The following is a 117886-nucleotide window of genomic DNA, read 5'->3' as shown; positions in this document are numbered from 1 at the left end:
TAATTAAAAATGCTGTCTTCTGTGTTTCCACATCTTTTTTTCCCTTTCAAAGACATATTTGTGCAAGCTAATACAGTTTGATAATTGTTCGGATGATTTAGGTAGAAACTTAAGTCGCTGAAGGTTTTAAAAAACGGAATCTGATTCCTCGAACTAACTAAAGCCGCCGTTACACGTTGAAACTTTTAGCTGAAACTTGTGTACAACGCCGGGCGAACGAGACCAGTTTCACGAAGTGGTGTTACACGGTGAAACTCTTGTTTTTTTACCACTGTGACCGTTGCGAGCCGTTGCAGAAGTAGAAAGCGATTCTACTTTTCGTGAAACTTGTGTTTGGACAGTTTTGTTCTCATTGGTTCAGGAAGTGGCACGAAGTTTTTAAAACCACAGAGTTTGGTAAAGCAAAACCAAAGCAAACGCAGAATTACTTTATAAAAGGACGTCAATTAAAATCCGCTTTGTTGGCAAATGTAAAAACTGAAGCACAAACGTTTCCTAGCGATGGAAATTACGTTCGTATGAGCGAAGCAAGACTGGCGCGAACACCCTTACCAAGTGAAGATAAAAGAAACATAGTCATACGGGGCCACTCTGATACGATGACTTTATTGATTTTTGGGCAACTTTTCATTTTCGTTGTAACTTGTTCAAAAAGTTATTAAATTGCATTATTGTAATCAGTCAATTCTCTATAAAACAGGCATCATCAATTTTACACCAGTTGTACATGTAGAGGGACGCAAGTGAAGGAGTGGGCGTTGACAGTAGGCACCGAGACTACGTTCCGCTTTACATGGAGGACTACTTGTAACAGAGCTGATTATATAATAAAAAGGCAGTCATGTTTAGTTAAATGAATATCACGATTGATAAATGTTTTTCTTTTCCCGTTGGAAAAGGAGATTTGGATATCTATAGAAAACATTTTCTCTAGAGAGATATACGTAAATGTATTACATGATAATAATATACAGATGCAAAGAAATCACGCTTTTGCGCGTGGTTGTACTTCGTTTTCGTTTGGTAGAAAAGGACGCTTTTCTTAACAAACAGTAATGCTATATCATAGATTGTAAAAATGTCTTCTTGTCCTTGTGTAAAAGATAAAACACACTGCAGTCTGATGAATCGCACACCTTCCGCCACACTCAAGCTCTCGGCATTATCCGTTAGTGTTCTGTACGGGAAAAGATGGTGGTTGTACATTTTACCACAATACCTTGCGAGCATAACAGCCAATGGGCACATAGAAAGCCAATTTATTTTTTGGTGAAATTCGCCCAGGCACTAACAATATTGTGTATGCTAGCTAGGTTTGAAGTTTTCAGAACTTTTCTGTGCGTTTTTATAAGCATCTGTGAGGGTTTTCCCCGGTACGTTAAGAATTATGGGTAAATGTACCAGTCGGCATTTTTTATGGTACAGTGGATTGAGTTTCATGGCGTAAGGTTTGCATTAACCGGAAAAATAAAACGCTGCTTTTTGGAACTATTTTAAAATTATTTAGAAGTAGACTATTTAGCCTGCAGGACAGACGGCAGACCGACGCGAGAAGGGATCCAAAAAGCAGGTTTAATATGATGTTAATCACTTCAAATCGTTACTATAAAAGTGTAAATGAAAAATATAGTATCCTCCGGTAACGCTATTAGTAACCTGCCGTTTTTGTTTGGGCCCTCGTTCACATGCGAAGTTTGAAGCAAATGGTTGCTCTAGGTTTTGTAGTGAGTTTGAATACAATTTGAAATTTCCTACATCAAGGCCCTATGTGCCACATGTCAGGAAGGGAACTTAGTTAGGATGCAAGCTACCTTCGATTTCAGCTGTATTCAATGGTCCGATTGCGATTTTAAATTTTGAGCAGCGATGAAGTAGAACGCATCCCATGTCATCATAAATGATGCCTGAAGGAAGTCCATAAAGGAACTTTGACTTGTTTTAATGTTACATCGGAATGCGCTTTACTCCTCCAGCAATTCTGACTAGACTGTTTTGAAATTTAATATAATAATACCAATAGAAAAAAATCGTCGGTAGAAGTACTTAGCGGTTGCATTTCAAATCACCACGAAATTTTAAACTTCACCTAGTTAACGGCCGAGTGAACAAAAATGACTTGCGTAGCTATGGAAATTAACGACACATCCCATCAGACTAAGACTATAAGCTCGTAGATGGGAAGTGTACTACAATTCCTACAAATGGAATTCTTGGCTCAGTCTGTCGTGTCTTGGTGAAGGCTTCATAGTACCCAGTCCTCCCTCAGTCATATGAACTCGAACATGCTGGTTCAGCAAAGCCGCACTTGCGAACGCGCTTGCGCAGTAGCCACATCTGAAAGGCCTTTCATTGACATGTGTTTCCATGTGAGTGCGGTACTCGATTGGATGAGAGAAGGACTGGCTGCATTGGTTACAAGTCAGGTTTTTACCGCTCCCAATACCATTGCACTGATGAACCTCAAGCTGTTCGCGGTTTGTAAACGCCTTAAAACACTGATTACATCTCCATGTGAAATCATCCGCTGGATCGAAGCGCACTGGTGCTCGCGCTTGTTGTTTGTATCCATAGCCTCGTCCTCGATACGAGGCCGTCCTTCTTTCTTCTCTTAAAATCACGTGTTCGTTATCTGATTTGCTTGGCTCTGACTCAGTCCTTCGCAAAGGTGGCCGACCTCTTTGAGCTGGCGCATGCTCTGTGAAGGTTCTTCTGACGATTGGTTCAAGTGGATCGCTTTTGTCGGCTCTAGCACGTGACCGCTCTTGAGCGACGAGATCACGTGGTGGATGAACACCTGTCGATAGAAATGGAATCGATTAGTTGCGTGCACGCCTTCAATGGAATATTTTAAATACAATTCAAATCTGCAAGGCCGCAGCGGAAAACCAATGAGTGGTGCGGATCTCCTGTATAGACCTGGATTAGTAAATTATTTCAAATGCATACTAATCGTTATATATACACAACTTGCGAAAGAAAGCCTTTCATCTTATCACCTCTACGGGCTTATAACGAATTCACAAAATGACCAGCTCCCAGTTGGCTTGATAGCTCAGTTAACAGATTACTGTAACGGCATCACAGATGTCATGGGCTCGAATCATGTTCAAGCCTGAACTTTTTTCAGGCTTTCGAAACTGCTTAAGTTGCGTATATAACTGCAATGACCATTCACTCATTCATTCATATATTCACTTCCATCAGGAGCCCGCTTCCATGAAATATATATTATAACAAATTAGACTTATACTACGACATGGTCACCCTTTCTTTCTCCAGCATAATCCCACATTACCTTCTTGGCCGGTTCAGGAGCATTTTGGTCAGAGATGACGGTTTCGAGTTTCATCAATTAATTATAGAGAGACTGCTTCTTACGACAGTAAAATAAGTTAGATATATAAACTGAAAACCGTATATGTATAAAAATATCTCGATATTTTTGTTTGGTAAACAAATCTTCTGCGGGGGCTACAAGAATAAAATGAGTGTCTTGCCGTCTTTGATTTATTGTGTCAAGTATTTTATTGATCCAGGTCTGTACATGATCCAGTTAAGGACGGTGCCTACTAATACCGAAATATTTTTTTGCGGTTTATGACTATGCGGAGAAAGCAGATCTTAGCAAGGCCTATTGGAATCCAAAAAGAAAATTGGGGGTAACCACGCATTTTTCAGAGATAATTAAGCAGTAATATCTCTAAAAAACGCCAAAATATAAAGCAATGTATGGGATTTTCCCTAAATTGAAGCTTAATTATCTCTGAAAAATATATGGTTACCTCCAATTTTCTTTTGAGATACCAAAAGCATTTGCTAAGTTTTGCTTTCTCTGCATAGTTTTAAACCGCGCAAAAATATTCCTGAATTAGCAGGCACCACCCATAGGAAACCCGAGTATCTCGCGATGCGCAGAACGTACGCGCAGTAACAATAGTAGGCACCGTCCTTAAGAAGTGGTTCATGCTTAGCGTGCGTATATCGAGTTATCGATGCACGCGGGAAGTTGGGAGAACACGAGAGAAGCGTAAGAGTTGCGCGAGGCGTAACCGAGAGCAACTCTAGCTTCTTAAGTGCTCTCCAAACTTCCCAAGTGCATCTATAACTGGATATACGCACAGCTAAAAGCATGAACCAATTCTTTTATAACATAGTCGGACCACAAAGTATCGAAAAGTGGTACGCGGAAAACAGGTTTTATTTGTTATCGATTATAAAACTCTCTCAATGCACTGTACCGAAAAAGAAAGGTTCTTATCAGGTTTTTACAAACACGCCACAATGGTATGGTCTAAACGAGAAAGTTTCATCTGAAATTGTCAATGAAAACTTGCTTCTTTGAATTATTTTGTACAAACTAAAACTAAGCTACGCGAACTCCAGTTTGTCTGCAAGTTGCACACGCCATTTTATGGACGCACGGCCGTGCGTATGTTGAGAAATGTACCATGATGACGCCAATAGATAGGGAAGCACGCGCACTATGTTATAATATCTCTTAATGTTACTTTCAGATGGTTGACTTGTCAAAGTTCCAGTTTCATATACGGGACAGTCGATTATAAATTTTTAGCCGAAGTAGTGGAATACTCATCTATTTTGCAATGTGAGCTGAGTTCTTATTAGAAAAGTTGAGATTTATCCAATACGCGCGCTCAGCAAATAAATGAATACACGAAGGAGATAAAACCTACTTACCCCTACTCCCAGAGTCGCTAAGTGCCACAGGTACCCCCATGAATTGGGAATATCTGGTATCGTACCACACAAGAAGCTCTTGACCAGGAAGAATCTCTTTAATGGTCCTATAGTAAACACAGCCGTGGTACTGGAATACTACCATGTTTTGTTCTTTTTTGTGCCTAGCGCAGCGAACGAAACGCATCCAGCTGGAGTTGGCTTCGTCTTTGCCATCAAGGTAATGGCTGACTTGACCATCATGGAAGACCTGAGAGAAAAGGCAAGGAAGGTTATTATGCAGTTTTATCGGAAGTATGTTTATTAGTTGCAGACATGGTTGAATCCCGACTTCAAGATGAATTGCTGTCTACTGGGATTTGACCAATTTTCGGGCCCTAAGAAGTGCTTCATACTCGTTTTCAACTAATATTTTATTTGTTTTCTTACAAACTGTGCCGCAATGTGTATCTCAGTCTCCTAAACGTTTGATCTACAAAAGTATCATAAATCCTGTTTGTACCCATGGGTACAAGCAAGCTTTAAGTCCTTGGACCTTCCAATTCCAAAGAAACTACTCGTAGTTAGGCTGTCTGTAACTGACCAGCACCCCAAGTTGAAGTTTTAAGTTTCAAGTGTCAATGTTATTTTTTTGCCACTATAAATAGAATTACAAGACGGTGTAATAATGATAAAATAAAGGTGGCGATGAAGGCCATGAGAAACCACACGGCGTTTAAATGCCATTGAAGGCAAGAAGAAGCATCATGGTACAGAAAATGGCCTTTTGTGTCTTTCCTTTCTTCTTAACTGGAGTCGTTTTCAAAATTGAAAGGTTTAAAAGTTTTTGCTTTAAGAATTTTATTGTGGTATGTATTTAGATTTTACCTCCCACATATACTCAGTCTCGGTGTCAGCTTTGATGTCTTCCGGTCGTACCAGTTTCCCCTCGTACGGCCCGATCCAGGTCCCCGCGGGGATCCGTTTCCTTGCACACACGCCATAGCCAACGCAGGGGATGCTGGATGTGCACAAGCAGACCTCATCTGGGAATTTTAGAATGGAACCATTTTCCAAAGGGCTGTGGGATTGCCCAGCGCTGACTAGTTTCCTGAGTGAGTGTAAAGGACCGTGCATAGGACATTCTCCGTCGTGTTTCTCGTTGCAAATATCACACCCTGTCAATTTAATTAATTAAACATTTCAATTCCTTGGTCTAAATTAACAATAATTTTCACAAATAAAGTCAAACATAAGTTCATAGCTGAAAAGGAGCCAGCACCAGCCATTCGCCACTTCATATACAGTGCATGCAAGTAAACATTGAGTGCCTTTCACGCTGAAGCGCTGACTTTCTTGGTCAGTGTGTTAAAAGAAGTTTACTTTACTGGCTCAATAGAGTTTCTCAGAACAAAGTTATCGATAAAACAGTTTGGAGAAAATAACAAGACAATATGTGACCGCCATGTTGGTGATACACTTTGGGGCGCCGACATGGTATCCACATAATGATAGTATTGGAAATAAACCAGATAGTAGTAGAAGAAGAAGAAGAAGAAGAAGAAGAAGAAGAAGAAGAAGAAGAAGAAGATTTATCTGAATACATCCCAGCCTTGCGGTTGAATTGCGTTTTTACAAGTACTTATATAACATATCTCTAATGTATCAGCATTAAATCAAATCATAAGAAATGGAATTGCGAATAAATCAATAATATTAAAAATTTTATTATTTATAATAAACTCAATATTGCTTGTTTCTCTTAAAAGTTAATGGAATGATACTTTAACCATGTTTTAATTCTTGAAAATCCAGAAGTAAGGCAAAAGGTAGGGGTTCTCAAACATTTTGTAATATTCTTACTCTGTTTCTGGTTGCCACGAATTTACTCAAATTTCACATTTTTTTTTATTTCTAAAGTGAAACAACATATCACACGAAATTCTCGTTGACGATTTGTCGCACTAATGGGTTGAATACATATGAGGAGCTTTAATGTGACCTTTAAGTCAAAGCTTCAGGATTTGAATGACATCAAATTGAAAACCAAAAAATAATACTTATTATTATATGCCTTGGCCGAATCTTCGTTACTGGTGTGACGTCACAGTAGCAGGTTAGCGCTTTGCAAATAATTTTGATCGATAGGCCTCATTTGAAAATTTTATCCGCATGCTCAAAATATAAAACCAACTTACTTAAAGGAGCAGTGTCACCGATATTTAGTGTGCTTTAGAATAGCGAAAAAACATATTTGTATCGGTGAAAATGTTAAAATAATGGTTCAGTAATGTTAACAATTACCTTACAAGTATAGTATACATAAGTTAGTATTTTGTATCTTTTGCTGCGAATGGCTTGGATGGAAATGAATTACAACTTGAAAAAATCGGCCGATTTTTCTCAACTTTTTCCAGTATATTTTTGGGAAATTGCTAAAAACTGATTTATAGTTTGTTCTTCATTGGAGAAATAAGTTAATATTTTCCACCTGTTGCTCTTCGAACAATTTCATGTCAGAGAAAAGGTTCTATGTTAAATTTTTGAGTAGCTTTGACTAAAATACTGCAAAGTCTCCGTGACAGTGCACTGCTCAGTTTCACTTTAGGATCTCATAACAGACTCCACACCTTATGCAGTATACTAGACAGTCAACCACGGGAAAGTACTGCTCAGACACTTTCGCTTGAAAGCCATCCTTTAAAAGTGTTTCATCTACAGGCTCAAATGTCAAAACCCGCACCTTATTTGATATACGAAACAGCACCAAGGAGATCAATAGCTCTTCCAAGGCAAGTGGGAAAATAACCTTCCACAGTGTAATAATCAGTTAGTACTGGAAAGAAATGATCAGTCACTTTAGAACAGACTCGAAAGGTAGAAATCACCTCATACAGCATCAGAAACAACTTCGCTAAATGGTACATCGCAATGCCTTTTGTTTGACGTGGATAAATTATTGGGACTTCAAGCGTAGTCCTAAATAAATGAAAATGACCCACAAGCATTTTCAGAAAGAGTTATGACAGTCTAGCTTGTAAAATTTAGGACATTTGATTGTCAGAACACCCCCCCCCCCCTCTTCCCCATGGATGTCTCATACATTCTGCAACTGTTTTTTAGTATAATAGAAACCGTCCTAAATTGTTTAGCGACCTTAATTTTCACGATGAAAGCTAAGTTAAAAATTTAACCCGCAGACGGCAATTGTAAAAGTTAGAATCACAGGGAAAAAGTCGTGGTTGGATTTTTGCAGCGAAAGTGAATAATTGCTTTAGCATAAAAAAGGTCAGTATTAGTTTTTAGTTCCTTTTTGAAGCCTGGTCTATAAACGTTTATCTTTTCAAACAAACTACTAAGAAGCTAAGTTTTGTCGTCCGAAACACCCGACACATGTCTGAAGCTTTGTCTTTGTGTTCATCTATTCAGGAAACGCCCGGCACATTTTAGCAGGTTGTTTGCCATCTAATTGATTAGAAACAATAGTGTCTCCCTCCTCCGTCAGCTGCCAAATTAATACGCTTTCTTTTTTCTTTATCAAAAATATCTTTTTTTTTTTCACGGAGGACAAGCGTTGCTTTAGATATGGAAAAATCTGACATTTCAACATGATGGATCAATATGCGTTCTCTTTCTGTGATGACAGATTGACAAAATTAACACCAATCACCGAATCAAGAGAAATGAAAAAAAAATTTGGTAACTTTTGAATCGGCGACTTTGTGATTTTTCTCTGCCATCCGTCCAAAAATAAATAAATAAATAACAAAAAAAAAATAATGGGAAGCCAACGTCGGCGAATTCCAGAACACACTCTTTTTCATAATGTAATATAAACCTTTTTTAGAAAAACGTTGAGGCTGAGATTAAGAACACTGATTACCCAGGCTCAGTTAAGAATACTTTTATTTTGATCATGAGCAAATGTTTTGAAATGACAGTATAAATACGGATAAACCAAATTTACCGAGAGTTGGCTGCAGCAACATCTTGTGCCCAGCACTAGAGTACACGTCAGCCGCACAGCTCAGTATGTCACAAGCAACATATTACGGCACATATGGTTCTTTGATAGGTGTCTTGGTCACGTCCGCATAGATTTATTGTAATACTAGAACAGGTAACTTAAGAACATCTTAAGGACTTTTTCAGGCTCTAATTGCCTCAGCCCAAAACAAGATGCGCTTATAAAAAGGAGTATATTTAATGGTTCTTTTGTTTGTCAAACAAATGATTATCGGCGAGAACTCATAGTTCAGCACATAATTAAGCTTTGTCGGCTCTATATCAGAAAATACTATGTGAATGCGTGAATGAACTTCAAACCCAAAATGAACGTATTGCAGTCGAGTTCATTTAAGTTAAAAAAAAAAAAACGTTTACTGATTTTTTATTTATTAGACTGCCTCTCAGACGCGCTGAGTGTAGATCAAGATTGCTGTCTTGAAAGCTTGAAAAAAACTGGCAAAAAGATTCACTATACTAATTTAAAGCTAAAAACTATACAAACAACAACTGATAAACTAACTCTACGAACGAATATATCTGCAGTCGAACTGACAGTAACTAGTGCATATACGTTTTTGATGCGACCAAACAAAATGCGACGGTTGAATCACTGATCTTCGCCCAAATCTTAAGCGGAATCGCAAATATTATTAAATCTCTCCAAAACATTGCAAAAAGGCCATCCCGCAACTCTCTAGATCGCATATTCCTATAACAAAAAAAAAAAAAAAAAAAAAAAAAAAAATTCCTCCAAAATCTTAATGCTTTGCCGGTAATTACATTGAACTTTCTCTCGCACCGAGGAATTAAATGGAACATGTTTGCATAATCTCATCTCAGATAGGCGCTTTTCATATTTTTTCGGTATTTTGTTTAGTATTTCTTGCATGCGGGCGGATACAAGTTGCCGTTTTGTTTGTGATTTACACAGTGTAAACATTAATAATAAATGAATCTTTGAAGCAATTTAACAGTGTAGTGGGCTTTAAGAAAATATTAGTTCTCGAGTTTTAGTTTGGAGACTTTTAAAACGTAAATTTAAGGAAGCCAATTTATAAAAATGAAAATGTCTGAAGGTGGAAATCTTTAGGTAGAAAACCACCACAGTGACTCAATAATTAATTTTAAGTAACGTTTTCAATCTTCTCTTATATTAGGTTAAAAGAGAAATAAGCTCAGAAATTAGGGTTCCTTTAAACTTGGACATAACATTATAGAATATTGTCCCTCACTCGAGTAATACAAAATTTATTGAAAAATATCTCATTAAGTACCTTTGAAGGTTATGAGCAGTAAAGAACCCTATATTGATCATTCTAATCAAATATCTCGGATCGTAACATGGCCAAGTGCAGTGCGCGTGATATCATTGCCCTAAAAATTCTACTCGAATCAAGCTAGTTCAGTCATCACGTGCCCAAGTAATCTACTGTTTAGGCGGATTAAGGTTCCATCGAAACTGTGTTAGTTCGCATAAAATCCATGGTAATCACGAGCCAACACGTGGAAATAGCTAAAATTCAAAACAAGTTTCGTGATAAGAAATCAATAAAAAAATCTTAACTTTCCTTCCCCGCATTAGTTTAGCGATAGATCAAATCGAGACAATTTCTCCGGCGATATTTTTTGTTTCGTGTATTTTGAATTAGATTATGTTTACTTGCTAAGGGAGAATTAGAGATTAAAATCACCCAAGGCTTGAAAAGCAAATTGATATGTTAGCTTAAAAATCACTCACTTCTAAAATATTGTTCGAGAGACCATTTCTTTTACAGTGACAGTTATTTCCTCCGTCAGAAGGAAATACGACAATTTTATGAACCGACATAACCGCATGTACAGATAATTAAGTGTGCTTCATAGAAAGTCACTCCGCAACAATAACCTTTCCTAATGTAAATAATGTGACGAGACTGGAGTACTGAAAGTTATATTCAGCTACGATATATTACAACCGCGATTTTTCAGTCAATATGTTGCTTAAACTTAAAAAGCCATCTACATGCCATCGTAAAATAACCGTCAGCAATACGTTTTGTTATTTATAGTGCGGCTAAGTTCAAAATGTTAGGTACTTACACGAGAAAGTTTCCTTGCTGCTGGCACCCTTGTCCAGCTGCTCGGTTTGTTTTCGACGTTGCTGTAATTGTATAGGATCCACAAGTCGAATAGGTGTGTAACCATACAAGTAGTTGAACAGATCCTCGGCCGTGAGGTTGTTCCGTTGCGAAGACGCGGGAGTGGGAGAGCTTTGAATTTGAACGGGAGAAGAATTCCCCGCTTGACTCGCTCGCTCTAACGCCGCGAAAGTAGCCATTCTTGAGATCCTAACTTTACAACAGCTGCTGAAGATATGAGTGAAGAAAAAACAGGATATGGCGCCTCCGTGTTACGTTTTCTGTAGCTCTGTCGTTATTCAAGGAAGTTTAACAAGCAGAAACCTATGAAAAATAGAATAGAGTATCAATAAATTATCGCGCAACGCTCTCTCTCTATCCAACTCTCTCCACCAGGTGACTAATTCTTGTTCTCATACAAATGACATAAGTTGCAAAGGAAATTATTCATGGCTTGTCAAATGAAGCGTTCACGGGCACCTGTCTCGCGTTTTGAAAAATTGATGAAGGCTAAATAACTTCTTGGCGGTAAAACAAGCAACTTTTCTTTGTGAGTGCAGGTCTGGCGATGTTGTATTATTTTTCACTGAATTTACACACGTGCGAGGCGATACGGCCAAGGTGAATCATGTTGACTGTTGCGTTCATCAGACCGGACAACGAGACAAACGATCTTTCCCGCTGACTTTCTTCGCGACACTTCGCGTGTACGACAAAAATTATACGTTTTTGTTTTAGATAACAGTTGATCGGCAGTTAAGATCCGTCAATATTTTTTTCGTGGGAGAGAGTGACACGATGTCAAAGTTAATTTAAGAAGCAAACATTAATCTGTTCAATGAGGCGAACTCTCCCATTTCTTGCCGACACGATGTGCCGAGGACTAGCGAAAAAAAAATCATAATTTCGTGGTGGAAAATTTTACAAAAACAAACATTGAGCGCATTACTAGAAAAATGCTCTCAGACAGCGGTTTTTTCAATGGTCAAATTTAAGAATTTACTTCGCAGAAACACAGTTTACCTTGCAGATTTAAGGTTTCTTGAGAATAGAGTGAAATGATGAATAGTACAGCTATCTAGACTGAAATTAGATTCTGTCTTACCTTAAGGCGAATAACAAGTCAGTTTAAACATAGTTATTTTACGAGACTTAAGCAAGCAGGAGTGAAAATTTAAATTTTAAATCAGCGTGTAATCTTCTCAACCACCTGAAAGTTGAGGTAAAAGGTTTCCTATTTATAGCGGTTTTGTTCGTCTGAATTAAAACAAATAACTTAACCATATATAGTTAGACATCTATATCATGATAATATAGTCTACTTTTTTTTCTCCTATAATCTTAGTAGGGCATTGAAAGGTCGATGTGGATCTTAAAATTCTAACAAGTCGGCCCGTCGAACTTAGCCTAGCAATGTATTGTAATGCCCTGATACAAAGTCTGCCGGCTTTTAGAATTGGGAAATGTAGATTTAGAATGCATGGTAAATAAATGCCGTGGGTGATAGGTTGCAGTCGGACAAGCTTCAGTGTAATAGTTTGTCGCATTGCAGTGTAATGAAATGATAAACATACATGGCAAATTCTACATTCCAAGCTTTTCCCCTCACCTGCCAGAACTGTAAAACAACGTCCCCTGTAGAGACACGGGGTAAAATAGTATATCACAATTTTAACGTCCAAATCTCTAAAAATCTTAAAAATCTTTCCCTTCAACACACCTTTCCTCTGATGTTCAACAATATTTGACAACAAGTAGTAGGAACTAGGTTGTTAAAACACGTGCGATTGTTTGATTTGACGAGCACCTGTCAATCGTATGCTCGCCAGAAATGGATTTGCAATGGTTTACCGATAGGATGCCTGACTGGTGATAACAATCCGTAAAATTTTCGTTATCTTTAGAGAAGAAAATCATTGAAGGCCATCGAAATTCAACCACGATATCGAACCGGTCACGGTTTGAAACAAGCAGTGCGAGACGAACTTCATTGCCGGTAAGTTCTAACATTTTTTAAGTCAAATAATCATATGAATGTCGATGTAATATTACCTGGCGTGAGAGAAAAGCGCCAAGAAATAACTTGTGAAAAGCTTAAGTCGTAAATAATTGATTGCGAGCCTGGGTTAAGTGACAGCAGATTCAATCAATATGAAATTTCAATTATTGATTTTGTGTTTTGAAAATAGCTTCAATTGTTTGCTAAAGAAAATGATAAAAAATGCATGACCTGTCAAGAAGCGATTCATAATTTATGTCCCTGGCATTTTATGGCCATGACAATTAACCGTGGATAAATTCCCACTGAAATATTGGCTTGGATTGTTGCCCGAAGAAAGTAAAGACTTTAACCAATTTCACGCCAGTTTTGAAAATTATTATATTTAGAATCCCAGCGCTGTTAGAGGAAAAAAGAAATAATAATATACAATAGCCTTAATATGGTTCAATGAAAAACTATAATGAATTTTTTAAAAAGAGTTTTTCGTAAGTTCTATAATCATATATCGAAAAAAAGTACACTATACTTCGAAGTTTTGTGATGAAAAGCGATAAATACATTCAAGGCACGAACTTGTTCAACGGGGTTTGTTCTAAAAACACTTAAAACAAACATTTATTTCCGATACAAAAAAACCAATACATTGTTCTTTGTCACTTCAAGAATTATCTGACGGAAGTGGTGAAATGTCAAACTTATCGAAAACTCAAAACTAAAAAAATAGGACAATTCGAAGTTCTTCAGAGGCGAAAAACCTTTACTCACGGGTTGGTTGCTTTCGGCGATGCGCTATTGTTTATTCCTAAAAGTGTAAAAACCTTTTAGTCAGGTTTACAATAAGCTGTTTAATGTTTCATAAGGGTTGTCTCGCTTGTTAGCTGGCTCTAATTGAGATCTTCGCAATATAAACATAGGAAGCAGTTTTGGGAAGACATGAAATAATGATCAAACTTAAATAGATTATTTAGCACAGGCTTGAGGTTATCTCAGCATGAAACAATAAAGTTTTCGTTCTTGTTGAACTGTAGAAAATAAATACAGAGGTGATATGCTTAAGCTGAAGACGACATTTCCAAATTTTGTCAATCCCAACCTCAGGGCTTTTTCGTCAAGTAATTTCGCTAAAACGTTTAGTTGATGTAGTATAGACCGAGAATAAAACTGGTTGTACGCAAAGACGTTCTTCGTGCGAACATATCTACAGTTATCTGTAGTCTGATACAGAAAGTGGAAATGCTTTAAGGGCTCTATCAATAATACCGGAATAACAGATACCAGACTGAATTTATATAACAATATATATATATCTATATATATAAAAGTGGGTTATTATTTTTGGGTAGTTTTTTTTTAATTTCACTTTGAGTGAAGGCGATTTACGTTAACATGCATATATTTTACCCTCAGACTCCCAAAGCGAAATGTATCATTGCCGCAGTACTGCAGCCGTACTCAGACCTGAATATAATTCTGAATGCCGTTACACGCCTACGCTGATGACCTAAAAGGATAAATCCGTGATTCAAATAATTCTCTTTTACACAAGAAAGGTAGAGTCCGGTCGGTATGACCACTCAAATAAATGCTTTAGAGTATTACTGCAGTCTCGTTTTCTTTGTTGTTACAAGGTGTTTGTAACTTTTGAATCTGTGGACATCATCTTTGAGTGGAACCATTCAAATTAAAACCACCTGTTAGTGGGCCAACAATTTCAAGATTTCCGTTTTTTGGTTCTCTATAACTAAGGCTAACTTATTACCGATCTGTTTGGCCCGCTTTTAGAATCTTTGATTTACATGTAATAAAAAACGATGAAAGCAGTGTAAATGCGTAACTAGAGGGCGTGTATGCGGGGTCTGGATTCTCAGCTTTTGGGTCAATTCTAAGCTATCAACCTAACGAGGACCTTCACTCTACAAGGGGTAGCTACACCCATCTTTATTTTATAACATTATTACTGCTTCAACGTCTCGTTCAGTAGTGATGACGGAAATGCTGAGAACGCATGATGTTAGCGGTAGGGGTACACAGAAATACTAAGCTAAACATATCTTCTAAGGTTAAAAAGAATATTTTTGACAAGAAATATTGCAATTCAGAAAACGGTATGGAATCGTCGTGGCTCAGAGTCAAGAGAGATTTTCTAGTTTTACTAGACTGAATAATCCGCTCAAACAGTAGCCGATTTGTAATCTTCTGATTTGGTGTGACCGCATACAGATAAGTGTTATGAACCCGATATTTTTACTGTTAAATTATAAAAGCCAAAATTTTAATCGGTTAACTATTGCATGAGAAATTACAATTAAGTGTTACACTAGATTCTCAATAAAACTAAGAAAATGAAACTGCAAACTTCTGCGGTAAAGTTAATAATGAAATTTTTGTCATTAACATGCAAAGATGCCATTTTTGTCGGTTTCTCCTGACGATTCTTGGCTATCAAGATGGCGTGATCGGACAACACGCTCATTTGGAATTGTGGCAGGCCTGGGGCCCGTTTCTCGAAAGTCCCGGGAACTTATCGGGCGCGATAAGTATATTTTTAAATGTTTTTTTTTCGCCGATTACACATTGATTACAGACATGGTTCTTGGCCAATCTTTTCATAGATATATAAGATTTTAAAATTTAGTATTCAAAGTTAACAAAACTTGACTTCTGTTAACAAACTTTTATCCCCAAAGACACTTGTTGGGCCCGATAAGTTACCGGGACTTTCGAGATACGGGCCCCTGGTTGTTGTCACAGTGAAATTTTTACTGCTAACTGTTACATGGCCTAAAATTTTTAACGGTTAGCTGTTATGCAGCTTATCCATCCATAACCTCTTTTTAAATCCCAGCGCTGTGATAGATAAGTTTATGTTTAGTGCACAAAAGTATTTTTCTCAAGATCTCGCTGAAGAAACTTCCGTTTTCAATTTACCTCATTGCATTTCCTTGTTGTAAACAGTAACACTTTGTCATAGTTTCGCCTGGTTATATATATTTTTTTATATTTTTTCGCCTTACGGGGTTTGCATATGTAAGAGGATTTCCGAACAATGTTATTCTTAATCCTTCATAAATTTATCAAACTGTTATCTGTATAATTTATTTCCAAAGTTCCGCTGTAGTCTTGAAACGTTTGTTACGAGCCGAAATAAAAACAAGGTGACTAAATTAGTGTTTGACAATATCTGTCAATTTTAATAAAACGAGTGTGTGCTTACTTGCACCAAAATTTAAATATTTGAAAATGATATGTCTGCTTTCATTACTTGAATCCAATTTGAATTTGAATTTACGATTATGATGTGTCTACTTTCATTACTTGGTGTTTCTATAGCGACATGAACCCAAACTTGAATTCGAATGAACGAATGTGATATGTATGTTTACGTTACTTAGTGTTTCTATAGCAATCCTTCTCTATCGTAAACCAAAATTTGAATTTTTGAATTTTAGCAAACGAATATAAACGAATATGATAAACAATTATTCACGTTTATAGTTAAATTACCACGTGGTAAACTATAGCAACGTATAAAACGACACATAATTTAAAGAAAAAAAAAACCGAGTCCGCATTGGATATGAGATATAAATCATCCCATATCCAATAAGGGAGAGTGGGATAACTATTTTATATATATATATAAATATTGTAAGATCTTGTTGATTTGACGTTGCAAGAAAAACAATAAGACAGTTTAATGGCCGCTATTTCTCGGGCATGGTATAATTAAGGACGGTACCTACTTTTTTAACGAACATATGTTCTGTCTATCTTCAGATAATCGGGTTTCGTATGGGTGGTGCCAACTAATACAGGAATATTTTTTCGTGGTTTAAAACTTTACGGAGAAAGCAGAACTTTAATAGCAAGTACTCTTGGTATCCAAAATGAAAATTTAGGGTAAACGTGCATTTTTCAGAGATAATAAAGCTTCAATTTGAAAAAAAAAAGGGAGGAGGAGGAGGAGGAAAAAACGCCATACATTGCTTTCAATTTTACGGTTTTTAAGGCTAATTGTTGCTTCTCTAAAAAATTCGTGGTCACTCCCAAATTTCTCTTTGGATTTTAATAGCCCTTGCTAAGATCTGCTTTCCCCATGTAGTCAAAAACCACACAAAAATACTTCCTTATTAGTAGGTACCGTACTTAACAATTATTCCACGAGCGCGCGTTGGATATGAGATAATAGATAGCCAATGAGGCGCCTAGCGCCGAGTTAGCTATAATTATCTCATATCCAACAAGCACGAATGGAATAATTGTTTTATTGAAAAAAAAAAAAAAATGCGAGATCTTGCTGATTTCGTGTTACAAGAAAGCCAGAAGATAACTTAGTGGCTGCTTTTCCTAGGGCATGGTATAATACAACAATTTACAATAGAGGTGATGTTGGTGGGCTTAAATATGTTTTTGGCCCGACTCAGGCTCATTTTAGCCCACGCCGCAGGCGAGCTACTAATATAATAATTTCAGAGGGCATTCAGAAAAGGAATCCAAGACAGTAAGCGATATCTTGAACGCTGCCGGCGTCGCGTCGACGTTTATTTTATAGTCATTTAATTGTACATAAGCATTCATTGTCGCATAAGCTTAAAACTTCTGTAGAACACTGTAAAATTTGTCGAAAGAATCTTTGCTTCTTCTAAAGGGAAAATAACATAATTTTGTAGAGAGCGAAGAAGTAGTCACTTACAAGTGTTAAATTTATTTGTGCAATTCTAAACTGAGCGAGTTTCCTTCGAGGAAGACAAATTCACCATTCACCTCGCTGTCGGTCATGGAGCTACTGCAGGCATTATTTCCACCATCGCCCACGAGTTTCTGTAAGTTTTTTTCTCTAGCTAGCTGAGACGACTGAGAATTTGCTTCTTCGTTAAGATTTTCAGCCATTTTGGAGCTCAAAACAATTTCTTTGCAAATGGTAGCGCTTCCAGTCAAAGAAAACCAAACAAGCGAGAAAACGGCGCGAACGGTGGAATGGTTTCCAGTTCTGATTGGCTGGCTATGTTATTTTCTAGTTTTTCACTGGCTCAGAGCAGCGGGATAAGATACAGTATATTTTAGCTTGCAAAATACGTCGCAATGCCCGATGAAACTATTTTAATAGCTCATCACACATAACCGCTAAGCCAATTAAACTCTAGAATTGCACTATCAGCGATCCAGTTTTTTTTTTAAGTAATTCCAAATAACCTACCAGTACCTATGAGTAATAAATTGATTAATCGAAGAGTATTACTTTTCGCAGCCTGTTGTATAGCGTAACCAGAGGGCAAATAAAGTTCATGTTTGCTGTCGAAAGATATGCCAGCTTGTGGACATACCTTTATCGATAAATTTGCGACACGCAAGGCTGCGACGGGAACATAATCCTTAGACATAACTATTTATATTTTCGATATACCTTTCGCTTCATTTTAGTTCCGAGAATTTGTTCGTGATTTAGCAGACAACAACCCATGTTGCAATTGTATTGCCCGATTTGTACCAACAGATTAATTTAAAAAGGTAGTGTAAAATGTCAAGAGAGAAAACTCTGACATCGCAGATTAAGACTTAGAATACTCTTTAGAAATGAGTAAATTGCTATTAAAGGGATCCCAATTCCATTGGTTAAATCTGACTTAAATTATACTGCTTACAGTGCTCAAATGATCATCGCACTGGAATTAGCTTGAAGCTAGTAATAAAAAATAAAGGCCACAAAATATTATTATTAATCAGGATTAGAGAAAATATTAGCTACATACTGCATAATGAATTTAAGTACAGGGAACGAAGTACTCACATAGTGATTTAGCTGTTAGACAATATCTCTAGTCGAGAGATAAATTATACAATAGAGACTAAGAATAACTTTTACGGCTGGTTTCCATATGATCGCGGATCGCAGATCGCAATAAGGTCTGCGATTGTCTGCGATCATATGGAAACCAGCCTCTAGATAGAACATGGTTCTATCTTCTGCGATCGTCTGCGATCGCGATCGCAGGATCGCAGACGATCGCAGAAGTAGTTTCCATATGATCGCAGACGATCGCAGACCTTATTGCGATCTGCGATCTGCGATCCGCGATCATATGGAAACCAGCCTTTACGGTGAACGGCAAACGACAGGAATGACCACGCGACTATGTTAGACTTATATTTGCCGCTCATTGTTTTCTGTTTCTCAGTAAAATTGAGTAAGTTTGCGTTTGAATCAAAGGTCAGAATTTCTTTGCAATATTCTCATCTGTGTACTAACGCTTTCACGAAAACATAAACGCGAATCTAAAGTTTGCCGCAAACGCGACTCTAAAATCTCTCAAACGTGACTGAACGCGCTCTCTCACAATTAATTTTAAAGCCCAGAGTTAAAACAGGGAAAGGTGCTATAAACCGGGTTGTAAAATAGGAACCGCTCAACGGGTTTCATTTCAAAAGCTGTACCTTTAGATTTTACTCGAAGAATAAAAAACTAGAATCACCTTATACAGCATCACAGGAAATTCACCGCTCAATAGCTTACATGAATGATCAAATCTTTGATTTCAATTCACAGACTCAAAGATCACAAGGATTACATTAACTGATTCAGATTCTGAGTGACCCTGGAAGTTTGCGAAAGATCCGCGGATAATTTACTTTAAGAAGAGAACTTACCGTCTGTTAGCTGTTTAGAACTCTCCATTTATCTTCAGTTTGGCTGTGAAATATTGTGGTCCCTGTTATCTTTTGCCGCTCATTCATTTTTGCCGAAAGATTTTCCACCTTTCTTTTATAAAGAAAACTTTCCAAATATAACCGCTGTAATTTTCACGGAAGTAAGCTTCTCCTTTTTGCCTTTTTAGGGCCATTTTCGAGTTACATCAAAGTTTCTCGATGAAATAATAGACAATTTAACTTTTACGAACTGAACGCGAAATACGCTTCAATTGATAAGAGACTAACTGAGTGAACCAGGCGCGGTGCGCTTTGTTTTCGGTTCACGAATTTACACCAGAGTAACCCGCTAAATAGCTGGTTGTTTGCTGGTGATGCGGGTACTTGGTTCTACAATTTTTTGTTTTGGGATAATTTTCGTTTAAGAAATACACAAATAATTTCAAATACGACTACCTTGTACGATTTTGACGCGTCAAAACCGAAGAATGTCGAATAAGGTCCATGTTTAGGAGGCAAAACCATGCGCTGATTTAGAGGGCTCGGGTAGGTAAACTCTGATTTTAAGTTTGTCCTCGTTTAAGTTCTATAGCCACGGAACTGTTTGCATTTTATACATTGAATCGTATTTCTACTCTGCTTTGGGGCCATAAAACGCTTAAACCCGTTACCTTAATTTAAGTCATCAATACAGTTCAAAACTGTCTTATTCGGTAGCAAGGCTTAATTAACAAGACAATACTGAATGATATCACCCACCAGTGGGTGGTGGACTGATTAGTGGAGTGTACCGGGCTCGGCCCGTTTACTTTCAAGAGTGTGCTTTCAAAACCAAACCTGGAAAAAAACCCAACTGTTATCCTATGTGATGTTACTATAGGAAAATTCTGTGGAGCAACTTTCATTGAGTCTCAATGCTAATGCTGTCGATCACTTCGTGATTTCATCCCCGAGACATTCAATCGATTGCGGGCGAACACCTTGCATAGTTTTTGCAGCCTGTATTAAATAAGGCTACGAAGGCACAGAACGAAAGGAATAGTTCAATACTCAAACAGGGCCCACCAAATCATAAAATACATGGTGGTCTCTACCCACACCACCTTTCCATAACCTCAAAAGATGGTGTCTTTATTGCATAACAACTCCTCTATCCAGCAGTAAAAAAAAAATGACAATGACATTTAAACCTTACCGCCACCTTTCTTGTTTATCTAGCAATGCTGACTCTTGCTAGCTGAATATTTTGTTTCAACTCAAATTTAAGAGATAATAAAATTTTATTTATAATGTTCATGGGACAGGTGGTGTCTTCGATACCCCTACCCCAGACAAGGTGGGTCCTCTTCGAACAAACTTGTTATGACAAGTTCTCTAAGTTTCCGCTGTATTGTGGGAATTTAAATGTATTTCTATTCAGAGATGGAGTTTAAAAGAGCCTTCCTACTGTAATAATTGAAGCTTCCTTATCGCCATCAGTATTGAAGTGGCAGTAGAGTTTTCTTCTTTTGGCCTCTGGGCCCAGGTGAACGGTCCGTAACAGGAAGTGTTAGACGAGTACTACGATCATCTTCATATTGCAGAGATAAAGTTTTATGAACTTTGGTCGCTCTGGGAACAAGTTAATTTCCCTTGTAAGTTGGTATCCGTATAATTGTAGTATTATTCGTACAGAAGTGGAGTTGTAAAGACTTTTGATACACTTGAGAAAATGGGAACCAAGAGAGGATGATATGGAAACCGACTGTAATTAAGAGGTTTCCGTACTGCTCCTGAAGTCTTAGTATTACAGAAATAGAGTTTGGATGAATGTTGATCACTGGCACCAAGTTAACTGCCCTTAATTAACAACTGAATTAAGTTTCCATGTTATAGTTGTTTCCGCACCAAAGAGGTAAAGCTTATATGAGGTTTTGTCCATCAAATCACCGTCCTTCCGCTGAAGGATGTCGGTATAGGTATTAAAAATGTAAAGTTTTATAAATTTGGTTTTCTAGAATCAAACTGTGCGCTATCCATGATAACAAGGAAGTCCCCGTATGACAGACGAAGAGTCTAAATAAAGCAATAATGTCAGAAATTCTCGTTCAATAAATATATTTAAGAAAACTAAACCTTAAGAATCTAATCACTGAAACATGTTATTCCTACTTTTTATGTAGCAATTAATCCAGTTTTCTACTACTTCTTGATAAATTTTATTGTCTTTTCTTTATAGATTTTTAAAAAGTTGTTCCCAGTTAGTTAACTACTATTGTTAACAAGATATCAATGACACGTTAATATAGTTGTTGCCGTTGTTATTTGTTTTTTTTTTTGGCGTTAAAATAGACTCAAATACTTTGTTCTATTTCTACTCTGCCATTAATTTGTTTCATGTATATAATAAAGGGAGCCCATTATTTAAAAGCCTTGTGGTTTCTCACGGGCTTAGCTTCCTCGCCACCTTTATTTTATATATTACTATTATACCGTCTTGAAATTCTTTTTATTGTGGTAAAAATAAACTTGAAACTTGAACTTGATTCAAGTTGCTGTTACTTATATAGTGTTGGTTTAAACTTTGTTAGATTCTTCATTGCCATGATCGTGCTCAAGCTTCTGCTTCTGTTTATGTTACAAGTACGTTGCCACAGTCAAAACACGACTGCGAAAGCTGGTAAGTGAAATCATTATACTTCAGTCGTTCATTTTCTGTGGTGCAAGGGCTGTTTGCTCTCGAGGAACGTGACCAGTCTATGTCCCAGAAAAGCAACTTGTTGAAAGGAAAAAAAAGGTGAGTTTCCGCCTTTGCTTCTTTCTTCTTTTTCGGATCAAATATGTTATCCATTCAGCAGCTATTTTTGATCGAAAAAAAGTTCCAGCGAAGACAAGTGTGACAAACACAAAGACAAGTGTGTGTCACGTGACAAAATAATCCACGATTCGTAGAGTATCTAACAGCTTGTCTCAAGGCACTTATGTACAAAAATGCACCTAACCCTGAATTTGGGTACTTCATATAACACAGACCTTTTTGTCGTTTTCATATGACTTCATGATCGACAGAGTTGTGTGTGTTTTATTAAGAATTAAGGTTAGGGAACACGTTGCGATGTCTATCATACAGTTCATGAATCTCATTAGCGTGCATTTCTGGACATATCTTCCAAAGAGTCTTCTCACATCCTCCAATTTTAATATTGCGAAGACCCTGGGAACGAAAAAATATTAGATGCGTCAAATTTAACCACATTTGATGTATTACCAAGTACATAGTAATCTTTTACTATCTACTTGGTAAAATAAGAAAGCACCAACTATTCCATATGATTTTTCATTGGAAAAAAATCTTAAAGTCATCATAAAATTAAACAAAACAGCCCTTCCATCCATCCATCCATCCATCCATCCATCCATCCATCCATCCATCCATCCATTTATTCGTCCGTCCATTTGTTCGCCCGTCCGTCCTTCCGTCTGTCTGTCCGTCAGTCAGTCAGTCAGTCAGTCAGTCAGTCAGTCAGTCAGTCAGTCTGTCTGTCTGTCCGTCCGTCCATCCATCCATCCATACATCCATCTATCTGTCCATATGTTAACGCTTCTTTAAAAGCCATGGTCCAATCGTCATATCACAACAATTACGGCTTTGCTCTGTGAGAACAATGTTTAACCTTTCTTATCTATATTCGATCTCAGGACAAAACTGTTGGACCAAGTGCACAAAGTCATGCGGTGGAGGAACTCAAGTCACGTGTGCAAACAACACTGCCATAACGAGGGCCTGCAATACAATGCGCTGTCCAGGTAAATATCTTCTTTTTGACATTGAGATGGTGAAGACAGTTAATTGAATTAAGAAACCTGCAGTGGGAAAGTTTGCAACTGTGCTTCTCTCCAAGAACCAGTTATACGCGATTTTAATCACGTTCCACTGTTTAATGATGGTCTCAAAGATTTTTAGCTGTAAAGTTGAAAGCTATACTATTATGTATTGGATGATATGAACAACTTAAAATGTTAGCAGTGAAGCCCCACTTAATGATTCCGTATAGGGTGATATCCTGACGGGGGGAAAACTACTGCTTAATTTAACTAGGGCTTTAAAGAGTTAATTTTACAGTCTTGCAACAAAATGACGTCAAATTGTTGGAAACAGTCGCTAAATTTCAAATCTTAGTTTGAAAAGTAAAATTAGTATAGCATTTAAGTGGTCTGCAATGACCACTGATTTTATTATCACCTATTTTCGGTTTTAAATTTTCCTCGCCGCCCTTTTGGATTCCATGACGTAATACGGTTACCACGTTTTTCTACACAAAGGAGTTTCTGCTTCCTGACAATATCGCCATATAGGTAGAGGCCCTGAGACTTGTTGAACCGAATGCTTCTGGTTTCATGTTGCGTCCTTAGCGACTATTCATATAAGTAATAGTAATAGTAACTTTATTTAAAGTGGAAAAACGTAGAAAGAGGTCGCCCAGTCTCCCGAGCCAGAGGCTCATGTAATGTTCGTTAATTCTTTAATGAGGTGTTACGGACCGGTTGAATTTCAGGGAGAGGTATATTTTATGAGAAAGAGGCTTCAAAACGATACCGAGGGAACTGAGGGGACACTTATAGATAAATCGCAGCCCACTGTTCATTGAAACAACATCCATTTTTTTTTTTAAAAAGTTTAATGCTGACGCTAATCATAACCCAGCAACTTAAGTATTGTAACCCCGGGTCGCATTTTCATGTACACGAGAACAGGGTGAATGTCTTTCTGAGGTGAAATTATTTTTGTTTACACGTGTGGTTTCATTCCGGGATTGCAGGACTTGGTCATCTCGCCCAAGACGAACTTCATCCCGCCCCTGCGGAAATGAAATTCGTCAAAAGGATACTGTTAAATACTGTCCGATAAAGATGAGAATAACACCATTTTCAACAGGTTTAGTAATGTTTTGTGGTTGCTTGGGCTAAACTATTGTTTACCGATATAGATAAACATTGCAACGGGAAAAAAATGGCGTTTTCATCGGGAGTTTCAACCCAGGACGGATAAAAGATTCTTGTTTATATCAACTTTTGGCTATTCGTCCCAGGATAATTTTTATCCTAGAAGACAGGGTTGAAAACTTCATGGTAACCAATCTCACTCCGGAATCATGAAAAAGACATGCATAAGAAGGAAATAACCCATCCCTAAGAACGGCATTGAGCAAGGATTGCCTTCGATTGACCTTATTCCGGAATAAGAATAAGCGGAATAGCTGTAAAATTTCTATTTTTAGGAATTTTGGGAGGTAAATTTTACAAACCATTGCTGACACATGAGCATGAGAATTTAATAGCCGTCTCGTACCCCAGTAACTCCTGTAAAACCTTTTATGAGGGCTTTCTTGTCATCTTTGTATGTATTCCTATTCTGAAATAGGGTCAATCGAACACAAATTATGTTATTTCGTGATTTGTAGGAGATCCTGAGTGGACCAAGTGTACATTAACGTGTGGTGGAGGAATGCAGACGAACATTGATAACAGCAGTATTATACGAACGTGCAACACCTTGTCATGCCCCGGTAAATAATCTAATTTTTACTTGAACACTTCAGTTTTTTACAGCTTTTTTTAAAAAGGACCACATTCGATCGAATTCTTTTCTGAAAAATAGTGTTTAGCTGGTGACACACGGTTCAATCTCGTGCAACATTTGTTGAGCAACAAAATGTTGCACGAGGTTGAAACGTGTGCCACCAACCGGGGAGAACTGGAAAACGGTTGGTTAGCGCCGTTCAACAAGTGGCAAGTGAACTTGTTGAATGGAATAGAACTCCTCTCTGTTTTGTTGAACTCCGTTGAACAACGTTCAACATGTTGAACGACCCATTTTAAAATTCAACACCGCATGACACACTGTTCAACATTTGTTGATCAACAAATGTTGAACCGTGTGTCACCAGCTTTAAGACATGAAAAGTGCCCTGGTAGATTCTGAGGGGTACTGGACCTACAGTAGATCAGATGCTTCATAAATATATACAACGCGAATAAGCCGGTTATCCGTCTGATGGTGTAACGGTACATTTTAACCGAATGCCCATATATATTTTACACTAACTGTCAACGAAGGATTGAAAATACTACATGGAATTTCAAATATGGGTAATTTTTTCTCTATTGCAAAGTTTGGGGGGGAAAAGATTTACACCGTAGAGAATCCAAAGACTAAAAACTGTTTCCCTTTCCTCGCATCAAAATGCCAAGTTTTTGTTCTACTGCAACGTCAATGCGGTTTCTTCACTTCACTTCACTTATTTATTTGATGTAACCTCGCATCTCGGGTCTGCGGATTTCTAGAGAATCATAAATAACAATAATCTGCGGAACTTAGCATCGTCCGCAATTTCTACGACATTATGTGCTAGATTATTCCAATCTCTAATTGTGCGTGGTACAAAACTGAATTTGAATATGTTTGCGCGAGCGTAAATTATGGTGTAATGTCTATTATGCATATGTCTTGTCTTTCTGGTTGGTTCTGATAATTCATCCAGGGGCAGGATTGCGTTGTTATCTAATCCCTTCTTGAAAAGACAAAGTCTGTCTACTTCTCTCCTGTTCTTTAGTGACATCCAACCGAGATCCTTTAAAAGCGTAGTGATACTGTCAGGGTCATAATTCTGGTAATCAGATGTTACAAAGCGCGCAGCGCGCCTCTGTATCTTATCGATCTCGTTTGATAGATTATCCATATATGGATCCCATGCTTGGCTCGCATACTCGAGTAATGGTCTTACTAGGCCAAGGTAGGCTGCCTCTTTTACTCTTCTGTCACATGTTGAAAGGTTCCGCCTAAGGAGACCAAGTAGTTTGTTAACACGGCCTGTTATATCTGCTACACGGCGGTTCCATCTAAGGTCATCTGATATCGTTACTCCGAGATATTTCATGTGCTGGACGGATTCCAAACTCGTGTGATCCATAGTGCATTGATAAGTGATCCTGTGGGTGGTTTTGCGAGTTATGCGCATTATCTTGCACTTGCTTGGCTCAAAGCGCATGTAGCATTTCTTGGCTCAAGACGTTAGGTGATGATCAATATCCTTTTGGAGTTGTTCACAATCTTGGACGTTCGCGATTGGCCTGTAACAGACAAAGTCGTCAGCAAAAAGTCGGATTTCCGATTCGACCTCATCTACTATGTCATTGATGAATATGATAAATAATACCGGACCTAGTACTGTTCCTTGTGGAACGCCTGAAACGACTTCCGTTCAATCAGATTTTGACCTGTTGACTGCCACCCTTTGATGTCTCTGACATAGAAAGTTGTTGATCCATGCTATCGTGAGAAATTATTAGATCCTCCTGTCAAGCTTTACACTGCAGTCCGTGATTTTAGTAAACAATAATGATATTGGTACAGCTCGAATTGTTTTTCAGCTGCCTAAGGGTGCGCTCGATTGACCCCATTCCGGAACAGGAATACCAGTACAATGATGACGATAAATCCCTACTAGAGTTACAAGAGTACAAAATCGCTCTTAAAATATCATGTGTCAGAGAAAGCTTGCAGAAATGTCTTCCTAAATTTACTTTAAAGGATAAATCTAACAGCTGTTCCACTCTTTCTTACTCCGGAAAAAGGTCAATCGAACGCGATTTCTGTTGTTTCTCTGATAAGACAAGGTCTCAGATATGGGTGAATTAAGGACGGTGCCTACTTTTGTTACTGCGCATACGTTCTGCTCATCTCGAGATACTCGGGTTTCCTACGGATGGTGCCTACTAATACAGGGATATTTTTGCGCGGTTTAAAACTATGCGGAGAAAGCAGAACTTAGCAAGTGCTCTTGGTATTTAAAAAGAAAATTGGGGATAACCACGCATTTTTCAGAGATAATAAAGCTTCAATTTGATAAAAAAAAAATGCCTTACATTACTTTGTATTTTACTGTTTTTTTTAAGAATAATTGTTGCTTAATCATCTCTAAAAAATGCGTGGTTACCCCTTCAATTTTCTTTTTGGATTCCAATAGCCCTTGCTAAGATATCTACTTTTCTCACATACTAATAAACTGCGCAAAAATACTTCGGTGTTAGTATGAAATACTTAAAAATACTTCAGCTCCTCTACGGGTAAAATTGCGAATTCACAAAATGTCTTGACAGCTCAGTCAGTTAGAGCACTGCACTGGTATCATAGAGGTCAGGAGCTCTAATCCTGCTAAACCCTGAAATATTTTCAGGTATCCTCTTCGAAACTGCTTTTAAAAAGCTGCGTACTTACAAGTAATAAACTGTGATGGCCATTCGCAGTTCAAATATAATTGTATGAATTTTCATATATTCACTTTCACCTCATCACCTCCACGTGAAAATTACGCATTCACAATTAAAATGAACAGCTCCCAGAGAGCTTGATATCTCATCAGTTTTGTAGAGCACTGCACCGGTACCGCAGAATTCTTGGTTTCGAACCCGTTCAAACCTCAATGTTTTCCTGGCTTTCTTTTCAGTTCGCAGCTGATTTAGTTGTGTCCATAACTGCGATGGTTTGGTACTCATTAATTCTTTCATCCTCAGTTCAAAATGTATGAATTTCATTTATTTCATTTTAGTATCTATTTCCTTGGATTAGATGTTTTGAAACCAAAGTTTCGGACAGAAACGACAAACTTCGATTTTAGTCGTGGAATTTTCATCATTAAAATGAAAACCGTTGATTAATTATATTGTTAGACAATTGTACAAATTAAGATTGTTGTTGTTGGTTGCCAACGTTGCCATGATAACTAAGCTGGTGCATCATGAAGAAAATCGAAGCCAGTCTTCTGTTCGAAATTTGACTTCAAAAGATTGTGTAAGAGTAATTAGAGAGATTTAGAAACGGCAAAAGCGAGATTCGCGTTTATGTTATGAGTACATAGATAAAGAATGGTGCAATTTACCTGGCCTTTCATGCTAACGCTAAACTACTCAGTTTTTCTGTGAAAATGAAAACAGCGAGCGACAAATGTAGGATGAAATGGTCACGTGATCATTTCTGGTGTTTGCCGTTTACCGTAAACATAACTAAATCTCGCTATTAACTCTACTGAAAGTACTCGCAACTTTTTTGTGTGCGGTGCGTTTTTGCAAGAGGGCAAACTAAATTACATTGCTATATTGCACCTTTTATAGGAGATGCCGGCTGCCTATCAGCTTACCTAAGCTTCGAACACACGTACAACAATATCGTCTACGACGAATCCCACAACGGTAACGCCGGGACATTGCATGGCTGCGCGCGCATCGTAGACAACGGTAAATTTGGCAAAGGACTGAAACTGAGTGAAAACGGTAACGTAACGTTTGACGTGGAGCGTTTTCATAATCGTCCAACGGACGCCACTACAGTGTCATTGTGGCTCAATTTATCTCAGGTCAATGGATCTTATGAACTGCTTTTCATTTGTGGCACGCCCGAGCTTTATAACATGGGCGATTATCACTTTGCTATTCACGATGGGAAACTTCGATGGCTTGAAGACCTGCCCGGGGGTGGTACAAAGTTCAATATTTCTTCAAGTAAGTAAACGATATATAATGCCAGTCTTCATGCTTAATTAAGAGCACACGTAACATCAATCTTTTGCCGTGAGCTTTAACAAGTTGTTTACCTAAGATTTCACAGTCATGCTTCTAATAGATCGATTCCCCTCTCATATAATTACGACATTGACGACCTTTCGTTGAGATAAAGCTTATTTCAGAAAAGTGGAAAACAAAAACGGAAGCTAATTTTTTTTCTGTTCATACACAAACAAGCAAACAATAAAGGTAAAACGGAACGACGTTATGTGTAAATAAAACCTTGGAAAAAATGTCAGAGATGATCCTTTATAGCGGATTTCAATTGAGTGTCGGAAGCAATTGCGCGTTTACTAAACTGATTTTGCTTTACTGCTTCACAAGAAATTTAGAAATGGCATATTAAAAAAAAAAAAAGAGTAAAAGCGATAGGAATGTGACACCTGGTGATCAGGATAGTAGGTGACATTTAAAAGAGCGGATTTGAACAGACAACAATAGACAGTGAATTCCAATCATTTAAAATAGTAAAAAATCATTTGATTAAACGTAACAGACCATTTGATTAACAGCTTGTTAACAGTGAAGAACCATTTGATGATTTGTTTTTCAGACAGCACTCTTCAAAGTAACAAATGGTACCACATTGCTGGGAGCTATCGCGCAGCAAACGGTAGGGCCCGACTTTATATAAACGGAGTTCTCGCGAACGAAGTTAAGCCAGTGACGACGCCAAAGAGGTCAGCGGTACCAGTTCCCAACAACGCCACACATGCGCCTTGGAATTCGAAGTGCGCCAATCTTGGTTCGCTAAAGAAAGAAAAACCACTGCAAGGCATTATGGATGAATTTCGCATCTTTAAATGCGAGCTTCTACCAGAGGAAATTATGGATTTATTCAGCAAAAACTCTGTGAAGAGATTTAGAATCCCTTTGCCTACTTATAAACTAAAATGGAGGAAGACGAAACAAGAAGAGCTCCTTGGAAACGTTGTTAGGTCGAGGAGATAGTACTACGGAAGCTGATTTAGCTAAAGAAGAATCTAATACTTTTATTCTTTTACTGGAAGAACAGGATGATTAATCGAGGGATCAACATTTAAAATTCTAAAATAAGGCTTCAGTCTTGCCCTTACATTTGACCAACACCACAGGCTGATGAGGCAGAAATTTTCGACTTGTTTTCTTGTGAAAGCCAGCAGGTTGTGAAGACCCAGTCTCGTTGTTCATGTTTCTGTAAATCATTTGTGCTTCTACGTTCGTTATGACTGCGGGATTAAATGATCCAGTCTGACCGTTACTGTACGTAATTCTCCGTTTTAAATATTTACGCGGAACGGCGATAAGTAGGTTTAATAAATTAATCCCTTTGTGCAAAAACTCCCTAAACTTATTCAGTGATGAAACTTTATCGACGTGAAACACCGATCCAAAAACAAATGAAAATAGAAACAACAGCTGAAATGCCATTATTTCACGGTTGAAATCTAGTCGTCCGTTCAGCAGCAAAACTAACGACAAACAATCTGAATTAAATTGTCGTGTTTTTCGGGGAAAACCTTAATATACTTAATAATATGTAAGGTAAGTTGTTTCCGTATGTGATGGAGGGGACATGGTTAAGTAAAATGAAATAAAATATTTTTTAACCATTTAAAAAGCGGACGGGGGGAAGGGGAGGCTAAAGTCCCCCCAGCTCCTCCCCCTTCGCGGTTCCTGCACAGACGCCAGAACTGATTCAATTCTAGCATAGCTGCAGCACCTCCACCACAAAGATTGTATTCCAATGGCTGAAAAGTACTTGGCTTCAATGGAGAAAGTATCTTCGTAGGCGACCTACTCTTTTCCCTTGCGGGTTTTATGTATGCTCCTGAAGAACCAAATTCTGAGAAATCTGTGGCCATATAAACAGAGTTACGAATTTTGTGAACTCGTGCTGTTAGTAATCTGTTCATCTTGCCCTTCAACAGCATGGTTAAGGATATATAAAGCTGTTCTATTGAGGCCTTAAACTGCTGTTTAAAAGTAAAAACTAAAATCTAAGCTTTCGCCGATCAACGGCATCATCAGGGATTAGGTTTGAAATACACTTTTTGGGCAAAGAAAGACTTCCTCCATACTTTAATCTTATCTGAGCGAATATGTACGAAGGTAAAGAACGGGCCGATACTTTTTGCGATTAAATCTTGTACAATTCGAAGCTGTTTTGAATTAAATAAGACACTTACATTAAATGTTTTTGCTTTATCAGCTCCCATCCACTTTAAAATGCCAACACACGCTAGCGTTTCAACAACTTCATTTTCAAATAAAATTTTTCATCCGAATCGAGGGCAAAACATTCATATAAACTGTTTTTGCAAATTTGATATCTTAAACTATCTTCGGTTGATTTTTGCAAGGAATGGCCTAGCTGTACTGTATGTTGTAGATGTGCTCAAGTTGGTATAATCAAAACGTACCAATACGTCTAGTCTCCCTTTGCAGACGTCTTAAACCTCACTCCCAATGAGCTTATCAATGTAGCGTGGCTGTGCGACATGACGAATCGTGTTATTCAGCGCTTAAAGTTATTTGATATACTTGAAACTGTAGACTCCTATATTGAAGTGGAAACGATAATTGACCAAATAAAAAACTGATCATCAATGTCCTTCTCTTTTGCTAGTATAAACTGATTCTCATTTTCCCTCTTCATCTCATTTCTTGTGATATTAATTATAATAAAAATTCCATATAATTTACTTTAATTTTGTTGCATAGCCTTATCTAAATCTGCGTTATTTTGTAAAGTTAAGTTTTTCCGTTTTCCAGCATGTTTGTAATTTATTCTAATTTTCTTCCATTATGTTCTCGTGCTCGTCTTGTCCCGCCTCGACTAGCTTTGTGGCTATTTGCGGGACAAGCAACCTATATCATCAGAATTTGTAAATAAATAAATAAATAAATAAATTGTTGTTGTTGTTGTTGTTGTTGTTGTTATGTTGCAATAAAACACGAGTGTTTTATTGAATCCGTGCGTCACCGTTCCGTGGAAAAATGAGTCCTTTACAAACGGAACAACAACTTGACGTCCACAATATGTAGCAAGGGCTGTGAGTTGAAGCAGGTAGTTTGTAGCCTTTGTTAATTGTTCCAGGTAATCAAAACCAAAAAGATTTTTCTTCCCTGTGAAGAAGTGAAATCAGTGTTGCTGATATGGTACCTATTCAGATGACCTGTGGTCTTGTGTACTAGATGTGACTCGGCTCTGTGTTTCCTCGTTATCTTGTTATTTATGAATGCTGTGAAGCTAGACACGTAGAAAAAGCAAGTGAGCAACACGGTGATAACAAGCAAAAGAAGCAGTGCTTTTAACAGCGTCTTTAATATGGTTCCGAAGCGATTCAATGTTGGCTGCAATAACAACGCCATTTTACCGTAGGAGCGGAGAGTAATGGCTTTGAACTGACCGTGGCAAAGAAAATTCAGTTTGCAAGATTAGTGGAACTATACCGGATTACTGATTGGACAGTAAAATTAACTTTAAAAAAGTTACCGCCATTAGTGTAAGCACAGCCTGCAAGCAAGCATAATATAACAATTGAGTTGATATTCGCGGGCATTAGATAGAGCTGCTTTCTTAAGATCCTGAGAGTTTCTCTTGGTAAACGATTCCAGCGAAAAACGTGAGACGAAAAATAGAGTCTGTGACACAAGTCATTTTTACAGAGCGTCTTCTGCCAACTTTTTGGATTGATTGCCAGTTTTCAAGTTTGCCGATCAAAATTACTTCAGTAACACGACATACGCGAGTTCTAGTTCGCTTTCGTTTAGTTTTTGGAAGAAACCCTTAGTTTTGGCCTCAGAGAGGGCGCTTAGATAAATTTTATTAGCCGCGAGAAAGACATTGCAAAGCCAAATACAATCTTTTTATTGGCAATAAAACGCCAATGGAGGACTATTATTATGAAGGACTTCAATAAATGTTGAGTGCTATTTATCTAGGATAAATTTTGTTTGCTCGATTGAAGTACAATGATTCCGACAGCCAAAAACGTTGCGCGCCCAAATTTAGCGAGCAACCAAATATGAGGAGATTAGAGCGCTGCTAAAATTAGGCTTGTTCGCATGCGACTTTTACAGTCTTGCTTACTTTTGACTTCTTCTCTTCAGTAATGTTCTTTCTCGTTCTCTACATATCTTTACTGCATGAAATCAATGCAATATAACCGACTAGATAAGGTTACATCAATCCAGAACTATCTTGTGTCAAATGCAAATTAAAATATCTATCAGAATGAGAACTATCAGGAAACCTTACGGATTAGAACAAAACTGCAGCTAGAAAATTGTACTTAGTTCTTAACACAACACACTGATGACCTTTTTTTGGCAAACTGTATCAATTCTGGTAGGGTTAGCGCTTTATAAGTGTTTTGTCGAGCCATTTTCCTCTGCATAAGCCCCCAGGCCGGCATCATCAAGCTGAAATGTGGGTGGAGGCAAGCCTCTGAAAGAAAACAGAGGTGAGAGATGATTTCATGCAGACTGGGACGCCAAACATGCATGGCGGTTCACGAGTGAAGTTGTCACTCTTTTCGCGCACATGAACAACAGGCTGGAGAGGTTAGCGTTTTAAAAATTTCGTCGTTAACGAAGTGTGTGAAATTTTTTCCCGGTTGAAATTCGTTTTCAGCTTAGAGGAACAAATTAACTTAGTGATGGTTAGGTTACTTTTCAAGCTGAAGTGTTTTTTCGCGTTTGTAGCCGTTTCAAAGGTGACGACCTCCCGCCTGCCGCCATGCGGTTTTGATCGTTGATTTTACTGCTTTTCTTGACAAAGCTATTTACTCTTGCCGGAATTTTTCCAAGTTTTTTACTCGTTAAGCTAGCTTACCCTTTCTACTTTAGAAGTTTTGGGATCTACCTGGGTCGACCCATTTTGGTGTCCCATTGGAAGCCGTTGAACTAATGGAAACCAAGGGGCTCAACTCCTGGGAAACAGACTGGAAAAGCCAAAGGGCGAATGTTAATTCAGGCCCCGTTTATGTGGAGAAAAGTTGTCCCGGGAAAGAGGGTCACCCTCCTAGCCGAGTCAACTTCAGCGAGCGTTTATATGAGAGAAAAGTTGACTCCTTTGCCCGAGCCAACAGCGCTCGCGCATGTTCTGATTGTCTCGCCTTGACGGAAGTTGACCTGGCTGGGTGAGCCAAAGTGTTTATATGGAGAAAAGTTGGCCCGGCTAGGAGGGTGACGGTACCATCGAAAAAGGGTGGTCCGGCTAGGCGGGTCACCCTTCCAGCCAAGCCAACTTTTTGTTTCTCGATGTAAATGGTTCGCCAAGTTTTGTAAGGAAATGTAGGAAAAATTGGCTCGCCCAGGGTAGCTCGGGTAGGCGGGTGACCCTTCTACCCGGGACAACTTTTCTTCATATAAACGGGGCCTCACTCCAACAAATCAAGGAAGGAAATGTAGATCTCTTTCATCCTACGATGAAAAAGCAAACTAAAAATGGCAAAACAATAAAAAGTAGACTGTGAGCAGTCGTACTTTTTCCTTTAGATCACGCGCGCAAAGTGACAGTAAAATTATGCAAATTACAAAAGTGAACGAGGAAGGATTGCGGCAGATCCATCACTCGCTACAGAATTTAGGAGAAGAAAGAGACTGATCGCGGTCTATAAGCAGACGTGACGGCACAGTACAAGAATATGTACTGTAAAAAAAATCTGACCTTCGATTGTCTCCGAACTGGGAACAACCCTGTATCTAACAAGAAGCATCTACTGTTGGTTCTAGACCGTTTAAATTTGCCAAATTACTGTCTTCAATGATAATTTTTAGAAAAGGAAGCATAGTTTTAATGCCCATTTCAGTGCGACTGTAAGTCTTACGTTCGGGAGATGTTTACTCGATCGATCGTGACCAGAGGCAAATGAGCGATTACACATTCTTATCCGGCACCCTTTGTGGGTGGTGATCATGACGCACACCGCCAAGCCTTCGACGGAGAAAAAACGAGGAAAATCAGTAAGATGGCTAGAACGATATTCTTAATAACCTTTCTCCTTTTAGTCTTTTCAATTATAAATATGTAATACACATGCGCACACAATTTGTAACATATTTTTTTGTTATTTTCTTTTTGTAAATTCGTTAGTTTACTTTAGGTAGGTCCACACCAGCCTCTGGCTGCCAGATTGTAAACCTGCGTTACCAAATAAAGTTTATGTTTGTAAACAGTACTTCCGGCATTAAGACCCGGTGCAATGAATATTTACGTACACCACGCTTGTTTCCACTCACGGTTTAATCATTTACGCCTTACTTAAACCATCTTATGATATCAACAACAACAACAACAACAACAACAACAATAGCAGTCGTAAAAAAAGTCTTCAACTTTTGAGCTTGTCTGATTCCCGCGGGACAATCTATATGCTATTACTGTATTATTTAGAGTAGACTAATAAGATGTCTTATTGTAAGACGTGAACGTTAAACCCGACAGGTCAAAAAAATCATTTCTGTAGTCCAAAACATGGAATTCATTTTGAAGTTGCAGTCCGTTCTTGCATTACCGTGTCAGTCCAGTTCAGGCTACGCTAGTTTAGGAAATATTTATCTACAGTGTATTGTATCGTCATCAAACTCTGAACTCGAACATCATCCAATTTCCGTAGAAGGTTCGAGTAACAGAAACATACAATTATAATAATTTCGTCGAACGTTGCAGCGTTTTTTGCGGCATAAAATGGAGAATTCTGCGGGCTATAAAAATGTGTTTTTAGCCCGCTGCTCTGATCCAATAAGATACTGAAGAAAATAACGTAGCCAGCCATTAGAATAGTTCGCGCCATTTTCTTGCTTGTTTAACTGGAAGCGCGGACATCAGTCTGCAAAGAAATTGTTTGAGCTACAAAATGGATAGCTCTAAATCAAAGAAACGTAGTTGTTCTGACATTCTAGTCGTTCATTTTCTTCAAATGAAGCCGTTGGTGGAAATTAAATGCATGTAGTGGTTCCGTGACGGGCGGCGAAGTGAATGTAAAGCCTTGTGCCAAACTATCGAACAAAGTTGGGTGCAACGTACTTTGCTTTTAATCAAACATTTCCCCCAACAATTCTGCTCGCAAAAAAAAAATGTTGCAGTTTTTTGCCACTCTTTCGAACAAAGCTGTGTCCAGAAGCGAGCCACGTTCGCCCTGCTAGCCAATCAGAAATCGCTATCCTATATTTCAAGCCTAGGTTTCTCGCGTCATTTGCAACAAAAATGGGGGATGAAGATAACCTCGTGGTTGCAGATGTCCGGTTCAACAGCGTTTAAAATTTCTGCGAACTGATCCGGAATCATTCTCATCATCTCCTTAAACGCGGGAGGATCTTGCAATTTTAACCGTACAACGGTATGGAGCCTACCCTTTTCTGGTCGTTCTCTTAACCATTCCCTGGTTTTTCCTTACTTGACACCGTCATTTGCGTCCTCGAGCAGCTCGAATACCATTAACGCTTTTTGCGCTTTTCGTTTCCGTGTTAGCGCCATGTTTTCAAATTTACGCCAACTTGTATCAGTAGTTTGTTTCGTCTAGCAATGTTGGACAGTGTTTTGCCACTATCTCAATTGTTATACATAGTTAGATGCGAATGTTGATCAACATTCACATCCAACAATGTTGGATGTGGGATCCAACTTAATGTTCAACTTGAGTCGGGGCAAAAACATATTTACGCCCGCGAACATCAACACTATTGTTATATTTAATCACAGGTTGAAAAGGTGGTGTAGTATGATGGAAAACGAAATCAGGCCTTCCATTCGAAATATTGATTTGAAAAGATCCATCCAATGCCAGAAAAACTGTTGCGAGCCTCTTTGAGTTCGGCGTCTCAAACATTTTAGCCAGGGTTAAATAATTTGAGACGCTCTAAATTCGCTCATGTGAAGAACCGAGTCCACACCAACTCTTCGAATATATATGATAGACGATTGGGAGGGTCCCGAGATGGGTGGGAAAATGGGAATTTTAGTAGATTCCAAGGGATGGCTCAGTTCCATCCACTGTTTCCAGGTCGAATTGGAATTTGGAAATGTTGGTTTTTGTGAAGGAAGGAAAACCGGGGTACCCGGAGAAAAACCCTCGGAACAGGGACGAGAACCAACGACAAACTCAACCCACATATGACGCCGAGACAGGGAATCGAACCCGGGCCACATTGGTGGGAGGCGAGTTCTCTCACCACTGCGCCATCCCTGCTCCCACATGGGTGTTTCCCTCAATACAGTATTCGAAGTCAGACTCAACTAGATTCTATTCATGTTTCTTCCACTAGTATCCTTGCTACCAAAATACAGTTTGAATGGGTCGAAAGTTTAGTTGACTCCCGTTTTACTACCCTCCATTGTTAGTGTACTGTGATACAGGGTTTCCCGATGACTTCTTATAATGCACTATGCACATTTGCACTATCCGGCGAGAGCTAATTACCAGTCTAACCGCTGCTGTGTCACTTACCTTGTCCTTTTTTTTTTTGATAGAATTTGCACAACACGACAACTGTTTGCGGGTACTAAACCTAGTTGGACGAGTCGAGCGAACTACACCAAATGGATGCTTTAAATAATGCCAGAATTCTCAAATACGGCTTCGAGCCCAGCCCTAAAAACACTTCTTAGCCAAAGAGTAAGAGCGCTTTTCTTGCGATTCGAAAAAATTGTCCAAGGCTTTGATGATTAGACGTTTAAGTTGGACCACCTTCCCGTAACCGGCCACGTTTCCAAAATACCGGTCAGGTTACTCAGTATAGTTCAAACCCCTCTCGTAACTGACCGCAGCCACTCTTTGGGGCAAAAAAAAAAAAAAAAATACCATTTTTACAAATCACGTTTTGGCTGGTGGCTTGAATTGTTTTTGTGTTTTTAACCTCCCGTAAGCGACAATGTTAAGACGAACCGATCTTGCGTAACAGTAAATAAAGAACACAATCCTAAATGCTGGATGTTTTTATTTATTAACTTGATAATCCAAACGCCCGTCTGGCAAGATTATAAAAATCAGATGCTCTCCATCTGAGCCACTGGTAAACAGAAAAGAAGTGGGCAGGGGTGTTGGGATCTCGCGTCGGTTTCTGTGGAAAACACGAGCTGCCTGCGAGACGAGGTAAAATTGTTTGGAAGCACGGCGTGTGAGTGAATCACCATGTCTTCTAAGCAAAATATACAGTTCTCTGTTCAGGATGAAAACTCATAGTATCAACAGTGAGGATTTAGAAACAGTAAATTTCTAGCTTAAAGGCTTAGCCGAAAACTGTGGCCATGTATCTAACGCCAGTTTCGACGAGTCTTCGAGTATTCAGTCACAGTCTATACTGGTCCAAGTCATCTTCTTCACTTGAAGACGGCTAATTAGTCAAAAACGTTAGTTTTTGTTTTAACCCTTTAAAATTTTTTCATACGTAAATGGTGGAATTGTTAAGTACTTCCCCGCGGCGATTTTTTCTTGGCTGTACAAGGCGGTTCTAAATTTTTGAGTCTCTTTATGAATTATCGTTGAGTCTGGTCGGTACTGATCATTCAAATTAGAGCACCTGATTAGCACCCGTAAGTGTAATGCATGTTTATTTTGAATAAAAAGTGATGGATCACAGATTTAACTCTGCAGTGTATATTAAAGTGTTAAGTGAACTCATAAATTTTCTTCCTGTGCTAGAGGAACAATATTCATTGTACCCTTTATATTTACATTGCTGCGGTTACCACCATAATGGATCGCCTTAAATCCTTTTTACACCTGAAGGATATTACTACATTCTCTTGATTTATTCTTCTTCTTCTTTTATTATATTTCTAGTCTAATTACTGTACATATTTTCCATTTGATTATGTATGTATGTACTTATGTTGTATGTTTAATGTTTATTTAGTGTAGGCTTTAGGTAACCCTTCAGTGAGGGACGTACCTCATGTTTAGGGTTTTCCTGTCAATACTTGTTCTTTGTATTCCCAAACTATTAAAGATAATCGCTCACGACTTGCTCCCTTCTGGCCTCGTAGCTCAGCCGGTTGATCAATTCAAAGTCGTGGGTTCGATTCCCGCTGCGATCGACTGAGATATTTCTTTGTTTTGTATGAACTCTAATTCCCTTTCTAGAGCGTTCAGTGGAAAAATCATGGGTTCATTTTAGCGCGTTGAAATAACATACACTGCAGAGTTAATTCCCTTATTCATTATTTGTGTCATAAGTGCTAGCGGCAAACCATTCATTGTATTCTCTTTTAGAAAGGCTCATCTCATGATGAGTTGAATTCGATATTCTCGGTTTCCGAAAGGTGCACTTGTCGCTTGTGTGTATAGTTTAACTGTTACTGCCACCTGACATGTTAGTTACGACATTGTATTTCATTTATGTTTACTTTTCGTTGAGTAATTTGCGGTATAAATTACGTAAGGCCAGCTGCGGCGGTCCTGAGGAAAATTAAGCTTGCATTAACTTTATTTTTATACGATATTTCACTTTCCTCAATTTTCTTTATTCAATATCCTCGCATTTATTTTCGTTTTATAGAGTCATGGGTTCCCGAAGATATGTCATATATATTTCCTTTATCATTTTTCGTGTGTTCATTTTTTTTGTTCATACCCAATAGAGCTTGCTTTATTTATCATTTCATGCGTTTACCAAGCGTAATACAAGATAACAATGGCCACAGGCAAGTTACACAACCAGCTCGCTACCCCATTACACATTCTGGCTAGCCGGCATAAAACAACGTAGAATATTTCTGCTCTCATCTGGATGGGTTTCCTTACCACTCTATTTCAGGGTTACCACATTTACACACCTGTACCCAGTTGTTAAAAAGTTGCTTAAACGTTAGCAGCCAGGATTAAAAGTTAAGCGATATCTGTTTAAACGCGTATCTACTGATAATTTGAAGTTAACATTGTATAAAGAGCCAATTCAAATAAGAGGACAGAGAGAGTTCAGTACGTGAACCCATATCACTGAGCCGGCTTTAAATATTAACTAACATCTGAAACTAATTTTTGGTTGCCTAACTCTTCCTTGAAAGCCGACTTAAGTTTTATTAGTTTTGTTAAGAAAGATAACGATAACTGTGTAGAGACCGGCCTAGCCTCTAACCATGGAGACTCCAATCTTCTAATAATAATAATAATAATAATAATAATAATAATAATAATAATAATAATAATAATAATAATAATGATATAATAATAATAATAATAATAATAATAATAATAATAATAATAATAATAATAATAACAAAAAAAAATTTTAGTAGTTAACGTATCGTGATATTTAGAACACGAATTTGAGGTTCATTTGAAGGCCCGTAGGCCAATTTATTTAAATTTATAGGGGGGGGGGGGGGGAGGATTAAACTAAAACCTTTCCCGCCTCAGCGAAACCCACGAAAGGCCTTTCTTCTACGAGTTTCATCTCTTTACGACCTTGGTAGTATTGAGACTTCTTACTTACAAATGATTTTTGGAGTTTCGAGAGTTAATTAAAACTCCTTAGTTAATAATGGGCATTATACGAACAGTTGAAAATGGCATTTCCTTGCTAAAACATTCCAAAACTGGCCCTTGCGCATGCTTAAGAATCTTAAATCTTGACAAGTGTGGACAGATCGGGGAAAGAACGAATTTTCGGTGGTTATTTCTCAAAGTGTGGCGCCCCAAACGTCTGCGACGAAGACATGTATACGTCAACATAAGTTCTAATTATAAATCTTTTTCAATTTGTGCATTGCTGCTTTCCCAGCCATCATGATAATTTAAACAGTTTTAATAAAAAAATGTTCAACATACATTAAGCTTTTTTGTAATAAGTGGAAACGTCTCGAAGTTTTTTCGTAATTAAGGTTCTATTTTTACTCATTAGTTAACCAGCGGATAACTAACAAACAGACCAAATTCTAATATGGGCTTTTTGAAAGTTTGTTACGATATTCATTCACCTGCCATCATAATTACAAAAAAATTTCTTGCGTGCGTGAGTATGTAATACTGTATATGTTTATGGGGGTGGGAGAAGAACAATAACATTAGCATATGACGGTTTATCTTCCCGTTATACTATTTAGCGGTGCTCAGAGTTAAAACATTTGATGCTTGGTTCTAGAATACTCTGTGATAAAAATTTATCATCAGTAGGCAGGAGCCTACATCGCTTTCAAAAGCGTTGTATGCTCAACAGTGAGTCGAATTCTCAACTTTCGGTTTAAAAGTTCTTTCCAGTCAAACGAACAGTACCTGCGCCAAGTACTTTAAAGCGCGTTCATTTTACTGTCATTGTAATAGCGGGATTTCTTACATAGGCTCAAACGTTTTGTACATAGCACCAGGAAAGTCTGACTGTGTCATTGTTAGGAATTAATAAAGGTCATCTACTTCGGCAAAGAGGGGTCCTTTAGTTAGAATTTTTGCCAGTTTACTGTCCTTAACAACCAATTAAGGTTAATTTGAACTGAACTAGAATCTTCAAGGCACCCTCCAGCGAAGCCAACTACAGTTATCGGTCAATTTTCTTGCCAGGACTGTTAAAAATTGGAGTGTGTTATCTTAGTTTCACAGCTAGATAATTAGAGCCTCCAAACAAATATGGGGGCGTCTTTTGTGCAATTTTGGGTATGAATGTCAACTTGGGCAGCTGATAACTCGCCTTTAATGACTCGCGGTCTGGTAATTGGAGACGCTACCGAAACTGCCAAGTTCTAGAAACGAATTATACAAATTCAAGATATCGACGAATAAAATAAATGTACTTATCAATTAACAGCTTGAATGGTTCCATCTACGGATCATTCAGAAGTTAGAATTATTTTCTACAACCACATCGTGGGAAACCTTCGCGCGATAGCGATCATTTCACGATTACACTTTGTTGTTTAATTCACGAAAAAAAAAAATCAATAGCAAGAAACAGACTGAGAAAAAAATTAGGGAGGTTGAATGTGGGAGTGATATTAGGGTAAGAAATTAAAATTAACTCAGTATGAAAACTGTAGAAAATGTCACGAACATAACCTAAAAGGTCCAAAGAGAGCTAGTAAGACCTCAAGCTTCAAAAAGGTCGATAACACTCTAGAAATTACCTTTTAAGTTAAACCAGGATAAAAAGGCTTTTCACCACAAGTTTTGTTTGAAACCAATTGCAAATTTATTGCGAACCTGAAGTGGTTTATTGAATGTTTAAACAATTGTGGAAACGAAAATTCTACCGACGATGAAATCTAAGAACTTTAGACCTTCTTGAAATTGGTTAGTCGACCTTTTTTGTTCAAGTTCCCGCGCGTATTTCTATGAATTTGTTGGTAAAACCAAGTCAAACACGTGCTGAAAGTATAAATTTGATTGTATGTTTTCAGGCGCGACTTCGGCTTGGTCAAACCTACGCGGAATCTTAAATTGACCTAAAAAAAAAAAAAAAAAAAAACAAGGCTGGTGCCTTCTGGTTTTCTCCTCGGACTTTTGAAAGTGAATTCAGTTATTCCGCGGTATAATATCTTGAGCAGTTAAGTTAAAATCGCCTGTTATTCACATATTTGTTTGGTTTCTTAGCAGCCAATTGTCGTCAATTCAATGCAAAATGTTCAAGTCATACATAAATTTGTCACGCGAAGCAGAGATCTCAAGGTGCTTATATTTTGGAAGTCGGCTAACACACCGTTGCAAAAAGATTCTTTAAGGTAATATTTGAATGTAAAAAAAAAAAAAAAAGGAAAATAAAAATACTTCACCAGGGCCCAATTTACGCATTAGAAAATTGACTGTGTCGTACACGTAAGACTGTTTATTTAAGGAGGTTTCACGCCTTGATAATTACATCTATTTAAGAAATTTTCTCCGGCAATTTTGATCACGAACGTCGCACTGTTTTTGTGTCATCTTGAACACCTGAAAAGACCGTTCTTAATAGCCCAGGTTTAAGTAATTAGAAGTACTTAAAAAAACAACTCATTTGGTAGCACGGCTCACGAAAATTATAACTTCGGTTTTGAAGCAAATTTCACACCGTTGCAGCAAAATTAATTTTGCTTAGAGGAAAATTAAATACACTTGTTTTGTGGGAATATAATAAGAAAACCGTTCTATAAGTGTTGTCAAAATGCAGAATTTTTTGAGCGCATTTGATATTCGAGTTGAGCATGTTAAATGATTTGTGGTATTTTCAACCTATGTACATATATATTGTGATATATTTTGGGGAGGAGGAGTTGGGGAGTGGCTTCCGGCCTCTGTCTTATTTTTAGAGATTTTCTCAGTTTTTTCTTTCACAATTTTTGGGTAAAAACTAACCGAAGCTACAAGCACGGGTAGGAAATTGTCTCTTGTAGAATTTCTCTCGAGGTATGTACATATGTTATCCGCTTTACCTCTCGTCGTATTTCCAATGCAAATAAAAGGACAAACTTAGAAAACAACTTTGTTACGTCTACGAAATTTATTTCAGGTACCGTTAACATTTCGTAATAACTTTTACATACATCTAGCATCAGTACTTTCATTTCTTGCTACTTTACAATACAATTTAACGGGAACTTAACTTAGGGAATTAGCTTCAACTTGTAAACTCTTTTAAAGTTCTCTTTTCATTTTAAGCACAATATTGTTTCACGGAGGAATGAAACTTTATTGAAAAATGTTTTTAAAGGACAGCAGAATCTAAACGTCTTTCACTAAAAATTTGTGTTAAGACATCTACATTATTTTAAACTAAAATTTCTAACGTAAAGTTGAAGGTAATTGCTGGCTTAAGAAGGATATTTTCATTTAATTTTTCCCTCTCTTTAGTGAAATTTATACAAAAATTCTAACTCGTTTTTGCTTCTCTACACCTGTATGTAAATTATATATGTTTTATTCGCGTTTAAGGAGTAACTACTTACGACCAGAATCTAAAAAAAAAAAAAGAAAATTTAACCAGACTTTGATGCAACTTCGTTCACATCCAGTACAATTTAGGTTTAACAAGAACTACCCAAAATTATCCTTATGCGTACTTAAAAAGCAAGTAATACGCTCTACTTTGAAACGTAAATAACCTTACCACCGAATAAAGTGCAAATTCGATTCTTGTTTGAAGCGTGAATTGAATTTAACACGATCGCAAAAATTGCACCCTAAAAATGATTAACTCTTTGAGAGCTAATGCAGATAAAGAGTCAAATTACTGCAATTACGGCGATGCGTTTTACAGTCCTAAATTAGAGCACAGCAACTTTCACACTCAGTGAAAAACATGAAAACAAAAAGGGTTTCAAAAATGTTAAATCGATCAGCTTATCTTACATTCGAGCGCTTGTAACACCTAAAAATAACACTTTTAAGCTCAATTTTACCACCTTTTTGTTCTTTAAGGACTCATCAAAGGATGAAATGGAATAACAAGAAATCCTTGCTTATTTTCAATTTATGCAGAATCTTTGAGGTTTTGTTTCCACGCTAAAGCTTGTTACCATCTTGTTCATCATAATAAGCACTCAGGACAAGAACACTGCTCGATGTAAAATTTTTCATCTCTATTGATTATTCTTTAGGATTTCAAAAAAAAGAATAAAATATCAGTGCCTGAAATAACAGGAAATAACGGAAGATCGATAGTTTAATAATGTAAACATTCGCACCTCACTCCAGGTTTTAATCTGCACAATCATACCCAATGTTACAACTGTATAAGCCAAATTTTTTCGCCTTGTTCATTCAATGGATTCAGAATTCGCTTTCTTTTTGGGAGTGGGCATTCTCCACATGACTCTTCAAATCGCACCTTCGTGAAAACGAGACCTTACAAACTCGGCACCGATAAGGCGAATTATCAGTGTGCACATGCATATGGAACTTCAAATTCGACAATTTGTTGAAAGCCTTTTGGCACAATGTACACTTGTACGGCTTTTCACCTGTATGGATAAGAATATGGTTTCGCAAGTTGCCCTTTTGGTGAAACCCTTTTCCGCAGCGATCGCAAACAAATTCTTTCTCAACGCTGTGCGTCCGTACATGCGTTTTCAGGGTGGAAGAGCGGTTGAACGCTTTATCGCAAACGTGGCATTTGTACGGTTTCTCTTTAGTGTGAATTATTTTATGCCTGCACAGTGTAGAAGACAAGCGAAAGCCTTTGCCACAGGTGTTGCAAACAAAAGGTCGCGCAAAAGTATGATTCGGCATTTTGAGGTGAATCGCCAGGGTGTATTTTGTTTTAAAGATTTTACCACACTGGTCACAGCGATAAGGCTGCCTAACTTCACTGGGAATAATAACCTTCGGTGGTGTCTCAAATGCGATTTCACCCTTACAAACATCAAAATTAACTGCTGCCTGATGAGTGCTTAGTAAGTTTGGATTCCAACTAAAGCGTTCGTTTCTTAAACTTGCCGCGTGCAGATAGCTAAAACCGGTCTGCATGTTACTGAAATCTGCATGGGAATTCTGGTGGAAGCTGTTTGATGCACCAGGGACTGCGAAGTGGCAAAAAGGAGTGTAACTGGGGAGCTGGCTGTGGGCTGTGTACTTCATCAACTCCTTGTTCAAGGGCATCGCTCCAGTGTCAGCGAAAATACTGCTTGACCAACTGTCAATCTGAGGCGATACGGGAGTCAGTTGTTTTGGCTCTGATAGCGGTCTGTGTTCCATCGCATCGTCTTCGGATTTCGAAGTTCTAGTTCTTTCCCCAACGACTTCTGTGTGTAAATGAAGACAAGGCTATTGAGCATTTTAGAAAAATTACAAACGCTTTGTTTTCAAAGTTCACTCTTTATGTTAGTCAAAAATTTGCCAGTTACCTTGTCAGAGACTTACAAACTCGATGACAATCATTAAATAAGCTAGTGTGTGAATGTTTCAAAATGAATTTAGATTTTGTATGTTTCTTCTGCCGTTGTGTTATAAGCCAAGACGAACCTATTGAGTATTTTGTAAAAATTATAAACTCTTTGTTGTTAACGTTTTGCTTTAGCACTATTCAAAATTCGTTAGTTGCGTTAAGCTTGTGTACAATTAATTTGAAAATGTACAGAGACCTGCTAAAAGGCCTTGAGACTGCCGTTTAGTTGCATTCCGGCAAAAGTTTGTTCAAAACGAATTTTAAAGAGAAAAACAACCAAGAAGTTAAGCCTGTTTAAGCTGGATTAATTTACAACACATGCATTTTAAATACGGTAAGCACTTACAGGAATACAGTTGTAACTGTGATACAAAGTCGCTTAGTCTTTAAGTCGCTAGAAAACGAACTTTTGAACTTAAACAAACCTTTTTCTTGGAGGTCTGGCTTAACAGCAGAGCTAATCAACGATCGCCTCTTTAGCAGGAAAGACTTAGGCATTTTAGCTTCCTTCGGCTTTTTATAATTCCGCTTCTCGATAGTGGGTGTTGGTTTTTCCTCAACGTGTTCTCAAGAAAGCAGGGACTTGATTTGCCCTAACTTGTCAACTGCTTCAAACTCAAATACGAAAACAGCTCGGCGATGCGTCTAGATGAGCGACCCGTAAAAAAACAGGGACGTTGTGACTCTTTCTTCACTTGATTGTCCTTTCGCTGTTTTATTGTGAAGCGAAGTAAATGGTCCCACAGGCGACACGTGCGAGCACGGCTAACCGATTTGTTAACTCCCAGAGCACGCGCTGGCTTTTATTGTAAACTGAATAGCTGGAGTATATCCAACGAACTCACGATTGAACTAAACCAAACAACAAGTGCCAAGTGCATTGTTCGCCAATAGAAAGTCCGCGCGCTAAACAAAACCTATTGTCTATTGCACCTGTATTGTCAAAATAACGAATAATTAAGGGGTCCGTTTATTCGGCGGTTCAGTCGTGATGGATCCTATCAGCGGTAAAGATTACAACTTGTTAAGAAAAACCTTTTGAAATATATATAGAACGTCAGCGTAAGGTGCTACTAAAGAGCTTCTAATTGAATGGTCATACTTCGAGATTCCATCTGAAGATTCGAAGTAACGGTTGAAGATCGACATCTTAATTGATTCGAGGCTTCGTTGACGTTTTATTTCCAAAACCCGCCATGTTTTAAAATGAGAAAAACAAATTCAAATTTTTTCTTTTATGAGAAACAATACTGATTAAATTGCTCCATAGCAAACTACTGCAGGATAATTTTTATCCAAGGATCACTTGAATAAATTTTGTATTCTGCCTTTTCGAGTCCTCGGGGCATGTAATGCAGAACATGAGATGCTTAACTTTAGACAACGGTGTCAAAATATCCTATTGAAATTTCCAGCATATTTTAACCCAGCAAACTTGTTCGTGTCTGCAGCCTCGACATTATATTTACTTAGTCGTGTTAGACTATGACGTTTTAGGCATTTTTCGAAGTTCTTAACTGGGCAGCTGTGCGCTGCGAATGACACTGATGGCTAATTCAAGTCATTTGTGTTCGGTAGATGTTTACCACCAAGTACTTTTAATAGACTTAATTAGGCGTTATTAAGTGAACCGCTTCAAATCATGCCTTTCGATGAGACGAAGTTGGTTAACACATCCGGTAGACTTTCAACAAAAATGACGAAGAAAAAACTTATCTTTAACAACAAAAAAAACACTTAGAATAAATCCCCTAAATTAGGCCCTAATTTTCATGGATTTCACCACAGTAAGGGGTCATTTGTGAATAAAGCGCTATAAACCGAAACGTGTTCTTGTTTTGTCTTAGCGCTTTTTAGTTTCTTAGTGATGACAAAATTTTATCACTAATGCCTCAAACCGACCTAATTTTGAAAGCTAAAGAACTAACGAACCACAGACTGACAAAAAGCAACGTGTTTCTATATTTGTTCGATTGCTGTTTTAAGAGACGCGTCATTTTTTTATCTTTCATTTAATGTATTATTTGCGTCTTGTTACCCCACGGTGTTTTGTGGCACGCTTACCTGTCACAGATCTCACTATGAACAAGTAATTGTTTTCGCTTGACCGCTTAGGACACCAACCAAATTAGCATCCACGACCTACAAGAGATTTCAACTCAGCCCTTCAATAAATGAACTCAGTCTTAATCCCACTGTGCGCCCAAAAGTTTGCACCAAAAAAAAAAAAAAGGGAAGAAAGAAAGAAAGAAAGAAAGAAAGAAGCTGATAGTAGCACTGCTCGATCAAGGTTTCAATTGAATGTTCAAATTTTAGGATTATGGGGATAAAGGTATTATTTGTGGAGGGTGGTACTTAATTGCTTTCTGTCATTGAACTTGTGATTGACCCTCTAAACTATTTTAAAGATCATAATTTTACAGAATCGCATCACAGTGCACCATAGTTCTCTGAGGCTTTATTCGGATTTCTAAACTGGAATGAATTCAGATTGGACGACTTTTGGCTGGTTACGATGATGCTGTTATTTTTGCTGGCGATAGATCACCAAAGCAGGTCTCGTTTGGCTATTTTAAGCCTCATCAACAAAATAATTGTAATAGGCTTCATTGACGCATCCTACCGCGCTGGTTTGTCTAAGACACCATTGGACGTGCATCGCACTAAATGTTTTCACGCTGAGAAGAAATTAATTTTGGTCTGTGTAGATGTCAAGTTACTATTATGTCCGTTATTGAGACGGAGAGCCTATGCTTTGGAAATGCAAAGGTGTTAGGCAACTTGTTCGTAAATTGTAGACGATGTGTCCTTCAGGGCAACAAAGTTTTTCTATTGGTATCCTTAAGGCAGCAAGTGTAGTGTTGTATTTTCCGCCAAGATCGTGCGTCGTTGCAAGGGCATGAACTAAACAATAGACTGTCAAAACTAAAAAAAAAAAAAAGTTTTAAAATAGCTGTTAAATTCATTGTCTGTGAAATAAAGTGTCGTGAAACATTTATTGCTACTGTTTTGTTGGATCGTACGTCGGGACAGTAATTAATGATTGACATTTTATCTTATGACTTTGATTGACAAGTAAAGCACGTGGTTTTCGTGTATGTGTAGGATAGTATAACGCGTCGTTTTCTGATATGCGATTATGCGAGTTAGAGGCGAGTCGAGTCGTTTGGCTAGATCACTGTGTGCGCGATTAATACGAATGCGAATTAATCAATATTAATATACCGAACATGTACTACATTTGCGTAAAAAAAGCTTAACTATTAATCTAACAAAATTGACTAACCGCGGCACACTTAAGAACTTTATTAATATCCAACGAATTAACCCTGTTTGTAGTTATTGGATTACACTATACGCGTTCGTTCAAAAGGGGACAGTGAAACGAAGGCTCTAGGTAATAAATTTGGGTGACTGGGACTTTATAAAAGTATTTTCCATAAGAAATTAAATTGCGAACGTATAATGAGTCGCATATATTGGGTCGACATGTACATCTAGGACCTGTCAAAACAAATTGCCTTTCTAAGTCATTCACGCTTTTGTCTCGATGTATGTTCATCAGAAGACATGAGGAAGTTTTTTGTGGTTATAAAGCGTCTTAATATCTGCTATTCGCTTAACAAAATCACATGTGTTATTTTCATTGAAAGCTTGATTTACACTGTGTTTTCGAAAGTTATTAGCGAACCGTTCTGAACATAAAGTCCCATTTTGGATACAGGCGGCCAACACGCCAGGTTTAACTTGGGAGTCAACGATATGGCGACGAACTCAGACCATCAGCAGTTTAAAGATTGATTCCTATAATCCAATTCTTCATTTATGATCGAATGAGCTAGTCTGGTTGGAGAAAGTTCATATCAGCCCAGGTTAAAACATTCCGGCAGCTGAACCGAGCGACTAAGTCATTTGCAAAGTTTGATGGGAAAAAAATATATTTTTTGTCCGGTTTGACTTTTAAAGGTGGCAAAAAGGACGCGTTTTTGTAAGTCGACGACAGCCCGCTATGCGAAGTAGTTGAATTTTTTCCATGCACCACAAGTATTAGCGGATTTGTATTTTACATTTCGAGACCAGGATTCACGAGCCAGTATCATGCAATAACACTCAAAGATTTAGATATGGGAATTAGAAGTCGCCCATTTCACCTGTCCACAATAATACATGTTGGTTTGAAAACGTATTATGTTTTATGAGTTTTGCGTTATGCTTATCGTCTACTCCTCATCTATCAATATTGGCGTCAGCGTCTTTTAAGCGTCTTCGTTTTCACCTGTCCAATCACAAAGGGATTTTCGAGACGATATTCTTAGTGTTTCCAAAACTGACGCGCCCACTCTGAAAACGAAGCAGTTTTATAAAGTTTCCACTGATTTCTAAAAGCTGTTTCCTTTAGACGTCTTCGTCAGTCGCTGTATGTGACCACTAACACTGTGAGTAGAGTAAGCAGGGCTTAAAACCATCTTTGACGCCATAGCCGGTATCTTTACTACCTTCTGTTATAGACCGCTCGAAAGCGTACGGTTGAGTACAGCATTGAAAAGTTTTATGTGAAATACATTGCATTTAGAGAATACCATCGGAAATTATTTGCTCCAGAGCTTTCATTTGAACTGCCACACTTAGACATTTGCTCTAACTGAAACGGTTAATACCACATTGCATGATTCAAAACTTGACTCTTTAGTGTCGATAAATTCAGTAGTTTTTTTTCAATTTCGATAATTGCCAAGTGGCAAATATGGCAATATGATGGTAAGTACACAGAGATATGAATGACAAAATGACCGCGATGTGGAGGTTTAATCGAGCATTGAAGAAACTTTTAACGGTTTTCGAACAACCTGTCGCCCAGGTCTGTTAATAGGTGAACAACCTGTCTGGAAAAACTATTAAAAATACTTCAGTATAATTAGTATGCGGGCTCGGCAGAATTATTATTTTGTAAGAGAACACAGGTGCAAGAGCCAACTTTCATCAAATCCGCAAGTTTGGATAATTTCCTACTCTTAGAGCGTCTAAATAGCGACCTTCAGTCCTCTTCAGTTGAAGAAGAAGAAGAAGAAGAAGAAGAAGAAGAAGAAGAAGAAGAAGAAGAAGAAGAAGAAGAAGAAGAGGAGGAGGAGGAGGAGTAGGAGGAGGAGGAACAGGAAAAGGAAGAAGAACGACAACCGAACAACAACTTACAATAATAGTAAATAGACTGCGGTCGATTGACTGTATTCCGCGGAATAAGCATAAGATTTCTCTTTTTAAGTAAATTTGGGAAGACATTTCTGTAAACTTTCGCTGACGCATAATAATTTAAGAGCGAGATTTTGTACTCCAATAACTCCAAAAACCTCTTATGAGGGATTTCTTGTCACCATTGTGTGTATTTCTTGTTCGGAATAAAGTCAATCGAACACACCTTTAGCAAAGCTAAATTTTCATTCCTTGAGTCCTTGACAATCAATCCCTTTCATGAGGCCATACCGGAGTTCGCTTCACCGTTGTACACAATTTTCCTTTGACCTTTTTTGTCGTTTGGCAAAATGCTTGAATTATCGGTCGACACCATCACAATGTGTAAGTGTTACATCTCTACCGGATGGTATTTCATTGAAATCCATCCTTCGTTAAAGATTTTATTTACAATCTTTATAAAAGGGGCTTTTTCCTTTACCGGAAATTGACTGCAATAAAATTGAAGCTTGCGCCCATCCTGCATATTAAAAAATCGAAAATATTTGTTTTCTGATTTTAGTGAACGATTTTTATGCAATACTAGGACAAGCTATGAACGATACGACTCAGTAGACATCTGGAAGTTCCCGGGACATTAACTTTCATCTCCAAGAATATTGTGGGGAAAATATAACGTCGGTTTGAAGCGGTACATAAGGCCGGAGCTATAAAATAAGAAAAAAACAAAAACAAAAACAAAAAAAACCCAGTGTTTTCAAAAGGATAGGAAACTTTTATTTTCTCATCTTACTTCCGCTCATGAATTATCCTTCATCCTTCAGGTATCTGATAATTTATAATGTGGCTGTTATAAAATAATTATTCTGCTCAGTCCCATGCATCAATTCTAGTCGTTCTTACTTCTTTGCACTTCTGAATAGCTTGCGCTATATGCTCAAGTACAACTAAATTGATAAGTGGAATAATGGTTAAAAAGTTGATCGTTTCGTAGTCTATTTAGTTTTCAATTGGAGGTATATGGCAAAAATTAACTGATTGCTAAAGGTCTTGGAAGGAGCACGAGCCAGCAGATGCTTATCGTACTCAAAACAAAACGATTGAGACAAAACGAGCTTTTTTTTTCTACTAAAACGATCGAAGAGACAAAGAGATCATATTCATAGATAATGCACAAAGGAAAGGAGGCTCAAGTTCCCTGTGGCCTCCTGGACGAACTATTTTTCATGTTGTTTAATAATGGCAGGTTCAAGGCTCGGATTTCACTAGTGACGTAAGTATTTGCGGAAGTGTGCACAAGAGTCTTACTCATAAGCCCACGCACAACACATGAAAAAACACTTGTGAACAATTCTTGTTCTCTCGCTTATGCGTTTCCCAGTGTTTGTAGGGAGCCACACTCCCATCTCTAATGGCAATGCGCGTGTCTCACTAGTGAAAACACGCCTCTAAATATTACCAAATTACTGAGAAATTTGTAGTCCTCGGATTGTGGCCGAAATAGATCAGTAGGATTTAGAAAAGCTCTTTTTCTATGAAGTGAGGTAAATGAATGAAAATTTTAAGTTATTCTTATTGTTGACACAAAGAACAATACCGACAGATCTATTTGGAGTAACATGCTCAGCTTTATTTCGTCACTCTGGCTTTATTGCACCTTTAAATTAGTCCAGCTACATTTGCCAGCCGTATGGACATCTCTTTGGTTCCTTAGCTTAGGTCAATTCTACGAATGATAAATGGCTACGGTTTTATTTGTGATTATCTTTGTTCATGTATGGTCAACACGAACACAGTGTATGACCACATTTCACAACATCACCGTTATAAGCATGAAAGAAACTGCATTTAATTAAGATGCTACAACCCAAAACACTGGTTTTCATTGAACTCCTTGGTAAATTTAGCAAGAGTTAGGGGCCACATACATAAATATAAGTGCGCAATTGTGCGCAAAATACAGTGTTGAAGCTAGAATTGTTGGTCCGCATTTGTATAATAGGCATTCGCAGTATTGGCAGAAGAATAAACCAAAGAGTTCTTGTTTACCTGTGAGTGTTCAAAATACGTCACGTGATGGTCCAACCAAACCTCGGGGAGTATTCGATGTTGTTTTATACCTTTTACTCAACAAAACGAGCACTGTGAATAGTTGATTCTTGGTCACGTGCCCCTGATCAAATTAAGTTGTATCCCGACCAGGATCCAATTCCGCAGAATCACAGCACGTGATCAGTGCATGACCCGAAAAAGTGGCGTGATCTTCAGCACGTGCTCACGTCAGCTTGATTGACGGAGGCGGGCCTGAGAACACTGCCAGTTTTCAGTTTAGAACGAAAACACAAACGTCATGGAACCTGAGACTAAAAGGAAACGTTTTTCTCGATTATCAGCCGAAGAAATCCAGCATCTAATAGAAGGAAAAGATTCGGAAAATACAAGAAAAGCAACTAAGAACGCTATTGTTACATTCCTGGCAATGAACCTGAAGAAGAGCCGGTGAAAAATACAGAATCGCTAGAGAAGATTCCGGAGAAGGAACTGAATGAACTTCTACCGAATTTCTGGTCGAACCGCCAAGATAAAGAACGGAGACAGCTACAAAAAGTATGCTTTGAATGATGGGAATACGATTTGGTCTTCAAAGTCACTTTCTCCTAAAAAGAGATTTTGACGTAATAACTGATGTTGAATTTTCCAAATCAAATCAAATTTTTGAGGCAGCAGTTGTCGAGTTAAGGCGGCAAGGATTTGGTAAAGTTGATCACCACAGTCCAATATCAAAGGAAGATCTGGAAAAGATCCAAACATCCTACAACCCATCTTGTCCAGATCCTAAATCCCTCCAACAAGTGGTGTGGTTTAACATAATGTTCCACCTAATTCGGGCGGCAGAGAAAATCTTAAACTGCTCACAAAAGAATCGTTCGCGGTGCAGGTTGATACAGGTGGGAAAAAGTTTGTATATCAAGTCAATGACGAACTGGACAAAAACCACAGGGGAAACGATCAACCAGATGATTCTCCAGGGGAAGGAAGTATGTACGAAAGACCTAACAGTCCCTACTGTCTCGTAAAAACTTTTGAACTTTATCTTTCTAAACTAAATCCAGCATTGTCATGCTTGTGGGAAAGGCCGAGAGCGAGGGAAAATTTTAGCGAAACTTATGAAGTCTGGTATTGTAATGTCCCTCTCGGGGAAATTACGCTAGGAAATTTCATGAGCTCAATTTCTAAACAACTGAAACTTTCTGAAAACTACACTAATCATTGTATTAGGACAACGGCTGTATCATTCTTGGATGAGTGCAATTTTGAGGCTCGCCACGTAATGCGTGTTTCGGGACACAAATCCGAGAGCAGCATTCGTTCGTTGATACTCCAGGCGTCTTTTGGAGGTTAGCAGAAAGAAATCTCCCATGCCCTCAGTAGTGCCTGTTCTGTTGAAAATCTCGAATCAACTAGCACTGGAACTGTGGCGATGCATATGCATGAGCAAAAAAGCGCAAATTCTCTTGGCAGAAACACAGTGCCAAACTCCCCTGTTACTATGCAGAATTTCGCATCTCATAGCCAGGAAACAGTAAATTTTAACGCAGGAGCATTTTCTGGAGCAAATATTGCCATCAATTTTTACAATTCCAAATGTGATATTGTATTCGTAATTCTACATTTTCAGGTATTATGAAACATTTGTAAATTATTCATTCAGCAGACATGTGAATAGAGACGTTGTGTTCTCATAGTGCCGTCTTTGTTTTTTTTATTTTATTCTATTGTTTTGCTGTGATTGTTGAACGGAAAGTCTACATTATATATGAAAGCATTATTATTAATTCTTATTGTGGATCCACACCCCATAGCTAAGAGAATTTGGTATGGTAACCCATGAATGCGAAACATTTCGGTTTTGGTTATGACGCCACTGTCCTACCGTCCTTGTCCCCCCTCCATGTAAGCCATTGTAAAATGCCACACTCAAGTTAACTCTGCTTCGGCGGAAAGTTGCCTGGCCAGCTGGGCCCGGTTGTTCGAAAGCCGATTAACGCTAATCCACGATTAAAAGCTAACCGAGGTTTTCATCTCGCTCGTTAAGAATGTTTTTAAAAGCTGATTTAAAGCTAATGGTAAACTATAAAAGTTTAAGGTAAAACTGAGGGACAAAAATCTTTAGGAAGAATTTGTATGGGCTAGTAAATAAACTCGAATTAAAGTTCACGTTAACCCAGGATTAGCTAAATCGGGCTTTCTACAACTGGACCTGCTTTTTAGAAAACTGACAAAGACGGAAAATTTGAAGAAAGCTTTTGATTCATGTACTCGTTGAGTATGTCGGCAAACGTGCAAAGAAGAGAAAGGGATTGAGAACGAAAACGAAAACGCAGGCGTAGCTTGTGATGCTTTGCACGTTTCTGTGCCCGCTTAACTGCATGATATGAGTTGGCGGAATATCGTTAATGTTAAGTTTTTGAATCATATGTTTACGAACACTATGGTTGGTGAGACGCTCGTTGTCAGTTGTTTGCTTTCAAAACCATTCCATGTTTCCACGGCCTGCTTTCTTCAACTCTTTTTGTTTTGACTGTAGACTTTTCCTTGCCAATTCAAATTGATGATGATGATACTCATGGGGTAGTCATTTTCCTTCAAATGCAGTTCAAGACTTGAGACGAGACACCTTAAGCTTGAGGGTTTATAATCTTCTCCGTTTTTACGTCTAACAGAACGAATAAATTCAGCGAGATACTTGTTCAATTCTGCTGGCGCAATCTTGTGCACTTCTCACTAATCGTTCTTTTCCTTTCTCAAAAATTCGTCAAACCTTTGTACATCTCGTTTTGTCTTCTCCTTCGTGTTTGTGTTCTCCATGCTTTCAACATAATCCTCAACTGAAGTTCCATCAGCGACAAATCTTTTCTCACTCATTTTTTCAAAGAAATTCGATTTTGAAAACAGTCCAGAGAGCGAATTTGTACAATTTTGCGAACGGTTTGAAAAGTCAAACACTGCCATTTCAGCCTTGAATGAGAATCGCTTTGATACGGCTCACGCGTGAAAAACATGATACGTGGCTCCTGATTGGACGTATCGTTTTCTCCACAAGAAAAAAATGCGATACGCGACATTTGATTGGCTTTTAGCTACTTAGACTAGCCCGCGAATGAAAATTTATTTCGCCCTTTTTAGTGAGTAAATCTCAGTATGTGCATAATAAAAACAATTAAATAATTAAATTACACACGCACTCTGATCTCTGTCGTTACGCGAGGCAACGCAAAGGTGGACGTGTGCGTTCTTTTGGTGGTTTTGCGTGGTTGCCAATCGACAAAAAAGCGTCCAGTTTTTCTTCCAAGAACCTCCGTGTTTTTTTCCCTCGTATTATCCCTCGTATTAACCCCTCCCCAATGTTTGAAAACCTATCGCGTCAGTGTTCTATGTCCAGAAATGCACGCTAATGAAATTCATGCACTGTATGATAGACATTAGAAGGTGTCCCCTAGCCTTAATGCTCACTAAAACACACATAATTCTGCCAAAATTAATATGCAGTCAAATGAAAACGACAAAAAGGCCTGGTTTATATGAAGTACCCAGATTTAGGGCTAGGTGCATTTCTGGACATAATTGCAGTGTTCTGGCATTAAAAGGCCAGTCTGCCCAACTAAAAGGGCAGAGAGGGCAGACAAAAACACTTCTTTTTAAAACTACTCTTACCTTGAAAATGTCAACAGTACACTTGACTACTTCTAAGATAAAAAGAATTCTCTCCCAGGAGAGTTGGAAGCCCCAAATTTTCATTTGGAGGTGAAAATCGAAATAATTTGTCTTTTGTCTACTTATCTCCAAGCGAAAATCTGAAAATACTGGTTCTTGCTCCTTCTTGAGCCTTAAGGCCTGGCTAAACTAGGAAACATTGTTGCGGAGGCAAATGTTTTCCAGTTTAGCCGCGCCGTAAGCATATGTTACGGAAACAAATATTGCTGCTCGGAAACAAGAAATTTTTTTTGGCTCCGGTGAAAAACAGTTTTGCTTACCGGACACATTGTGTTTAGCCACCGTGAAGGCAAGGTTGACTAGTTTCTAGTGCTGCTCATAAAAAATGTTCTCTAGCAACGGAGAGCGTACAACGATGTCTGACGCCGGCGAAGTCGAAGTAGAAGAGACACAAGCCGGTCATAGAAAAGGGAAGAGAAAGAAGGAAAGGAATTGGAAGGACGAAGAGATTGAGTTACTCGTTACCTTGTATGGGGACAGAGCCTGTTTGTGTGATGTAGCTCGTCCAAACAAGCTATTATCATACTCAAAGCAGCTATTTTTCGCCTTTTTGCCGCCGACGCCATATTAAAGGATCAGTGTTTACATCTACATGCATTGTGTGTAGCCCTGGGGACGAAAATATACAAAAATTCTTCCCCAGACTTGTTCGGAAGTCAGTTTATTATTTTGCGCATACGTGACCCTTTGTTTTCCAAAATAATGCTTCCTCGTAATTTTATTCGCTTCCCGCTAATTTAGCCACCCCTGAAACATAACAAAAGACAATGTTTCTGCAACAATGTGTCCTAGTTTAGCCAGGCCTTAAGCAACGGGGTTTTTTTCGGTCTATAATCCATTTTTAACCTTGGCACTTGCTTTCTACAAGCTTATAGCTGACTTTTTGATCTATATAACAAAAACTAAAACAAAATTTAAACTCAAATACATTTGCTTGATATTGTTTTGATGTCACTTGTACTGAAATAGTTAAGAAAAAATCCCACTGCTTTCTCCACCAAGGAGAGTGAGTAGTCGTGAATTACTCGCATACGTTTTTCTTCGCGCTTGGCACTTCTATGTATGTATCACGAATCGCTTTCTCATTGACTGTCTTTTTATGGATCTCAACGGATAAAACGTACTTGCCAATGCTGTTTTTTTTTTAGCAACAGCCGGCTTATCAAAGCGCCAATGTTAAAGGCAAGCGTACATGAAACAGGAACTACAACGACGTAAATGGAACAGTGATAGACAGTGTGAGGCATCCATCTTCAGTGCGTGTAAATGAAATGTAACTTTCAAACAACAGAAAAGATTGAGAGTAGCAGGACAAATCTTTGGTTCATCCACAAATTATTAATAGCCATATTGGAAATGTTTGCTGGTGGACGAGAGTTGTGGAGCGGGGATCTGGGTAAACTTCACTGAAGGAGGGGAGATCCGAGATGTTTTTTTCCGTAAACATTTTTTAAAGCCCTCTCCTCGTAAGAGAACAGCAGATTGATAACCAGCTTTTTTGGGGTGAAGCTGAAATATTAGTTCTCAATCACCTCAACAACTTAATGTTTTGCAAAGTCGCCCAAAAATCGTCATTTCTGACTGTGTCCCACTTTTCGTCCCGGTTTAAGATAGGAATGAAGGATCAAAGCAGGTTCATGCAATGTATGCGCAGAAGAAATCTGATGGCAGCATAAAAGAAGGCTGATACCAAGGACAACCCAAGTGCAGACCATGTAAAAGGTGAAAATATTAATCAAAGCCAATCGATGCTTACCAAAGCAACGCCAATCGATGAGGTCACATGAATCTTCATCATCAATTGACTATCGGTTGTCATTGCTCATCGATTAATTGCTGTCAGAAGCTAACGATTTTTATTGATTGGCATCGATTGTTGGTTTCCTCGATTGGATACGCCAGAATTTACGGCTTTCGTCTGTAAACTTCACGCTGCTTAAAAATGGAAGAGAGCGCTTGGCCGAAAGCTTCTTTCTTTAATAGGAATGAAGTATCAAAGTTCATACAAGACATACAATGCATGCCCAGAAGAAATCCGATGTAAGCATAGAATGCTCACAGCTCTGGACCAAAGCAACCGCAACATTACGGCCTTTTTTTCAATCGCTGTTAGTTTGAAAATACTGCTCTCAATTTAATATACTTAAAAAGCTTAAAAGGCATTCAATCCTGTAACCTCTTATTTTATCATTCCCAGAGTAGAGCTCGCTCTACTCCATTCCACTCTGCTTTACTCCACCAGTACTAAGTGGCAGCTGTTTTAAATATGAACACTGACTGCAAAGAGCGTATTAGTTTAAGATCCCAGTGCAAACTAACCACGTCTGGGGCGATTAGCCAAAGTCTGCACGAGTAATGCTTTACTAGGAACTCCAGTTAAAAAGTGTTTTCGGAAAATAACGAATAAAAACTTGCCTCACCACTTTCGCTACTAGTGTTGTTGGCGTTCTGTTATTGTTTTTAAATATACTTCCACCCTTTGCTCATTAGTTAAATTTACCGTTTATTTACTTTGGAAAGTTTAGAAAGACAAATCTATGACTTTTTATGTCAAATTTGAAAGACTCTTAAGAGCGAATGTCCATTAATATCGAGCAAAATCAAAAATTCTCGGTCACGCTCAAAATTTAATTTTCGATGCGCTTTGGTTTGTTGGTAGGTATTATCATCTTAATAAACATGGTGTAGTTCGTTTTTCGAAATCCCGCCGGAATTTTCAAAAATTTAAGAAAATTTATTTTGGCTGTCGGCGGTCTCAAAGACACGAAAAGCTACAAGCAAAATTGGCTGGTCCGAAAACTTGCTTCGCGTACGAACAAAGTAATTTTTATTCAAACTCTGTAATCATGAATAGATTGAAGTGGCCTTAAGTAAATACTTTGCAGGAAAATTTCAGTTCTAACCACGATCTGAAAAGAAAGCTTTCAATATTTAGAACGACTTTGTACTTCCCGCTACGCGAAATACAATTTTATCCTGGAAACGCGAGGAAGTATTTAGCCATGTGGCACAAGCTGATTCTGTCTGAAATTCCAGCTGTAGGCAAATGAGATGATATTCTAAAACATAAGTAAAATTCGTCTTGGGTAATTTTATCTACGCTTTGTACGAGCGACGTAAAGTTCGAGAAAATCTTCTAAAAAATCGCATCTTGGAGTAAACAAATTGCTCCCCGCGATTCTCTTCTCGCTGAGATTTATTTTCCACCGCACTGAAAACTTGCATGTAATTTCAAAACAAAGCAGGATAACCACAACGTACCTTTGCTTAAGGTCTTTGCAGAGCTTCTTGTGTGTTTGAAGGTATATTCAAGGAAAATAGATTGTGGCGACTGCGATAGAAAAACGTTGACCGACTTGAGCTACATTGTATTTACTTTATAAAAGTTACGACTGGATGGGCACGTGGAATTCGCACGCAAAATCTTCTAAATTACTGTCCGTGAAGTGCAAGATATCCGCAGAAGGCCGTCAGTGAAACTTGAAGAACCATTTTTGCTTACTTTCAAGTTCTGATCAGTTATTATACCAGAATTGACAGAACTATTTCACAGAAGACGAGTGGTAACACACCAATTGCGGTGTCATGTTTCATTGCGTGACACTAATTCTATACCGAGGGAGGGGTAGGAAAAATAGGGTTTATTGGTCATGGGCTTTTGCGGATCACACGTTGGGATTGATTTTATTCCATGCACATGTACACAATTCTTTCTTGCAAGACGATTTAAAAAATCTGCCTCTTGTTATTTTAAAAGAATACATCTAACATACTGTAGCAACTCTACACAGGCAAGGCCCATGGTCACAAAGGAAAACCTTAACTGTATTTTACTGAACTCATAAGAACAATGAGCTACCTGAAACGTCTCAAAATTAACATGTGCAAACTTTATGCATCACTATGGCAGGGGCAATCTTTGCAGTAAGCCACAATCCTGTCAATATACGGGGCCTTTCTTCGCTTTGTTATGTCAGCTAAAGGAATCTCAAAGTGCCTGCAAATGTCTTGGAGAACAGGTATAGCGAAATTTGAAATCTTCCCGTTCTTGATCAATTCACACAAGTTATAACAGTCATAGTATATGGGATGGGAGATTGCTAATTGCCCAAGAATATCGCTTCGTAAACCACTAAAAGCATCCTCATTCTCTGCTGCTTCTCTCTGATTTATGTCCATGTCACTGTCCTCCTTCTCGCGCTCGTGGTCATTTAGAGTGCGTTTGGAAGCTAACCTTGAAAAGTAGCTTGCAACCTGTTGGCTTGTCAGGAACTCGGAACTTGTAAACAACCGCTCTCCGTCAAAATTCCTTGCAGTCATCATAGCCTTAGCTACTAACGCAGGATCAGCTTTCTGGCCGGTAGCCTCTCCGATAGAGAACTTAGTGAACAAGTAGTTTTTCTGTTTATCTGTAAAGCGTTTTGTTCTCCGACCTTGACTTGATTTTAGGGCCCAGCCCATCGGTAAGCTCGGTTGTGCTCCACTGTTAGGAAGTGCTGCTGGTGGTAGTTCTGGGAAACCTCCTGATTGTCCCTGTAACCTGTCTGAATATCCATGCGCTGCCTTGTCTAATAGGGTCTCGTGTTCAAGCGCACGCGTGTGTCTACCGCAGTCCAGGTGGTGTTGAAGGGCTGAGAAACGCTGATATGTTTTCATACATCCTTCTTCAGGGCATGAGTACAGACAGCTCAATTCATCTGCTGTCTCCTGACATTGCTGTAGTGAACTCTCTTTGGGATGACGGGTCTTTCCCTTCGTTGGTATGAAGTGTGCGTCAGACAGCTGATCAGATTCAGCGATGTCGTCACTGAGATCGGGGATGGTCATCTCATTTCCTATGCCCGTTTTGGATAACGGAACTATTTTTCCAGGCCCGATCCCATACGCCCTCCACACCCGTAAGTGGTCTTCTGTATACTCGATGTTGGAAATAGCACTAACACCCTCCAGTTTGGCACTTACTGGTCGAGGGAATGTTGGAGGGATTGCTAATGTTGCATTGACACCAGGTATTCCACCAGAAGACAACATTGCAGCTACCATTTCCCGCCCAGTCTCGATGTTATTGCCCGTATTCAGGTGGATTTTCATATGCGATTTGATAGAGGCCGCCTTTCGATCGCAAGCGCCTTTACCACCTTGCGGATCTGAGAAATCCATGCGTCGAACAAACACACCAGTGTCTTTGCCAATTAGGCTTGCCCCTGCGATAGACGCCCCACAGTGATAACACCCAGCGTTATCTTGACGGTAGTAGACAGATTCCAGATTTGGGAGCTCTTTCTTCAGTTTTGATACCACATCCTTCATGATGGAGAGAACGGTGCAACTATCCTGATTGCAGCTCTGAAATACGTGAACGAATGTCATTGTATGGAATTCTTGGTCGAGTGCAGCCCTATGGATCGCCACTGTAATGTGCCACGAGATTCCTCGTTTTCCAAACCAATCGGTTTGGCTTTCTCTGTATTTCCTGGGAAGAAACTTCATGGCCCAGTCTTGAACCAGAAGTACTGATGTTTCCTCTAGCATTTCAAGGGCATCGGTGCGTGCTTCGTCCTGGTTAACGTTTCTCAGAATGTGCGCTTTCCATGCATGTATAGCTTGTTTCGCTTGGCTAGTCACGAATGCCAGTTCCTCAATAACGTCAGCATTGTTGGCCGGCATTTGCGAGATAGCCTCGTCGATGTTGTTTAGCACGGTCTTGAGATTATTGCAGCGATCGCATAGGTCAAGATGCTTGTGACTACATTTCGCTTGAAACTCAGGATCGTTGGGATCGCTGAGGGCGTAAGGCCTACAATGGTCGGGGATGCATGATTCTTTGGAAATGTGTACCTGTTCAACAATGATTTCAAACAAACAAATTAGAAATTCCAAAGGACTTACAAATCCTTAAGTCTAGCTTTACTTTCCCATGATTAAAGCTATGTTTAACCCTTTTTAAGTGCAGAATATATGTACAAATTGCTGCCTTATTAGTTATTGTCTCGGACAGGTAATCTAGTCTTTCATAACATCAGTAATAGTTCCAAATAATCTTTAAAAAGGCGCTTGTATTGCAATATTGGTAGCATGCCCAAAAATTCTGGCGTGATAAAAAAAAAATAGGGAATGCCTTATTTTGGGGCTTTAAAAGAAATTTCGTTCCCAGAGCTCGAGTTACCCTTACTCAGGCGAACGTGAAACAAGGACCTCTGAGTTACGCCGATTCCGTCACGACACAAACTCTTTCCCGAGGCTGCGTTCTCAATCAATCAAAACCTTTATTTAATTAAACACGATGAGGGTTAAAGCTACGTAGCTTGAGGGGTCGTGCATAAAAAGCGTACCAAGGTAGCTGATAAAAGAGGATATACAATTTCACAAATGATTCGACTAAGATAAGTTAACAACGCTAAAGTCTAGACTAAAACACTTAAAAAAATTCTCAAAGCACTTTTAGATAAGATCTTCTAAACAATGTCGCAGGTGTTTCGATAACGAAACGATCAAAACATCAAAAAATTCTTTCTGTACAGGTTGTTAAAATCAGTATCTTCAATCGTATTCGACATGTGAATCCTTTTAATAAAACTCTCTAGGGATACTGCGTTGCAGCACTCCTGGTAAAAGGTTCCATATAATTGCCCCTCTGTAGACTATTCAAAATTTCATGATATTCGTTTTGAGAGATGGGGTAACTAGCAGGTTTTTTTTTTTCTAAAATTGTACGATGGTCAGCAGTATCTGCCTTTAAACCGGAAGCCAGATCTTGGCATCGGGGTTTTGATTAGCCTAGAGCCGGTGGGCGTGTGGCCTCCACTGGCCTAAAACGCGCGCGGGATCTGGGGACGAGATTGGTCATGACAGGATTTTGTTCTTCCCGTCTTGCTGCGCATGTGTATGTCTCTGTACAAGCAATCATCTTCAAAGCCACATAGCAACATCGCGGGTGTTTGAAATGGTCAGTATGCTCTTGCTCCGCCATATAAGAGAAGGACATTGCTCCAAAACAAACATAAAATGTTAATTGTGCCGGCTGCACTTTTTTTAGAAATACTCCATACAAAAAAAGCTGTACTCGTAGTGGCAAATTATGCCAGAATTGTGCTAGCACAATCTCAAAGCCTAGATATCGCGACATTACCTTATAATCACTCTTGAGGTAACGTTTTGCTGATTTGAGAAGGTCCGTTTGCTCTTTCACCCACGTCATTCCTTTAACATCTCCCAGCGTCTCCAAAGACGTAATCAAGTCGTCAAAAGCCTGGGCACCTAATAAACGTTGATGATCATAATTGCTTAGTTTGATTAAACAGATTCGAATAACTAAATACTTTATTGGCCTCTCCCCGTGAGGGGTTTCTCGGGGACGATAAAACAGAGGTAAAGAAATACTTTACACACAACATAACAGGACTAAGAACCCCAATTGGTGGTTTTCACCTCACATATCGTCGGCAAGTAAAAAAATTAAATTCTCAGCCATTGAATAGATAAAGTCAAGAAAATGATATGTTGTAGAAGAGTGATACATAAACAACGTGTGAACGCCACAGAGCTTTGCGATATCTTATAATCGAGTTATTCGAGAAAATGTACCACGGAAAATTAAAGAGTTTAGCATGGGACGCCATATTGGTTCCTCATCTGAGGGGCACCAACATGGCGGGCCGGATACCAGCAAAAACATCTGGAGTTTACCTTGGCTATTTGAAAGCCTTTCTTCTCTCTGCTGAACTTTCACGCACTGACATAGACGCTTCTATTACATGTTAGCTGATCAGACCTAAAAAAACACGCGGCAAATCGATGTTTTCATGTACGTGACATGTTTAGAGCAGCAATCCTTCTGTCACGCACTGTGCAAAAATCTAAAATTCAAACTGCTCTATTTTCAAAACAAAGAATGCTATCCTGCTGAAAACAAGCAAGCCGATAGAAATTTATATTTTCTTTTATCTGATTGAGATAAAACGCAAAATCGTGTTTAGTTATGAATTTCAGTTTTTTTATCACGTCATGTGAAAACCAACAATTGGGAGAGGGTCTGTCAATTGGCTATTTACAAGCGTTACAGAGGAGATGAGATCGGGTTTACAGATAAACAACTCCAGATAAAGGTATTCAGTGGGACTTCAGCCCGAAACCCTTGATTTCAAGTCATCACCCTAGGTCTACCTAATTACTCTGACACGCCTTCTGGATAAAAGCATATTCCCATCTACAAGGAAGGACACATGCTAATAAAAAGAGGTAAAAACCTGTTGCACTGATGTAATCTAGTCCCTGCAGTGACTTGCGGACAGAGGCAGAACACACCGATAAGATTCTCAGCAATGTACTGCGACTTAATGGCGTGAGCCCACATTCTTCAGCATATGTTTGGTACTGTGTTGCTATGGATTCTGGTATCATGAGACGGACGACATTCGGCACTGTAATGACTTGTTTTGACGAGAGCTTTATGTTTTTTTCGCCGAACGGCAGGTCTTGAATAATTAGTGGACTTGTAATAAAATCCAGAAAGTGGTCCAGTTTTGCCTGTGATACCGCCATTCTTGTTCGTTGCTGAGGGACTTCTGGAACTCCTCTGCCCTGGGCAAGGATGTGCTTTCTAGCAACAGTAAAGCGATATCTTGATAAGTTGGGGATCCATCTCAACAGGGTGCGATATGAGACTTTGTCTGCCATTATGGACAAGATTTGCCGTTTAGTGTCCCATCTATTAGCGTTTACGTAGCACTCCGTCAATGCCTCCATCAGCACATTGTCGACATCATCATCCTCTTCACTTGAGTTTTGGGGCTCTAAAGGCTTTGAAGCAATGGCCTTCCACAAATGATGCAGCTGATTAGGGGCAATTTCATCGAGGACGGCAGTAACCGCCTGTCGCGCCTTGCGCACGTGGCGACGTGTGGTTCGTTCACTCGCATCCTCCCACTGCCTCGTCATAACACTTCTCACTGGACTTATATCTCTACTTCCTAGGAATGCATTAAGCTTGTCGAGAGGTTTATCTGGAGCGCTTTCTGCTGGAGTTCTGAATGTGGAGTCCGCAGTATTGAACCTTGTTGGGGTGCTCTCAGCGACAGGACTCCTGAAGGTAGTGGTGCTTGTCTCCGCATTCTATGACAAAAATAAAGGTACGTAGTTACCAGATGCGCTCTTTATCTGCTGCGTTCAAGTGTAAGCTCTCATCTAGCACGCAATGTCTTGTTTCTCAAATTGTCAAATTTATACTAGAAATCACTTTTCTGTCTGAAATCAGTATCCAAAATCCATATTCCGGGTTTTGGGTAATCGAGGCAAACTCTTCCTAGACGGTTAAGAATCAGGTAAAATATCTCTACTGTGCCTTTCCGTCAATTAGGATATTTCATACGGAAGAAATTAAGACGCGTCATATTTTCTTCCGTATAAATGGCCCTAACATTAATTAACTCCCAAAAAAGTAGGAGTTAAAAAAACTCTGGTACAGCTTGTTGGTGTAAACCCGCAAAAGACACAATATATTTCTGCGGGGTTGCTTGTTGTTGCCACTGATTACCCATGACCACTGTACTTATCAGTGACATATCCAGCGTTGCTTACCAGACTCAAGTTTCCTATCTGTGAAAGTGAGAACTCACTCTCGTCCACAGTCACTTGCGGCTGCAACTCCCTCTTAGGTTTCAAAGTACAAAGCATTTTTCTGCATTTTGGGCACACCCCTGGAACAAGGAAGGGTAATCAATTCGTAAATGGCTGGCATCTCTCAAGTAAGTATGTTGAATTAAATAAACCTACTTGGCAGCCGCACCCCATATTAGTAGGAGATATTGAGAATGGAAAATAAATGCTCGGTTGTAGAAATAACAGAAATATAAAACTCAACTAAATATTAAAGCAGAAGGTTTCAATTTCACCTGATCCCACAGGAACGAAAGTACCACTTTCCTTCAGCACGAGCTGAGAGTCAGCTTTACTGAGCCCTCTCTCCGCTTTAGGTTTCTTGACGACGTCATCGCTATGATGCGATAATATGACGGGTATTCTGCATCTCTCATTGGCTGAACGTCTCCATCCGATACCAAGCGCTGCACGATGTGCAGGACATATCAGCAGTTGAGATATGTTTGCTGGAGTAGAAAAGATGGACGCCCTTGACAAGATGAGGTCCACTTCATTATCGACGTCACTCAGCGTGAATGCTGATTTATGAGCGCTTATATCCCTATCACAACTAAGCAAAGGAACACAATCGACTGATCTGCTTCTATCTTTTGAGTCTGAGCCACAATGGCCTCCTGTAATCGCAAGAAACGAGCAGTCACTGTTCATAGCTCCAGAGCACAGTTCTTTACATCTTTACAGCCCGGCTACTTACTGCGAAAAGGGCTTCCTCTTAAAGATTTTCCCACGCAAGGATTAAGCAAACAAATTTCAAATCGCGAGCGTGCAGTACATTAAACCGCAAGCGTGCAGCAATTTGCAGACTCTATTTTTAAACTTTTGTTCCTAGGTACAAATTCTACTCAAGAAACTAAAAACTGTCGTCAAAGAAGCGGAACGAAACCTGCAGTCTAAACCTGCCAAAAAAAATGAAGCTTGCAAACTTGTGAACTTGCATTCATAGGACAAACCTCCAAATCCCGGCGGCGAATCCATAGGAAATTGCTTTGTTTATTGTTTGTTTTTCTTTTCTTTTACTCTCATCGCAAATATAAAATAATCATGTTAGTAGATAAATGAACCAGAAAAAATTATTTGCCGGCATTTTTCTCTCCTCATTAAAAGTTAGATGCAATTAATAATTGTTCGCATATCGCTGTCACGGTGTTGAGTGTGTCACGCAATAAAATAATTTTCCGTGGGAATACCATTTGTTTCATTCATAACACACACACAAAAAAAAAAAAGGGAGGGGGAAACGACGAGGTAGACTTGAGAAAACTTTCAATAAAACCGGTAGTTTTTCTTGAATTATTGAGAAGAGATCTTCAGCTGTCAATTTGTATAAAGAGACCGACTTTGGCGAGGATTGAATTTCACGTTGCCATAAATGCAGGTCGACACTCGCCACAGCTCATTTTTCTTCAATATTCCTACAAACGCACAAGATGTTTTGCAAAGACCCTAAACAAAGGTAGACGGTCGTTTTTTTTTTCTATCTTTTGTAATTGTGTTCATTAAGTTCACGGCGGTGGGAAAATTGCTGACCAAAAACAGAAACGTGTCAATAGCGAAGTTGTTTACTCAAGGCCATGGTAATTAGGAGATTTTATTCAACTTTACCTCGGCCGTACGAAGCGTAGATACAATTACCCAAGGCAAATTTGACACAAGTTTTAGAATAACATGTTGTGTCCATGCAGGAGGAATTATAGACAGAGCAAGCATGTGCCACATTGTTAAAATCCTCGTAGCGTTTCCAGAGTAAAATCCCATTTTGCACGGCCGATAGTACAAGATGAATTTTTAATTTTGAATGATTCCATCCCAGATCATTATCAGGACTCAATTTTGCTGCAAAATACTTACAAAAGGTCTCTTTAATCAATACATTACAAGAGAGTTTCAATAACTTTATTCCCTGTTCGCATGCGGTAGACATTTTGGGAGCTACCAATTTGGCTACGATTTTGTGTGTAATTGAAGCCGTCATCAGCCTAAACAGATTTTCGACTTTTTTTTCAAAATTTAGGCGGTATTTCGAAAAACAAACAACATCACATTTGTTTAGACGGTAAAACCCATCAACAAACCAAATCTTAGCAAAAACTAAATTTTGGCCGTGACCGTCGGTTGCTTGATATTTCCAGACATTCGCTCTTAATTACAACTTGAAACTTTTAAGTTGCATTCCATTTACCTAGTTTAAGTCTCTTCGCAGCTGGTGCGGGAAACACAACAATTGACCAACAAGTAATACATTCCTCTTTTTGCTCTTCTGATTGCTGATATAATTTATTGTTAAGACTAATAGAGACGTCGAAAATATGATACACTTCTTTAATAGCCCACGAAAAGAACAGTTACTCATCCGTGTTCCAGTGCAGTACATGAGCAAAAATATTATCAAATAATATATAATTGACTGTGTTATAAAATGATAAAATATATAATACGTTGAATTTCAAAACTATACCAAGCTCCTGGCTCCGACATGTCACTACATTAAAAAATCGTTGCTTTCAAATTATTTCGCAAATCATTGGAAATGCCGAAACGCTGTGTTCTTTCTTCTTCTTTTTTTTGTTATCAAACCATTTTTCCATTTAAGCAATCGAGCTTTCAACACCACTTTCAAAGTTACACTTCTTAGCCATATTAACTCGATGAACAAAAGAAACAACAAACTCGTTTGGCTGTGTCCTTCACTGCTTGTCGTACTTCTTTTATCTTCCAAAAATAAAGAATGGGGTTCAAAGACGAGTTGAAGTAGAGAAGAGTCGTTGTAAATGCCCAAGCGTTCAATGTATAAAGTTCTAATGAGCATGCGTGTCACGCGTCACGCATAACATCCTAACGTGACAATATCATGAGTAGTTTTGTTTTATACATGTTTTCAAATACCACCTGCCCATAACCAGCCTGGAACCTGCTTCGGCACACTTTTAGCTATCGCGTCTCTGCATGCACTACACGTAAACGTCTGTACATGTAACTGTCAAAAGACACTTATCTACTGAGAAAAAGGGACATTTGCAAGTAAATATGTATTTTGATCATACTTGACCTGGGGTTTTTAAAAACTGAATTAATGTCGTCCACGATCCAAAAGTAGTGATAAATCCTTTCAAAAAAAAAAGAAAATGAAAGAAATTATGTCAACAACCAATTGTATCAAGAGATGAATACTTTTGACTCGACTTACCAAATTAATAATGGAACGCAGGGGGGGGGGGGGGGGGTGAGAAAGTGTTTCGAAACATCAGAAATAATTGTCTGTGAAAGCCTAGAGCGACAAATGTCATTGTTCAATTTAACAAGCATTTGGTTCTTGATTGTTAGAATGGCTTTTCGGTTAATTAATTTAAGTTTCAAGTTTCAAGTTTATTCAAAAATGTTAACATAAAAGTCAAAGACAACACTAACCCGCAAGTAGCTAGAGCTAATCTAGGCGGGTAGTGAGAAGACTAATTTACAAGAATTAATTACAGTTTACAGAAATCTATATACAATTTGTCAGTGAGCCATACAAACATTGAAAAAAAGAAAGAAAAGAAAATAAGTGAACATATGAAGAAAAGAAATATAAATTGCTATACTCTAAACAGATTAAATGTACCTGTTGTCAAAAAAAAAGAAAAAAAAACATCTGCCATTTATTAAAAAGCCCGGAATCCACGTTAGCACACTTTCAAATATCGGTCACATAGTTGCATAAGAAGAATATGTCCACCAGACTCAATAGGGAGTATAAGAAACGAGGACGGCAACGGTAACGAGAACGCCACAAAACAATGGGCTTATATTAATGAGTAAAAACAATCGCTTTGCACGTGCGCTTTACATTTTGGTACATTTCTTTACCGTCCTCTGCAAAACAACAACGTGAAATGACCAAATTTTAGGTTTTCTCGAGAACGGGAGCGTATGACGTAAAATCTTCTTTATTTTTCCTTACTTTGACGTCGTTTACACTAATTTAGTTCCTGGAGAGTTCGCCAGCATTTTCCAAGTTAAACAAATTTAAATGATTGCGAAAGAGTTACAAAAACGAGAAGTTACATTTTTAAATGACGTTCTCGTTACCGTTGCCATCCTCGTTTCTTAAACTCCCTAATGTCTTTAAACGCTGAACTTAAATTTACATTGCGTTCAGAAATATAAGCAATGCTTGACCTCGATACTCCGTACACAACTGGTACGACGCGAAGTGTTAGTGCAAGTTTGAAATCTAACACAACCTCAGAGCTTATCTCACGGCTCCTATGCAAATTTCAGTAATTGACTAATTTTCGGCCAATCAGAGATGGGAGCAATACAAAAACGCACGAAAATATTAGCGTGGAAATAGATTGCGACACTTAAGGTGGCCGAACACAGTTTGCGCGCGCTTTACAGATTCTGTAAGTGATGCTATTAAGCGCGCGCTAGGGTTGTGGTACGCAAATACGGCGGTCGATAACGTGATCCCTCGATTTCACATGAAATGGATAATAAAGTTAAGTTTTGATCCTAAATAACTAAGTTTCTCGTTTCTGGACTCTTTTTCTTTTCTTTCCGAGCAAAAAAAAAAAACATTCACCAAGACCTTTCGCATGCTTTTCATCTTTACCATGAAAGCCAAATAAAACCACGCATGCGCATTTGACCAAAAAATTGCGACCGGTTGTTTTCGTGGAAATGAACTGTTTTCTAAGGAACCGCTCATTAGAATTCCCTGAAATTTGGCATGAAAACAGTTCCCTAAAAGCGTAACTCGCCTACAAAGAGAAACCTAAATCTAACAGACGGTATCTTCACAAAACATTAAAATGCAAAATCAATATTTGCAGGAGATCTCTCTGTCAAAATTACATGAAAATAGTGCAACTGCGTCAGTGTTTTGTGAGTTGTTCTGGATACAAAAAATGGAAAAAATCTAATGAGTAAATTTTGTAAAAATAAAGGAAACCTACTATTTATGGACGTTTAATAGTTCGCTGCGTTGCCATGGAAACGGTACTTGGCTCAACAAGACGTACGAAAATACATTTTTTTTTAGTTGGTCTTACACCATACCAATTTTGGGCGTCCAGAAATACATAGTTTCCAAATAACGTCTTCTAACACCTGTACACTAAAAAACTGTATTCGGCCACCTTAATACAGAAACAAAGGCGCCAGTCCATTAGTCTTAAGTTTTGTAAAAAATATCTGGAGTGGAACCAGACTAATTTCATTTTGCTAACTCTCTAGTCCAGTTCGGTATTTATGCTATATATATTCTATCAAGAGAGGATGTCCTCTCTTGACGCTATGGAGTTATACTATCACAAGGAAAGTTGCTGTAATGCTTTAATAGTACTCTTTCTTGTCATATCAGTTCCCCTGGGTCTTGGGGCACGGCACAGGCGGTTCCCTGCAAGCAGAGGCCTCTTTTCCGTTGTATTCGCTAAACTGACGGGCGCGAGTAGCATGGCATCACCTGACGGTTAGGTCGCTAGGTGACCATGGCGCATGCTCAACACAGTCCGTTTCGACCCAGGGCAGAGGTCTCTTTTCCTCGCGCGCTCATCAATATGTAGACTCCAAAAGATTCACTGGAGTGAACTCTTGCAACTAGATGATTGTCAATAGGTTTAGAGACAGAGACAGAGAGGGATTTTTGTGATTTTCAAACCGGGTTAGAAGAAAGTCAATTTGCCACTCTAGATTTTTAAAAAAATAAAGGTTAAGAGTATAAATTTTGCGCATTTGAAAAACCGTCGTTCAAATTTAGAGACCTCTAAGTAGAGGATTGAACCGTGTTTTAAGGCGCGGTTTATTGTGCATCATTTCGACTGGACTTGCAACACGATTCAGTCTTCTGCACGACATTTTAATAAGCACTTACAATAGTTTATTATCCTTGAGCACATTACACTATTGTACGAGTAGTCTGTGTATGCGAAAGTGGTTGAGGGAAGGGCAGTGGGGTAGTTCGGGCGCCATCTTTGTAATTCCAGTCGATGTCACATCATTCAAAGCTTTGTTTTGCAGCTGTTTGTTAATTCCCGCTCTTCATGTGCCTCTCTGTGTCTGGTGATAGGTTTTAACAATTCTTTGGATTTCTAAATTAAAACCTACTTTGCATTTATAAGAGTCTAGGCCGAAGTATTTTTTGTTGTGTAATGACCTGTGCCCTTGAATTGTTCTGTCTTCACATCATGAAGTGAGCAGAATTCTCCAAACTTTCATCAGAAAATGAAGCAAACAAATTAATGATTGGTTCCTTGGGCAAAAATATTCACAGAATTCACAAACAAAAATTGCACATTCAATTAAAAGCGTCCACGAACTTTTTTTTATTGATTGCTACAAACTTTTCAGTACTGTTTTATAAACTGGTGGGTAAAAGAAACCTGTTGCAAACTAAATTTATCTCAAAAGTCTTTACATTCATACCCTCTAGAAAATGCCCGATAAACGAAAAGAGCAAAATTGTCTTCCTTTGAAAACTGAGACTCATATGAAACGAGCAAAAACATCACAACAGGATGTTCCATCGTTGTCATTCTCGTTGGCATTCATCAAATCTTCATTGTACCATAAACGCAGCTCTTGACCCTCGGACACGGATGGTGGATTGGAGAATACAGACAAAACGATCTCTGGAGAAAACGAATTGTATCCAGGGATCTTGGACCATTTGTATTTACCTTTACTGTCTGTCATGAACTGGCTGGAGGGCAAAAGGATGTGATTGGTTGAGGTCGTTATGACGACGCCGACGTGATCTTTTACGGCGCTGTGATAGATACTGCATCCCCAATAAGAATAGAGGTAAGGAATGCTTACAGCGCAGGTCACGAAACCGTAGAAATGAACCAGTTTGATCGAGGCCAACCTGCCGCCAACGGGAACAGTGAACTTGCCAAACTGGTTATTTTTGGCACCAAAGCACACTGGGGCAGTATTCAGCTTGATCCATGGGCCTGAAGAAGAGATTAAGTGGGTCAGGAAATTCGAGTAATTAATTACATTATCGATGCATATGTACGTGTAAATTTGGCAATGAATTATCGCGTTCCCAACTCAAATACATCGGGGGAATTTGGGTTCGCAGTGATGAACCACACGCTTCCAAAATGATGATTTTACACGGTGATTTATTCAATCCACAATTCTTGGCATGTGATGAGAACTGAAATTACATTGATTCGTATTACTAGGAAATAGGATCAAATAGCTACAATCGACCAAACTCCTACAATAAAGCAAATAATAAAGATGTGAACTTAGGTTATAATTTCTGGCTCCGTATAAATGAAAAGATAACAAAAAAGGCTCAGAAAAACTCCAGAATCTCCACAAAATATCTCCTATTACTGTCCTACTAAGTAGACACGTCTACGGATACTTAACATGGAAAGTTATTAATTTTCAATCAACTATGTAACGCCATGTGTGACAGTATGTGATAAGAATTTTCTGATTACACAATTTATTTGGTAATGTGGTTTTGTCGCAATTGAGAAATGAAAAGAGCTTGTAAGAATAAAAAGCGAAGAAATGGTTACTTATATAATTTACTGCTCCTCAAGAAAAAGCTTTCCGGCTTATGACACGTAAGTTAGCCTGGTCCATTGCCGAGTGGTGGATTCAGGAGAGTATACTTTAGGCTCTCCGATCTAAAAACACAAACATATAGACGCGCAGATCAAAAATAAAGCTGTAGCTTCTGAAGCTTCTTTTTTCGGGTCGTGATAACTTGTTAGATCAAACTGTAATAACATTCCTTTGCAACTTGGACAGAAAGAATTGACGGCGGGAGCCAATTAAATTAATAAACATTTACTCAAACAAATTTTTTCTTTCTTACCTTTGCTGTCTAATCGCTGGGTCAATTCCTTCTTCATTGTCTTAACTTCTTCCTTCAGGGACCTGATTTCTGTCACGATAGCGGCCGAATTGCAATGCTGGTTTACAACAACTTTGCCTTCCGTTTTAACGCTGCCCAAGTTCGATACAATCTTCACTCCTGTCTTTGAGGCATACACAACGACTACACAGATGCTCATGGCTAGAATGAAAAACGCGGTTGTCTTCATGTCGGTAAAAAACTGAAAATCGTGATAGGTAATAAGATCGAATGTGAAAACTTGGTGCGACTCTGAGTGGTATAGTTAATACAATGTCACTGTGGTTTTCTGTTGAGCACTGATCACCCATCCTGTACGCGTATTTTAACAAGAACTGAAAGCTAATTTTATCTCAATTTTTATGACGACTGATTGCATTAATTTTGTTTACAAAGCTGTCTGAACCATAATAATAATAATTATTAAAAAAAAATAATGAACCGTGAAACGTGCATAAATTTATTAGTATTTGAATTCATAAGCAGCACTGTTACTGAACACATTTTTTGAGGACAGCTATTTTAAGCATTGTTCCAAACATTTACAATTTTTGCGATATTTGTCTGTCATTCCCAATGAACACGGAGTCCATTTCCACATTTTTTTTGCCTTCCAAATCACCCTTATTCTTGGTCGAAAAGGATTTTGCCGGCGGGCATGAGCTTGGATATATGGTCTCCTTCGCAGCCGTCACGGTCGTTTGGAGGGAATGCTTTGCGTTACGAGCCCAAATGACGGCTGCTAATCGCCTCGTGTAAGGGAATCCAGAATCCGGAATCCCACATATTTTTTACTATGGAATCTGGAATCCAGGCAAATAGAATCCGGAATCAAGAGGTTGGAATCCGGAAACCAGTCACTGGAATACATAATCCAGTCGGAACCCAGTTTCCTCTGAAATCCGGAATATCATACCAGTTTTTCAAAACCACAACCCACTCCCAGTAATCACGTTTCCTCTCACCCCTAGAAACCCCTCCTTCGATCCCTCCTCCAACACAACAACAAGCTACTTTAGAAACTAGAAAAATATAATACTTATCAACCCGGCGGTCTACCTTTTTTTTTTTTTTTTTAAAAAAAGATACACATGTATGATACGTTCTTGTTAAGGACCTTCTCTCTGTAGAGGTCTCTTTCGCGCTCGAGTGAAATAAGGGACTGGAGAGAGTGAAGTGATTCCTTTTTTTCTTCCCATTTTCAACTTTTCGCTCTTATTTTTATGAAGGAGCGTTTTCGGAGTAGAGAGTTGAAGACCTTTTTGGCCTGTATCAGAACTGTCAAATCCTCCAGATCATAAAGGGTTAATAAGAAGAAAATCCAACGCTAAAAGAAAATCAGGGGGTATCGTTCATTTCATAGAGAAAAGGTTATTCTCTAAAAGATATACCCGTTAGGGCAAAACTTTTACTTAGGCTAAAACATATTTGATCATACTTGACCTTGGATTTTTAAAAACTGAATTAATGTCGTCCGCGATCCAAAATTAGTGATAAATGCTTTCAGAAAAAAAGGAATGAAATTATGTCAACAACCGATCGGTTGCATCAAGAGATGAAAACTTTTGACTCGACTACCAAATTAATAATGGAACGCAGGATTCTTAACTCCCAAACTTCACTTTTTTCTTTTCTCTTTCTTTTTTTTTTTTTTTTTCGGTGAGAAAATATTTCGAAACGTCAGAAATAATTGTCTGTAAAAGCCTAGAACGACGAATGTCATTGTTCAATTTAACAAACACTTGGTACTTGATTGTTAAAATGGCTTTTCGGTTAATTAATTTAAATATGCCTGTTGTAAGAAAAACATCTGCCATTTATTAAACAGCCCGGAATCCACGTTAGCGCACTTTCAAATATCGGCCACATAGTTCCATCAGAAGACTCAGTCTGATGTCCACCAGACTCAATCATTTCTTTAAACGCTGAACTTAAATTTACATTGCAGAAATATAAACAATGCTCGACCTCGATTGGTACGACGCGAGGTGTTAGTGCGATTTTTGAAATCTTACACAACCTCAGAACTTATCTCATTGCTCGTATGCAAATTTCAGCAATTAACCAATTTTCAGCCAATTAGAGATGGGAGCAAGACAAAAACGCACGCGTGGAAATAGATTGCGACACTCGGCGCCATTGTAGAATATATGGAGTGAATTAAATCAGACCAATTTAATTTTGCTAACTTATTTGTGCTCCAGTTCGGTATTTATGTTATATACTGTATGGAGTTACGCTATCATAATAAAAATTTCGGTAGTAATGATTATAGTACTCTCTCTAGGCTCTCTTATCATGGGTCCAAGGCCGATAACAGCACAATAAAAAAGAAACGCATTTTTGCTTTAAAATGTTTATCTAACTGTAAATGAACAATAATTTGTTGACGATTGCAAACCAGAAACTGCCTAAATCGATTTTGAATACTGGTACAGTAACTTCTCTAAGTGCACGCTGGATAATGCACGCCCGGAGTGAAGGGGGGAGGGGGCTACTTAATACGGGGAAGTTCCACCCGGAGATTCAACCTCTCACTCTTTTCACATAGCAACTTTCTCTGAAACTGTATTGATTTTCCATAAATAAATTAAACTTATTATCGTACCTCTTTCTCATACCTTAAGGAACCTCTATGGTTCAATACCTGTTATTGGTGCTCTTTGAAATACTAAATTTTTTTCAACTGCCCTAGTCTTTCATATTCCAGGGGAGTGAACGAGGGCACTATATAGATCCCCCTCCCCTCCCCTTGGCCTTTAGGGTCTGCGTAAGATAAGAAAAATGTAACTGCAGTGGTAACGTTCTAAAACAATTTACAGAATTGGTATCCTTTAACCACAAAACAGCCGGTCACTTTCTGCTTTCCATTCTAGATCTCAATTTATCTCGCCTTGCTAACTGGACTCCTTGCAAAACTCTCCATGACAGGATTAACTTTCAGAAATAATTGAATCTTACCTGGGGGCGCGGAGAACGGCACACTTTGGATCACTGGATTTCCCCAACACCCCAGGAAAGCACCGAAATTGAACGAAAAGTAATCAAAACCAATAAAGGAACATTAATATGAGCTAAAAATATAAAAGTTACAGTAACAAAGGTAATTTTTCTTCAGTTTGAAAAGGGATTTCCATTTTCTGGAAAAACGTCTGTCAACATCAAAACAAATGAACACTAACCGAAGGCAGCAAATTGTTCCCAGATAAATTTTTGAAAAAGTCCCGAAGTTTCAGGGCGTTTGCTCACATATCGAAAAAATTATTCAGGATCAAAGTCGCCGCGGGAAGAATCCGCTTTCCCCTGATCTCGATAGGGTTAAAGTAACAGTTAGCTTTTCACGGGCTAAAGTTTTCTGAGGTTTTCATTACACCAGTTCTCAAAAACCCTCAGCTAGTTAATTGTGCTCTTTCGCGTATTTAGGTCTTCTGCAGCGTCTTTTAATGCCGTAACTTCTTTCGTCCATAACATCTTTAAACTGGACGCCATCTTGGCACTGAGATAGGAAACGTTGCCATAGCAATTTTGTAATTTCACATGTGAAATTATAAATTCACGCTGAAATTTCGCGCCAAGTACTTTGGGTTAGAGTGGACGTGGCCGACAATGTGAAAACTGAAAATTCCCACTTTACCCGCGGGGCTGCTGGAATTGAGTAATGCATTAAAAGGGAAGAAAAGCCTTTTAACAACATGAAAATGATCGAATTAAAGTTGACAGACACAAGTGAAGCACCGCATTTATGCTTAGCCAGTACATTCAGGCCACTCACTGAAAAAATGTTTTCTCACGGTTCAATAATGCTTGATAATCTCAGTAGCAGTAGCCCGGTTTTGTAACTTATGAATCAATATTCTACCAGCCAAAGTCAACCACAAATTATCCCCTACAATATATCACAACAGTGATTAAGATGGGTGGATGAATTAAGGCTTATTATTATCATTAACAGTCAAACCGTTGTTAGACTATTCCATTGTAAACTGTTAAAGATGTTTCCATGGGATTGAAATCTCTTATTTGCCGAAGACCTGCTAAAGCCTGAGTGAAAAAACTATTTTTGCAGAGACATAAATCAATGTGAGCTGACCGGGAAAGGTGCTCATCAATATGTAGACTCCAAAATATTCACTGGAGTGAACTCTTGCAACTAGATGATTGTCAATAGGTTTAGAGACAGAGACAGCTCTAGAGGGATTTTTGTGATTTTCAAATCGGGTTAGAAGAAAGTCAATTTGCCATTCTAGATTTTTAAATAAATAAAGGTTAAGAGTATAAATTTTGCGCATTCCAAAAACCGTCGTTCAAAGTTAGAGACCTCTAAGTAGAGGTTTGAACCGTTTTTTTAAGGCGCGGTTTATTGTGCATCATTTCGACTGGTCTTGCAACACGATTCAGTCTACTGCACGACGTTTTAATAAACACTTACAATAGTTTATTATCCTTGAGCACATTACACTATTGTACGAGAAGTCTGTGTGCGCGCAAGTGTTTGGGAGAAGGGCAGTGGGGTAATTCGGGTGCCATCTTTGGTGCGCTTTGTAATTCCAGTCAATGATACATGATTCAAAGCTCTGTTTTGCAGCTGTTTGTTAATTCCCGCTCTTCATATGTCTCTCTGTGTCTGGCGACAGGCTTTAACAATTCATTGGATTTCTAAATTGAAATCTAGTTTGCATTTATAAGAGTCTGGGCCGAAGTGTTTTTAAGCCGCTGTGATAGAAACCTGTGCTCTTGAATTGTTCTGTCTTCAAATCATCAAGTGAGCAGGATTTTCCAAACTTTAATCAGAATATGAAGGAAAAAAAAATTAAAGATTGGTTCCTTGGGCAAAAATATCCATACACCGCCCATAGCAAGTTGAATTGTGCTGCCAAAATTCATAAACACAAATTGCATATTCAATGAAAAGCATCCAAGATCTTTTTTTATTGATTGCTACAGACTTTCCAGTACAGTATTATAAACTGGTGAGCTTCTCGTTCTGCACAGTTAAGCGTTTTGAGGAAAAGAAAACTGTTAAAAACTAAATTTAGCCCAAAAATGTTTACATTCATACCCTCTTAAAATTACCGGTTAACGAAAAAAATCAGTTTTTTTTCCTTTGAAAACTGAGATTTATATGAAACGAGCAAAGACATCGCAACATGATGTTCCATCGTTGTCATACTCGCTGATATTCGTCAAATCTTCAGCGTACCATAAACGCAGCTCTTGCCCTTTCAACACGGATGGTGGATTCGAAAACGCAGACAAAACGATTTCTGGAGGAAACGAATTGTATCCAGGGATCTTAGACCATTTGCCTGACATGAACTTGCTTGAGGGCAAAAGGACGCGATTGGCTGAGGTCGTTATCACGACGGCGACGTGATCTTTTAAGCCGCTGTGATAGATACTGCATCCCCAATAAGAATAGCCTGAGGAAGCAATTCTTGTATCACAGGTCACGAAACCGTAGAAATGAACCAGTTTGACTGAGGCCAACCTGCCGCCAACGGGAACAGTGAACTTGCCAAACTGGTTATTTTTGGCACCAAAGCACACTGGGGCAGTATTCAGCTTGATCCATGGATCTGAAGAAGAGATTAATTGGGTCAGGGAATTCGAGTGATTAATTACATTATCGATGAATATGCACGTGTAAATTTGGTAATTAGAATATTCTGATTACACAATTTATTTGGTAGAGTGGTTTTGTCGCAATGGGAAATGAAAAGAAATTGTGAAAATAAAAAGCGAAGAAATGGAGTTTTCTTCACGAAGAGGTTACAAATATAATTTACTGCTCCTCAAGAAAAAGCTCTCCCTTTTTTTGACACGTAAGTTAGCCTGGTCCTTCGGCGAGTGGTAGATTTAAGAGTATATATAGGCTCTCCGATCTAAACACATGACACATAGACGCGGAGATCAAAAATAAAGCTGTCTCTTCTTTTTTCGGGTCGGGATGACTTGTTAGACCAAACTGTTATAACATTTCTTTGCAACTTGGACAGAAAGAATTGACGGCGGGAGCCAATTCAATTAATAAACATTTAGTCAAATAAATTTGTTCTTTCCTACCTTTGCTGTCTAATCGCTGGGTCAATCCCTTCTTCATAGTTTTAACCTCTTCCTTCAGGGACCTGATTTCTGTGGCGATAGCAGCCGAATTGCAATGCTGGCTTACAACAACTTTGCCTTCCGTTTAAACGCTGCCTTTCGATACATTCTTCACTCCTGTCTTTGAGGCATACACAGCGACTACACAGATGCTCACGGTTAGAATGAAAAACGTGGTTGTCTTCATGTCGGTGAAAACCTGAAAATCGTGATTGGTTATGCAATCGTATGTGAAAACTTGAGTGGTATAGTTAATATGATATCGCTGTGGTTTTCTGTTGAGCACTGATCCCCCATCCTGTACGCGTATTTTAACAAGAACTGAAGACTAATTTTATCACTTGATGACGACTGATTGCATTAATTTTGTTTACAAAAGTTGTCGAAAATGTTTATAATGAGCGTGAAAAGATAAATTCATTTTCTTTTAAATTAATAACCAGCGCTGACACAGATTGAGGCATCATTCTTTCGGTATTCCAAAATTCCATTGAGGCCTTTGCTATCTTTTATCTTTGTTAATCATTCCTAATCTTTAAGAATGCTTTTTACATTTTTTTGCCTTCCAAAAGACCCCTTTTTCCATGTAGAAAAAGCTTTTGCCGGCGGGCATGAGCTTGGAGCGTGAAAAAAACAGTAGTAATGTAATGATAATGTTTGCAATAGTTTCTCTCAATCCATTCACTTTCATATCATCTTCTTACCGCTTCCCTCAGTTACGTTATCCCATCAAGGAAAATTGTGAATTTTGAAAAGACTAAAAGTCAGAATGCGCTTGAAGGTACATAAACTTAAATTAAAGCCCCCAAGGAAGAGAAATCCAGCCGCAAATCACTGTACTTAGCATATTCCTCTTCTGCTGAGATAAAGAAGGACTCATCAAAAGACCTTGAGTGCGAATAAATTTTCTATGGAGGCATATTTAATCGCATCCTCATTATCCTTCTTTAGTTACCATTTCTCTTCAATAAGCGACTATTCGTCGACGATACTTATTTTTCCCGCTAAAAACATTATATTCGACTTCTCCTACAACAGATTATCTTTAATTCCTAGGGAATGGTCCTTCCCAACTGAGAGGTTTTACTTTAAAAGTCGTTTCTTTGTACATCTTAAGAGTTCCTCTTTTCCCCTTTTTTAAGAAATAGAGGTCTCGGTCATTAGTGGCCGCAGATGGTTTGAGATTTAATTCTGTAGTAGTACACTTATAAAGTTTTGCCTTCATGGGTCGGTTCTGTTCGCGCGCGAAGGCAAAAGTTTGGTGAAGGTGGAGGCGTGTACACCGGTTGTTTAAGTTACAGAAGAACGGGGAAAAAAGTTCTCACTTCAATCTTCCGATCTTCTTTGGTGACCATTTCTTAGCGACAATTTACTGTAGAGTTAGTATCTTGATCCTCGCGAAGCGACTGGTTAATAAATTTGTCGGGCCCACGGTCCTCCCGGCAGCTAAGCCGCGCGAATTCGAGCGAAAAATCTAGGTTATGATATGTTTTCTGTTATTTAATTACTTGCTATTGTCCTTTATATCACTTTAGTACTTGATAGATTGATTTTACTTAACCCGTGAAACGGTAGTAGGATACTACGCGCTATTATGCACTAATTTCATTGCCTTCTTTTGTTTACTTGTAGCCACTTGGTACTGACTAGTTGTTATTCTCTGTTTCACGGGAAATCACTCTAGCACTCGCAAACTTCGTGTAGCAAGCATTTGTCAGTTGCTCAAAATTTGCACGAAGTCCGTAAAGATATGTTTGTATTATCATTTTTTATCCCGTTTAGCGCAATTATTATAAACAAAGCCAAATCGTAAACGTCGTCTCCACTGCTTCTTGTGTGACACACAGTAAACTGAAGACATTCTATGAAGTGTGTTTATGTTAAAATGAGACTAGGAAACTGGTTAGGGTCTAACAGATGATAAGTGGAATATTTCACGCCTTTCTCAGTGAACCTGGAAGGTCATCTAAACCTTAGAGCCGTTGTAAGCAAAAGTTCTTTTCATATGTCCAGTCCGAGGTTGGTAAAGATACAATTTCTTATTGTTATTACGAAGATTATATTTTGTATTTACTGCGGGATTAAAGACCTTCTGCAGACAGGCAGACGCACTTTTATTCTGAATTTTGTTCATCATGAGCGCTTTGTGATTAAAATGTCTATTACATAGTTTTTGGCGTAATCAATGTGAGCTGACCAGGAAAGGCGCTTATCAATGTAAACTCCAAGAGATTTACTGAATGAACTCTTGCATCTAGTTGATTGTCAATAGTAAAAGAGACAAAGACCCAGAGATTTTTTTGTGATTTTTAAACCGAGCTAGAAGAAAGTCATTTTGCTATCCTCTATTTAAAAAATGCAGGTTAAGAGTATAAAATTATACGCATTTGAAAAACTGTCGTTCAAATTTAGAGACCTCGGAGTAGAGTTTAAACTGTGTTTAAAAAGGCGAGGTTTATTGTGTGTTATTTCGACTGGACTCATTGCAACATGATTCAGTCTTTTGCCGGACATTTTAACAATGAGCACAAACAATACTTTCTTATCCTTAAATACACTTCCATTCAAGTTGGAGCTGAAGCTATTGGACACCAGCCCTTTGTGAGAAATTTGGGAGTGATTCTTGACCAGGATATGGCATTGGATAAACAAATAAGTATAGTATGTAAGAGCTCTCAACACCATCTTCGAAACATAGGGAACATTAGAAAATACTTAGATCATGGTTCTGCTGAAACCTTAGTTCACTCCTTTGTCACGTCTGAGATTGGCTATTGCAACGCTCGTTTGCTTGGACTTCCTAAATATCAGATCAATAGGATGTGATAAGTATTGAACACTGCTGCGCGTGTGGCCACTCTTGCTCGCAAGTACGACCATATACGGGCTCCTGTTTGAAATCGCTGCACTGGTTACCTGTATCTCACTGTATTACGTTTTAAACATTTTTGTTAATCTATAAAGGACCAGGAGAGAATCCTTTGATCCTCTCTTGAAAGCACTTGATGGCTTGGCGCCTATTTATTTATTTATCTGATCGTTTTGGTCCTTAGCTGTTATAAGCGCTCACTTAAACCTTGTTCTCAAGAATTTTTAAGTTCTCCGAGATCTAGACTAAGAGCTGTGACTTACGGAGATAGGGCGTTTTCCGTCGCTGGACCCAGGCTCTGGATCGAACTGCCAGATTATTTTTGACCGCCGACCGGTTAGCTCAGTTGATTGAACATCGGACTACTGTGCGGGAGGTCGTGGGTTCAAACCCCGGCCGGACCAACACTCAGGGTCTTTAAATAACTGAGGAGAAAGTGCTGACTTTGTAAGTACATCTGAAAATGGTTAGACGTTCTAGTCTTCCTGGATAAGGACGATAAACCGTAGGCCCCGTCTCACAACACTCCAATGTTCATAACCCTGTGGGACATTAAAGAACCCAGACACTAATTGCAAAGAGTAGGGCATGGAGTTCCCGGTGTGCTGGTCTGATCTTTGTGCCGTTTCATGATTTCATGGGTTGGGTGGGTAGGAGGTGGTCGCTAATGGACATATGCTGATGTAAACCGCATTTGAATATATGTACATATAAATAGAAAATGCGGTATATAACTGCATTACCATTACCCTTTATTCAAGGAAGGCTGCCGACATCAATGCCTTTAAATGTCAAATAAAAACCCATTTCTTCAAGAAAGCATACCTTAAAAAGTTGTTTATCTCATTTCACTTTATTATATACTCAATTTTAATGATAGAACTTTCGCTGATGATATGTAATTAGTTATTTGTATTGTATACTGATCGTATATAGAGTTTGTCCATTAAGTAGCACGAGGATGATTTGTAAGGCGTTATGGGCAGTTAGTGAAATAACGCTAGTTGTTGGGGGAAGGGGCGTGAAGTAATTTGGGCGCCATCTTTTTTCGCGAGTCCTTATAATTCCGGTCAATGACACATGATTTAAAGGTTTGTTTTACAACTGTTTCTTTATTCCGCTCTTCATGAATGTAGCTATCTGTGTCTGGCGATAGATATTAATAATACTCTGGATTTCTAAAACCTGCTTGGCATAAATAAGAGTCTGGGGGTTAGCGTTTTATGAAGTGCAATGGCTTTTGGATCAGACCTGTGATCTTGAATTTTTCTGTCTTCACATCATGAAGCGACCAGCATTCTCTAAAGTTTCATCAGAACGTGAAGGAGACAAATTAATGATTGGTTCCTTGGGCAAAAATCTACATAAACTGTACATCGGAAGTTGAATTGTGCTGCCAAAATTCGTAAACACAAATTGCATATTCAATGAAAAGCATACAAGATCTTTTTTTATTGATTGCTACAGACTTTCCAGTACAGTTTTAAAAACTGGTGAGCTTCTCGTTCCGCATAGTAAAACTGTTGAAAACTGAATTTAACCCAAATATGTTTACATTCATACCTTCTTAAAATGCCCGGTAAACGAAAACAGCAATATTTTTTCCTTTGAAAACTGAGATTCATATGAAGCGAGCAAAAACTTCACAACAAGATGTTCCATCGTTGTTATTCTCGCTGTAATTTGTCAAATCTTCATTGTACCATAACCGCAGCTCTTGCCCTTTGGCCACGGATGGTGGATTGGTGAATGCAGATAAAACAATCTCTGGCGAAAACGAATTGTATCCCAGGATCTTAGACCATTTGTATTTGCCATAACCGCCTAACATGAACTGGCTGGAGGGCAAAAGGACGCGATTGGCTGAGGTCGTTATGACAACGCCGACGTGATCTTTTAAGTGGCCGTGATAGATACTGCATCCCCAATAAGACCAGGAGTAAGGAATGTTTATATCACAGGTCACGAAACCGTACAAATGAACCAGTTTGACTGAGGCCAGCCTGCCGCCAACGGGAACAGTGAACTTGTCAAACTGGTTGTATTTAGTACCAAAGCACACTGGGGCAGTATTCAGCTTGATCCATGAGTGTGAAGAAAAGACATTCAATTCAGTAAATCAGGAAATGATTCATTAATTACACTATCAATGCCTATGTACATGTCAATTTGGTCATTAAAATATTCTGATTACACAGTTTAGTTGGTAATGTGCATAGTTTTGTCGCAATCATGAAAAGAAATTGTAAACATAAAAGCGAAGAAAAGGTGTTTAAGACGTTACTGATATTATTAACCGCTCTTCGAGGAAAAGCTTTCAGGTTTATGACACTGGTCAATTGCCAAGTGGTCGATTTAAAAGTATCGTCTCTCAAATCTAATACACAATCATACTGATATGCAGTCGGAACAAACAGCTACACGGAAATGCGCAAAATGCGAAAATGCTCAGTCGCTTCTTTTCTCGTGTCGGGATTGTTAACATTTAATAACGAATCTAGATAATCCTACGAATGATTTTACTGTTGATTTCTCCCTTTTCACTTAAATAATGTTTTAAGGTGGTATTTCTAAGAGTCAAAGTGATTTAGATTTTTAGGAGGTATTGCAAAGTACCTCTATTTTGGCCGGCAAGTATTTTGTCCATCTTTTGCGTTAGTTCTCTGCGGAGTTGCTCAACTTCCTTCCGTAACAAAGTAGCGTTTATGGGCACTGCAAAGTTGAAAGAAAGTTAATTAGATTTTAGTCTAAATAGATTCGAATTTTGTACATCAATAGCTATAATTCATACAACGCTAGTTGTAGTCCTGAGACAGTAAACATTCAGATTAGAATATTTAGATTTCCTTAGCCTCCCACGCAGTCGGTTTTAAGGGAGTCTTACGAGTGATATGACTCATTGGCATGGAAGGCTCACAATTCCAAGATAAGTGGGTTATTTTCGAAAGAAACTGTGGTGCTGTTTCGGTGGAGAGTGGAACAAATTTTTGGTTTTATGTCTTTTATCAACAGAGATGATAACATAATTTGACCACCGTAAAGAAATTCGATTGCCGAAGTTTCAGGCGTTAACCCTTTCGTCAGGGCGAATCGTGTTCGCTGGAATCTCTTTGAGATAGACAAATTGCCCTAACAACTCTGAAGAAGTGAATTACTCTGCCGATGAAAACAACTGCAAATATCCGTAAGATTTCCTTGGACTGTCCGTGATTATGCGCGAATGTACATTACGGTAATCTTTAATTAAAGGTAGCAAAAACGCGATCATTGGCTTCTTAAGTCTGTGAGATAATAATCAAAATCACAAAGTATGGAATTCTTAATAATTCACTTGAAGTCGCTCTCTAAGCTGCTCGCAACTGGTATCGACAATGTCGGAATGTATGCCACGTCAGATAAAATTTCAATATTTACCTTCATATTCCTTGTTGTCTAATCGCTGCGTCAATTCCTTCTTCATTTTCTCAATGTCTTTCTTCAGGGAGTTAATTTCTGTCCCGATAGCAGCCGGATTGCAGAGCTGGTTCACAACAATTTTGCCATCTGTTTTATCACTAGGTTTGGACACATTCTTCACTCCTGTCTGTGAGGCATCCACAGTGACAGCACAGACACACACGGTTAGGATGAAAAACGCGGTTGTCTTCATTTCGGTGAAGAACTGAAAATCGTGATTGGTAATGCGATCGAATTTGAAAACTTGCGGCGACTCGGAGTAAAGATAATAGAGTATCGCTGTAGTTCTCTGTTGTGCACTGATCTCCCATCTTGCACGCGTATTTTAACAAGAACTGAAAGCTAATTTTATCTCAATTTTTATGACGACTGATTACATTAATTTTGTTTACAAAGCTGTCTGAAATAATTGTTGGCTTCACACTAGAGCTTGTAAGTATAATCTAAATGCACTTGAAACCTACTTTGAGTGTGAAGGGGTAAAACCTACCAACTTAAACTTTACTTAGTGACCATGGAAACGTTCGTAGTTCAAAGAAGCCGAAGTACGCCGCTAAGTATGGCCAACACCACACTTGAGAAAGTACTTGACCAATAGGAAAAGAGAAACCAACTGAAAGCCACGTGCTGCGGTGCCAGAACAGATAAACATTTTGCCGTGAACTGAAATTAATCCAACAAAATCAAAATAGATGGCTGGAGATACGCCTCGCAGTTTGAGGACTCCATGGAACAGTCTTTTGTGTGTAAGTAAACATAAAAAAGAAGGAAAAGCCGATACAAATAGTTAAACTTACGATCTTATTTGAATTTCATCTTTACAGACAGCCTGAACCATCGATTTTCAGTTCAGAAGATGTCACCTGTTCTTTTGTTTTGTCGCCAAGTACTCGTAAACAATGAAGTACCTATGCATTTCCTGTAATGTTAAAACTCTCTGAGTTAAAATTAAAGACAAAATAAAGAGTAAACAACATAAAACGTTTTTCCGTTGCAAAGGCTCCATGATTTTCCGGCGAACAATCGCATTTCTGATTTTACCGCGAAAGATGATTGACAGCTTGTGCTTCAAGTGTATACTTTGTCACCAGGTGTGAAGCCAATTTTTCTAAAGTGCGACTTGAGATTTTCAAGTGCACTTGAATCAAGTGCTTGCTTGAAACTAACTTAGCTTGTAGTGTGAAGCCAACAAATAATATACCGTGAAACGTACATACATCTTTTATTATTTGAATTAATAACCATTACTGATACACAATGAACACATTTTTTAGGTTAGCTTGCTTAAGTTTCGTCCCTTCATTGTTCTAAATTTCGTTTACGAAATATTTACTTTATTTCGATGTGTCTGTCATTCCCATGCATGAAGGCCATTTCCACGTTTTCTTGCCTTCGAAATGGCTCCTATTCTTTATAGAAAAAACTTTTTTCGGTGGGCATGAGCTTGGAGCGAAGAAGAAAAGAAAAATAAAGAGTGGGCTGAAGGTACAAAAACGTAAAGCTCCAAATCAACAGAAACCCATCCCTTACATCCCTTGCGAGGTGGTGATGTCATTGCAAATTTCTGAAAGCTCCCCTCCCCCAAGTAATGTTGATAAACACTGAAATCATTCGGGCTGTAAATAAACACAGCATGCAACACTGATGACAACATTGCATGCGGGGGTGGGGGGGGGGGGGGGTTATATATTGAGTTTTGAGAATCGTCCCGACATTTTTGGGCAGGATTGTGATATACCCCTTCCTAATGACGTTAAAAAGGATTTCGTCTCGTTGTCAATAGAACTTTACTCCGAGAATATTAAATATTAAGGATCGCATATTAGTGGACAAGGTAAGCGATGAGTAGAAACGGGCGTAAGAGATCGAGATGGGGGGGGGGGGGGGGGGTGCTATTGGCGCGCGAAGAGAAAGATGATTGATTTACTGCTCATCTCAAGTACACGGTTTTGCCGCCTAAATTTACTACCACGTGGAAAATCCCAGTTGTTACACAAGTTACATTAAGTTCGATAATATCATCATCACCATCCCTAACCGTGGCCTAAGGGAGCCGTAGGCACACCTTTAGAGACCAAAGCATGCGCTTACAATCCCATCGTCGATAGGCCATTCTTGCCGCTGGAACTAGTGCACGTCCCGTCCACTCTTTAATACTTATAAGCCATGGTTTTCTTAGCTGTTGTTCCTCCTTGTTTGCTGGGGACCCACCCATGCACAACGATGATAGCCAAAGGAAGGGTGTACTGATACCGCATGACATTGTCGAACCAATTAGACCTTCTTTGCTTTGCGTTTGACAGGAGAGTTTCGATAATAGAGTGAATGCAAAGTAATCGTTCAAAAGAAAAGGGCTCCAGTTCGCACGCATGAGAAAATTAGCAAAACGCTGACCATTTTAGTACGCACTCCTCTGTTGCACATGTCGTTTTCGCAGCACGTGACTCGGCAGTCGACTGAGAAGCCGCGCCTCTGTTTCTCCGCACACGTGGGAATTCGTGCGCCATCTCTCTCGTAGATTTTACATTCGTACTCCTTTGTGCAAGTCTTGAAGATGATGCGCTCGGTTGTGTTGTTATTGTTGAACGCCATTTCTCCCTGAACGCACCTGTCATCTGCTATCTCACAATCTTTTGCTACCATTTTACTGCGGCAGTCTTCCCAAGAAGTATGCGTGAAACATTCGTAACACTCTGTACCTGGGATAGATAAGAAAAAGATCACGCTTTAACAAAACTTGGTTTACAATGACTTTAACAGTCGTTATACAAAGACAGATACAGTCGAGTACTGGTCGACCGTTACAGTGCGACGCGCCTTACCGTGGACAGATGACAAACGTTTTTTTTACAAGTTAGCCATAAAATACAAAATGACATGTTTTCAATAATTCGTTGTTGCGTCACTTGCCTGTTGGACTTTGCAAGGAGGCGTGACCGTCAATCAAATTCGCTATCCTGATCGGCTAACTTGTAAAAGAAATTTTGTTGGGTGGCCACGGTAAGGCGCGTCGCACTGTAAACCGGCTGGCGAGTTCAGTGCTAATTCCAGCCCCCTATAGCTATACAATTAGTAAATTCACTCCTTCAGGCGGCTGGTATACCTGAGGATGATACCCGAGGGTGGAAGATTGTCCGAGAACATGATGAACAGTTGGCCGAGAACCGAAGCTTCGACGAACACTGTGAAATTTTGAGGACAATCGAAGCCGAAAGCATTATTAATTGATTTACCAACAAGCCGGAAAAGGGGGTTTATTTATTTTACTGACGATTAAGTTCTAAAACGCGCGTGCGTTCCCCAAATCAAACTGACTGGCTGAGTGAATATTTCAGTTTTTAAAAACTCGGTGGTTAAACAAACAGGTCACATAAAATACAGCACAGTAGCTTTGATATCATTGAAAAATCACACTTTGGATTCTCAGTTCATCTCCACCAGACTCAAGATTTAGAACGTAAAACAGACTGCTAAAAAGGAGATAACCCTTTGCGATAACGGCTTTAAAGGCAGCCTCTTCGTCGGCCGCCATATTTGTTACGCAATGTTTACTCGGCCAGGACCGACGGGGGTTTTTTTATGCAGACAATCCGAATTATTCCTAGCATTCCGTACCAACCATTCTTATTCCAGAATTGTGGATAAAAAAAGGCGCCCCAAGAGTTTTAGGATGTAGAAGTCATTCTGATTCAACTTCATTGTTTAACACCTGAAGCGAGTGACTTAATTTTGTCCACAGTTTTGGCTTATTCAATTTTGTTTAATCGTGGGTAACTTATAAATAGTTTAAAGACTGGACTCTTGGTTTGTATTTTAACGCTCAGAATACAGTAACTAAAAGTTACACTTTAGTTTTATCCACACACTCAAGAGTTAGAACCCTGTTATTTAATTCATTTGTTGTTTGGCACTTGGAGCGAGCAGATTAACGATTTTAATTGTTTTGCCCGTTATTTTACTTTGGCATGCCATACAAACAATTCATTTTATTTATTGTTTGCTTCTTTTTTTACGTACCGCTCATGAAGACGATTTCACTTTACAAACAACACTTAACGTACAAACTTGGTTATTCCAATTTATTTAACTAATCCATTTTTCCCACTGGCAGCAAACCCGAGTGGATTTATGTATTTCTCAATTTTTTTGGGTAATCTCATTTTGTTATGCATTCTAACATAAAACAGCTTATTTTTGAACTTTTGTTTCATCGAGCCTCTCTTTAATTTTACTCGAATTGATATATTCATTTTTGAAATCTTGAAATACAAATCTCTCGACCAATTCAGTAATTTTAGTCGTTATTTGTCTTTTATGAACGTTTTCAAATAAAACCTTTGGTTTGATTCCAAGGCGTAACAAACACGGATAGGCGATTATATGATGTTAATAATTTAAAGCGTTCTCGTGAAGAAATAAAGACCACTTTTAGTCATACTTTTTGACAACAAAACTGGTAAACTGAAGACAAACTGAAAATGTTATCTTATTATACGCGTAAAACCTAAGCCCAGTTTCCTTCAGAGGTGGATCAAGGACTATTTGAGGATAAAAGCAAACCCCTGCATTTATGGCTGACATACTGTTCAATAATCGATGACATGTGTACCTCTCATGTTGTGATAAAGCACTCACAATTGAGTCTTATTACTGTTAATTCCCATGCTGTCAAGAAGATGTCGTTAACGTAGTGTGAAATGAAGAAAAATTTAAGCCCTGTCTTTAAATCTGTTTGTGTGCTTATCATGATGTGCTGCTAAAGACCCTCTGATCTGATTTGACAAAAAACGAAAACGCTTTAAATGTTGTAGTAGTCCTTACTAATTTCTGGCTTTGTACTCAAATAAAACTGAGGCTATATATTCTGAAGCGTTTACAACAATTAACTCACCTTTGGCAAATGGTGCAGAAAATATAACAGAAATAAGTAGACCCGCAGCAAAGTACATTTTGATAATTTTTAAGCTCGACGTGCCTTCCAGTATTTCAGATCAGTGTTACGTAAGTGAATAAAAATCGAACTCTTTCAAGATATGGTAATTGCAAAATGGTTGGACGGCGGGGAGCTGTAATGTAAATGCGTCATATTGTTTAAATGCAAAGGAATGTCCCGGATGTCATGAGAGGTAGGAGCCAGTAGTTAATTAGCTGGACCATACTAAGGCTAGAGGTAGCGAGAATGTCAACAAACAAAAGCTCGGTAATGAACAAAACAATGGCTTTCCACGTTTAAAAACTTACCGTGACTGAGAGCCAGATTACCTCTAAAATTAAAGTAGGGTAGCTCTTGCAACAATAATTTTCCAGCCTTCTCTTCAGTGTAATTTTGACGTAGTTTCATGTTAAAGCCTGGTTTCCATATGATCTTAATGATCTTCGATCGGTCTGCGACACGATCAGCGCCATGATCGGCGATCGGTCTGCGTCATGTCGCAGACACAACAGACACATGTCCCCATTTGCCATTACAGCGACAGCAGACAAGCGTACCCTTAGTGCAAAAAAGGCGCCAGACATTTTTCTCAAGTCTGATTGGGCAATACATGACACGTGTTTCAACGCAAAATAGTGTGTCCCCGATAGGCCGCAGATCGTCTCAGACAAACGTTTCTATTAGAAACTGTGTTAGTCAAAAGTGTCGTAATGGTCGGGAAAGTAAAACTAGATTCTACTTTCCCGATCGCAACGAGCGTGTGTCGCAGATCACCGCAGACGCCAGGGACAAATGTTTCCATATGCCTGCAACGTGACGCAGACCGATCATAAGGAAACAACGCTAAAATAAGCTTAATCTAGGTAATAAGCAAAGTCTAACCGTGTCAAGGAAGCAAGAGTACTTAACTCATCGTGGCACCGCAATTCGCTCTAAATCTTCTAACCTCCTCAGCTGCACTGGTGTTGACCTGTCTTTTATCTGCAAATTAACGAATCCATTTCTTCGCCCAGCAATATTTGTAGTTGTTGGCATCCTTGAACTTTTTGCTCTCATGGAGAAGTTCTTGGATCCGCGGAGTTCAATTGTCGTACAGGTTGATCCAGCTTACATCTGCTTGCGTGTCGAGACCAAGATGGGCTGCGTTTAAGCTATGCACTTCTCTCCTTCTCTCTCATTTCTTGTGTTCTTATCACACGTTTCTTGGCGGTTTGCTGTTTATTTCATGGTGCGATTTAGTTCGAATGAAAATAGACGTTTGACTGAGCATCCAACGCGGGGAGATTAACCCTTAAAGCCCAAATATTAAAGAGCAAATTCTCTTATCTTGTCCCATACTTTTCTTATGAAATTACTAGGGAGAAGTTATTCAAATATCAAGAAAATCGCCTTGGGTGATTATATCGTTAATTCCCATGACCTCAGGGGTTGAGAAACCATTGATATTTCAAGGAGAAATTTGATGCTAATCATTGTTATGGCTTAAAGGGTTGATTACTAAATTTGGCTCGATCTAAAAGAAACAGTAATCATGTTCTGGACATGTGCCGAATATACGTGCTGATCACAACATCACAAGCAAGAAGTGTGACTAGCAGTGAGTCTCATGACATGACAAATAACACGAAATTTGATCTCACTACTGCACACATACTTCTAAATAAATTTTCTTGCTTCTTTAAAGTTCAAGCAGTAGTGTTCAGCTTGAAACACGATCAACACTAACGTTTTCTCCAGAGTCGTTAGCCGTGCTACAATGTCTATGACAAGCGAGGTACATATTGTTTATTATTGTTAATACATTTAGCTGCTTAAAAAGTCTCCTGCGTGATCATCTCGTTACAAGATATTTACCTCTGATAACATTTTCAATATTTCTATTTCGCAGGACAAAGCCCAACTCCAAGCGATGGAGGAGCATTCCGAATCAACTGATCACAAAGGTAAAGGAAATATAATAGTTTCTTAACAGGAACGAATCGCTTTAGAAATTTTATTGTACAGTGGAAAAAATACTTGACTTACTAAACGGGCCTTAAAAGGGCACTATCACGGAGATTTTGCTGTATACTTTTCGAAACTGTTCAATTCTTTGACTTTGGACCTCTTCTCAAACGAGAAATTGTTCTTGGAGCAGCGGGGGCTAAAAAAATGTAATAAATTCTCTGCACAAGAATAAACTTTGAAAAAAGTTGAGCCATTTTTCCAAGATACATAAGAGGGACTTGAGAGAAGTGGTCAATTTTTTTAAAACTGCAACCTATTTCCATCCTAACTATCAGCAACCAATGCAAGGATGAATGATACTAGTTTCTGTGCACTAGTAAGGTTATTGTTAACCAAACTGAACCATTATTTTGACGTTTACGTCTGTACAAAGACGTTTTTTGGCTGTTCAAAATGAGTGAAAATAGGTGACATCCTTGTAAGAAGGGCATTTATGAGGCCAGCATAGCCGTAAAACAGAACCCAAGCGACATAGGCATTTTTTCCGTCACTATCAAATCTATTCTCGTGTCCGGATGTTTGTCTTCTGAGAAAACCTCTGATACATTGGTTCTCCAATCTGATTGGTCAATGAAAATCGTTCGATTTAAGTCGCGTCAACCTTTTTTCACCTTTGCTTTCCATGCACGTAGACGCATGACCTACAAAAAAAATCAGTCCTTCGATGAAAGATTTTTCTTGTATCGATTTCAACTTAAGTCTCACTAAACCGCGACAAATTCTTATGACATACATTTTTTTAAGTGTAAAAACAAACTGCAAGACTGATACTACGTGAAAAAGTTGACTTTGCGAGACAAAAAACCGACAGAAACCGACAAAACAGGGCTGCAACCGTAGACAGCTGATTCGTTCTTATTGGAACTCGTCAGTACGGTGTAGCAGTTAAGGACGTTCGCGCTAAAATGTTTTAACATTGTTTTTTTTTCAAACTTCTGCTGCAGTTAGTTTATGAATTACTTACTTCTGAAATGCAAAAAAAAAAGAAAAAAATGGGGGTCACCGACGATATGACATCTGCAAGTTTGCGCTTATTTTGAGAAATCAGTCCTCGTCACTCGATATGACCTCACCGGTTGTTGATGCAAAATTTTTATAAACGAATCGCTGGAGACAAACTTCCATTGCCAAAGTTAATTTCAGAGGATCTATTAAACAAATAAATTCCACTTTTATTATCCCTAAAGCTACAACTAATCTTTAATAATTGTATTTCCACCCCAGAAGTGGCCCAAAATGTACGGAGTTCGATCGCGCGTGGGTAGATAAATTAAAACAAAAATAGCTTCCCACATTGATTTTTCTTTCGTTTGATGACAGTAAGCAGATATCGGTCAAAGAAGGTTAACCGTCTAAAACAAATTGGGGGTCACCGACCTTTTAAAACCGCAAAATCCAGTTGAAGTTGTCGAAGACGTGAGAAACTTACGGAAGTCACGTTTTTGCTTGACAGGTCGGAGAAGCACTGGAACCTAAACAGGGTTATCTATCCCATAATTCACAGATCACAATGGTTGCTCGATCGAGTCAATTGTTTTCGTTCGAGTGTGCTGTCAAACCTCTGTTTGTTTAAGTTGGTTATTCTACCTTCAAAACTTTTACAGCTGTTAAGCCAATGCCAGGAAAATGCATCTATAGCCGTGAGCGAGGCGAAAATGTGAGAAGTAAGCTTATTTATTTACCTAGAATAGGCATGTGGAGATTGATTGTACACGCCCGGTGTAGTCAATCGATAAAAATTGATATCGGAAAATCATTCGATAAATCGATATCTATCGATAAATTGAACTTAAACGATATCGATTTTATCGGTTAATCGATAAAATTCGATACTCACACGCCGACGAAGTGTTAATGTTATCGATTTTATCGAATTCATCGATCGTTATTGAATCGATAAAAATTATCCTGTTTCCGTTGAGGGAGCGTTTGATTGTGACTCTTTAACTGATTTCAAAGGCGGCAATGAAATGATTTGTTGACAAACACTGTACAAGAGACCAAAGAGACTGCATTATGATTTTCTTCCTGATTTTATTGTTCGATTAACCGGGTTCGTTTACAAACGTAAATTATTTTTCCTTTTCCGGGTTCTCGGCTTCAAGATTGTTGTCTAAATTTTTTCTCGTCCTTTGTTCCGTTGGTTTTGAAACCACGTTTAACCTAAGAAGTATAGGGAACAAGAAGAATTTAGATTACGAATACGAGGGCGTCTAGATGATTTGTTTATATCTTTACTCAAAAAATCACGAAAATCTTTCCCTTTAAAGACTGGGTGAAAAAGAAACGAGCGTGCGATTGTGGCATCAACAAATAAATAAAACAGTGGAATAATCAACTAGGGATCTATATCGGATTTCATTCAAATACAACACACGCTGAGTAATACTAAAAGTTTGTAGAAAAGATGAAGCAATTTATATCGTTTTACGAACAGGGAAGTAGTTATAAGTGTCTCTGCGAGTTCTTTAATATCTTTAGGTGTTTCCGTTTCGAAAATTGGAACGATAATTCAGTTTCGATAAAATCGATAGCCCTGATTCAAAAATCGATAATTATCGATTACTCACAACGAAATATTTTATCGATTTTTATCGAATTTCGAAAAAATTAATCGATTTTTATCGCTTGTTATCGAATGCTATCGATTATCGATATTATCGATTGACTACCCCGGGTACACGGGATTGGTGATCAATAAAATTGCTTTCTTGTATAAGGGTAAGACTTTCTTGTTTACTGTCAAAACTTTGACGAATAGACTAAATAAAGTATTGCATTTCAATTATTTTATTATATCGAGAGTCAAGTAAATATATTAATCTCTTGGCGCGAAATACCCGCAGGTATCGACGCCTTTTCTTGGACTTTTTGTTGCAACCTTAACCCGTCTAATCGTTTCACGTCGATTTTTCGTTTCAAAACTGTGCAACGGAGATGAATTTCCCCCTTGTTAATGGTGTCACGTCGGCCGACATGTGTGTTTACCTCCGGCTTCCTCCGTGTATCGTCAACCATGAATTGCGCGTGACATTGCTTGGCGTGTGCGTTATCTGCTCGCTAAAGATGCGCATAAACAATTAGCGCGAACGTCCTTAAGAAACTAGCAACAGAGCCAAGACAAATAAAATGCAACAAAACCCATGCCCTATCAAGTTTCGTACTTTGAACCTGCCCGTCCCCGAATCACGCGCTGCCACATCACGTGCCTCAGGGAGAAAGCTGAGGCAAAGCATCGAATTCCTGTCTCGCAAAGTCAACTGTAACGTTTTATGGTCGTACGTCGGAACGATAGATAGAGAGAGACGCGAGTGCTAGTCAACTCCTAGTTTAATGCAGGCTTCTGTGTTCTGAGAGTTGCAATGAATCAATAAAGTACTCTTATACAAACACGCGATATGCGTGGGGTAATCAGAGGTGTCGATTACACTACTATAATTATCATATCAAGATCACGTAAGTTAGTGTCACAATACAATGTCACAATCCGGTATCGTTACATCTCCCTTTTCTTAAAGTTAAGTATTCATGACATAATCCTCATGCCAAACTGGTGGTTCCTTGATACGGGAGGACCTCCGCAGTTGGACAGCAGGCTGGTCGGGATTGATAGCCAATTCTGCGTCTTGACTTGTGCTGGGAGGCTTTGCAGTCTGTGGATGGTCGTGCGAAAGATCTTCTTCGACAGAGGGAGGTGGCGGTGTCTCAGCAGTTGTTCTGAGCTGACGCCTGTTGCGACGGTAGGGGCGACCGGAAACTTCTACTTCATACGAGCGGTTTGGAAGGATCTTCACACAACTTCCAAGAGACCATTTAGTTTCACCAGGGAGTTTCATTCTGATCGCTTGACCTGGCTGTAGAGGTGTTAGCGGTTGACTCTTCGAGTTGTACCGCTGCTCTTGTATGGCTTTGCGCTTTGCCAACTTGTCTCCTGTCTGGCTGTCTACTTTTGGCTCCAGCAGTTTGGTGTGGGTTGGCAACAGCGTTCGTGTTCTTCTTCCCATCAGACGTTGGACTGGTGAGGTTCCTAAACCTTCTGACGGGGTGTTTCTCCAGTCTAAGAACGCCAGTAGAGGATCTTTGTTGTCGGCTCGTGCTTTCTTCAGCAGCGCTTTGCAAACTTTCACGGCGTTCTCCGCTTTTCCGTTCGACTGAGGGTAGCGTGGGCTTGAGGTCTTGTGCTCAAATCTCCACGTCTCGGCGAAATTTGCAAATTCAGACGAGCTGAATTGTGTCCCGTTGTCTGTAACAAGGACTTCCGGAATACCATGTCTGGCAAACTGGACTTTAAGTGCGTGGATCACGCTTGCTGACGTTATTCGTTTCAGTTCCTGTACTTCGAAGTAATTTGACCAGTAGTCCACCATTATCAGGAACTGTTGTGGTCCAAGCTCGAAAATATCAGCTCCAACTTTGGACCATGGGCGACTGGGCATTTCATGTGGCTGGAGTTCTTCTCGGCATTGCTCTGGCTGGTATGACTGGCAAACGCTGCACTTGGAAACGTAATCTTTGATTCTTGGCCAGTAGAGTAGCTCTCGGGCTCTCCTTAGGCATCCACCGATTCCTATGTGCGACCTGTGGATTTCTTTGAGCATATCAGCTCGCAGCGATTGAGCAACAACCTGAATGCGATTTATTACCACTCAAAGTGTACAAATCAATCACCGGAGATGACACTGTCGAAATGCTCAGGAAATGCAACAAATCAATCGTTTCCTACACTGGTGAACGAAAACAAATCGCCGGAAAGATAAACCTCCCAGTCTGGCATAAGGACAGAAAGAAAACTCTGACTTTTAATGTTGTAAATGGCGATTATCAGCCTATCCTATCACTCAATACAAGTATCGCGCTTGGAATCGTCACGCTAGCCGATTGTGACGTATTATCGCTCACGATATCGCCAGAAAGTAACACGATCCTTGAAGAATACAAAGATGTGTTTGAAGGACTTGGAGAACTTCCAGGCGAGTACAAAATTATCACGGACGAGAGGGTAAAACCGAAAGTTCACCCCCCGAGGAGAGTACCAGTTGCAGTACGCCCACAAATCAAGGAAAAGTTAGACGAATTAGTACAGCGAAACGTCATCACACCAGTAACAGAGCCAACAGAATGGGTCTCAAGTATGCTGGCAGTAATAAAGCCGAACAAAATTCGAATTTGTTTGGACCCAAGGGATCTGAACGAAGCGATCAAGCGAGAGCACTACCAGATGCCTACCATAGAAGAGGTCGCTACTCGACTTGACAAAGCTAAGCTTTTTACAGTGGTTGACGCAAAAGACGGATTCTGGCAGAAGAAACTAGACCGCGAGTCAAGCTACAAAACGACGTTCAACACTCCCTTCGGACGCTACCGTTGGCTTCACATGCCCTTCGGTATCAGTTCCGCTCCAGAAATATGGCAAAGAACCATGCACGAATTTGTGGAGGGGCTTCAAGGCGTAGAAGTCATTGCTGATGACTTTGTTATCGCTGGTTTCGGCGACACCACTGAAGAAGCTTCCAAGAGCCTAGAACAAAATGAGCGATCATTCTTCACAAGATGCAGAGAATGGAACTTGAAACTGAACAAACAGAAAGTCAGTCGTGCTCAAACAAACGTACCATTCATGGGGCACCTGCTCACTCCCGAGGGACTCAAACCCGACCCCCGGAAGATTGAAGCGATCGTTGCCATGCCTGAGCCAGAAGACGCCACAGCACTTAAACGTTTCCTTGGAATGGTGAATTACCTTTCTAAGTTCATGCCGCATCTGAGCGAAATGACAGAGCCGTTGCGGAGATTAGAAGATAAAGAAGTGAAGTGGCAGTGGATGACGCAGTACAGTATCGCGTTTAATACTGTGAAGAAGTACCTGACTGAATCTCCAGTACTCAAGTACTACAACGTGCATGAAGAAGTTACCATTCAGTGCGACGCATCTGAAACAGGTCTGGGAGCTGTCCTCATGCAGAAAGGTCAGCCAGTGTGTTACGCCTCAAGAGCGCTCACAGACACTGAAACCAGATACGCCCAGATCGAGAAAGAGCTTCCTGCCATCGTATGGTCTTGTCACAAGTTTGACCAGTACATATATGGCCGAGACATCGTACACGTCGAGTCTGACCATGAGCCTTTACAAGCCGTATTCAAGAAGCCTATACAGCAGTCACTCAAACGACTACAGAGAATGCGTATGGCGTTACAAAACTATTCTCTGGACATTCAGTACAAGAAAGGCCGTCTAATGTTCATTGCAAATGCCCTGAGCCGTGCCTACAGGCTTACAACCGAGGACGCCCAGCACGACAGCAGTGAAGTACGCGCCTTACGAGAAGTTCAGCATGAAGATGGACTTTCTGTATCGCCCAACCGACTACAAGAGTTCAAACGAGTCACAGCAGATGACCCAGAGATGCAGCTACTCATTGGTGCGATACACAAAGGGTGGCCATTATGTCGAAAAGACTGCCCTGCAAAGCTTGTACCTTACTTCGACAGCCGAAGCGAGCTAGTTGAAGATGGTGGACTGGTTTATCTTTCCGGCGATTTGTTTTCGTTCACCAGTGTAGGAAACGATTGATTTGTTGCATTTCCTAAGCATTTCGACAGTGTCATCTCCGGTGATTGATTTGTACACTTTGAGTGGTAATAAATCGCATTCGGATCCAGTGTCCACTTGAAAACGGACTACATTTCCGGCCTGTCGTCGGTTGACGTACAAATTTACAAGGGCTTTGCTCGCACGGCTGGGCTGTTCTCCAACAGTGCAAATTTCATATTGATCAGGTCCATCATCTAATTGCACGGTAGCAACAGTCTTGCTTCGGCAAAGCGATTGGTAGTGATTCATGTTGCCACATCGGTGACATTTCTGACCAAATGCCGGACATTTTTGCTTTGCGTGTGACGTTCCACATCTGCCGCAATTACCACGCGATGTTTGTTTTTGATGTTTGCTGTTTGCTGCACGCGATGGCATCGACGGTCTGTTGCTTTTCGAGCGACCCTGTTTTAACGCATTGACGTTTGCGCTTGCACCCATCAGCTTCACTTGGTGCTCCGTTTGTTCGGCTGCTTTGATAAGATCGACGGCTTTTTGCAGTGTCAAATCATTGTATCGAAGCAGTCTCTCACGCATCTTGTCGTCTCGAATTCCTAAAACGATCCTGTCACGCAAAATCTCCTCTGGGGTAATGTCCTCGTGTTGGCAGTTTTTAGCGATTGTTCTTAACTCTGTAAGATACGCTGCGATATTCTCGCCAGGCTCTTGCTTGCGATTGTTAAATCGGTAGCGTTCGTAGATCACCTGTGTTCGCGGTTCGCAGTATGCGTCAAACTTTGCTAGCACGTGTTCTATTTTGGTTTCATCTTCGTCCTCTCCCCATTCAAAGGCATCGAAGGCTTTCGTGGCATCTTCTCCAATAACTGACAAGAGCGTAGAAACTCTTACCAGTGGCTCCTGTTTAGAAATTCCTGTGGCGATTTCATATCGTGACCACACTTTCTTCCACGCTTTCCAATTTGTTGCTACGTTGTCGTCCATGACAAGCGCTTTTGGCGGTGGCAAGTTTGCAGGAGGCATGAATATTTGTGCAGGCGGAGCGGGCAAGATTTCTGGAGCTTCTCCTGGAGCTTCTTCAGATATCCCTCCTGCCGGCATCGTGGTTCAGGTTCTGTCTGACACCATGTAACGTTTTATGGTCGTACGTCGGAACGATAGATAGAGAGAGACGCGAGTGCTAGTCAACTCCTAGTTTAATGCAGGCTTCTGTGTTCTGAGAGTTACAATGAATCAATAAAGTACTCTTATACAAACACGCGATATGCGTGGGGTAATCAGAGGTGTCGATTACACTACTATAATTATCATATCAAGATCACGCAAGTTAGTGTCACAATACAATGTCACAATCCGGTATCGTTACATCAACTGAATGTAGATGGATAAAACCATCTTAACATTGAAACGCATGGACAAAACCATGCTTATTTCATGAATCACACATTTTCTTTTGTTATTCAACATCCTTTATTTAACTTACATACTTCATGAATATTAAACTAACTGAAACGAGGGATTTATACAGATAAATCCCTCATTTACATTAGCAGTACTGCGAGAAACGCACTCATCAGGTTGCTTCTATTGTTCTCCGTTTCTCACCTAAGTGTGACGGTACTAATTAGCCGGCGTTTGTCCCCTTGAACAAAGGATCGCCTTCATGAATAATTTCATGAAATAAGTCAGATAAATACCTCGAACGTCGGTATTAATCCATATACATCCCTCGGGCCTACGGCCCTCGGGATGTATATGAATTAATACCTCCGTTCTCGGTATTTATCTCTTACTTAAAAGGCACAGCATATCGGATTAGCAGAGTTGGACGGCCCCAAAAAATAAAGTAGACGTGAAAACTGCAAAGGACCGCGAACGATAATTCTGCTAGTTGACGTAGGATCTACAAGAGACCTAATCAGCCAAAAATAAACTGTATAAACACAAACTGCAAGGCTGATACTACGTGAAAAAGTTGACTTTGTGAAAATATTTGCTTAGGAATGAAGCGCACGCACTTTGGCCAACATTGTGAACAAAACATTTGCGGCGGCCTATTTCTTTCCCAGAAACTTAAAATCGTTGGTCTTTAAAGATTGATACGGTGGGTGAAAAATTAATTGATCTTGAAAACCCATCCTAGGCAATTCTTGGGCAAAGTGTTTTTGTTACAAATGTTGAGCATATGCAGTTGTGCTGTGTGTTACATTCCTGACACATGAAAACAGATTTTACAAAATGTTCTCTACCGAAGAGAAGATCTGGATACGAGATTACAGAACGCCTATAGTGTCTTAAGTTGCCCTTCCTCAAGGCCGGCTTGCCGTGTTTTAACTAAGTGTCTATCCAATCGACTTCCGGTTAGACAGCTCGACTACAAGGGCAAACGAATCGATCGATTCGAGTCGAATCGCCATAATCCTAGACGAATCGAGTCAGATTGGGTGTATTGGACAACCCTCGATCTTTTGTGATCCAAACATGTAGAAAAATACGTCAGTTTCAGTTCCTCTGTTCCCAGGTCACTTTCTCCCGGTCTTCCAAAGACATCTTTGTGTAATTGGAATAGAGATTCATATGTTCCGATGCTGGAAATTTAAGTTCAGGAATGTTTCGAGAGACTCAAATTTTATTTCCTAATTTTACTGGCTGTTGTTTGTTTTACAAAAAGTCCATGCTAACTCTTTTTCGCATTTGCTCCTTCGAAAACGAAAGAAATCATTTTACCATCGATACGAAATTCCAGAAAACATTTTATCGAACAAAATTGTGGATTTCATTTCTTTACGACTGAATCCCAATTTCTAAAGCGATTAAGGCCGCTTCCGAACAGATATCGACCAAAATGAACAATTCGGTGCACTTAATTCAAAGTCTAGGCTATCCTACATAAACGTTTTGTAGGTTGTCGTCTGGTTGGTTTATTATTTAGGTCTTTTAATTAGCGTTAGTTCTTTAAATAGACATGATTGGGAGTTCTTGCCGACCCCTTGGCTAGAATCATTGTGTTTGAACAGTCTGTTGAGAGTTTGTTGAGATGCAGTTGTAAGATGGCATGTGCAGTTTTGACCGCTAGAAGCGGAGTAAGTCAAGATTGAAGTCGCCAGGATAAAACACAAAAATGTCAGCCAGAGTCTTAACAGCTTGGTACTTCAAAATAAACGCAAGTTCGCTCATCCCCTTTTAAACGATTCGCTCTCAACATCAATTGCCGCCTGTTTTCATGAACACAATTCATCAAAGCCATACACACTTTACGGAACTGTGAATTAATTCAGGGTGGATGCATCTCTGCCAGTTTAATTGCAAAGCATATTGGGCATGCAGATTTCGCACGGTGCAGTCTGTCGTTTGATTGCATGCTACCATGCGAGAAAGGAAGGGGGGAGGGGAGGGGGATCCGCAGAAATTGGGTTGGTGTTTGTAGCGCGCTTCAATAAACCGTTAACTTTCTACTAAAATTCACGTTTTTGATCAGTGCACTTCTCTAGACACAAAGTAGTGTTTAATTAGAGCGGTTTTCATTTGAGTATCGTAAAACCAAAACCAAATTAATTACTCTGGCCAATCACAACAGACGCAAAAAAGCGGAATGAACCAATCAGAAATCAAAGCAAAGATATGTAACCGACACCAAACGAGGGAAAACGCGTTCGATCAAGGCATGTCTGGTTTGAATTTTTCTGCTGATTGGTTGAGAAGGAAGCAGGTGTTTTGTTGCCAAATTATAGGGCGAAGTAAAGCAAAACCAAAACAAACGTGAAATTACTTTCGACACTCAATTGAAAACCGCTCTCATAGGACAATAATAATATTGGTAATCTTGGAACCTGGAGTTAAAAATCATGACATTAAAATTGAAAAATCAATGCAACACACTCATGATTACTCTCGATCTTTTTGCTTTCATCAGGCCTACTGCCAATGCCTTCAAACATCCAGGAAAATTTCCCTCTTGCATTTGCGATGCTGGAGAAGGTGCCCGATATAAAGCGGAGAGTTTATACTCACTATGAGAGAGGAATGTAGCTGAGATTGCATGAAGCCCTGCTTAAACTGTTGTACCCAGAAAGTATCCCTTTACTTTGCAAGATTGTTACTCGTCACGGGAGTAAACCTCTCATCTTAGATGATAAACATTGTCAGTGATGAAAGATATTTACAACGCAATTATTTTGGGTTAAAATGGTTTCAGGAATTTTATTTGGTGTTGGGGCTTGTTACAAATTGTATTTCGGTTTAAGAAATATCACAGAAAAAGAGCAGTTGACTCATTTTCTTCGTTAGGCAGCTCTCTAGAGATAATACTAATCAATTTCTAGTCTCACCTTGTATTTTGAGTTAGTTGTTCTTAATGTCTGATTACCGTTTAAATTTTCTTGCCTTGACCTCGGTATGAGCAGCGGTTTCCGCAGAAACACTATTAATCGCAAAGTTATGTTTAATTAAGTTTTACAACAAATGATAACACCTTGTTACCTTACTTTGATAAGTTTTTGCTTAACTTGACCTTTCGTCGGTCCTTTCCAGGAAATAACTATTGCTCTTATTTTAATTTAATTTTTTTTTGCTTTTCTTGGGTTCTTTTCCGAATTTATGATAGTTGATGTACGATTTTAAAAATGAAGATATCCAAATAACAATATCTGTACTTTAGAGCGGTTTTCAATTGAGTGTGGAAAGTAATTTCGCGTTTACTTTGGTTTTGCATTACTACGCTCTGAATGATTGGTTAAGAAAACTTGCGCCACTTTCCCAGCAAATCAGAATTCAAACCAAAACCAATCATGTTTTCGCCGCACTTGTTTTCCCGCGATTGGCGCCAGTTACATGTATTTGCTTCGAATTCTGATTGGCTCGTTGTGTTGTTAACATCTCTTGCGATCGGCCAGAGTAATTACTTTGGTTTTATTTTTGTTGGTGTTTTTAAAAGTAAATACTATGATCCTAGGGTGATTATGAAAATAAATATCCATTATATTGTTGTAATTCTGCTATAAACCACATACTGAATATATATAATTTGGGGACCAGTACTCACTTAATTCATGGAAAAGTTTAGCCAATCGTTTTCGACGAAGTCAAGGCTAACACCTGCAATAAATCGACTACTTGCACAACTTTCAAGCAACGACTTTAGTATTTTTCAGATTATTTTTGTGAAACTTTTCTGTATATGTCTTAACCTTGTAATTTTTATATTGGTAGTGACTGGACAACCCAAGCTTTACGGTGAAATTTCACTATAGGAAAATGTCTAATGGTCAGCTAACAGATCGAAGGCATGGATGCAAATAAGCTCCCTGTAGCCAATCACCGAAGGATTACGTAAGCTTTAATTTATGTTGGTTGTCTAGTCAGTATAAAAATGGGTGATATCTAGTTTAGCGCAGAATTGAGTGTGAAGCAGAGTGAACTGACTTCGTGTAGTCCTTATGCATAATAAAGAAGAGTCACTGTAAACAATTGAGTCCTTTTGTTTAAACGAACCAGCTAATTCCCCGAAATAGGTATTTCACCACATTGCATAAGGTAAAATTATGGCTGCCCTCATAGAATCTATAATCCGTTGAATCTTTCATGCAGTAAAATAAGTCGGTAAATCTCCTCGAAATTACTCTTGTTTAAATCATGATGTAAACACCCGTATCTAGGAAACAAGCTGATCGGATAATCGTACAAGTATTTTATGTGGATCTCTGTCGTTACATTGTCTGCATTGGATTGCGTGAAAACAAAAGTGGTTAATCACCCTTGGAAATGGTTCATATTTATTGAAAGTTAGCTCTTAAGCCTGGTTTACACGTAGACGCAAGCATAAGAATAAGCACAAGCACAAGCACAAGCACAAGGATGTTTACACGTGCGATAAGCATAAGCATAACGTGACATACGCAAGCGCAGAAGCAAGCAAATTTGGCGCAATCGCGCAGCCGGGCTGCCTTTTGGCGCGAGATTTGATTCCAACATGGCGGAAAATGGCAACGCATGAGTAACTAGATTGTACGCTGACAACTTGTCAATGTTTTTCAGTTTCCTTTCCTTGCGCTTATGCTTATGCTTGCGTCGTCCCGGTTTACACGTACGACGCAACGACGCAAGCATAAGCACAAGCACAAGAGAATGGAAATCGTTCCATTCTCAAAACACGAAATTGCTCTTGGAACAGCGGGGACTGAAAAAATGCAACAAATTCTTTGCACAAGAATAAACTTTAAAAAATTTTAATCCATTTTTCCAAGATACATAAGAGCATGAGGGACTTGAAAGAACTGGTCAATTTTTTCACGTTGCTACCCATTTTCATCCTAACCATCTGCAGCCAACGATGAATGATATTAGTTTCTGTGCACTAGTAGGGTTATTGTTAACAAAATTCAACCATTATTTTGACGTTTGCGTCTGGTCAAATATGTTTTTTGGCTGTTCAAAGTGACACTGAAAATAGGTGACACCCTTTAAGATGCATTTCTGAAACCGCATAGCCGCAAAACAAAACCCAAAGCGAAACAGGCATCTTTTCAGTCACTATCAAATCTATTCTGGTGTCCGGATGTTTGTCTTCGGAGAAAACCTCTGATACATTGCTTCTCGAATCTGATTGGTCAATGAAAATCGTTCGATGTTTGTTGCGTCAACCTTTTTCACCTTTGCTTTCCACAAGCGTAGACGCATAACCTGAAAAAAAATCATCTTGGCACTTCAGTCCTCCTGTGAAATATGTTTCTTGTATCGATTTAAACTTAAAGTTTCACTAAACTGCGATAAATTCTTATAACATACATTTTTTTAGTGTCGTTTCCCTGTTAAAAGACTTGAAGTTTGGAAAAATATTTCCTTGGCAATAGAGCGCACGCACTTTGGCCAACATTGTCAACAAAACATTTGCGGCGGCCTACTTCTTTCTCAGAAACTTAAAATCGTCGATCTTCTTTAATACGGTGGGTAAAATATTACCGATATTTATAAATTGATCTTGAAAATCCATCTTAGGCAATTCATTGGCAAAGTGTTTTTGCTACAAATGTTAAGCATATGCAGTTGTGCTGTGTATCAAATTCCTGACACATGAAAACGGATTTTACCAGATGTTCTCTACCGAACAGTCTGGTTACGAGATTACAGAATGCCTATAGTGTCTTTAGTTACGAAATAGAATTTCTTTATTTGGTTTAGTTACTTTAGTGGTGTGATCTAACAGCTTGTGACCGTCATGTTGATCTTGTGATCCAATTGTGGATTTCATTTCTTTACGACTGAATCCCACATTAAAGCGTCCTACCTAAAACTTGCCAGTAGACTGGGATATTGGCAAATTGTGGGTAATTTCCAAGATAGCGAACAAAGCTGTGAGCATACAACGCAGTGAGATTAACCCTTGAAGTCCTTATATGTTAAAGAACAACTTCTCCTATCTTGTCCCCATACTTTTCTTATGAAATTCCTAGGGAGAAGCTATTACATTTTAAGAAAATAGCCTTGGGTGATCATATCCTTAATTCTCATGACCTCAGGTGTTGCGAAAACATTGATATCACAAGGAGAAATTTGAAGCTGTTCATTGTTACGGCACAAAGGGTTACTTAATTTAGGCCGATCTAAAACCTGCGAAAACAAACTGTGATCATGTTCTGGACATGTACTGAATAGACGTGCTCATCACAACATCACAAGCAAGAAAATAACACGAAATTTGATCTCACTACTGAACACATACTTCTAAATAAATTTTCTTCCTACTCTAAAGTTCAGGCAGTAGTCCCTCAGCTATAAACAGACAACCAACACTGACGTTTTCTCCAGAGTCGTTAGCTGTGCTACAATGTCTATGACAGGCGAGGTACATATATTGTTTATTATTGTAAATACATTTCACTATTTAAAAAGTCTCGTTTGTTTTAAGAGACAACTTTCATCTTCTTTTCTCGTTACAAGGTATTTACCTCTAATAACATTTTCAACATTTCTTTTGGGCAGGACAACGCCCCACTCCAAGCGATGGAGGAACATTCCGAATCAACTGATGACAAAGGTAAAGGAAATATTATAGTTTCTTATCAGGAACGAATCGTTTTAGAAATTTTTATTGTACAGTGAAAAAATACTTGACTTCTTGGGTTCAGCGTTTTTGTGCCTATAAGGAAAGTAGCATGGGTAAAATAGTTCTTTTTCGTCAAGGAACGAAAAACGTGGTTTAGAAAACAATTTTAAACTCCAGGATGCCTGAAAAACCGACGGCAACTTCATTAGTTCAACGAGAACGGTCTCTGTTTCCTAAACCGGCTTTTTTGCAACCGGAAATGTCAAATAAAGGATCTAAACAGATTAACGTATGGTCCAAAAATTGTCTTGAGCAGAAAAATGAAATGAGAAAAAAAAACATATTCCAAACATTTTTTCTTCAATATCCTTGTATGGTGCTCTCGACTAATTAGATAAGTGGGAATAAAGACAAAAAGTAGAAATAGAAGTGTTCGCCCGTTCTGCCACGGCAATAGCTAGCGCTCGTCTACGTTATATCCCGAAATTAAACCAAATATGCTGTTAGTTGAAATCCGATAATTCTCGAATAGCATTTAGTATACGCTTGCGTCCTGAAAGGTGGATACACTGAATGGAGCCCTTTCCTAACATTGGCTTATTTCAAACTATGAGTTCATATCATTAGAACTGTAATTTTTATCTCTGGCTTTCCGACGCTTTTTCTTTAGTTTGAATTTGTCCTCTTGTTTCAGTTGGTTTCACGACTATGCTTCTTATGCCGCAAGAAACACGACGTTGCCGGCCTAAAAGAACAACTCACAAATTAAAGCCATTACCGGTAACTAAACGGGCCTTAAAAGAGCACTAACACTGAGATTTTGCTGTATATTTGTCGAAACTGTTCAATTATTTGACTTTGGACCTCTTCTCAGACACGAAATTGCTCTTGGAGCAACGGGGGATGAAAAAATGTAATAAAGTCTCTGCACAAGACTTAACTTTAAAAAAGGTTAAGCCATTTTTCCAAGATAAGGGGGACTTGAAAGAACTGGTCAATTTTTTTCAAGTTGCAACTCATTTCCATCCTAGCCATCTGCAGCCAATGATAAATGATACTAGTTTCTGTGCACTAGTAAGTTTATTGTTAACAAGACTGAACCATTATTTTAACGTTTACTTCTGTATAAATAGGTTTTTTGGCTGTTTAAAATGACATTAAAAATAGGTGACACCCTTCAAGAAGTATTTATAAAGCCAGCATAGCCGCAAAACAGAACCCAAGCGGAACAGGCATCTTTTCAGTCACTATCAAATCTATTCTCATGTCCAGATGTTTGTTTTAGGAGAAAACCTCTGATACATTGATTATCCAATCTGATTGGTCAATGAAAATCGTTCGATGTATGTCGCGTCAACCTTTTTCACCTTGGCTTTCCACAAGCGTAGACGCATAACCTGCAAAAAAATTATCTTGACACTTCAGTCCTTCAGTGAAAGATGTTTCTTGTATCGATTTAAACTTAAAGTTTCACTAAACTGCGACAAATTCTTTTAACATACATTTTTATAGTGTCGTTTCCCTCTTAAAAGACTAAAACGTTTCGTGAAAATATTTGCTTGGCAATAGAGCGCACGCACTTTCGCCAACATTGTCAACAAAACATTTGCGGCAGCCTACTTCTTTCCCAGAAACTTAAAATCGTTTTTTTAATACGGTGGGTGAAATATTACATTTACATTTACATATATTAAATTTATTGCAATAAAATGATCTTGAAAATCCATCTTGGGCAAAGTGTTTTTGCTACAAACGTAGAGCATATGCAGTTCTGCTGTGTGTCACATTCCTGACACATGAAAACAGATTTTACCAGATGTTCTCTACCGAACAATTAATGAGAAGATCTGAGTACGAGACTACAGAATACCTACAGTGTCTTTAGTTAGGAAATATAATTTCCTTATTTGGTTTAGTTATTTAAGTGGTGTGATGTAACAGCTTGTGACCGTCATGTTGATCTTGTGATCCAAACATGCAGGGGCATCGAACGAGAACTTACATTAGTTCAAGAAAAATACGTCAGATTTTTCCTGTGTTTCTGTCGCTTTTTGCCGCTCTTTTAACGACATCTTTGTGTAATATGATTCGAATAGAGATTGATTTGTTCCGAAGCTGAAAATTTAAGTTGAGGAATGTTTCGTGGGACTCAAATTTTATTTCCTGATTTTACTAGCTGCTGTTTGTTTTACGAAAAGTCTAGGCTGAACCTTTTTCGCATTTTTAACGACACGTTTGCTCTTTCGAAAACGAAAGGAATTAGTTTACCATCGATACGAAATTCCAGCAAACATTTTACCGAACAAAATTGTAGATTTCATTTCTTTACGCCGGACTGAATCCCAATTTCTAAAGCGATTAAGGCCGCTTCCGAACGATAAATAGACCGAAATGAACCATTGGGTGCACTTAATTCAAAGTCTAGGCTATCCTACATAAACGTTTGGTACGTTGTCGTCTGGTTTGGTTTATTATTTAGGTCTTTCAATTTATGTAGTTCTCTAAATAGACATGCTTGGGAGTTCTTGCCGACCCATTGGCTTGAATAATTGTAATTGAACAGTCTGTTGAACAGTTTTTTTAAGCTGTTGTTCTTTTCGACTTTTCATTGGATAACCGCGTTATTGAATTGTATGGCCGTGTAAGCATATTTAGGTTCACTTCGAACGTTTAATCCAAAGATTTCTAAATCATTGTGAACACTCAAGAATCTAGTTAGTTGAGAATAATCGGAGTTAGTTGAGAGTTTGTTGAGATGCAGTTTTGACCGCTAGAAGCGGAGCAAGTCAAGATTGAAGTCGACTGGAGAAAACACAAAAATGTCAGCCAGAGTCTTAACAGCTTGGTACTTTAAAACAAACGCAAGTTGGCTCATCCCCTTTTAAACGATTCGCTGGACATCAATCGCCGCCTGTTTTGAACACAATTCATCAAAGCCACCCACACTTTACGGAACTGTGAATTCATTCAAGGTTGATACATCTCTGTCAGTTTAATTTCAAAGCATATTGCGCATGTAGATTTCACACGGTTTAGTTTGTCGTTTGGTTGCATACTACCCTGCGAGGGGAAAGGAAGAGGAGGGGGATGCGCAGAAATTGGGTTGGTGTTTGTAGCGCGCTTCATTAAACCGTTAACTTCCTTCAATCCAAAGTGTTTATTTTTTCTCCCACCCTGCTCACATTAGACCCAAGGCCTGATCAGCCTGCTTATTGATCAGTGCACTTCTCTAGACACAAAGTAGTGTTTAATTAGAGCGGTTTTCATTTGAGTATCGTAAAACCAAAATTAAATTAATTACTCTGGCCAATCACAACAGACGCAAAAAGCGCAATGAACCAATCAGGAATCCAAGTTAAGTTTGGTTTTGGTTTTGCTGCTGATTGGTTGAGAAGGAGGCACGTGTTTTGCTGCCCAATTATAGAGCGAAGTAAAGCAAAACAAAACAAACGTGAAATAACTTTCGACACTCAATTGAAAACCGCTCTAATAGGACAATAATTGGTAATCTTAGAACCTTGAGTTTAACATCATGACATTAAAATTGAAAAATCAGTGCAGCACACTCATTATCACTCTCCATCTTTTTGCTTTCGTCAGGCCCACTGCCGATGCCTTCAAACATCCAGGAAAATTTCCCTCTTGCGTTTGCGATGCTGGAGAAGGTGTCCGAGAAGTGGAGATGTCATTCTTACACTGAGTTTGGAGTGGCCTGAGAATGGATGAAGCCCTGCTCAAACTGTTGTACCCAGAAAATATCCCTTTACTTTGCAATTAAGATCGTCACTCGTCACGGAGTAGACCTCTCATCTTAGATGATAAAAATTTTCAGTGATGAAAAATATTTACAACGCAATTGTTTTGGGTTAAAATAGTTACAGGAATTTTTTTTGGTGTTGGGACTTATTACAAATTATATTGTGAAATCTACTGAATCTACATCAAGCAATAGTATCGGAATAGTGCAAACTAGGTATAAATTTAAGGGGATTGACTCATTAAAGCCTTTTCAGTTGGAATTACGTGTGCTGATAATTACAACTAGTATAATTGGAACTATGCCCGGCTTAATGGAGTTGTGTAAATGGAGTTGACAGGCCTGCAAGACTTTCACGTGCGTGTTTAGGCCTAAATAAACGTTTTGCTCTCAAGGGTTTATCTTTTTGAGACACCCTCTATGAAACAAGATGCCTATACTGGCATTTACGCGTGATGCTGTGGCTGATTAATTTATTCCAGCTGTATGCTTTGCAGATTTATAAAACTATCCTTGCTCATGGAATAGTTTGAGTCACGACGATCGCGTTACGTTGTTTCCTAGCTTGTGTTACGCAACTCAGGGTTTCATCGGAAATTCCATTACGATAACGTAAGCTTGTCAATGACCTCTTTTCAGTCTTCCATCGTGATCTAAGACTGTCAAGCAAACCCGCGATAGGGGGGGGGGGGGGCAATTAACCCATGTTTGGGTATAGGGGTGCCGCTGGGGGGTTGAAACCCTGACCCTGTTTAGGACAAAAATAACCTTAAATACCTACCCTGTGTAGGACAGCGCCCTCTATTTTAAGACCCTATTTAGGACAAAGGACAACATCTATCTCTTGTGTTACACAAGTGTTTATTGGCATTAGTAATAACATTTAAAGGCCCACGCATTGAAACGCGAATACCAATCAAAACAGATAAAGTAATACACTTCCTAGAAGTAATGGCGAAAAACCCCAAAATTTCGCATTAACAGCGGTGAACCTTAAGTGGAAACTCAATTGACGTGAAGCATTGTTCACTAAAATAAATAAAGACTAACGTCTCCGATTTCATCTAACATTAAAATATGAAAGAAATTGAATCTTCCACCCTTGCCTCGATATGCTCGATTTCTACGGACAGCCGCTCTTCATTAAGAACATTCTTAGTAAGCGAGCTAAAAACTTCGGTTAACTTTTAACCGTGGATTAGCTTTTAGCGGCTTTTGAATAACTTAGTCCTGGAATAAATCGATTTACCAGAGCTATCTATGACTACCGCTGGCGTGGTTTGATTTGCGCACAGAATACCATTACGATCGTTGAATCAGTTATGACATAACAGTTTAGAATTGTAAGAACAAAGAGGAGGAACACTTTGGAACAGACATTAATTTTGTCTTCATTTTAAGTCTTGTTGGGCTGCGCCAATAAAAGGAACATGCAGTGCATGGGAACTAGTTATGATGGGTGTTTCCTTAACTGCAGGTAAGATTTAAAAACTAAAGAACTGATAAAATAAAAGGATTGCTCAATTTAATTTTCGTGAATTAAAAATACAGTCGAAGCTCTGGTAAGCGACCACACCGGGAATCGGAAAAAGTGGTCTTAACTAGTGCTGGTCGCTTACGCGAATGCTATGTCGTAAGCGACCAAAAGTGGAGCGATAGAAGCTGGTCACTTACCAGAGCCTTTAGTATAAAGCTTCCTACCTCGGTCTCAGGGTATAAACAATCTTGATCCAGCCGTAAATCACCCTGAATTAATTTCAGATTCAAGATCCTAATCTACAAACATCATGATTAGGCACTGCTATTGAAGTTTATATTTTTATTTAAGAGTTGCCGTAATGAGTATCAGAATCTTTGAGAAGTCGCTTACGAGAGCTTAAAAACAAAGGAAAAGACCAGTTGGTAATTTCCAAAAGTGATCGCGGTCACTTAAGAGAGCTTTTGATTGCAGAATTCAAGTGTCAATTCAAACGGGGTTTCACAATGATGGTAGTAAAGCCAGCGACACACCTGGCGATTGTATATACCGATCGCGGCGCGATTTTCGCCACCGATTGATGCGGACACGTACACCTGGTGATTTTTTTCGCCGATCGCGGCGATGTGGCAGTTTTTAAAAATCATCCGATAAAATCGACCAACCTGCTGGGTTGGCTTTACTGGAGACTTCGCAGCAATAAACGTAGAAAATCGCGGAAACGGGGACACTTAGCAAATTTTATCGCCGATATCTGACATGCTAGATATCGGCGATTTTATACGCCGATCGCGGCGATCGGCTTATAAAATCGCCAAGAGTGTCGCTGTCTTAACTAGAGCATGGTCGGTTACCAGAGTGTGCGTAAGAAGAGCTTCGACTGTATTAGCAAAATGGTCAAATGAAGGCAAGAATCAGAACTGAAAGTAAAACACGCGGCCAATGGTAAGCTTAAAGCCGGCGACACACCTGGCGATTTTATACGCCGATCGCGCGATCGGCGTACAAAGTCGCCGATATCTGGCATGTCAGATATCGGCGATTAAATTTGCTAAGTGTCCCCGTTTCCGCAATTTTCTACGTTTATTGCTGCGAAGTCTCCATTAAAACCGCGATCGGCGTGTATAAGCGCCAGGTGTGTCACCGGCTTTAGGAAAACTGTCAACTATTTAAGCTTAAGGCAGGAAAACATGTAAATGGACTCAAGCGCTGGGAAACACACGTGGAGCCTGTAGACATGCTGTTGATTAGATGGGCAACTGAAACAGCGAGGTTTCAAGTCGACGGAAATTTTGTGGGTACATTGAAATGGCAGATTACATCTGGGTGAAATCATGTACAGGGCACGTTATGCTTCTGATATTTTTAATTCACTTTTGAAAGACGTTGCGTTCTTTTACAAAATTTGTATTTGCGATTTTAGTCACCTTAAAATTAGTAAAGACCAAATTGCGAGAGTTTTGTCTTTTAAAGCAACGAAGATATAGTGTCATTACATCTAAGAATTTGATAGACACTTTGTGTGGAAACAGCTAGGCAAGTTCTGCCCATCTTCACACAAAACGTCTGCAAAATTACGGAATTCAAGGAACTGTATCTTTGCTGCTTACAAGACAAGATTCTTTGCCCTCCTTTTCTTCTCTTTCGGTTCACCTCGCCACGTTGCCGATACAATCTACGGATTTTTGAAACAAATGCGGTACTCGTAAAAAGAACATTGGCTGTTTCCTTTATCGAGCTCCCTTACAAATATTGGTGATAAATCACCCGTCAACCTTAAGTCTTCGTGCAGAACCTTCATGATTTTGCGAGTTCATCGATGAGCTTGGCCGAACCTCTCGGTCGAATCATGACCGTTGAATCATGCTGTCGAATCATGTAAAAAAAAAAAAAAAATCCGGGTCTATACACAGCAATGAAATCAGCTGTAATGTTGTTGTTGTTGTTGTTGCAAGGCAATAAAGCAACACAAATGCAAATGCGCCGGAGTGATGAATTTTTGTGGATCCACTGTTTGCTCTCTTAGTTAATGTCACATCCATCGCCAGAGAGGCTATTGGAAATTCCAGAAGGATGGGACGGGTCAATTTATGTATTTTGTTAAAGGTAGAGATCCTGTTTTCCTTACAATCACTATCTTTTGCACTTTAGAAATCCATATTCTTTGGGGACTACCCTTTGGGGATTAATTTTGGTATTACACTGAAAGTAGGATGAGATAATTAAATATAATTGGTATCTACTTTGCTTGGTGGCGAGATTGAGCGAGTTTGTGCGAGATAATGCGAGTTAAGGCGAGTTAACGAAGTTTGAACATAATCTGAAGTTGCGAGTTAAGGCGAGCTAAGGTCCCAGAGTAGGCCTGGTTGTGTTTTACAATGTACAATGTTCGAACTTTCTGCTTTTCAGTGTGTTTACTAATTAATTCCCAAAAACAACTCTGAAATATTTTCTGAATATACTATCTGAATTCCCAAAACCTACTCTGAAATATATTTTCAAAAGCACACGTAGCGTTCTCTTATCATACGAATGACGTCTAGCCGTTGGTGGTTGTTTTATTATTTAATTCATTGATAACAAAGCACAGTTTTTTTGCAGGAAAGCTGGAGGCGATCTTCATTTTGCATTTTTTCTCCCCGACAGACGTAATTACGAATATCGCAGGATATCTGTTGACTACGGTCGTCGAATATTCAGTGCACCACGACCATATTTGGCAAGTGTTACAATATGTTAAGTGATACACCAATATTTGGTGATCATTCTGAGGGCAGGGTTCATTTGCGACGCAGCACTCCATTCAACATCAATTTGCAATATTTTCTAGTGCTGAATCAAGTTCACTTGCTGTCAGCAACATATAAAATGTTCACATGGCGTCTCATCTAGATAGGCGGTGATAAATACTTGGATCCGAGGCGAGAATTAAAACGTGATGACAATTTAAATAAATCAGTTGAATGGTCAAACCTCACGACTACTTTAAAACGTTATTATACTAGAATTTTATTTTTGTCCTGAGCCAGAAGACCAACGTGAAATATATTTAGACACTGAAAGTTTTATAACATGATATACAACACCAAATTTAAAACTTCGCCAAGATTGGTGAAGCCGAGTTTGCAAGCTGTTCTCTTTTCACCAAAGGACAAAGCACGTGGCGAAAAAAGTTTCAAAGCTTTCTTGTGTTCTTATCACACGTTTCTTGGTGGTTTGGCGTTTATTTCATGGTGCTATTTAGTTGGAATGAAATTAGACATTTGAGCATCCAACGGGGCGAGATTAACCTTTGAAGTCCTTATATGTTAAAGAACAAATTCTCCTATCTTGTCCCCATACTTTTCTTATGAAATTACTAGGGAGACGTTATTCAAATTTTAAGAGAATAGCCTTGGATGATTATATCCTTGAATCTCATGACCTTAGGTGTTTTAAAAGAAAGCATTGATGTTACAAGGAGAAATTTGATGCTAATCATTGTTACGGCACAAAGGGTTACTAACTTTGGGCCGATCTAAAACCTGCTAAAACACACTATAATCATGTTCTGGACATGCACCGAATAGACGTGCTCATCACAATATCACAAGCAAGAAAATTGTGACACAGTGAGTAACATGACATAACAAATAACACGAAATTTGATCTCGCTACTGCACACATACTTCTTAATCAGTTGACTACGGACGACGAATATTCAGTGCACCATGACCATATTTGGCAAGTGATACAATATGTTAACTAATACACAACATTTGGTGATCATTTGAGGTCAGGGTTCATTTGCGACGCACCTCAACAACAACAACAACAACAACAAAAATACTTTATTTCACCCCATAATTACTACAAAAGAAAATATAAATATATACATACAATAGATGATAGGGGTGCTGGTACTCCATCCAACATCAATTTGCAATGTTTTCTAGTGCTGAATCAAGTTCACTCGCTGTCAGCAACATGTAAAATGTTCATATGGCGTCTCATCTAGATAGGCGGAGATAAATACTTGGATCCGAGGCCAGATGATGTACCTTTCATTGTATTTGTTCTGTGCCAGAATTAAGACGTGATGACAATTTAAATAAATCAGTTGAAATGTCACACCTCACGATTACTTTAAAACGTTGTTTTTGTCCTAAGCCAGAAGACCAACGTGAAATAGACACTGAAAGTTTCATAACGTGATCTACAACACCAAATTAAAAACTTTGTCACGATTGGTGCAGCCGAGTTTGCAAGCTGTTCTCTTTTCACCACAGAAAAAAGCACTTGTCAAAAAAAGTTTCGAAATTTTCTTGTGTTCTTATCACACGTTTCTTGGTGGTTTGGCGTTTATTTCATGGTGCAATGAAATTAGACGTTTGAGCATCCAACGGGACGAGATTA

The 117886-nt window shown here is 38.9% G+C and overlaps 7 protein-coding genes, 1 long non-coding RNA gene and 1 pseudogene across 15 annotated transcripts; 3 read left to right on the top strand and 6 right to left on the bottom strand.

Moving 5' to 3' along the window:
• Positions 1 to 587: 587 nt before the first annotated feature.
• LOC146454526 (putative histone-lysine N-methyltransferase PRDM6) lies at positions 588 to 19704 on the bottom strand. Of its 3 annotated transcripts, none has more exons than XM_085095422.1 (5): positions 19450 to 19704; positions 10765 to 11126; positions 5566 to 5855; positions 4699 to 4948; positions 588 to 2794 (listed from the first exon to the last, which is right to left on the bottom strand). In XM_085095422.1, the coding sequence occupies exons 2-5, from the start codon at positions 11000 to 11002 to the stop codon at positions 2196 to 2198; spliced, it is 1377 nt and encodes a 458-aa protein (XP_084951548.1). In that variant the 5' UTR covers positions 11003 to 11126; positions 19450 to 19704; the 3' UTR covers positions 588 to 2195. The 3 variants fall into 3 exon arrangements, with proteins under 3 accessions (XP_084951548.1, XP_084951547.1, XP_084951550.1); XM_085095421.1 differs by lacking the exon at positions 19450 to 19704 and adding an exon at positions 12412 to 12548; XM_085095424.1 differs by lacking the exon at positions 19450 to 19704 and adding an exon at positions 11283 to 11604.
• A 127-nt stretch (positions 19705 to 19831) lies between these two features.
• LOC146454525 (uncharacterized) lies at positions 19832 to 30551 on the top strand. The gene is made up of 6 exons (XM_085095426.1): positions 19832 to 19995; positions 22020 to 22108; positions 23128 to 23235; positions 24891 to 24995; positions 28600 to 28986; positions 29603 to 30551. Exons 2-6 carry the CDS (start codon positions 22033 to 22035, stop codon positions 29998 to 30000), a joined length of 1074 nt encoding a protein of 357 aa, XP_084951552.1. The 5' UTR covers positions 19832 to 19995; positions 22020 to 22032; the 3' UTR covers positions 30001 to 30551.
• A 12870-nt stretch (positions 30552 to 43421) lies between these two features.
• Positions 43422 to 46640, bottom strand: LOC146454524 (uncharacterized). The gene is made up of 2 exons (XM_085095428.1): positions 46248 to 46640; positions 43422 to 45679 (listed from the first exon to the last, which is right to left on the bottom strand). Exons 1-2 carry the CDS (start codon positions 46318 to 46320, stop codon positions 44709 to 44711), a joined length of 1044 nt encoding a protein of 347 aa, XP_084951554.1. The 5' UTR covers positions 46321 to 46640; the 3' UTR covers positions 43422 to 44708.
• Positions 46641 to 53326: 6686 nt separating this feature from the next.
• Positions 53327 to 54773, top strand: LOC146454523 (uncharacterized; annotated as a pseudogene).
• Positions 54774 to 59364: 4591 nt separating this feature from the next.
• LOC146454522 (uncharacterized) lies at positions 59365 to 66668 on the bottom strand. Its single transcript, XM_085095391.1, has 4 exons — positions 66361 to 66668; positions 65031 to 65895; positions 63914 to 64041; positions 59365 to 62622 (listed from the first exon to the last, which is right to left on the bottom strand). The coding sequence occupies exons 1-4, from the start codon at positions 66454 to 66456 to the stop codon at positions 60676 to 60678; spliced, it is 3036 nt and encodes a 1011-aa protein (XP_084951517.1). The 5' UTR covers positions 66457 to 66668; the 3' UTR covers positions 59365 to 60675.
• Positions 66669 to 72718: 6050 nt separating this feature from the next.
• LOC146454521 (uncharacterized) lies at positions 72719 to 74634 on the bottom strand. Its single transcript, XM_085095433.1, has 2 exons — positions 74261 to 74634; positions 72719 to 73373 (listed from the first exon to the last, which is right to left on the bottom strand). The coding sequence occupies exons 1-2, from the start codon at positions 74487 to 74489 to the stop codon at positions 72904 to 72906; spliced, it is 699 nt and encodes a 232-aa protein (XP_084951559.1). The 5' UTR covers positions 74490 to 74634; the 3' UTR covers positions 72719 to 72903.
• Positions 74635 to 79199: 4565 nt separating this feature from the next.
• Positions 79200 to 88316, bottom strand: LOC146454520 (uncharacterized). Of its 3 annotated transcripts, none has more exons than XM_085095431.1 (3): positions 86685 to 88316; positions 85887 to 85982; positions 79200 to 79875 (listed from the first exon to the last, which is right to left on the bottom strand). In XM_085095431.1, the coding sequence occupies exons 1-3, from the start codon at positions 86917 to 86919 to the stop codon at positions 79418 to 79420; spliced, it is 789 nt and encodes a 262-aa protein (XP_084951557.1). In that variant the 5' UTR covers positions 86920 to 88316; the 3' UTR covers positions 79200 to 79417. The 3 variants fall into 3 exon arrangements, with proteins under 3 accessions (XP_084951557.1, XP_084951558.1, XP_084951556.1); XM_085095430.1 differs by lacking the exon at positions 79200 to 79875 and adding an exon at positions 84151 to 85361 and having other exon boundaries at positions 86685 to 88315; XM_085095432.1 differs by lacking the exon at positions 85887 to 85982 and having other exon boundaries at positions 86685 to 88311.
• Positions 88317 to 88429: 113 nt separating this feature from the next.
• Positions 88430 to 93173, bottom strand: LOC146454519 (uncharacterized). Of its 3 annotated transcripts, none has more exons than XM_085095437.1 (2): positions 91618 to 93173; positions 88430 to 89425 (listed from the first exon to the last, which is right to left on the bottom strand). In XM_085095437.1, the coding sequence occupies exons 1-2, from the start codon at positions 91673 to 91675 to the stop codon at positions 89067 to 89069; spliced, it is 417 nt and encodes a 138-aa protein (XP_084951563.1). In that variant the 5' UTR covers positions 91676 to 93173; the 3' UTR covers positions 88430 to 89066. The 3 variants fall into 3 exon arrangements, 2 of the variants coding, with proteins under 2 accessions (XP_084951563.1, XP_084951562.1); XM_085095436.1 differs by having other exon boundaries at positions 91968 to 93173; XR_014859256.1 differs by having other exon boundaries at positions 89123 to 89425; positions 92542 to 93173.
• A 126-nt stretch (positions 93174 to 93299) lies between these two features.
• LOC146454518 (uncharacterized) lies at positions 93300 to 112276 on the top strand. 2 transcript variants are annotated; one of them, XR_014859257.1, is made up of 5 exons: positions 93300 to 93433; positions 93548 to 93602; positions 104130 to 108056; positions 108194 to 108248; positions 111858 to 112276. It is a non-coding gene; the product is annotated as an uncharacterized LOC146454518 (long non-coding RNA). The 2 variants fall into 2 exon arrangements; XR_014859258.1 differs by lacking the exons at positions 93300 to 93433; positions 93548 to 93602 and having other exon boundaries at positions 107945 to 108056.
• The last annotated feature ends 5610 nt before the right edge of the window (positions 112277 to 117886 follow it).

Source organism: Pavona decussata, unplaced genomic scaffold, assembly GCF_977016875.1.
Source record: "Pavona decussata unplaced genomic scaffold, jaPavDecu1.1 SCAFFOLD_300, whole genome shotgun sequence".
Lineage (NCBI taxonomy): Eukaryota > Metazoa > Cnidaria > Anthozoa > Scleractinia > Agariciidae > Pavona > Pavona decussata.
This window is presented reverse-complemented; position numbering and strand designations above follow the sequence as displayed.

What these genes read in the sequence shown, in the direction of transcription:
- LOC146454526 (XM_085095422.1), bottom strand. Translation starts at nt 11,002, where the DNA reads ATGGCTACTTTCGCGGCGTTAGAGCGAGCGAGTCAAGCGGGGAATTCT. An exon ending in AGACTGAGTATATGTGGGAG is followed by an intron (nt 4,949 to 5,565) that starts GTAAAATCTAAA and finishes CTTTTCTCTCAG; the next exon opens with GTCTTCCATGATGGTCAAGT. An exon ending in TAGCGACTCTGGGAGTAGGG is followed by an intron (nt 2,795 to 4,698) that starts GTAAGTAGGTTT and finishes TTCTATCGACAG; the next exon opens with GTGTTCATCCACCACGTGAT.
- LOC146454525 (XM_085095426.1), top strand. Translation starts at nt 22,033, where the DNA reads ATGATCGTGCTCAAGCTTCTGCTTCTGTTTATGTTACAAGTACGTTGC. An exon ending in CAACACCTTGTCATGCCCCG is followed by an intron (nt 24,996 to 28,599) that starts GTAAATAATCTA and finishes CACCTTTTATAG; the next exon opens with GAGATGCCGGCTGCCTATCA. An exon ending in AAAGTTCAATATTTCTTCAA is followed by an intron (nt 28,987 to 29,602) that starts GTAAGTAAACGA and finishes TTTGTTTTTCAG; the next exon opens with ACAGCACTCTTCAAAGTAAC.
- LOC146454524 (XM_085095428.1), bottom strand. Translation starts at nt 46,320, where the DNA reads ATGCCTAAGTCTTTCCTGCTAAAGAGGCGATCGTTGATTAGCTCTGCT. An exon ending in GCCAGACCTCCAAGAAAAAG is followed by an intron (nt 45,680 to 46,247) that starts GTTTGTTTAAGT and finishes ATTTACACACAG; the next exon opens with AAGTCGTTGGGGAAAGAACT.
- LOC146454522 (XM_085095391.1), bottom strand. Translation starts at nt 66,456, where the DNA reads ATGCTTTGTACTTTGAAACCTAAGAGGGAGTTGCAGCCGCAAGTGACT. An exon ending in AGATAGGAAACTTGAGTCTG is followed by an intron (nt 65,896 to 66,360) that starts GTAAGCAACGCT and finishes TTTTTGTCATAG; the next exon opens with AATGCGGAGACAAGCACCAC. An exon ending in AGATTACATCAGTGCAACAG is followed by an intron (nt 64,042 to 65,030) that starts GTTTTTACCTCT and finishes AACGTTTATTAG; the next exon opens with GTGCCCAGGCTTTTGACGAC.
- LOC146454521 (XM_085095433.1), bottom strand. Translation starts at nt 74,489, where the DNA reads ATGAAGACAACCGCGTTTTTCATTCTAGCCATGAGCATCTGTGTAGTC. An exon ending in CCAGCGATTAGACAGCAAAG is followed by an intron (nt 73,374 to 74,260) that starts GTAAGAAAGAAA and finishes TCTCTTCTTCAG; the next exon opens with GCCCATGGATCAAGCTGAAT.
- LOC146454520 (XM_085095430.1), bottom strand. Translation starts at nt 86,919, where the DNA reads ATGAAGACAACCGCGTTTTTCATCCTAACCGTGTGTGTCTGTGCTGTC. An exon ending in AGACAACAAGGAATATGAAG is followed by an intron (nt 85,983 to 86,684) that starts GTAAATATTGAA and finishes TCAACTTTGCAG; the next exon opens with TGCCCATAAACGCTACTTTG. An exon ending in ACTTGCCGGCCAAAATAGAG is followed by an intron (nt 85,362 to 85,886) that starts GTACTTTGCAAT and finishes TCTTTTCTTCAC; the next exon opens with ACTCATGGATCAAGCTGAAT.
- LOC146454519 (XM_085095436.1), bottom strand. Translation starts at nt 92,067, where the DNA reads ATGAAACTACGTCAAAATTACACTGAAGAGAAGGCTGGAAAATTATTG. An exon ending in TAATCTGGCTCTCAGTCACG is followed by an intron (nt 89,426 to 91,967) that starts GTAAGTTTTTAA and finishes TATCTATCCCAG; the next exon opens with GTACAGAGTGTTACGAATGT.